Source organism: Tympanuchus pallidicinctus, unplaced genomic scaffold (assembly GCF_026119805.1).
Source record: "Tympanuchus pallidicinctus isolate F22 unplaced genomic scaffold, pur_lepc_1.0 scaffold8, whole genome shotgun sequence".
NCBI lineage: Eukaryota > Metazoa > Chordata > Aves > Galliformes > Phasianidae > Tympanuchus > Tympanuchus pallidicinctus.
The window spans coordinates 13,392,850-13,526,288 of NW_026294802.1; the positions used below are offsets into that span (position 1 = coordinate 13,392,850).

At 50.8% G+C, this 133,439-nt stretch overlaps 15 protein-coding genes and 1 long non-coding RNA gene across 20 annotated transcripts; 10 read left to right on the forward strand and 6 right to left on the reverse strand.

Annotated features, from left to right (window-relative positions):
- The first annotated feature begins 727 nt into the window (after positions 1–727).
- Positions 728–3,988, forward strand: LGALS1 (galectin 1). The gene is made up of 4 exons (XM_052668767.1): positions 728–860; positions 2,028–2,110; positions 3,296–3,467; positions 3,789–3,988. Exons 1-4 carry the CDS (start codon positions 852–854, stop codon positions 3,930–3,932), a joined length of 408 nt encoding a protein of 135 aa, XP_052524727.1. The 5' UTR covers positions 728–851; the 3' UTR covers positions 3,933–3,988.
- A 1,394-nt stretch (positions 3,989–5,382) lies between these two features.
- Positions 5,383–7,239, reverse strand: LOC128073647 (urotensin-2 receptor-like). Its single transcript, XM_052668745.1, has one exon. It carries the CDS (start codon positions 6,660–6,662, stop codon positions 5,667–5,669), a length of 996 nt encoding a protein of 331 aa, XP_052524705.1. The 5' UTR covers positions 6,663–7,239; the 3' UTR covers positions 5,383–5,666.
- A 1,534-nt stretch (positions 7,240–8,773) lies between these two features.
- Positions 8,774–14,933, reverse strand: LOC128073642 (arf-GAP with dual PH domain-containing protein 1-like). Of its 2 annotated transcripts, XM_052668739.1 has the most exons (11): positions 14,134–14,930; positions 12,995–13,125; positions 12,566–12,657; positions 12,399–12,481; positions 11,993–12,105; positions 11,038–11,184; positions 10,552–10,635; positions 10,143–10,205; positions 9,778–9,849; positions 9,033–9,264; positions 8,774–8,945 (listed from the first exon to the last, which is right to left on the reverse strand). In XM_052668739.1, the coding sequence occupies exons 1-11, from the start codon at positions 14,219–14,221 to the stop codon at positions 8,917–8,919; spliced, it is 1,134 nt and encodes a 377-aa protein (XP_052524699.1). In that variant the 5' UTR covers positions 14,222–14,930; the 3' UTR covers positions 8,774–8,916. The 2 variants fall into 2 exon arrangements, with proteins under 2 accessions (XP_052524699.1, XP_052524700.1); XM_052668740.1 differs by lacking the exon at positions 9,778–9,849 and having other exon boundaries at positions 14,134–14,933.
- A 101-nt stretch (positions 14,934–15,034) lies between these two features.
- Positions 15,035–18,954, forward strand: NOL12 (nucleolar protein 12). The gene is made up of 6 exons (XM_052668760.1): positions 15,035–15,179; positions 15,267–15,372; positions 15,571–15,619; positions 16,774–16,916; positions 17,852–17,946; positions 18,379–18,954. The coding sequence occupies exons 1-6, from the start codon at positions 15,100–15,102 to the stop codon at positions 18,548–18,550; spliced, it is 645 nt and encodes a 214-aa protein (XP_052524720.1). The 5' UTR covers positions 15,035–15,099; the 3' UTR covers positions 18,551–18,954.
- A 3,287-nt stretch (positions 18,955–22,241) lies between these two features.
- TRIOBP (TRIO and F-actin binding protein) lies at positions 22,242–37,708 on the forward strand. The gene is made up of 21 exons (XM_052667921.1): positions 22,242–22,370; positions 23,236–23,363; positions 23,633–23,729; positions 23,930–24,122; positions 24,335–24,710; positions 25,190–25,322; positions 25,534–26,805; positions 27,357–27,443; positions 30,041–30,097; positions 30,424–30,492; positions 30,856–30,945; positions 31,159–31,268; positions 31,880–32,432; positions 32,669–32,779; positions 34,177–34,324; positions 34,736–34,847; positions 34,937–35,096; positions 35,269–35,382; positions 35,641–35,727; positions 36,369–36,532; positions 36,962–37,708. Exons 1-20 carry the CDS (start codon positions 22,257–22,259, stop codon positions 36,528–36,530), a joined length of 4,173 nt encoding a protein of 1,390 aa, XP_052523881.1. The 5' UTR covers positions 22,242–22,256; the 3' UTR covers positions 36,531–36,532; positions 36,962–37,708.
- Positions 37,709–40,508: 2,800 nt separating this feature from the next.
- On the forward strand, positions 40,509–41,394 carry LOC128073258 (histone H5). Its single transcript, XM_052667927.1, has one exon. The coding sequence runs from the start codon at positions 40,513–40,515 to the stop codon at positions 41,185–41,187; it is 675 nt and encodes a 224-aa protein (XP_052523887.1). The 5' UTR covers positions 40,509–40,512; the 3' UTR covers positions 41,188–41,394.
- A 1,442-nt stretch (positions 41,395–42,836) lies between these two features.
- GCAT (glycine C-acetyltransferase) lies at positions 42,837–47,700 on the forward strand. The gene is made up of 9 exons (XM_052667922.1): positions 42,837–43,060; positions 43,143–43,273; positions 43,467–43,568; positions 43,969–44,115; positions 45,357–45,511; positions 46,441–46,523; positions 46,814–46,985; positions 47,111–47,232; positions 47,366–47,700. The coding sequence occupies exons 1-9, from the start codon at positions 42,865–42,867 to the stop codon at positions 47,515–47,517; spliced, it is 1,260 nt and encodes a 419-aa protein (XP_052523882.1). The 5' UTR covers positions 42,837–42,864; the 3' UTR covers positions 47,518–47,700.
- Positions 47,701–49,404: 1,704 nt separating this feature from the next.
- Positions 49,405–50,534, reverse strand: LOC128073259 (noggin-1-like). Its single transcript, XM_052667928.1, has 2 exons — positions 50,377–50,534; positions 49,405–50,131 (listed from the first exon to the last, which is right to left on the reverse strand). The coding sequence occupies exons 1-2, from the start codon at positions 50,461–50,463 to the stop codon at positions 49,418–49,420; spliced, it is 801 nt and encodes a 266-aa protein (XP_052523888.1). The 5' UTR covers positions 50,464–50,534; the 3' UTR covers positions 49,405–49,417.
- On the forward strand, positions 50,520–58,891 carry GALR3 (galanin receptor 3). Its single transcript, XM_052667923.1, has 2 exons — positions 50,520–53,045; positions 53,649–58,891. The coding sequence occupies exons 1-2, from the start codon at positions 52,696–52,698 to the stop codon at positions 54,514–54,516; spliced, it is 1,218 nt and encodes a 405-aa protein (XP_052523883.1). The 5' UTR covers positions 50,520–52,695; the 3' UTR covers positions 54,517–58,891.
- Positions 58,892–59,002: 111 nt separating this feature from the next.
- On the reverse strand, positions 59,003–64,605 carry ANKRD54 (ankyrin repeat domain 54). 2 transcript variants are annotated; one of them, XM_052667924.1, is made up of 8 exons: positions 64,341–64,605; positions 64,157–64,204; positions 63,130–63,228; positions 62,826–62,897; positions 62,379–62,426; positions 62,131–62,255; positions 61,140–61,247; positions 59,003–60,580 (listed from the first exon to the last, which is right to left on the reverse strand). In XM_052667924.1, exons 1-8 carry the CDS (start codon positions 64,561–64,563, stop codon positions 60,509–60,511), a joined length of 795 nt encoding a protein of 264 aa, XP_052523884.1. In that variant the 5' UTR covers positions 64,564–64,605; the 3' UTR covers positions 59,003–60,508. The 2 variants fall into 2 exon arrangements, with proteins under 2 accessions (XP_052523884.1, XP_052523886.1); XM_052667926.1 differs by having other exon boundaries at positions 63,130–63,223; positions 64,341–64,461.
- A 230-nt stretch (positions 64,606–64,835) lies between these two features.
- On the forward strand, positions 64,836–75,202 carry EIF3L (eukaryotic translation initiation factor 3 subunit L). Its single transcript, XM_052668702.1, has 13 exons — positions 64,836–64,944; positions 65,034–65,082; positions 65,159–65,369; positions 66,459–66,538; positions 66,819–66,880; positions 68,470–68,539; positions 69,222–69,295; positions 70,000–70,171; positions 70,528–70,682; positions 71,455–71,625; positions 72,618–73,115; positions 74,111–74,191; positions 74,945–75,202. Exons 1-13 carry the CDS (start codon positions 64,912–64,914, stop codon positions 74,981–74,983), a joined length of 1,695 nt encoding a protein of 564 aa, XP_052524662.1. The 5' UTR covers positions 64,836–64,911; the 3' UTR covers positions 74,984–75,202.
- Positions 75,203–78,777: 3,575 nt separating this feature from the next.
- On the forward strand, positions 78,778–96,817 carry MICALL1 (MICAL like 1). 3 transcript variants are annotated; one of them, XM_052668306.1, is made up of 16 exons: positions 78,778–78,974; positions 84,146–84,194; positions 84,903–85,044; positions 86,130–86,290; positions 87,061–87,197; positions 89,053–89,621; positions 90,128–90,191; positions 91,263–91,648; positions 91,779–92,257; positions 92,696–92,830; positions 93,167–93,293; positions 93,466–93,556; positions 93,901–93,974; positions 94,313–94,427; positions 94,711–94,757; positions 95,035–96,817. In XM_052668306.1, exons 1-16 carry the CDS (start codon positions 78,829–78,831, stop codon positions 95,154–95,156), a joined length of 2,844 nt encoding a protein of 947 aa, XP_052524266.1. In that variant the 5' UTR covers positions 78,778–78,828; the 3' UTR covers positions 95,157–96,817. The 3 variants fall into 3 exon arrangements, with proteins under 3 accessions (XP_052524266.1, XP_052524267.1, XP_052524268.1); XM_052668307.1 differs by having other exon boundaries at positions 86,187–86,290; XM_052668308.1 differs by lacking the exons at positions 78,778–78,974; positions 84,146–84,194 and having other exon boundaries at positions 84,937–85,044; positions 86,191–86,290.
- Positions 96,818–97,433: 616 nt separating this feature from the next.
- Positions 97,434–101,083, reverse strand: CUNH22orf23 (chromosome unknown C22orf23 homolog). Its single transcript, XM_052668311.1, has 6 exons — positions 100,978–101,083; positions 100,748–100,810; positions 99,674–99,859; positions 98,772–98,906; positions 98,138–98,238; positions 97,434–97,816 (listed from the first exon to the last, which is right to left on the reverse strand). Exons 1-6 carry the CDS (start codon positions 101,054–101,056, stop codon positions 97,712–97,714), a joined length of 669 nt encoding a protein of 222 aa, XP_052524271.1. The 5' UTR covers positions 101,057–101,083; the 3' UTR covers positions 97,434–97,711.
- Positions 101,084–101,111: 28 nt separating this feature from the next.
- Positions 101,112–104,723, forward strand: POLR2F (RNA polymerase II, I and III subunit F). The gene is made up of 5 exons (XM_052668309.1): positions 101,112–101,237; positions 101,376–101,445; positions 101,526–101,656; positions 103,166–103,237; positions 104,534–104,723. Exons 1-5 carry the CDS (start codon positions 101,218–101,220, stop codon positions 104,622–104,624), a joined length of 384 nt encoding a protein of 127 aa, XP_052524269.1. The 5' UTR covers positions 101,112–101,217; the 3' UTR covers positions 104,625–104,723.
- A 2,844-nt stretch (positions 104,724–107,567) lies between these two features.
- SOX10 (SRY-box transcription factor 10) lies at positions 107,568–116,953 on the reverse strand. The gene is made up of 4 exons (XM_052668868.1): positions 116,758–116,953; positions 115,260–115,688; positions 110,374–110,639; positions 107,568–110,062 (listed from the first exon to the last, which is right to left on the reverse strand). Exons 2-4 carry the CDS (start codon positions 115,667–115,669, stop codon positions 109,353–109,355), a joined length of 1,386 nt encoding a protein of 461 aa, XP_052524828.1. The 5' UTR covers positions 115,670–115,688; positions 116,758–116,953; the 3' UTR covers positions 107,568–109,352.
- Positions 116,954–119,468: 2,515 nt separating this feature from the next.
- On the forward strand, positions 119,469–123,567 carry LOC128073813 (uncharacterized). Its single transcript, XR_008202897.1, has 2 exons — positions 119,469–119,872; positions 121,073–123,567. It is a non-coding gene; the product is annotated as an uncharacterized LOC128073813 (long non-coding RNA).
- Positions 123,568–133,439: the final 9,872 nt, after the last annotated feature.

Below are 133,439 nucleotides of genomic sequence, written 5' to 3' on the forward strand. Positions count from 1 at the left end.
TTGCCATAAAGGGTACACAAAGTGGAGGCAGCTAAAAGACCTATAGATCCCAGAGTTTATTATAACAGAGCATTTTGCCCCCATCCCTCTGTTCCTCAGCTCTTCAAACATGCCTAGAGTAGTTGCAAGAGCCTGACACTGAGCTTTCTAGGATGATTCCTCCCCATTTCTCCAAGAGGACTCCTCCAGGCTTGCTGCTCCAGCGTGGTTTTGAGGGAATCTAGGGATCTGCAGAAGTCGCTGCTTTCCCTTTTTTGGATCCTGTACCTACAAGAGCTGGTGGCAAGGTCTGGGTCAGCAGCTGAACAGCTCTAGGGGATCACAAGGCTTGCTGGTATGGCTGAGGCTCCCCAAATGCAACATCAGTCCTCTGTACCTGGACCATAGAGAGTTCCTGAGGCACTGTATACCCTCAGTGACATTCTGGCTCCTGGTTTAGCGGAGATGAAGAGCCCAGCCCTCAGACACTTTCTGCCAAGCCTTGATCCATCTGACCATTTTCCATGTGGGATGAAAGGCTTGGATAAAATACTCATTGTGAAACTATTTTCCATTGAGTTCATGGCCACACACAGCTGGATCTCTTCCTGGAGTGGCCAGCAGCCTGCTTGGAAGGGTTGGGATTAGCATCCCGGAGAGGGGCCTGGATGAGGGAGGGAGGAGACATGTCTTCCCTTCCCCCAGACCAGCTCCTCCCACCTTATTCTCGATCCTATTGGCAGCTGGGGTTGGTGAAGGGCTGGCTCTAGTCAGCTCTCCATCTATTTAAAGGCAAGGGTGTGGTCCTGCAGCTACTTGCCTGGGACTTTTGCACCTTGGAAGAGAGGAGCATCAGCCTGCATAGCAGCACCATGTCTTGTGTGAGTAGGGAGGGAATGGGAGGATGGAGCCCAGGAGGGCTATGGGGAAGATGTTGGCTTGGCAGCAGGGTGTGCTACCCTCTACCTGCTCATCAGTCCCTGTGTTGGAGGCTCTGTTAGAGCTCCATGTTCTGCTGCTGGGGGAGTCAAGATCCCTGCTGCACCTACTACAGAAGGGTGACTGCTATTTCTTGTTCAGTCAGGAGTTTGGTTTTTTTTTTCCCCTGCAGGATTCCTCTGGGGAGATATGTAGGGGGTCCTTGCTGGATTGGTTCCTGAGCTGGGGTAACCTGTTTTGCAGAGGTTCTGCTCCAGGGAGGCAGCTGAAGTAGTATTTATTGCTTTCTAAGCGTCTTCTTTTCTGGGCTGCCCTATTGCTTGCTTCCTGGCTGCAGTTTTCATGAGTCACTCAGTCATTATTTCTTGTACAAAAATGCACTTCTCTAAAGTGCCCTTCTCTGAGTACCAAGGACTGTTGAAGGGATGCTTGTATCAGGGAAGTGTTTGCACTTTGATTTCTTGCAGTAGTCTGAGAAGGAATAATCAGGGAGTGCCCCAAGTGCAAATGAAACCTTAGTAGAAGAAAAAATTCTTGTGGTCACGCCAGGGAACAGACTGGGCAATGAGCACATATGGGTATGAGTAGTAGGATATTTTTTTCTGTTTGACAAAACGCAGAAAGGTGCATGCAAATTTCTTGCAAATGTTAAATTTTCAGGAAGTAAAGCCCCTGGACACAAGGGAGTGGAATGTCTGAGCTCCTGGACCCGAGCAAGGTTTGAGGTCCAAATCCAAGCCAGGGGAACGGAGCGGAGGCTCCATCCCTGCACATCCAGGTTCCTTGGGATGATATGAGACCCATACAGTACATGGGTGTGTTCAGGACAGAATGGGTGTGATGGGAGCTTGCAGGTACTTTCACTTCGTTGCCATGAAATATAGACACGTTGATGACAGCAGCAAAGAAGGAGGTTGGGAAATCGGGCACATGGTTTGTCTGATTGGAGTGACTTCTCTGGGGTGTCCCATGTGCCTTGCCCTAGGGAAAGGGAGCGTCCCTGTCTCTCCCTTGGTCCAAGGCAATGTACTATACTGAGGCAGCAAGGAGAGCTGCCAAAACAAGTGAGCTAGCAGGTGCTGAGCTAATGTCTCTGCTTCCATGTTTAGCAGGGACCAGTGTGCACCAACCTGGGTCTCAAGCCTGGCCAGCGCCTCACTGTCAAGGGGATAATCGCACCAAATGCCAAAAGGTAAGCTGAGCTGTGCCACCCAGGTGTGGCCAAAGCACCATGCTGAGTTGGCTTCTGCTAGTGAGGACAGAAGGAATCCCCTCCCTTGGGTGGGAGTGGAGCAGCTTTGAAAAGGGTTAACACCAACAGTGTTTCCCGGTGAGTCATTGCCTAATGCACATTGCAGACATGCTCTACTGCCAAGGGACTAAGCCAGAGCAGATGTGAAGCTCCAGCTGCACGCACTGGCAGCGACCACATCCTCTATAGCACAGAGTAAAGGAAATGGAAGCTCAATCTATACTGAGATGTGGCTTGTGACCATCCTAAAAAGCCGCATCCTTTCCCCTGCACGAAGGTTGCCCAGGAGCACCATTTCTGTACTTTGCTGTCTTAGGCAGAACACTACAGCTCAAGCAGCTGGGGACATCTTGGGTGTTCTTGTCATGGATGCTCTGAGCCACAGACCCATGATGAAGCCAGTGGTAAAACTACTGGTCCCACTGGAGGTGATAGTGTGGTCTCAGGGTGTTCATCCAGTAGAGATGCCTCTTGTATGCTGGTGGGGAAGGAATGGGGAAAACGTAGTGAGTGGACAGGTGCACCAGAAGTGCTCTTATCTCTGCAGGGATCAATGGCTGGGGCCCAGGGTTGGGGACTCTGCAGTAGTTCCCAATCCTCATGCAGCTCTGCTATTGGCAGGACTCCTTGTTAAGTGAGGTGGAGCCTGGAGTGCTGTACCAGCACTAGCGGTGTTCCAGGAAACATGTCCCAGCTCTTCCCAGTGCCTTTGAAGTTTGATACTGTCGGCGTGAAGCCTCCTGGGCTTTCTCTTGCCAAATAATATTCCTCCTCACTTCTCATCTCAGTAAGAGGCCTGGAGGCAAGGTGGACAGCAGGCTGGGAAGTTGTTTCCTCCCACTACCATTGCAAGACGCTTTGGGATAGCTAATGAGATGGTAATTACTGCAGCTGCCTGCAGGGTGGGGAGAAGCAGTGGCTGTCAGGCAGGGTGCAGCACCAGCTAACTGTTTAGGGCTGGAAAGAACGCAGTGACAAGCAGCTTCTAGGGAGCTGGTTTGGGTGCAGAGTAACCCCATGTTCAGGGCTGCACACTGAACCTCGGCACCATCGGCTGGGCTTGACAGAACAGACCTAGACTCAGTGTGCAGCATGCAACATGGTGTTTGTCTCCTTTCTTTGCAGCTTTGTGATGAATCTGGGCAAGGACTCAACCCACCTGGGACTTCACTTCAACCCCCGCTTCGATGCTCACGGTGATGTGAACCTCATTGTGTGCAACTCAAAGAAAATGGAAGAGTGGGGTACAGAGCAAAGGGAGACAGTCTTCCCTTTCCAGAAGGGAGCTCCAATAGAGGTACAGCTTGGGATACACTCTCCGTATGTACTGTACTCTGAGCTGTCTGTACAGGGGGTGGCTGGCTTCTCCTGCTTGCTCAGTGCCACCATCCAGATCTCTGAGCAGTGGCAAAGGGTGGGAATCAAATGTGCAAGCTCTGTGTAGCTCCAAGAGATGTTACTGTTGAACTCAGCAAGGCATAGGCATCACTTGGAAGACTAGAACACTCCTGCTGCTGAAGAGCAAGCTGTGCTGCTGAGCGTGTTCACTCTGAAGAATGGGGAAGGCTTGAGGGTATCCTGACATAAGTTTTCTCTGACTTTTGCATTTGTTTTGCAGATCACTTTCAGCATCAACCCAAGCGATGTGACTGTCCACCTGCCAGGCCACCAGTTCTCATTCCCCAATCGGCTTGGTCTTTCTGTCTTTGACTACTTTGATACGCATGGAGACTTCACGCTCCGGTCTGTCAGCTGGGAGTAACTCCTCACATCTGTCTCAAAATTTAAGAAAGTAATCAATAAATGTGTTTTCTTCTACTTGGTCTCAAGGATTAACCTTTCTTATATCACAAACCTACAGGGTTGGACAACTGGGGAACCTGGGATGGCAGTAACTTACTGTGTAGGAATGTCAGATGTGGGTGGGAGTGATCATTGGTCCTCAAAGTCATGGTGGGAAAGGGGAAGCTAGGTTGTGCCAAGAGCATAGGAAGTAAGAAAGTGAAAAGTCCAGGAAGAGTGTGAATGGGAAACAGTGTTAGGGCCAGATACTGCTGTGCAGGAAAAAAGTGGAAGGGTACCTTTGGCAAAGCCACTGACTCTTTCAATCTGATGCTATGTAAAGATGTAAGCAGCACTGAGTAGTGCTGCTGGGAAGGCTGTGCCTTGATAGAAGAACGCAATCTTTAGGACCTTACTTCTGGGCTGGACCACAAGCAAGGTGAAGGACAAACACTTTGATGTCCTACAAAGGTACCCTGCAGGCCTGGCCAGGCTGTTTCTTTCCATTAGGCAGCTGCAGAGCAGCTGGTGCACAGGAGCTTGTTCCTAAGGCAGCAGCACCTCCCATTCTTTTTCCATAATTCATGAGGATTTGCCAGCTGCTGTGTCTCAGGGACTCATGCAGAATAAGATTCATCTGCTAGGAAATGTGGGCTGGGGAAGAGAAGCTAGGCTCAAGATGGACTTTTGGGATTGGAGGCAGGAATACTTGGGGTGTACAAGCAGGTTGAGGCTCTTAAACCAGATCTCTTGAAGCCTCCTGTTGTTCAAAACCAGTCTGCTCTGTACAATTGCAGCCTGCTCTTTAAGGCTACGTCTGTGATAGTAAAAACAGCATCTAGTATTGCCACCCTTCTCTTGAGTCTCTGTTCTCTCAGCTCTGCTGCTGGATAAAGCTGTCTTGTCTGGGAATAAGAAAGTTTAGCTGTATGGAATTGAGCTGCGCTGGGTAAGATGGACTCAAGATCTAAGACCTGGCTCAGTTTATGTCACCGAAGTTGTCACAACCTGGGGTATATTCAGCAGGACAGAGGGCCAGGGATGTCCTTGCCCACAGCAGGGACACAGTGCTGGTGATAGGCAGGTTAATGAGCTCTTATGAAGGGCAACCTCACACATAGCACAATGTCTTCAAATTGCACTTGGGATTCATTTTTCAGAAAGATTCCTCAAAAATATTGGTGAGAGTGAGGGGAAGGAAATTGAATGAAATTTTCACCACAGGCCGGGGATGAATCTTATTCAGGTCTCCTGCTAGCGTGGTTGCTTCTTCATGTGACTCACAGCTCCCATGATATTTGTGAGTCACTGTTGTCTGGGCTCTGTTACAGCTCTGTCCGTTGCCTGAGAGGCGGTGAGGGTGGTTGAGCTCCTTGAAGATATAATTAAGGCATATAGATGCTGACTGCACCCTTTCACCCACTCTGGCCTTGCATAGGGTGAGGGCTGGAGGACTCCTCACACATGCCAGAACTGGGATCCCTGGGAAGAGCATCCTCAAGCAGTCTTGCAAAAGGCACAAAGGAGAACATGCCAGGTTGATGACAAGGATGGAACACACCACAAGACAGCACATAAGACAGCACTTTTATTTCATTACTCAACCCTCACAAAAACCCAGGTGATATCCCTCACTCAGGGCACTGCTTGTCACCCAGGGCTCCCCCTGCTATTCCCCACGAGCCCCAATATTTACACAGAAGCCATGAAGGTGCTATGGCCTCCTCGTGTGTTTGGGATGCCGGCGGTAGCTACTGGCTAGCAGGGTGTAGAGGAAGGGATTGATACAGCTGTTGCCATAGGCTAAGCAAGTGACACCAAAGTTGAGGTAGGCCTGGGCAGTAGGGCCCATACCTATGCCCTCATGCTGGTACAGCCCGGCCAGTTGCCAGCTCCAGAAGGGGAGGAAGCAGGCCCAGTAAGCCACCACAATGGCAGAGATCCTGGAGGAGAGACGCTGGGAGGGAGCCCGGCCGGCCGCTGACAGTCCCGGGTGCCAGGTGGAAGAGCGGTACACCCGGACCAGGAGGGTGTAGACAATGATCAGCACCACACCGGGCACCAGGATGCTGGTGGCAAAGAGCACCGTCAAGTAGAGGCGGAAGGCTGCTGGCGTCCACGTGGGGATGCAGATGCGCTTGTTGGGACCATCGCCCTCCCGCAATTGGGTCATTGCCATCATGGGGGCTGTAAGCAGGAAGGCAAGGAGCCAGAGGATGGCACTGGCTGGCTTGCGGTAAGCGCTGCCAGCCCTCCTGGACCGCAGAGGCCTGGTTACTGCCCAGTATCTCTCCAGGCTCATGGCAGTCAGGAGGAAAACGCTGGCATGCATGGTGAGGAGGTCCAAGCTGAACAAAAGCTTGCAGCCCACATCTCCAAAGAACCAGTCATGGGTGAAGTAGGTGCAGACCACGAAGGGGATGGTGGAGAGGTACAGGAGGTCAGCCAGGGCGAGGTTGATCACATAGACCCCCAGGGAGCCTGCCGAGCGGCCTGCCACTTTGCCAGAGGCCACCAGCACCGTGTAGATGTTCCCCACCATCCCAATGAGGCACATGAGCAGCAGCACTGTGCCCAGAGGCCCTGTCACTGGGCTGTCCCCTCCTAGAACACTGCTGATGTCATCCTCACCGCTGCTTTCCTCTAAGAAGCTGCCACCCTCAAGGTCCTCTCCAGGCGTTACATTGATGAGGGAAGAGTTGCAAGACATCTTTGGGGATGGAGTGAAAGAGCAATCAGGCTGCTGGAGACCCTCTCCTTCTTCCTGCTTTTCTTGCTTGCTGTAGGGGGCACAGCTACTTCTAACAAAAGCAGCCAAGGAAGGGATGAATGGCACAAACTCAGCAAACCTAAGTCTCCAGAGAAGTCTATTCCTCACCTCCAGCCATCCAGTCTATTTTGCCAATCTCGTTCACCACAAGTGCCGTCTGCTGGTTTTCCTCAGGCTGAAAAAGCAGCACCGTTTCTCCTTCAAGACTGATAGGTGCAAAGAAATGTCTGCCAGAAGAAATGTCTGTCTTCTTCACCAGCTCCTCACTTGTTGCTCCTCCAGTATTCGCTGGGCAGAAAATCAGCAGCCTCTGGACAAGTGCATTCCTCCTTCTCTCCAGTCTCTGTATTCTCTCAGCTCTGCTGCTGGGTAAGCGTCCCCCCAGCCCAGCCCTGGAGAGCTGCCTTGCCCACTGCACAGGAATGCATCTGACTCAGCTTCACACACAGGTGTGAATGTGGTCCCAATTTGTACTGAGCTGCTAGTCACCAGCCAAGGAGACAAGGGGAGCTCCTATTTTAGAAGATACATTCCTTCTTCCTTCTCTCCTCCTTTTTTTTTTTACTCTCTTTCTTTTCCCCATTCCCTCTTGCTCAGTCTTCCTCCTTTGAAGGAAGATTTAATGAAGGATAAGACTTCTGAGTCTGGCAAGAGGGGAAAAACAATTGAGGCTCTAAGAGAGAAACAAGGATCAGCCCTGAAAACTGAAAAAACTGATGCTGCCCCCTGACCCTTAGCTAAGCTAAGGTAAGAGGGCCTGCCCTGCACTCAAGGCCAAAGATCTCCTGAGGTGCAGTCAGTGCATTTAGTCCCTAGTCTTGCAATCAAAGACTCCCGCAGACCACCAAAGATCTCCCATTCTTATAGCCTGGCACTCTCCCACCCTTGTCATTAGTAACCATCAAGCTCCTAAAGATCAAGGGACTATTTATTTCAGTTCCACTCCTTCCTTCCTCTCTCCAAAGGCCACCCTCCTCCTCCTCTAAGATCTCCTTCGCCTGCCTCGCAAGAGCAGGAAGCAAAAGTGTGTTGGGCAGCACTGCCTTCTACTGGAGTACCACAGTATGACATTCGTGCTGCAAGGCCCTTTGTGCCAACCACTGCCCTGCTCTCTTTTTCCCACATCTGAGCTTCGTTTGTCTTAGAGAGCAGACATAAGACTTCCCTTATACACTACTGCATAAATGTATATTACATATACATATATAACGTACAGGTGAGAAAGCAAGTGACAGGACTTTGACACCCAGAGAATAGGGCAGTAGATACTCATATATTCCAACTTCAGACATCAACCCCTAGGCTGTATTAGACTCAACAGTGTGTCAGAAGTATATAGAAGACATGCTATTGACTGCTCCCTGCAGGAGCCAGCCTCTCTCTATGGGTTTAACTACAGAGACTCAAATCTGACAGCTGAACTTCAGTAACATGGATGTCCCTCACAGTATCTTCTCTAGGGCAGTATTTCATCTCCCACCACTTTTTTCTTGTGGGTACACACACACTGTCCATTTACATATACATACATAACTGTTGTTTCTGAGCTCAGGAGCAGTCAGAAGATGATCTCCATACAAACATGGTCAGAAGCTCTCAAGCCCATATAGATGGGAAGAAACACATCTCACATGACTGTTAGATTAAATCTTTTACATGACCTTTTTCAAATGTAGCTCTAGCTGATTAAATAACCAGATGTTTTACATCTCTGTCACCAGCAGAGAAGTCACTTCTTGTAATGAAAGTCTCTCCTAGTCCAGTAGCCTCTACAGCCAACTGCATTATCTCCAGTAAGGCAGCTGTTTTCTTGTACAAGGTTAAACCTTGTGCATTCTTGCATAAGGCTGCCTGCAGTTTCCTGCAAATGTGATGCTAGGTCCCATGTCCAACACAGCAAGTGCTAAGTTTTTGAGGCCCTATCAACAGGCAAGGCCTGTTCAACATCCAGTCAGATCACAGCAATTTACCACTGACAGTTTGCACTGAGGATTCAGTCTCACAAAGTCTTGGACTTGAAGCAGCTTAAAAAGAAGATTATTCTTGGAGAGAAAAAAAAAAAAAAAAAAAGTGCTTCAAAGAGTAGGCTGCAATAGCACTGTGTTTCTCTGACATCAATCTTCTCTCCTCTTCTGATAGCCCACCCAACAGGACCAGGTAGAGTTGAGTTACAGCAAGATTCCTGTCCGGCTTCCTATGATTTAAACTTGAAGTAGGCTTCAACTGTAGAGAAGAAAAAAGGCATTGCATTAGGGCAATACTCTGTGGCAGGGCAGCAAGAGGAGAAGGAAACACCGTCCAAGCACTTACTGGCATATTCCTGTGGTGTCATGGCCTGGTTGATGATGCTTGTGAAAGCTGTGATCCAGTCCAGCTGGTCAGCCTCTGTCTCGCAGGTGAAGAGGTATTCTCGGTCAGGCGTGACAATGGTGATGCCATAGGGCCAAGAGAAGTTGCCTTGTGTCCCTGAAGGCAATCCCTTCTGGACGCTATAGCCATTCTCTCTGCTGCCCACAAATACCTCACCCTTAGCAAATGCATCCTGCACATCCAGAGGGAAAGAGAGGGATTAACTGTACCCAAAAAGAACCAACTAATAATAGCAGAGCTCCTGCGGGCAGCAGGAGAATGGGTAAGGATCAAAGAGATAGCAGCAAGAAGACTTGAAGGTGGTCAGGGGATTCAGAACCTGGAGGCTATGCCCAAAGACAGTGGAAAGGAAAACTTAGGAGAACAGGCCTCGAGAGGTCTGAGAGAGGGAAAGCTGCATCTGCCTCTCCATCAACACCTTCCATGGCATCACCCTTGACACCACGACCCTTGCACCACAACCTTCCCTGTTCCCATTGTTTGCAGGCAGTAAGCAAACAAAGAAAGTGCAGGATGAACAAAGTGGGATGGAAAGGGGAAGACCTAGAGTCCATTCAGAGCCACTGGGAAACCCACAAGCCTCCCTTACAACAGAGCAAAGCAAAGAAGCAAGACTCTGTTTGCACTCTGACCCTGCCCTCAGCACTGTTGCCTACAGTTGTCAGAGGTCAGATCTCGCCCTCACCAAAGGGTCCTTGAAGTACATGAGCCTGCGGTGATCCAGTGTGAACCAACGCTTCTTAAAAGCCTCTCTCTGCTGTAAAGGGAAGAGGTGACATACGTAAGATGACAGCGCCCTCTGCCGTGAGCAGTGCGAAGGGATGCCCAAAATTCAGCACAACTGCTTGAACCAAGCCCCTGCCTTAACAGCAGCCTTCTTTCTCCCTCTAAGCTGAGAGTGAGGAACTGAAAGCAATTTTTCAGTCCCACTGCAGTGTCAAAAGAATAGAGGGTGGGGATGGGGAAACTGGGAGAAAAACAATGGAGTGAGGAAAATCAATGGCTCTCTGGGAGGTCCCTGCTGGATTTCTTCACCCCCAAGCAGCTCACCTTGGGACCTGTCTTCTCCATGTATCCTTCCTTCAAAAAGTTTCTTGTCAGCCGGCTTTTAATCTGACAAAAAGGTAAGAGTAACATTCACTTAGCCATGTTGCTTTGCTGTTCACTTCCAACACCATGGCCTTCCTTCTTTTTGCCCAAATTCAGCTCCCTTTTAAATTCATGTTTGTAGAACTGCCTTAGCTAGGAGTCACTTTGGTCTCCAGAGTGTCCAGAAATAGGAGAAATGAGCTGCTCTCTGTCATCCCAGGCTCCTGTATGCACACTTTTTCACTTCTCTATCTAAATACTACAATTTCCACTTGTGTGCCTGGGGATCTAATAACAACTAATGGGCTCTTTTATCAGAGCAACCGAACATCAGCAGGAGACTCAGCACTGCACTCTAGTGCTGCCTTACCTCATTATCGCTGGCTATGGGAAATGCTACCTTCAGATAATGGAACTGCACGGACCGAATGGCATTGAACCAGTCCACCACCTCCTGAAAATAAAACAGGAGAGAACAGAAAGCTTAGGGACAGCCACAGTGAGACACTCAAGCTCATCCAGCTGCACCCCACGTTATGTCAGCTGCAAAAACAGCCAGCTTTCCCTTCTCCAGGCCTCACCCTCACACACACAGACAGACAGCACAGGCGGTACATCTGCACACCTTCTGCAGCAGCTCCTCCCACAGAAACCCACTCAGCCAGTGCTCTTGCTCTGCTCCTTGCAGCAAAACTCTCACAGACACACAGAGAATCAGAATTCTCAACCTGTTTACCTACAGCAATTCCCACACATGCACACACCTTCTATCCCAACTCATTCCTCATGCTACTCGGTATCAGTTAATTCTCCAATCAGCCTCAATGTCTTTGCAGTGTGATGCTAAACAATATACCTTTCCACTTTTATGGTAGACAAATATATTCCGAGTCTTGTTGTCTTTGAGATAGGTGATCTGCAAGCCATTGGGGTTCCCAATCTTCTCTGGTTGGAATGTAGCATTGATGACATCTATTTTGACATTGATTTTGGGTTCTTTGGCCTGAGAACAGAATAGCATTGGTCATGTATGAGCAATTCTAGTGGGAAAGTGATCTAAGTGACTGACTTAGGAGGATAAAGCAGGGTTAGAAGGTCTTAAAAATGTACTAACTGCCCCTTCCCATCAAAACAGTTGTACACATTCTCTTTCCTATGTGGCATGCCCAAACAATGGCTCAGCCCTTCCAAAATAAATTTGAACTGTGCCTACTCTGGGACAACCAGTGAGATGCTGAAAGCGCATCTGACTTTACAGCTGACCTGGTCTAAAGGCTAACTGGCCCCAAAAGGAAAGACTTTACACCTAGCCCTCCCTATCCTAAGCCATTCCCTCACTTGTGGCAGTATACTAGCATTTGTCCCATTTTTTCAGGGAGACAAACTAGCAGAAAAGCCCTACTTGAAGTGTTTTTGGCAACTTAGTTCACAGTAAGGTGAGGTTGGTTCCAAGGACAGTGCAGGGTTGTACAGCCAGGGAAATGGACTAGGATGAAGTGAAAGATCAACCTTCCGATCAGCAGTGATGTTGTAGGACTGTATCTCAGCCCTGCACTCGGAGATTAACAAGTGAGACAAGAAAAGAGGAGTCTCATGGAAGTGCTATTGCTTCCCTGCCATGAGCAAAGAAACTGTTGAAGAGGTAAGGATGTGGTGAAGCACGAAGTGAAGATGCAGGGGAAATGTCAGTAGTTGGAAGGGAATCCCTCTTCTGTGATGTGTTACCATCTCTGGCTGAGTGAGTAAGGAAATCTCACAGAGATAGAAGAGTCTCCATAACCCCACAGCCCTGAGTTGATCACCATACTTACATCCTGCTTGGTGAAATACTTCAGACATCCCTCTCTCTCTGACAACAGGAACTTGCGGGGTTGGAACTGCCCACTGTCTCGACCTCGCTTCCAGAGGATGCCTTCCTTCACCCCTAGGAGTAGAAAGGTCAGTTTGAAGACTATCCTCCCAAGAGGAATCCACCAGCAAAGCAAATGGTTTTGAGCAACACCAGCTGGTAATATCGTGCTTGGAAACAACCTACAGCAGTGCCAAACTACACTTCCTACAATTTAAACACCTCCAAGCCCATGCTCTGTACCTATCAGGCAGGTACTCGGGAATACTAGTGGGATTTGCAGCTTTGATGAGCTTTCTCTTCTTGGTACTCAAAAGCTTCCAGAAAAGGCAACAGGCAGCAATTCTGAAGTTATGCCCTGCTCTTACCATCTGTGTACAGTAGCTGTTTTCCAAGCTCAGTGAACTCTTTCCGTTCGTATTTGGCCCGTATCCACTGTTCTCTCAGCACCCTACAAGGAGAGGTGACAGCTTAGAAACAAACTACGGCAATCCAGAACTGCCATCCCCCTTTTCATTTGTATGCAGCAACTTACTGGCAGTCATTGTAGGTTGGCTGGTAATAGTAAATAGGGATGTGAGCTTCATACATGGCCTTAGTCACAGCATTCCCATGCTTGGCCAGAAACTGCAGTTAGAAAGAGAGTTAGTGCCTTCTCTTTGATGTAGACTTATGTTGTGTCTAGATGGAGCTGGCAACTGAGAAATCAGTAACCATGAGCAATAAAGACCCTAAACATTGGCAAGATAAGATGCAAGAGATCTGTGCCAGCCATAAAGTAATAGGGCACGAAGAGGCACTCAAGGCAAGCACATCCTCCCAGCAATTTAAGAGGAATTATCCCCAGCTGCGCACACGTAGCAAAGTTACATTGATCTCCAACTTTGTGAGGCCAAAGGCCAAAAGAAGAGTTGGTGTACATCCTAGACTCAACCCCAACATACCAGTGGGACAAAGTTCTCACCTGCACCTGAGCATCATCCCAGTGGTCCATCTTCAGGGATTTGACTTTGCTGATGCTAGGGATGTTCCGGTGAATTCCTGAGCAGCTAAGGCATATAAAGACACCCAAGGTAGAGGATGCCCAGTCAGGATCTGAGGGCATAAAAAAGGGGCGAAGATATGACCAGAAGTGGTAAATTCCTTGGGGGGATATGCCTCAAATGAGAATGCATTACTAAGAAATGGAGATCTTGGTAACCATGGTTTCAGCTGAGCTGACTAATTAACCAAGCATACAGAAGGCAGTCTAGAAAAAGCATCATACTGCTGCATTCCTCCTGCTTCAATTGCTTAATCTGAATCTCAATTAACTTGAACCTTGGAAAACTCCAAAGCGCTCTGTAAATTCCCTTCGGGTAAAGAATCATCTGAGACTCCAGGAGCTGTTTCGTGCAACACAGCAAACCCACAATACTATTTAGCTCAGGAAGTGAAAAGCAACTGTAAAATCAGAATTCTCAGGGGAAAATTTAAGAAGGTAAAGTGGTATTAATTAGACAAATTAATTTGTCTTGGATGGTACAACCCACATGTACCTTTTGGAAGAAATGCAACAGTCATTTTTAGCAGTACTGGCAGACTTCAAACCGGTACCCTTTGTAGAGGATAAGCTCTTAAGTACAAGAAACCTCTCAGGTTGTCCATGGCAAGCTGTCAGTTCAGAGCTGAGTCACAGACAAGACAATGCCCTCCTGAATCATGCCTTTTTTCTGGAGCAGTTAGGTTTCCACTGGGAACTTTCTTCTCAGGTCCTGACTGGGCATGACTTTGATTTGTGTCTGAGATCCAACACGACTGCAATCCACAGTGCTGCAGCTTTGGCGCTACCTCGTCCCTGTCCTTTCCACCAGCACTGTGGCAGCATCTCCTTTGTCTTCCCTTACTCCCCCACCTCTGGGACCCCCTGCAGCCTGGACAAATGGAATTAACTCACACAACACTGCTGGGCTTTGCACAGGTTCCAACAACCATCCCCTAACATCACTCCTTTCCATTCTCATATGCCTCAATGCACTGAGCTGGCCGCAACGGCTACTAGAGACCAAACCCAGTCCTTTTCTTCTGACCCATCCTCAGAAGATCCAGCCCTCAGGGACTCACCCGGCTTCCCGCAGTCTGCACACAATGAGTTTTCTGCTCTTCTCCACACCTCCCTCAGGGCCTTCATGCTCTTATCACCTCCAGCCATGGTGTCAAATTGTCACCCTCTTGGGCAGTGCAGGTGCCCGTGTCTTCTGCACCTGCGGTGCACCCTGAGGGAGAAGGAGCCACCAGCAGGCCTTGCAGGAACAAGATGGGAGGGCAGGAGAAGCCCTGAGATTAATGGAATGAATATGCAGGCCTAATGGTGCACCTGAGCCGGCAGAGAACAGGCTGGGGCAAAGAGGCCGAAGTGCACCCAGGCTGGGAGAAAAGAGGAGGAGGAGGCAGCCGAACCCATGGGCGTGGAGGGAAGTGCAGTAATTAACCACAGAACTGGTTTTTCCGCATTTCTGCTGGGGAGAGGACTGGCCAGGAAAAGAAGCCCAGTAGCCAGAGAGCTGATAAAGACAAGGTGACCTGGGACCAGGCGGCAGTGCTTGCCACGCTCTGTGGGCTGACTCTGCCAACGCTTCCCTTCACAAACACTTGCGGAGCTTCCACTGAAGTCAGCTGGCCGCCAAGCAAGAGTCTCACTCATTAAAGCGAGGACGGGAGGTCACGAGGGGTTCAAGAGTTCAGCTAAAGCCAACCCAGTCAGCCAGCAGCGAGACCACTCCCCACCACAACTGCTCCCGCGTCTCGGAGACAGACTCAGAGCTGAGATCTACCCTCACACACACCTGCCCGGGCTAAGTAGCACAACCCAGACACCACCGCACAACGACACACTACTTAGAAATAATGTTTTTATTAAAGACGCGCCTAGGCACAAAATGGCGGCGAAGGGACGGCCTTCACAGCGCCACACCTCCCACAGGGCAGTGCTGTGCGGAGCCGGAAATGGACAGACCGGAAGAGGCGGGGACTCCTTGGACCGGAAGAGGGGTCTGACCGGAAGTGGGGTGGCGGCAGCGTGGGTTAGCCATGGGTCGGAAGAAGAAGAAGAAGGGGTCTGGAAGTGCGGCATCGCGGCTGGTGGTGACTTTTGATGAGGAGAGGCGGAGGTGAGGTTATGAGGGCTTCCAGGTGGCAAAGTGAGCGGGGAACGGGGTCGCTGGAAGCTGAAGGTTTGCTCTGTTCCCGGTGTTTAGGGAGTACCTGACTGGCTTCCATAAACGGAAGGTGGAGAGGAGGAAGGTGGCCCTGGAGGAGATCAAGAGGAAGCTGAAGGAAGAGCAGAGGAAGATGAAGGAGGAGGTATAGCTCCTCCTGATGACAAAGGGCCTTTTGCCATGTCAGGGTTGTGGGGCAGGCACGTAGCAACTGTTTCCTGGGGTCCTCGTACTTCCCTTTCCTCACTTAGAGGGAGAATGGGACCTCGTGGGTGGAGGGGTTGGGGTGGAATGGACACTTATAACAGCAAGGTTGCTGTAGTGACCTGTTTGTCTCTCCCAGAGGCACAAGGAGTACCTGAAGATGCTGCGTGAAAGGGAGGAAGCTCTTGGTATGTATGTCCTCTGTGCCTGTAGGGTTTGGGCTCCTTTGCAGCAGATTGGGTATCAGAGGAGTTAACTGCCTGTGAGAGGCACCAAACTGAACAGCCTCTGTAGCTGGGCAGGCATAGTTGTAACAGTGGTCCTACCCCAAAGGGATGTTGCATCGTTCTTCTCGTGTCCCCCTGAGAAGCTGGGCAAGAGCTCGTGCAATGGGCTGAATGGGGGCCCCCTGTCCCTAGTGGGAAACAAAACTGGGCAGGTTGGACAGGAAGGAGCATGCAGGAGGGTATCTCCAAGGCATTGAGATCTTGGCTGGGAGAGGTAGCTTGCCCTTCATGCCTTAACCCTGCATGCGAAGACTGGACCTCCTGACCCCCCACATGATAGTGCAGGAAACATAAAATCATTAAGGTTGGAAGAGATCTGTAAGATCATCTAGTCCAACTGTCCACCTACCACCAATATAGCCTACTAAACCATGTTCCTAAGTAATACATCTGCCCTTTCCTTATATACCTGCTGGAACAGTGACACCTCTCTGAGCAGTCTGTTCCAATGCATCCCCGCTCATTGCTAAGAAATTTTCCATAATATCCAACCTCCAACCTGAACCTCCTGTGGTGCAACTTGAAGCAACTGCCTATAATTGTCTGTTGCTTTTATCTGGAGAAGAGGCCAACCCCCGCTTTGCCACAGCCTTCTTTCAGATAGTTGTAGAAAGCAATAAGGTCTCCTCTGAGCTCCTCTTCTCCAGACTGAACAACCTCAGTTCCCTCAGCCGCTCCCTGTCACACTTGTGCTCCAGACTCCTCACAGCGTCACTTTGTTCTCTAGCCATGCTCCAGAGCATCAGTGTATTTCTAGTAGTGAAAGGCATAAAACTGAGCACAGCACTTGAGCTGTGGCCTCACCAGAGCTGAATACAGTGGCAGATGGTTACCTCCCTGTTCCTGCTGACTGTGCTATTTCTGATACAAGCCAAGATGCCATTGGTCTTGACCAGCTGAACACACTGCTGGCTCATATTCAGCTGGGCATTAACCAACACCTCCAGATCCTTTTCCTCCATGCAGTTTTCCAGCCACTCTGGCCCAGGCATCTAGTGTTGCGTGGTGCTGTTGTGAGTGTACTTTGTGAAAAGCTGATATTTTTGTCTTTCTAGATGAGTTTGATGAACTGGAGCACTTGGTGACATCACGGACAGAGTCAGTGAACATTGACCACCCAAACCATATTGTAACAGTCACAACCATCAGTGACCTGGACCTCTCAGGTGCACGCCAGCTAGGACTGACCACCTCTGAGGTACCACCTCTTGCTGACTGTCTGATTGCATCAACTATAAATGTTCTGGAGGCTGGTTAGATTGGTACTCCATGGATGTGCCAAAAGGCTTGCAGCTGGCTAGGAGCGAAGATGAAGGGGGAAACTGAATTTTCACGTTTCTCCACAACTTACATTGTGCCACTGCAGAGGAAGAAATGTCATCCTCGAGCAGCTTTCTTCTAAGCTGCCTTGGGATTGTTTGCTCTTTAACCTCATGTTAGTAGAAGGTGCCACAGATCTGGACAGGGAGAACACAATATTGTAAAACCAGGTATAACGCTAGTAATGAGAATTTGGGCTTCACTGCATGGACTGTCCTCCGTGATTTTCTGTGACCTGTCTATGGACAGTTACTGCTAGGCTGAGGAGGGATTCTGCTCTCCATGAGCCTATGCTTGGACCACAAATAAATCTTATGGTTGTGGTTGCTTCTGTTCTCAAAACGGATTTTAACTGAGTTCTCATGTTTGTTTCATAAAGGCTCTATGGTACTGACTGGTGCAATCCTTCTGATCTTTATGAGTTGTGAGTGGATTTGAACACCTTGGGAAAGTGCTGTATTGATTAGATAACCTTTTACACTTTTAAGGACATCTTCTAATCTGAAAATCAGGTTATGGAGACTTTAATAGTAATTTAAGGAAAAAGCTGAAACTTCCAATTCACAGATGTGGCCAGTAAGATTGTGTTGAAGTTGATTGATTAATGTAGGACTTCCTGCTGCTTTTCCCTTTCTGGAGGGCTGCAATAGCAAAACCTTGAGACCTGAACAAGGCTTGTGTAAAATTTGAAGTGTTGATCTGTTACTGTGTTTTGCAAATAGGAACGAAGCCAAGAAGGTAGCAAAAACACCAGAATTGTGAGACTGCTTGTTTTAATGTGTTCATAAAGATGTGTTTGTTTCTTCTTTTAAGGGAAAAAGTGAAGAAGAAGAGAAGGGGGAAGAGGTGGTGAACAAGCCTGCAAGAACAATGCCCAAGAAGTCCAGAAACCCTTTCCTATCTGAAAAGTACGTATAAATTCATTCAGCTGCTTGCTGCTGGGCAGTGTGAGCTCATCGGGAAGATGTTTTGTTTCCAGATCAGTGATGTGATTGCTGGGAGAGCATGCTGTGCTGCTTGGGTGCTGGTGGACAGGAGCCAGCAGGGGGCACTGGCAGTCTGGAAGCCTGCCTGGGTCGGTCTGTTTCTATCACATTGATCTCTGGTAACAGCGGTGTGAGGTGGATGTGGTGTAGGTCAGGCTTTGCCCTGAACTGTTTGTCTAGTCCTTCTCCTGTCCTGTCAGGATGGTGCCCAGCACGGTGGAGTTCCCCTGGGACATTCAGTTACTCGTGTCCATTCCTGTTGGGCCACACAGGGCTGTCCTGCTGCAGTTCTAGTATCACCTTTCTGCAGTGCACTTTGGTGCCCAAACATTTCTCTCTTCTTATCCTCCCCAGGATCTCTTCTCTTACTGCCACGCTGCACATGCACAGCCGGAAAAAGAAGAAGGGAAAGCGACCCCAGCGTGGGCAAGGTTCACTTAAGAAAATCCAGAAACCCAGCATGAGGCGAACCACTAAGACTCAGCGACGGAGACTGACTGGCAAAATGGGCCGCGACCAAGATTAATGAGAGCCAGGTGCTCAGAGCTGCAGCTGGGACAGTTTTCAGCAGCTGGGCTGCTGTCCTTTGCGACCCCTTTGTAACAATCAAGGACCTTGTTTACTTGGCTCTGTGAGCCCAGTTCAGCCTTATTCACCTGCTGTGTGTTGGCCATAGGCACTAGACACTGCATTTATTTTGCAGTGGTCTCCAATTAATCACCTAGGTGCCACAGAATCTCTGAAATCTTCTGTTGGAGGTCAGATTCTCTGTATGGCATAACCCTCAACTGGCTTTATCAAAGGAGAAAATCTAAAGCTGAATGCAACAGACACACTGTCAGGGGTGTGAGACTGGGAAGAGCTCCGCTTCCGCTTGTGAACCAATGCATTGCTATTTCTGCAGTGCAGTAAATTCTTTTTCCAGGATGATATGGTGTCATCTTGTCTCATGTTTCTTCATCTGTGCCACAGCCGAATGCAGGGATGCTTTTTTTTTCCCTCCTTCCTTCCTTCCAGTTTGGTGGCCCTGCCTGTGGCAGGGGGTTGAAGATTCATGACCCTTGAGGTCCCTTCCAACCCGGGCCATTCTGTGATTCTGTGATTTTTGGTATCTATACCAGATGAAATTTAGTAAGTTTATTCTGTGTAGTCATTTTGCTAAGAGAAATACATGTGGCTTAACTGAAGCATAACAGCTGGATGTTAATACCAGTACCAGCTGGAAACAGGGTTAATGATTCCTATTGCTGAAAAAAAATCTTTACAATCTACTGGTGCTCAGGAAAGGGAATAGCTAGGAGCTGTTTTTGTGGTAATACAGAACCCGCCAGAGCAGGAATGGCTCATTCCATTGTCTGCTGAATGTGCCGATGTTCATTCTGATAGCTCAGAGGAGTATGAAATCCCTTACTACCCTTGCTGCATGTGTGTGGCCTTCTCTGGGATGGGAGTGGCAGAGGCTGTGCATTACTTCAGGGTGGCTGTCTTCTGCTTGGAAACCTTGGTGTGTGTGTTTTAGCGTGGATATCTTCAAGAGCAGAGAAAAAGAAGTCGCCATGCATCTGCGTGGCTGGGGTAAGGAATGCTTCTGGTAAAACAAAGTCAATCTTCAGAGGAGAGAAAAGAGCCTGAGCAGCACACTGACTTCTGTCATGGAGTGTCTGTAGGATGCAGTGGCCATCCTGCCTCTGCCAGGTTCTGACCAGCACCTGGATGGGGCATCTTCCCTTATTATGTGTGTGCTGGTATGGCACACAGAAATGACAAAGGGGAAAAAGGCCTTTGTGGCCAAAACCCACACCAGAGAATTGGAAACGTGGCAGTGGGTGAGTAAGCAAATTGCCTGTGCTGGAAATGGGAGGGGAAAAAAGTAACTGAACTAATGCTGGAGGCCTTGTGGAGGCAGCAGCTTATTAGCCTGTTCCTGTCTCACCTTCACTTTTTAGGTGTTTCAGAGATGCAGAAACACAACTTGTGGGCAAGGCTGACAGTCTGGTGGCATGCTTGGATCCTAGCTGTCAGGGTTGTACAGTACAGCAGTTTTTCCCCTTTCCTTGGTGCCTCAAGGTGACCAGAGGCACAATGAGACTTGCACTTTGCCTCTCAAGGAGTTTGCCCTGAAGCTGGAATGGCCGCTGTTTGCAGTCCATGTGTTTGTCCTGCTGAAACGTGGAGTGTGAACTTTGGGTTGGGTTTGTGGAAGCCTGTAATGACAGTGGGACGGTGTTGAAATACCTCATTATAAGCCTGATGGGATGGTAAGAGTGGCCTCAGCAACACCGAGGTATTTGTTGTTTTGCTGCCAGGTGATTTAAAAGAATTACTGGCCTTAATAACTTCTGAGTCTTTCTCAAGCCACAGCTGAAATCCTGAAAAGCCTTCCATGCTCAGGGGGAAGAAAAAAAAAAAAAAGTGGAAAAGCAGAACCATTAAATCCTATACAGAGTTAACCACAAGTATTGTTTGCTGTGCTATTGATTTCTCCATCTGATTGATTCAAGCTTGATTTTGTAATGTGAATTACTGACTCATCCCTTGCCCGCTTTGTTATGCACAGGGCTGGAATTGGGCTACTCCAGGATATGCTGGGTGAAGGATAGCAGCTCATACACATGAGTTCGTGTGTGAAGCAGTTGCCAGGCACATCCAGCATGTGGTTGAAAGTCTTTCTGTGCGAGAGTCATTGTATCGTTTGCTGCTTACCCTCATTTTCAAGACAGTTTTCAGTGTTATTGTTGCTTTTTCCCTCTGGCTGCTCACAAATGAGTTCCAGCTGTTGATGAGGAAGCTGCTTCTGTATATGTCCTACTTGCAAAAATCCCCGTGCTAGTGTGGCCGCTGCACTGAAAAGTCATCACCATGACCACAGTGTGCCCCACGGTCACCCAATTGTGGCCAATGCCCACACTCAGCCACAGCCATGTCCCCAGAGATAGGGGACCTGGGTGGTGGTGGTGCTACTGTTCAAGAGCTCGCACGAAAAGGATGTGAAGCTCCAATATGATGTGTCCGTGTGTGATGGCTTTTGCTGGCTAGACTGTGATTCTGCACACATGCATGCACAAAAATGTGATTGGGATTACAGAGGATCAAAACGAGACGGGGAGGTCAAATAGTCACGAAGAAACTGGAGCTCGGTGCAAAGATGAAGCTGCAGTGTGTGTGAGGTGTGCCGCGTTGCTCCTGTGGAGCGTAAGGAGCTCAAGGCTGCATGCAGCGCAGTCTTATTGCTGCTGCAACAAAGGAACCGAGGATAAACCTCACGGGGTGCGGGATGAGAGCTTTTGAGAGCCAAGGGAGCTGGTTAGCACTAGGAGTCCTAGTGCTTGCAGATCCATCCTGCCGCTGTTCACCATCTCGTGGGGCAGGAGCCCCAGGCCTGCTGTCTGGCAGGGGATGGGGACGAGAGGAAAAAGCGACAGCCCCCCCCCACTGCTTTCTCGGCCCGCTCGGGTCGATCGCCCAACCGCTGCCAACGACACGTGGGTGCCCGCACACGTGCCCGCCGGCGCGCCGGCACGCAGCCACTCAGAGGGCGATATTCAAATCTGTGCCCGGTCGAGGCCAATGAGAGGACAGTGGGCGGGGCTTGGCTGCCCGCAATTCCCACGGGGAGCTCCATTCAAAGGGGAGCTCGGCGGGGAGAGCGGTGCTGGGAGCCGTGGGGAAGTGGAGGTACTGGGGGTTCTGGGGTGCACAGGGAAGGGTACCTACGGCTGCAAGAGTGCTAGAGGCCAAGGGAAGCTCGGTGGGCCCCAAAAGCCCTGCGGGATGTGGGGAGCAACGGTTTGCCCATCAGGCAGTGGGATGCTCTGGGTTCCCACCACGTGTGGCAAGCAGTGGACACGGCTGGATGTTGGGCTCTTCCTCTCTGCATTGCTTGCAAGTGAGTGCTTGGGTTCAGTGGGTGAATCAAGAAATCGTGCCTTCCCCAGTCTGCCTGCATCAGAACCTGTTGAAGGATGCAGAGCAGTGTCCCTTCCTAAAAAAAAGAAGGCTCCTGCTGCTACATACCCTTTTATTGTGTGGGTCACACTGATGGCCTTGCATCTGGATGCCCTTTGATTCTAGCATGGCCAGCCTAGTGCAGCAAGCTTCAGTCTGAGAATAACATTTGTGCTTCCATAGGAGCCTGAAGATGTGGAGCTGAAAGCTCAGCTTTCTGCTGCTGTTCCTTTCTCCTAGCTGCTCCCTGTAGCCCAGCAGCCAGAGCCCCTGCATCCCTATGGAGGATGCCAGGTTCAGTGAATGATGTGCCCTGTGCCAACTTTGAAGCCAACATATTTGCAAGGAACCTGTGCCAACACTGCTTCCGTGCCTCAAGGGTTCACCAGCATGCTGCCCAGGTGAGCTCCTCCATCCCACCTGCAGGCCATGAATGCCGCATCAAGAGCTGCTTTGTTCAGCCCTGGGACTTTGTAGAGATGGAAATCCCTAGCACAAAGGCTCGTGGTGTCCATCATTTAACTGCTTGGAGCAGAGCTGGAGCCACACTGGCAGGGAGGCTCTGGATGCAGTTAGGAGAAGCTCCGTAGATCCTGGGAAGGGAAGGAGGAATGAAGCAATACAGATACGTGCAAGTAAATAGCAACGGTGAGGGAAGGGGGAATGGCAAGTTAGAAAGCCACCCTGGATTTCAACTCTGTTTGAGGCCTGTTGGTCCCTTCCAATTCAAACCATTCTATGATTCTTACCTAAAATGTGATCCTGGCAGATCTCCCTGGGGCTGCAGTGAGCTGTTCCTGGAAGGAAAGGTGGAAGGGGATACATCTCATGTGATGCAGGGCTGGGTCTGACCCCATCCTCCAGCATGAGCCAGGCGGCTGCAGAGCGCTGCATCCCTCCAGGCGTCAGCCGGTTTCATGTTCACAGAGGGTTTCGTGTCATTCGCTGTCCTCTTGGAGCACCAGGCCGGGGATCATGAAATAGTAATGAGCCTCCCGCCCTCCTCCTTGCCCTCTCCCCCTGGCCCCCGGGCCCTCTAAGATTACTGCAGCCCTTTGCGATCTGCTTAGAGCCATCTCTGAGCGTATCCAGATGCCAGAGGGAGGGCAGGCAAGCCCCCTACCACTGCTCCTAAACCCTGCAGGTAACGGGCCTGGGGGAGATGCTGGAGGGTGGCTGCAAGCAGAGATTCCCCCAGTCCTCATCCTCATGTGCTTTCCTATCCGGCACGGCGATGGCACGGCTGCATCCCCCCCTTCCTCGCAGGAGCATGACGCAGAGGTGGCGGGGCACGGCACCAACGCAGACCCAGGTGGGCCCTGGGACTCCGTCCGCATCGTAGCACCGCAGTGCGAGGTGTACATCTGCGTGGGTCGGGCAGACGGCGCGGAGCGGTGAGTGGCAGAGGCTGACGGAGGGGGAAGATGGGGAAAATGGGGTGCGATATCGCCGATGCACTGAGGGATGTGTTTAGTAGGCATGGTGGTGATTGTTCGATGGTGGGACTGGGTGACCTTAGTGGTCTTTTCCAACCTTGATGATTCTATACTCTGCCAGGGAAAAAGGGCTGAGCGCTTTCTCTGCCTGTGTTTCTCGTGACTGCTCCCTGTTCCCAGGCTCTGCAGCCATGCTGACAGTTGCCTGTCCTCTCCTTGCTCCACAGCTGGCACCAGAGCAGGGCACAGCCCCCACTCGGCCCCAGCACTGTGGGCCAGCATGAAGAAACCAGCACCAAGCCCCACAGCCACACTGAAGACAGGGTGAGATGGGCACTTCTCTTGGTTTGGGTGGTTCCAGCCTCCTCATCCCCTCAGGGCCACTTCTGCTGGGCATATTCAGAAGCTTCCAAAATGCTGGGGGGGTCAGCTGGGACTCTTCACTTCTCACACATGCTCTTTGCCCCATTCCAGCTCAGTAACTTGTAGCCCTATTGCAAAGTCCTGCCTTATTTGTTTGTCAGGGCTGGGAGATGACCAGACTATTGGACACCACTTTGGGATCAGGCAAGCAGGACACAATGAGCTACAGAGGCCACAAGGATAACACACAGCTGCAGGTGGACAGAGCTAGGTGGGGTCAGCCCTTTCCTTCTGGATCCTGGGTGAGGACAGAGGCTCCGAGCGTTAGGAAAGAAGTCTTTGTGCCAAAAGCAGGTACATGTGGTTTGCTCTCCTGTGGGATTCTCTTGGTGTGCTCACCATAAAACATGGTGCTGCTGCCTCCCTACATGCTTTGCTGTGCTCCCACACCACCATGCAGTCTGGGTTTGCCCTCTGACCCCCTGTTCCTAACCCTGAAGCCCTGCTTTGCTGTGGGCAGAGAAGCATTACACACCACTCATTCAACAGTCTTCTTTCCATTCCAGAGCGTGCTCCTGCCAGCCAGAAGCCCAAGGAGGGCTGGGCAAAGCATCGCATAGAGAGTGGCTATTTCTCCTTGGAACCTCGAAAACCTGACCCTTCCTGGGCTTCCTCTGTACCTCGTCCTGGCCGCAGCTCCTCTCCTGGTCCAGGCAGCAGCAGGCATTTGGCATCCTCCTCCAGGGCTGGGGAGCCCCGTGGGCATCCCAGTGCTGGGGGCACAGAGGGGAAGCGTGTGCTGGAGAGGCAGGAGTACACGGTGCTGGCAGACCTGCCCAAACCCAAGCGCCTTGGCCGTGGGGATGCTGCTGACCGCCGTGGCTCCCGCACGCTCAGCCCTGGCCGAGTGGAGGTGGAGAGGATATTTGGTTGTGAGCGCAGGTGAGGAGCAATAGAGAGCTCTGCAGTGGATTGTTCCCACAGGTCACTTCATAGCTTGGAGAGAGCAGGGCTGCGAGTTACAGCTCAGATTTGAAGCTCCCAGCCACGTCCTGGGAGCTGCAGGACATGCTGTAGAGTTGGGAAATGGGGAAAGGAGAAAGAAGCTCCCAAATCCTAGTAGGATTAGGGATGGCAAGAGGTCCCCAGGTGAGTCCTCAGCTGGAGAAGCAGAAGTGGCTCCAAAATTGGCAGCCCAATGGTGGCATGAGGCATACAAAGGTGTAACAGGGACCAGGCAGTGGATGAGACAGGAAGGGGCAAAGTGCAGAGGACCCAAAGAAATGGCATGAAGAAGATGTGGATGAGGAAGCTGGGATGATTACAGCAATAGGGTGGAGACCTCAACATCTGGGGCAGGCAGAGATGTAGGCCTGGAGCGGGGCTCAGTCAGCAGCCAGACAGGCTGTGTGTGCCTGCAGGAAATCTGAGACGTTGGAGGCTTTCCAGGCACTGGAGGAGGGCCGCGTGGAGCGGCTGGATGGCAAGACCCCAGTGCCACCCAGCAAAGGCAGAGTCATTCGGAGGCAGTCCAGCCCCAGCCTGCCCAGGGAGGTGAGTCCTGGCTGTTTTCTCCTGCCACATTTTCCCCTATTCCTGCGTGCAAGAGGCTTCTCCTGGATAGAAGCTGGCTCTATGCATAGGGGTGCAGGTTCTGCAACGCCTTTCATAACCCAACCAACTTGTCTCCCAGCTCTCATGCCACCTTACTTCCCTCCTTGCTATCACTTGTGTTCCCTTTGCTCTCTGTACTGTGTGTCCCCAGGGTCAGCGGCTCTCCTGGCACCCTGAGCCGCGCAGCAGAGATTCCAAGGAGTCCCGGCGCTCCCCCAGCCCAGCTCGACAAACAGAGAGGGCCGGGGTCCCCCTGCGCCCCATGTGCCCTTCTCCACGGGCGGAGAGGGACTGGAGGAAGCCCCGGGAGCCCACAAGTCCTACTCAGCGGCTGGAGAGGGGAGGCAACAGCCCACGATCCCCCAGCCCAGCTTCTAGGTTGCAACAGAGGGCAGGAGGAGCTCAGAGCCCTCCCCAGCACACAGAGAAGGACTGGAGGAACAGAGCAGAGAGGAGCCAAGTTGCCTGGCAGGCTGGAAGTATGGGGAAAGCCAGTGAGAGAAAAAGCTGGGGGAACACCCTGCACCCCCCAAGCCTTGGGAAGAGCATGGATGGAAACAAGCAGGGAGGAGCCTGGCCACCACGCTCCATGAGTCCTACAGGACGGACAGATGGCACATGGAAAAGCCAAAAGGAGACCTCTCAGCCTGGCCTTGCACGGGGGGCAGAGAGACAACGGGGGGACCCATCCAGGAAACAGCTGGAATGCAGCTGGAAGAACATCCGGGATAAACTGCAGCCTCCCCATGCTGGGAAGGGCACAGACAATGAGTGGAAAGGCCGAGGGAAGCCCTTGCGTCCCATGAGCCCAACACGGCCACCAGAGCAGGATTGGAAAGGCCATGGGAAGCCCTTGCGTCCCATGAGCCCAACGCGGCCACCAGAGCAGGATTGGAAAGGCCATGGGAAGCCCTTGCGTCCCATGAGCCCAACACGGCCACCAGAGCAGGATTGGAAAGGCCATGGGAAGCCCTTGCGTCCCATGAGCCCAACGCGGCCACCAGAGCAGGATTGGAAAGGCCATGGGAAGCCCTTGCGTCCCATGAGCCCAACGCAGCCACCAGAGCAGGATTGGAAAGGCCATGGGAAGCCCTTGCGTCCCATGAGCCCAACGCGGCCACCAGAGCAGGATTGGAAAGGCCATGGGGATGCCTGCCAGGTTCAGAAGGCAGAGAAAGACTGGAGGGCGCATGAGAAGTCACCATGCCACATGGACTTGATGCAGCAGCTGGAAAGGGACTGGAGGAGCCCCGCTAGGTATGCGGATGCCTGGCCACGGCCGGATGACAGCTGGAGGAGGCCTGAGAGCCCAGTACAGAAACTGGAGGATGACTGGAAGGGGGTTGAGCACAGCCATGACTCAAACAACCCAGAGAAACCATTAGAAAGTGATTGGGAGAACAAGAAATTCCTCGTATATCACGTGAGTATAGAATCACTGCAGCTACTGCTCGCTACCCACGTCCCTCAGTAGGAACACCTGGAGCTCTGGAACACCTCCAGGGATGCTGACTGCACCACCTCATGTCCAACCTGAACCTCCCCTGGGGCAGCTTGAGGCCGTTTGCTTTCACCCCATCGCTGTTAGCTGGGGGAACAGGCCAACCTCCAGCTCACCACAACCTCCCTTCAGGTCACTGTAGTGAGCAGTAAGGTTTCCCCTGAGCTTCTCTTCTCCAAACTGAACAACCCCAGTTCCCTCAGCTGCTCCCCATCAGACCTGTGCTTGAGAGCCCTCACAGCTCCGGTGCTCTTCTCTGGACACACTCCAGGGCCTCCATGTCTTTCTAGTAGTGAAGGGAGTAGGTTGGGAGTGGTGAAAATGGAAATGGCAGGGACCTGTCTGCCAGGTGTGGAACCAGCACACCCCTTTTCCTGAGGTCTGAGAAGCAGCGCTTCTGCTCCAGCACTGGGAGACACAGGAGGAGATGGACACAGAGGCTCAGGCTGAGCTCCCCGTTTCTCTCCCCGCAGTCGCAGCTGGATGGGAGCTCCAGAGCACCGCAGAGCTCCTCGGGAAGCCGGCTTCCACACGGGAGCACCAGCGAGAAACGCACTAAGGTAGGGCCCGGGGCTCCCCGCCCGCCCCGTCGGCTCCATTGGCTGCGGGAAGGGGGCGGCCGGGCCGGAGGCCACCCGCTGCCATTGGGCCGGGCCGGGCCCTCCCAGGAAGTTTGGGGTGGGAAGGGGAGGAAAGAAAAGAAAAAAAGAGAAAAAGTTTGAAGGGGAAAAAAAAAAAAAAAGCCCTCGGAAAAGCTCGGGGCGGGCGGCGGAGCGAGCGGGCATGGTGGGGCTGCGGGAGCCGCCCGGCCGCTGAAGCCGCCCCGCCGCCCTGGCTGCCCGCAGCCGGCCCCGCCGCGCCCCCGCCATGACGGTGAGTCTGGAACGGGGCCCCGCGGCGCTCTGCTTCCTCCCCCTGGGCTGTTCCCGCTCCGGGGGGATCTCCCGCTGGGGTGTGGGCGGCACTGAGGCGGTGCGGGACCGGGGCTGCCTGTGCTCCCGGTCGGGGGTGGGGTGCGGTGGAGGTGACGGGCCGGCCCTCGGCCTTCCCCGTGTGGAGGGGCGGTGAGGGGTTCGGCGTTGTGCTTTGGCCTTGGGGGCCTTTCCCAGCCGAGCCTGGTCTCTTTGGGGGAAGAAGTGGGCTTTTGGGGCCGCCGGGAACCCCTTTGTGATGGAGGGAAGGCGGCCCGGGGTGAGGTCACCCTGCAGCAGGTGACCTCCAGAGGTCCCTTCCACCGCCGCTGTCCCCAAGTGTTGCTCTGTGGCCAGAGAAGCCGTAGGAACCGCGGCCTGGAGCTCTAGCTCTGTTGCCTTCTATCCTCCGTTTCTTCCCCCTGCCCTCTCTGTACCACCCAGGAGTCATTCTTCCACTCCCACCCTATCTCCTTTCCTTCTTTGGTGTTTACATTCTTAAGATACTTGCAGGCTGTTATCGCAGCCCTTGTGTCCTCGTGGCAGCCCGAACAGGCAGCCAGCTCCCTGCACCAGCCATCACCCCTGCTCAGTGCTGGATCCCCCCGGTGCCTCCTCTTGCATCCTCACATCTTCGTTGTTTGGAGCCAGCCCCAGATATCCGGATAGCTCTGCTTTCCTGCCTGCTTCCTCCTCCTGCCCTGGCCTTTTCCTCTGACGGGGAATTCAGCTCAAACTTCGCTCTGTTCTCTGCCCTTATCCCAAGTGCTTTTCTCCAGAGTACAAAGCTGAAATTAGTGGTAGACAGGGAAGAGAAAAAAGCAGCTTTAAGCACTTTGCGGACTGGTGTCTTGTCCACCAGAAATACTGTGGACAGTGGCAGAGCTGTGCCTACGAGGATGAAGACAGGGAAAAAGAGGCTGGTTGTGTCTTGCACCATATGTGTGCTTTGGGACTTTACTGGCCTCGGTGCTGTGCCCATGGCAGTAACAGGGCAGTGTGTCTGGCCCTCCTGCCCCACGCACATGTGTGCTGGGAGAGAAGGTCACGCCAAACATTTCACCTCCTTTCCTTCCCTCCTGCCGCTCCCAGCCTGGAGTCAGTGCTGAAGTCACTGGATTGGAAAGGATAACGGCACAAAGGGTGGAGCTGTCGCCACAGGGAAGAAATTAATTTTCAAAGAACTTTTGCAGGGCGGTGGGGATGTCCGGGTCTAGGGGAGTGGACGAGGGGATGCACGTGGTCCCCAGCCATTCACCGCCTCTGCTCTTCGTGCCTACTTTACAAAGCTGAGTGGTGGGCTGAGTTATTTGCCAGCTCGGGAGGAGCTGGAGCAGCAGAGCTGGGAGGAGGAGCAGCTCCAGCCTGCTTGGCTGAGGGCGAAGTTGGGGAGAGCATTTGCCCTGAGTCAGCTTTCCAGCACGGCACTTCTGGAAGGAGCTGAACTGGTTGGGATGCCGGACAAGTGGCGTGAGGTTAGGGGGAGGTGAATGGGGGGGGGGGGAGCTTTTTAGAAGGGAGTGAGCTGGAGGAAACTCTGCTTGTTCTCCATAACCATGGCCCAGGGCTGGGCAGAGGGTGGGCTCTAGAAGGAGCAAAGTCCCCAGCATCTCAGACAGGATTTGTTCTCCAGCTCTGGTTGTAATTCCAATTTGATCTCCAGCCTCAGGCAAAGTGTTGACACGCTGTGTGTTTTCACAGCTGTTAAATTGCCTCCTGCGCCTTTGTGGTGAGGGCTGGTTCATAGTGAGCTGCTATAAGGCTGTAATTGTAATATGTGAGCAGTGGGGAAGGTGCTGTGGGAGGTACCCCTGGGGCATGGATGCCCAGGTTGGAACGAAATGTGCCTGCTTCCCTGTGTCCTTCTCCAAAGCCTGGTCTGGCTTATGACAGAGCCGTGTTCCCTTCCACACAGTTTCCTCACCCCTATCTCTCTCTCCTATCTCTGAATAAATATCTCCAAGGCACCTTGTAGAAACCTCCCTGCTGCATATTTTTCCTTTTTTTTTTTTTTCTTTACTCTTTCCTTATCTCCTGTTTCCTCTTACAGGAATGATTGCTAAATGCAGTCCTCCTCCACCACTGGGTCCTAAACTGAACCCCCACGTGTTTCCTCAAAGCAGTGTGGGGCTCTTCTTGTTTCTTATTCCCCCTATGGCAACTCTGCTTCCCGCTCCCCCAGCATGCAGAAACCTTTTGTGGGTTCCGGCACGCACTAAACCTCTGCTTTGTCCTTTCCTCTCCAGCCAGATCTCCTCAATTTCAAGAAGGGATGGATGTCCATCCTGGACAAGCCAGGAGAGGTAAGCCCTACCTGGAGCCTACTTCTTGCCCTAGCCCTATTGGTCAAGTTCCTTGTGTGAGCAGTGGTTTTTCCCTTCCCCTCTCGTTGTGCTTGCTCCTGCTGCAGGTAACTCATGCTTGAGAGACCCAGCATTGTATTGGGTGCATTCTGAGCTGAGAATTATTACAGGCACTTGGAAGGGACCTAGAAAAGGGGGGCAGAGCCTAGAAACGGAGAGGTCATAGGGTAGCACATCCCTCCTTGTTCCTGCACTTCCCTCAGTAACTGTCTATCCATTTCCCTCCTGTCTTTTCCCCTCCCTCCCCCTAACCCATCTGCTGGCAGTGGAAGAAACACTGGTTCGTGCTGACCGACTCGAGCCTGAGATATTACCGGGACTCGAACGCCGAGGAGGTAAGCATGGGTGGCGTCTCCTCACCCCTCTGTTCTTTCCTGCCCTTGTCCTCATAGTGACAGGGAGAGTAACATTATCACTAGCACAGGCACCTCATATCTACACAAGGGAATGTGTCCCATTCCAGTGAAGCTCTAACATCTCCTTGAGACTTTGTTCTGACCCATCATTCTCCATCTGAAGAGCCCCTCGGGGCTGTCAAGGTTTGAAGTGAAGAGAAAGGCTGACATGCGGGCAGCTGGGCTGCCCTGGTGCTCTGCCACTCTTCTTCTTCCCATGCTTTGGTTAGGGTGCAGGCAGGTGGCAGGGTCTTTTTAAGAGATGGGCTTTGCTTACACCCTAGAGGGTGGCTGTGCTTTCAGGCTGATGACCTTGATGGCGAAATCGATCTCCGCTCCTGCACAGATGTGACAGAATTTGCGGTGCAGCGCAACTATGGCTTCCAGATACACGTAAGTGCCTGGAGTGCAGCACTGAGGAATGCCTGGTGGGATGGCTGCTCCTTCCCCATCTGCATCCCCGACACAGAAGTTTGGGCAGTGTAAACTTCATGGTGTCAGGATGGCAGGGTAGTTGGTGGTGTGTCCAGCACTCAAAGGGTTAGAGTGCAGCCAGCTGCCCCTTTGCTGAGTGGTGACAGAGCTCATGTCCTGTCTCTGCTGCAGACGAAGGATGCCATCTTCACACTGTCAGCCATGACCTCAGGCATCCGGCGCAACTGGATTGAGGCTCTGAAGAAGAACGTGCGCCCTGTTAGTGCTCCAGATGTCACCAAGTAAGAGCTGCCTGCTGGTGGGTCTCCTGCTTGTTCCTTTCTTCAGGAGGACACCTGAAAGGTCCTTGGGAGGGGTGGAGCAGGGCAGTGATGATGAGAGTGACAGGCATGCAGAAGTGATGCTTTCTGGGGGCACAGCATCTTGGCAGGCTCCTGTCTACCAGGAAGATATTGTATTGAGCAGAATCGTAGCATCTGTTCAATTTGGAAAAGACCACTAAGGTCATATAGTCCAACTACTGACCTATCACCAGTAAACAGTTTCCCTCAGTACTGCATCTACCTTTTTCTGGAAAACCAGCAGTTCCTCGTACTGCCAACAGAAGCCTGCCCCAAAACCCATTTTTTTATCTCCATTTTGCTGCTGGAGCTTGGCTGAGACTCAGGGTGAATCCTCCCCACCTCCTGGGGAAAGCCTGTTTACCCATACATGCAGACAGAGCTGCCAAGTGATGTGATGCAACCACTCTTCTCTCACACAAGGTTTTTCACAAGGCTGAGTTGAGCAAAAGCTGAGCCTTGCAGCCTTGCGTTTAACCAGCAATGCAAGGGGGCTGTTTGTCTGTGCTTTTGCAGTGCCTGTCCTTCACATGTTATTGCTGTGGTTTCAGGCTATCTGACTGCAACAAGGAAAACACAATCCGTAACTGCATCCCACCAAAGAGCTCACTGCGAGTGGATGAGCAGCAGCAGCCAAGTTCTGAGGGAAGCACCAAAGGCAGCACTTGGAAAGCGGATGGGCCACGCCATGCCTTTGACTACGTAGAACTGTCCCCCTTGCAGCAGGATCCCCAAAATCAGGGGTCCCCACCGAGGACAAGAGGGAGTTTGAGGGTGTCAGAGCGAGTGTCCAAGCATGAGGATTTAGAGCGGGATTTGGCAGTGCGTTCAGAGGAGAGGCGCAAGTGGTTTGAGAGTCCTGACGGCAGGGTCTCTAACAGTGATGGCCCAGGGGGAAACTTGTCCCGCAAGGTGGAGGAGCCAGACTTGCCTGCTGCCCCACTTTCAGAGGAGCAGCGAGTTCGGCTGAACGAGGAGATAGAGAAGAAGTGGCTGGAGCTGGAGCGCTTGCCCTTGAAGGACTCACGGCGAGTGCCCTTGACAACACTGCTGAACCAGGGCAAGGGGAACCACGGAGATGCCAATGAGGCACTGAAAAAGGAGGTGAGAGCACTTTGGAAGATGGTTTTCTGGGGGTTGTGATCCATGCAGCTTTGTGCCTCCCTGGTGGCTCTGCGGAAGAGCAAGGCCACCAGTGTTGGTGGCATCGCTTGCGTGGATCTCTGTTTCCTGGCAGTGTGTTTGCTGTCTCCTGTCTTGAACTGTTCCCAAGTCAACAAACACATCACCTCCCAGCCCTGGGAAAGAGGGTGAGCATCTCTCTTCTGTCCCTGGCACAGGTCCAGTCGCTGCGGGCGCAGTTGGAGTCCTGCCGGGCCCGAAACGAGAGCCTTCGGGAAGCTGCCAAGTCCCAGGGAGATGGCCACGTGCCCCGGGGGTACATCTCTCAGGTGAGCAGGATGGGTGAGCCCCAGGCTGGGAAATGCCAGAGCCTGGACTCATTGCCAAGCAGGTATCGCTAATCATTGGGTTGCCATGGTGGCCGCAAATAGGCTCGGTTGTGATCAATGTTAATTACATAAAGGCTAGAGTGCGTATTAAAGAGGCTGGAGTTGGCAGGAGGCAGTGGTGCGCACATGCTGTCAGGAATTCAGGATCTGTCACAGTTGAGGGAAGGGAATTTGGGTTCCTGGTGAGCTGCTCTTGCAATGGACTGGCTGCACCCAGCCCAAATAAAAGCACAAATCACATGGAGCAGCTCACTGGTACTCTGCAATCTCAGTTTGCACTCACAGCTCACGGGTCTCCGTGTGGTCAAAAGAAAACAAAAAGGAGCAGGGAGAAACAGCGTCTTTTCTTCCTGAGGCTGAACTTCACCTTTCCCAAAAGGTCTCATTTTCTCTCAATTTGCCTTAGTACCATTTGAAAGAGGGGGAGAACAAGTTGGTGAATTCAATGGCTTCTCAAGAATAATGTTTTGGCCTGATCTGATGGCAGGCAAATCTTCCCCAAGGGCCTTGGGGCATGAGTCCAAGATGGGAATGTCTTGCTTTGCTGTAACACAACTTATCTACAGCACTAGGCATTGAAAAGCCACCAGAAAAAGTATGAGCTGTGCAAGAAGATCGCTAGCAGTCAGGCTATAGGGAGGGAGGTGTCTGTAACAGCGCCCAGCCAAGGGGAAGGTGTCACTTTTCTGAAGCAGAGGCTCAGTTTCCATCGATTCTGGGGATGCTGCTTTATTTAAAAGGCAAATAGTGGATGCGGTTCCAGCAGTACATCCTGGTAGAAGGGTCTTGGCATCTCCTGATGGCTGAGTTGTAATAGAAGAGGAATGTTTTTTCCTCTCCAGAGCACGCAAGGCTCACAAGATTTGTGAGCTGAATGCTTGTGTTTCATGATCAAAGTACCAGGAGAAAAAAACATCACAGGAAGGGGTCTCACTTGTCTTCAAATGGCCCTGGACTAGGGAGGGGTTTGCAAAGTCAAGCATCATCCCAACAAGGTGCCTGTCCTTCTGTCCACATGTCTTAGAGTCAAAGAATCACGGAGTATCCTGAGTTTCAAAGGGACCCACAAGGACCATTGAATCTAACTCCTGGCTCCACGTAGGACTACCCAAAATTCAAACCTTGAGAGCATCCTGAACTCTGTCAGTGTAGTGCCATGACCACAGCCCTGTCCCAGTGCCCAATGACCCTCTCAGTGAAGAACCTTTTCCTAACCTCAACCTGAACCTTGCCCTAATATCCCACCTGACTGTCCCAAGTCAGCTCTGTGTTGTAATGTGTCTGCCACTTTCACATCCCTCACCCTTCCCTCTACTGTCCTTTCCCCTGCGTGACAGGAGGCCTGTGAGCGCAGCCTGGCTGAGATGGAGTCGTCACACCAGCAGGTGATGGAGGAGCTGCAGAGGCACCACCAGCGAGAAATGGAGCGGCTGCGGCAGGAGAAGGAGCGGCTCCTTGCAGAGGAGGCTGCAGCAACGGCGGCAGGTGGGAGCAGAAAGCAAGTCATGTCCCCACTTCCTTCCACCTCTCCCAAATGTCTCTGACTTCTGCCAGAAACCTGCCACCTTCCTGTACCAAAAGTCTTGTAACTTGAGTCCCACTGCTGAGCCTGCTGTTTGGTCTTAGAGGAAGCTTGGCTTTTCTCCCGCCTGTGATGCGAAGTCTGGTCATGCTGGGATGCCATTTATTAATCTCCTTAGCAGCACTCGGTGCTTTGGGATAATCCTGGGAGGTGGGAGTTGGTCAGAGGGCAAAAGGTAAAGGAGGAGGAAGTGTAGAGTGCACATCTTTGAGCCTGAGGCACCAAGAGCTGGCTCAGTTGCATGGCTGGGTTTCTCCAGATGTGCCCAAGCTGGCATAGCCTGATCCCGTGTCTCCCATTGCATCTCTCTGCAGCCATTGAAGCACTGAAGAAGGCCCACCGGGAGGAGATGAACAAGGAGCTGGGCAGGACACGAAGCTTTCAGCAGTGTGGCTCTGTCACAGACGCCCTCCAGAAGCAGCACCAGTAAGAAGTCTCTCCTGCTTCCCTTGCTCAGTGCTTTGGGCAGAGCCTGTTGATGGCACAGGAGCCACAACCTTGTGCCTCTCTGACAGGTTGGATGTAGACTCACTGAAGCGGGAGCTGCAGGTGCTGTCAGAGCAGTACTCCCAGAAGTGCCTGGAAATTGGGCAGCTAACAGAGAAGGCAGAGGAGCGGGAACAGATGTTGCAGCGCTGCCAGCAAGAGGGGAAGCAGCTCCTTCGGAAGAACCAGGCAAGAGAAGGGTTTCCCTGCCCTTAAGGACCACAGAGCATCCTCATTCTGGGACTGCCCCTGTCTAAATGGGGTGTCTCTTTATTCATATTCTTCTCCTCTCAATATGTTACTGGGGCCAGGACTGCAAGAGAGCCTTGTGGCTGTGCCATATCTGCCTTTTTGCCTGCAGGAGCTGCAGATCCGCCTGTCGGATGAGATTGGGAAGCTGCGAAGCTTCATCACCTCGCGGTGCTCTGGGGACCGATCTCCGCAAAACAATGAGCGCAACTCCTGCGAGCTGGAGGTATGGGGTGCTTAGGATGTCCCCAGCAGTTTGGGCTCGGAGTAGAGGGGACTGGGAGCCACGCAAGGCTGCAGGGCTGTGCAGGAAGGAGGTGCGCAAGCTTCCCCTGCGTGTCTCTCCCGGGGCACCATGCATCACTTCCCGCTTCCTTCCTCCTCCACCACCGCACTTGCGCTAGGGAGGACGGCCTCTACCCAGGCTGTGTCTCTCTGCTTCCCCCTGCCTTGAGTCACCGCCTGCTCCTCTCCCCTGAGCCAGGTGCTGCTGCGTGTGAAGGAGAATGAGCTCCAGTACCTGAAGAAGGAGGTACAGTGCCTCCGGGAGGAGCTGCAGATGATGCAAAAGGTTGGTGCTTCCCTGGGTCTGCTGGCTGGGGCTGGGTATTGCATCTCTCTCTTACAGCAAAGCAGAGGGACTAGGAGGCTGCATAGTGGCTGCAGGTTTCAGACAGGGTCATTTGGATGCTCAGGTCAAACCCTTGTGTCATGTGTGCTCCTTGTCCCTGCTTTCTTGCTGAGCGACACTGCCTCATTGCAGTATTCCATTACTTGAAGTGTGGCTACAAGGAGGGTGGAGCTCTGTCTTCATGAGGAACCCCATGGAGAAGACGAGCAGCAGTGGGTGTAAGCCCTACCAAGAGAAGTTTCATCTTGATATATAGTTTGTTTTGTTTTAACGTTGAGAACAGTGATTCATTGGAACAACCTCCGCAAGGACATGGTGGTATCCCCACCACTGGAGGTTTCCAAGAGGCAGTTGGACAAAGTTCTCAATAAGCTCACTTAGGTCTCCTTATCCCACAAAATATTGAACCAGCTAATCTTTCAAGGTCCCTTCAGACCTGGGTTGTTGTATGGTTCTGTGAAATCGTTGCCCACTTTGGGCTGAGGTTCAGGCTTTGGGCTGTGTCCTCCCTCACCCACTGGCCTCACCTTGACACTTGAATACCAGCTTGAGAGTTGCTAACTCTTCTCCCTGTCTGGCAGGACAAGAGATTTGCCTCAGGGAAATACCAGGACGTCTATGCAGAGCTGAATCATATTAAGGTGCGCTCAGAGCGGGAGATTGAGCAGCTGAAGGAGCATCTGCGCCTGGCCATGGCAGCCCTGCAGGAGAAGGAAACACTGTGCAACAGCATCAGCAATTAACGGTGAGCACTGAGGGGCTGTTATGTTCCCTCCAGGCTTGGGGGACTGAGATCCACTTTACTTTTGGCAGAGGCAAGGCAGCTTCTTGCTGCTCCATTTGGTGGTCAGTGTGGCTATGGCTTGACCCAGCCATCTTCCTCCAAGCGCTTGCATAGGCAAGCATAGGGATGGAGCAGTGTGAAGCCATCATGCATGTTCTGATGTCCAGAGCAAACCTTCTACTTGCTTGAACACTGTGGCCATCAGGCTTGGGGTCACACTGCTCTGCCAACGCTTGCTGGTGGGCACTGACCAGTCTTGAGACGTGTGGGATCAGAGCAGGCATGCCAAGCATGTCAGAACCTCCTAGAATGGAGGCAGAAAGGACAGCATTTCTGTGCTGAGTGCGATCTTTCCAAACCTGTTTTGTTTTTTTTTCCTTCTCTTTCTAGGTCTACTTCATTTGTTTATCTGTTCTTGTTTTTTATTTGCTCCGTTCCTCACTTAAGGAGAGAGGGAGGTTGGATCTCATCCTTGGCGAGACATCTCTCTCCTCAGCCAGCTCCTCACTTCCCTCCCAAAGCTTTCGATGAAGCCTTTCCAAAATCTTTTTGCCTTTGTATCTGAGCACGTTATTTGGAATGGCTCCTTACATGCACCTTCTTCAGGATTTTATACGTGAAAATTGTATTTTATAGAAGAATTTTGTTTTCCCTTGAGAAAAAGAGGAAAAGGAGAGGGAAAGCTTCTACGTCACCAGCATTTTCTAACCAGAGAAAGAGAATATACTCCCCATTTCCTCAGCCCCCCCTGCTCCCAGCCACGTATCTGCCTTTGGCACTCCCGTTCCCTCTCTTCCACCTGTCTCTGGGGCCCCATGGGGATGTATGGGGACACATAACAACACCACTGCCCCGGCACCCAGTGGAGGAGACACGCAAGCCATAGGAGGAGGCCGCCTGCCGCAGCTGCACCCACCTGCAACTTTGAAAGAGGAGACCTTGGCACGAGGCTGCACGATGGAGCTCTCAGTGACTGTCCTTCAGCTCTGCCTTGGCACAGCCTCAGCTCCAGGAGCCTCCCCACTCACCCTCCCTCGGGCTGGGGAGAGCCCGACATGTTAGTGGCAGAGGAGCTGCTGTTCTGCCACACCCTTCAACTCTTAACTTAATAAAATCTTCCCCTTTTGCTGAGAAAAATATGTTTGCTGAGGGCAAGTCTTGCTACGGTGCTGAGAGCAATTTCTGCAGCTTCCTGCCTCACTGTGAAGCCAGCAGCTCTTTTGTGACCACCAGGAGCAAGGGGGGAGATCTCAGGGAAGATGAAAGGAACGGCAAACATTTTTCCCCCCTCCTGTTTTGGGGTAAAAAACATGCTTTGCTCTTTCTAAAGGGAGCTTAAAGGAAAGCACTCAGAAAAGGCTTCTGGCTCCTTTCCCTGGGCGAAGCCAGCACAAAATCCAGTAAATCCAGTTGCAGGCTTGCATCAAGCCTGAACCACCACCTTGAAGATGGGATGAGCCCTGGGCATGCCATCAGCCAGAGATGGAACAGCAAAGCTCCCAGGCTGGGGGTGGCAGCTGTGAAGTTGGGAAGTTGTGGGGACCATGATTGCAGGGGAAAAAGTGAAGTTTAGGGCATGGTGTTGTACACATGTTTTTTAGGGGAAAAAGAAAACACACTTTTGCATCACCAGTGGCTTAATTAAGGCTGTGGGGTTGCATCTATCCCCGGGGGTTGCAACCCCTGGGAGTAGCCAGCCAGTCCCTTCCTCAGGTGCTCCCTATATTTGTTTGGGTTTGGTGTTTTTTGTTTTTTCCTAACTGGGGGCTGCTGTTCCCGATAAAGGCTTTGCACCAGCGTGCTGGAACGTGTGGCTGCTGCCAATCAGCCCCTTCCCCAGTGCCGCATGTGACAGGGTGATACTGGCCCCACGGCTGCCCCATAGCGATATCGCCTGGCCCCAGGGCCATGGGTGTGAGAAGAGGCAGCCAAAATGTCTGCCTATTTTGAGTCTCTTCGGGAAGTAAAAGCGGGTTAAATGAAATTTTGCCGTGATGAATTTGCTGGCTTTCCGTGATGGGCTGCAGCACATCCACAGCGTGTGTGCTTTGACCATTTAAGATGAAGTCCTGAGGTGGACGTGCAGGAATGCTAAAGGTTTTGTTGGGATGATGTGTGGGGAGAAAGGAGGAGGAGGAGGATGAAGTCATTGAGATTAGTGGGAGATTGCTGTGCCAGGCTCCTTCCTCTGATGTTTGTTGCAGGGAGATGTTTCCCAATCTCCAAAGTTTGTTTAATGCCAGAAACACGCAGCATCAATGTCTGCAGCATTTCCATCACACCTCCAGCCCCAGAGCCCCTCTTGCATGTTAGGGACACACCAGTGCAAAGTGACAGGGATGTTCTGCACCACCAAGGGTGACACAAGGACATTGGTCAGGATTCACGCATGGGAGACCATGTTTTAACTTGGTAAAAATTAGAGACCGGGTCTCGATGAAGGGGTCCCCCAAGTACCGGGGAGAGGCTGCAGGAGGTGCCCAGGTGATGGGCTCAGATAAGACACTCAATTTTCAGCTGTCTCTAGCAAGGTGAAGCCTGGGTACTGCACTGCCCTGATAAACATTGCCACTATTTTTTGGAGGCTCTGCAGTGAGCTGGTGGGAAAGGTTTAGAGATGCTCTTTGCCCCCCCCTTCTGTTCTCCCTCTTTGGCGGGTGAGCCCGCGCGCTGCTGGCAGTTAAAAGCTTGGATGCAAGTAAAGCCAGATGGAATCTTATCTGCCTGCACCCGAGTGCCTACGTGCAGACAGCCAGCAACGGCACTGCATTTCCCGCGCAGCAAACTCAGGGCCTGTCACCCGGTCAAGGTGTCACACAGAGGCCATGGTTCCCTACAGCATCGCCTTCTCCTTTCCTCATGTCTCCGTGGTGGCGCAAAAGCATCTGGTGATACTGGTGTTGCAGAGGGGTGCTCAGCGCATATTGGATGTGCTGAGATATTGGAAACTGCCTTGTTTCACCCCCAGTGCCACATATCCATGGGGGGGCACGAATGTATTTTAAGACAGAAGGAGGAAAATGTGATGTAAATGCTTCAGGAAGACCATGGTCACAGCCATGTTTAATCTCCCGGGGACAGCTGGGTGCTTACTCAGCTGGGAGGTAGTGGCTGATGAGAGCTCATGTCCCAAAGCCTCTGGTGGGGAGCAAATGGGACAGAGCAGGAGTGGAGACAGACTTATTGGACCCTGGGGTACAGCTGCCAAACCAATTTTTGAGCCTTTTTGCAGGAAAAAAGTGCACCACCAACCCTCCCATAGATCACCACCCTGGTAGCCAGGAGCCACCACAAACCCCAGGGTGACACCATGGCTGCTCAGGGCAGACAGAAGGGAGACCCCCAGCGTCTCTCCAATGTCCTCCCCCCCTCATTATCCCCTACGTTCCTCCCCATATCCTCCTTGTCTCCATCCAGTGTTCCTAACACCCTTCTAAGTGTCATTGCCATGTCACCCTGCTCATTCCCTGTCCCCAACACAGGCTCCTCCTTGCCCTGCACGTTACCTCCTTGTCTCCTGATCCCCCTCCCAGCACCTATTCTTGTCCTATCCAGTGTCAGTCCAAAGTACCCCTTCTTTTCCCCATCACATCTCTCCCTGTCCCCTGTTGTCCAACTCATTGTCACCCTTGTCCCCACCATGTCCCTCCTTTTCCTCTGGTGTCCACCCCGTCCCCATCATGTCCCACCTTATCCCCCGGTGTCCAGCCTCAATGCCCATCCCATTCCCACGGCGTCTCACCCTATCCCCACCATATCCCTCTCCATCCCTTCATGTCCAACCCCAGCGTCCACCTCTTTCCCCATCACACCCCTTCTTGTCCCAGCCTTGTCCCTCCCTGCCTGCCCCAGTCGTGTCGCTGCGGGGCGGGGCAGAGGGGACACGGGGACAGCAGTCCTCCCCACGGTCCGTGCCGCACCCTTAAATGTGCGCTGCTGGCATGCGCGCCCACAGACGCGGCGGCAGCGGGAGCAGCCCCACATCCGTTGTTGCCAGCAGCTCCTTTCTGAGCTCCCTAACCCTACCGTGGGGTGAAGCGCCGGCCATGACGGAAAGCCTGGTCCTACCCCCAGCCCCAGCCAAACCCAAGCGGGCGAAGGCGTCGCGGCGCTCGGCGTCGCACCCCACCTACTCGGAGATGATCGCGGCGGCCATCCGTGCGGAAAAGAGCCGCGGCGGCTCCTCGCGGCAGTCCATCCAGAAGTACGTGAAGAGCCACTACAAGGTGGGCCAGAACGCCGACCTGCAGATCAAGCTCTCCATCCGGCGTCTCCTGGCTGCCGGCGTCCTCAAGCAGACCAAAGGGGTCGGAGCCTCCGGTTCCTTCCGCTTGGCCAAGAGCGACAAGGCCAAGAGATCCCCAAGGAAGAAGAAGAAGGCCGGCAGGAGGTCCACGTCTCCCAAGAAGGCGGTGAGGCCCAGGAAGGCCAGGTCACCGGCCAAGAAGCCCAAAGCCACCGTCAGGAAGGCCAGGAAGAAGTCGCGGAGCCCCAAGAAGGCCAGGAAGCCAAAGACTGTTAAGGCCAAGTCGCGGAAGACCTCCAAGACCAAGAAGGTGAAGCGGTCGAAACCCAGAGCCAAGTCTGGTGCCCGGAAATCGCCCAAGAAGAAGTGAGCAGCCTGGGGGCTTCGCCCAGGCTCTCCCCATTGGTTTCTGTAAATAGCTGTTGCCTTTATTTTTACCTCTTTCTGTTTGCAAATTTTATAAGTTGATCTATTCCTAACAGCTAAAACAAGGCAAAGAATGAAAGGGAAAAAAAAAAAAAAAGAAAAAAAAAAAAAAAGGAACTTCTTCCATATGGAAGAGTTCCCATTTATACAAGCTGCTTCTCTGAGTGTTTATTTCATCTTGCCGTGGGTCCGGAGGGCTGTGGTGGGCGGGTGGAGGACTTGTGGGGAGGTAGGAGGGCTGTGAGAGCCGGGAGGAGGAGAGGGGACTCCTCCTTGTCCCCTGGAGTGAGGCACAGCCCGCCAGCCCAGCGTGTGAGGGCTGGAGATAACAGTGCGGCCGGGAGGTGGTGCGGGCCTTTGGGGTGGGGCTGGACGCTGCTGCCACCAAGGGCTTGGCACAGCCCCAAGGCCACACAGGCACCGCAACGTCCCAACCCACAGGGCTGGCTGTGAGCCCACGGGATGGGACGGCCCTACTGCTCCGCTCCGAGCCCTTGGACATCACTCCTAGGTATGCTGTGCCTAAATCCCCAGGGCTCAAGGTCTTCACCTTCCTGGCTCTTCCTTCCATTCCATTGGTCTGATGTTCCTAAATGACTCAGGGTAGATGCTGCCCAAACCTCTGAGGATCCCAGTGCAGTAGCCTGTAGTAAAATCCTTGGCCTGGAGGAATGTAATCCCTTTAGGTTCTTGTTCCTAAGATCCTCGGACCAAAGGCTCTCAGACTGAAGAGCCCAAGGCCCTCTCAAGAGCCAGGTGCTTGGCCTTCTGGACATCAGGGTCCTAAAACATTCTGCCCATAGGATCTCTAGCCAGCTACAGTGGAGTGTAGAGGAGCCCAATCCAGTTGGGATCCTGGTGTCTAAACACACTGGGTCACAAATCCCTTTGACCAAAAGACACTGGGATTCCTCAAACTTGGATACGTCTGGCAGGTCCTAAACCTCTCAGACCAAAGTTTTCACAGTCACCTCAGGTAGCTACACACAAACCCATTGGGCTAAATCCTACAGGCTGTAGGATTTCATTGACCCTTGTGCCGAGCACCCACTTGGATGCAAGTCCTGGGATGAGGACCCCAATTCCCTTGGAAGGGCAACAATCTTCGGCTTCTTGAGCCTCAGTCCATTATGTCCCTTTGTTTCCAAAACCCCTTTGGCTCTGGCACATAACCCCCCAGGCTGCTTGTTCCTAAATCCCTTCGGTTCCTAAAGCATATGGAGTCTTCACCCAAATATGGACTTGATGGATTCCAATTCACCCTCGGGCCAGAGCCTCCCTCCATTTCACCCAAAGACCTCAACACCTCCCAAAGGAGGTTCCCCAGCCCTTTCAGCCACAGGCATCCAAAACTTCCTCCTCTCTAGGATCCAAACCCCAAGGCTAAGAAGAGACACCTCCCAAAGGATCCAGGTGCCCCCGCAGGCTTGAGCACAGAGCCGCTCAGCTGAGTCTTAGCGCCGCACGGCCAAGTCCTAGTGCAGCGCCGCAGGGTCCTAGGGCCCACCGCAGGAGCATTGCCCCTTTAAGGGAGGAGCTGCGCGGATGGGCGCGGCCGCAGCGCGCCTTCTCATTGGCAGGCGGGGCACCGCCCCTTGGCGCGGCGTGGCGCGAGGCAGCGATGTGGCGCAGGGCTGCGGTGCGTGCGGTGCGGGGTACCGGGAGTTCCCGGGCCGCTTCGGGAGCGGCGGCAGCGCAGCTCCGGCGGTGGCTGGAGGGAGAGCTGGAAGGGATCCGCGGTGCCGGTACCTGGAAGAGCGAGAGAGTCATCGCCTCCCGCCAGGGCCCGCATCTCCGGCTTGCGGGTGGCGGAGCCGGTGCGTGCGGGACGGAGGGGGAGTCCCATGGGGCGTATGCCTGGTTCGATCCCTGTGCCTCGGTGTGTGTGTCTGCCCGCAGGGATCCTCAACTTCTGCGCCAACAACTACCTGGGGCTCTCCAGCCACCCGCAGGTGATCCGTGCCGCCGTGCAGGCCCTGGAGGAGTTCGGTGCTGGGCTCAGCTCTGTTCGCTTCATCTGTGGCACGCAGGTACTGGGCACCCCTTGGCTTTAAAGCAGCTTGCCGTGCTTTTAAGGCCGTGTTTCTGAGCACAATTAACCTCTCCCACACACGCCTTTCCTGGATAATAGGTGGCTATTTTCTGCTGTCAGCAGCAGGCAAGTAGTAACTTGCTGAGCCCAAGCAGTGATGCTTGCTTTGGCTGCTTCTGTCCTCTCTTTAGAGCATACACAAGGACCTGGAGGAGAAAATCGCACGCTTCCACCAGCGGGAGGATGCCATTCTCTATGCCAGCTGCTTTGATGCCAACGCTGGCATCTTTGAGGTTCGGAGAGCTTCAGTTATGCTGCATGAGGAGGAGGGGAGTGTGTAGCTGATGAAATGGCCCTCAGTAAACCATGGGGGGAGATGGGAAGTGGAAAATTTTGCAGCGGCAGCTGTAGTCAAAGGCATCTTTGTCCTTTGCACTGGCAAAGGCTGTCAGGTTTTGGATGAAGGGACACCTTGGAGTTCACAGAATCATAGAATCATACAGTAGGTGGGTTCGAAGGGTCTTTAAAGGCTCTCCACTTCCAATCTCCTGCCACGTGCAGGACTGCCCACCAACCTAGGACCCCATCCAACCTGACTTTGAATGCCTCCATGGATGGGGCACCACTGCTTTGGGCAACTGTGCTAGTTTTTCTTTGCCCTCAAAGCTGATTTGATCTGTTTGGTACGGGCAGGCTCTGCTGACCCCGGAGGATGCGGTGCTGTCGGATGAGCTGAACCATGCCTCCATCATCGATGGGATCCGCCTCTGTAAGGCCAACAAGTACCGCTACAAGCATATGGACATGCAAGACTTGGAGGCCAAGCTGCAGGACGCACAGGTAACAGCGCTGTGCTCCAATCCATGGTGCATCTGGGCAGCCCTGAAAGATCCACTCAACCCTTTCCCATCCCATAGAATCATAGGATCATCAAGATTGGAAAAGACCTCTAAGATCACCTACTTCGAATATCAGTCGGTCCCCATCATGCCCACTGACCGTGTCCTTCAGTGCCACATAGGCAGTGTTCTGGAGCACCTCCAGGGACAGTGACTGCACCACCTCCCTGTGCAGCCTGTGCCACTGCAGCACCGCTCCTTCTGAGAAGAAATTTTTGCTAATATCCAGCCTGAACCTCTCCTGGTGCAACTTGAGGCTGTTACCTCTCATCCTATTGCTGTTACTTGGGAGAAAAGGCCAACCCCCCACTTTTCTACAACCTCCTTTCATTGTAGAGAATGAGAGAGGCTCATACAGAATCATAGAATGTCCTGGGTTGGAAGGGACCTCAAGGACCATGAATCTCCAACCCCCTGCCACATGCATGGCCACCAACCTCCCCATTTCATACTAGACCGGGCTGCCCATGGCCCCATCCAATCTGGCCTTGAACACCTCCAGGGCTGAGGCATCCACAACCTCTCTGGGCAGCCTGTTCCAGCACCTCACCACTCTCTCTGTAAAGAATTTCCCCCTGATATCCAAAATCTCCCCTCCCTCAACTTAAAGCCATTTCCCCTTGTCCTGCTGTTATCTACCCTTTCAAAGAGTTGATTCCCCTCCTGTTTGTAGGCTCCCTTTAGGTACTGAAAGGCTGCCATGAGGTCACCCCACAGCCTTCTTTTCTCCAGGCTGAAGAAGCCCAGCTCCCTCAGCCTGTATTCATAAGGAAGGTGCTCCAGCCCCCTGATCATCTTGGTGGCTCTCCTCTGGACCCTTTCCAACAACTCTCTATCTTTCTTGTACTGGGAGCTCCAGACCTGGACACAGTACTCCAGAAAGAACAGAGTAGAGTGGGACAATCACCTCCCTGTCCCTGCTGGCCACCCTCTCTGATGGAGTCCAGGATACCATTTGCTTTCTGATCAGTCTCCAAAGTTGTAGAGTTGTAGCTGCGCCCTTTTTGGTTTTCAGGCAATGTGGGAAAGCAGCCAGCTTCTGCAACTGATATCTTGTTTGCAGCTGTATCTTAGTTCATTGTACCCACCCTGTACATACAGCAGGTGGGGCTAGGGCTGTATCTCAGCCTCCTTCACCGGTTCTAAAATGATGTCCTTGTAGCATGTGGTTCTCTCCCACAGAAACACCGCCTACGCCTGGTGGCCACCGATGGTGCCTTCTCCATGGATGGTGACATCGCCCCCCTGCGGGAGATCTGCCAGCTGGCCCAGAAGTATGATGCCTTAGTCTTCATCGACGAGTGCCATGCCACGGGCTTCCTGGGTCCCAACGGCCGGTAAGGGGCTGCTTCACCCTTCACTGCTATTAGAGAACTCCCTTGGGTCTTGGGGGTTTTCTGTCATCACCTGGCACAGTTGTGAGTGTGCAATGTCTAGAGGGATTGAGAAGGGCTATTGAGTGCTTCACACCTTGTGTTGTTGATGCTGTTGTCAAGAGAGCCAGTAGGGAGACAGAATGCCTGACCTGTCTTTTTGGGGTAGAGACTGCAAAGCAGGAGAGCATAGTGGACACATCCTGCTGGTTCTACCAGTATAGACCTTAATGTGGACACTGTGGAGCTGTGTGCATGTAGGATTGTGTATTGGTGACATGCAGAGCCAACCTCAAATAATGTTGGCTGCACTGTGTAGCTGTTTCTCCTGGTATATTCAAGATATGGCACATCAGAGGCAAGTCCTACATTCAAGAATCACTAGAGAGAGTGCACCATTGAGACTGTTCATAGAATCAGTAAGGTTGGAAATGATCACTAGGTTCATCAACTATCAGCCCACCCCCACCATGCCCACTGACCACGTCCCTCAGTGCCACATCCACATGATTCTGGAACACCTCCAGGGATGGTGACTCCACCAGCTCCCTGGGCAGCCTGTGCCACTGCAGCACCACTTTTTCAGAGGAGAAATTTTTCCTAAAATCCAGCCTGAACCTCCCCTAGCACAACCTGAGGCCATTGCCTCTCATCCTAAAAATTTGTGGGAAGTTCGTGCACTCTTCCACCTGGAAGAGGCAATGAACCCCTTCCTGGGTCTTAGTCTCTCTGCAGGTGAGAGGAAAGGCAATGCTTGGACTGAAGGAGCACAGTAAAGTGTTTCTTCTTTACCAGAAGGGGGATGCCAGATACCTGGCTTCCCCTTGAGGAAAAAAGCAGCATCAGAGGTACATGCTGGTATGGTTGATGGTGTGACATTCCCTTTTCTGCAGGGGTACTGATGAGCTCCTAGGAGTGATGGACAAGGTCACCATCGTCAACTCTACCCTGGGAAAAGCTCTTGGAGGAGCTGCAGGTGAAGGCATTTCCATGTCTGAGGCCCTCCATGCCCTAAAGAGTTCCAGTGTATGCTCTCTTTTTCTTACTCATGCCACGAGGCTCAGTCTAGGACTCTGCCACGTGGCCAAGGGAGGTCGTGCTGAGTTGCTCTTGAGGTCAAAGTGGACACTCATGGTAAAAGACATCAGCTGTGATTTTTTTTTAGGTCTGATCTGTGATAAAATTTCTTCTGTAGGGAACAAGTTGCTCACTCTGAACAGGTCACCCTGGGACTACTGTGCCCATTTCCCTTTCCTCTCTCTGCAGGCGGGTACACAACAGGCCCCAAACCCCTCATCGATTTGCTCCGCCAGCGCTCCCGCCCCTACCTCTTCTCCAACAGCCTGCCCCCCGCCGTGGTGGGCTGTGCCTCCAAGGCCTTGGACTTGCTCATGGAGAGCAATGCCATCGCCCAATCCATGGCTGCCAAGACCCAACGGTGAGGCGCCACGCTTCTGCTCACCTCCTCCTCGGGTGCCCGTGTGCGTGTCAGAGGGGAGATTGAGAATCACAGCCAGCCCTCAGTGGGCTGGGTTTTACTCATCCCTTCATTTCACTTCCCAGGTTCAGGAACAAGATGACGGCAGCCGGCTTCACCATCTCAGGAAAGGACCACCCCATCTGCCCCGTCATGCTGGGGGATGCCCGGCTGGCTGCGGTGATGGCTGAGGACATGCTGAGCAGAGGTGAGTGAGGCAGGGAGCCATGCACGATGGCATGTAACACTGAAAGCAGAGAGCCAGAAGCCTTTCTGTCACCCGTTGTCACCTCAGTTTTCCTTCCTGGCCAGCTCCAGCTCTCCATGCTTTTCCTCTCCAGGCATTTACGTCATTGGCTTCAGCTACCCTGTGGTCCCCAAGGGCAAAGCCCGCATCCGGGTCCAAATCTCAGCTGTGCATAGTGATGAGGACATCGACCGCTGTGTGGAAGCCTTCATCGAGGTGGGACAGAAACATGGAGCACTGCCTTGAGGGGCTGCCAGACTCATCCCCTAATGCCCTTCTGCCCACCAAGACAAGTGCCTGTGCCTGGGAGGCCTGAGTGGCACACTGCTCAACACAGGACCCTGAGGCCCTGCAGTCTGCAGGAGTCTCTCTGGCTGTTGCACTGTGCTGGCAGCATCACTGGTAGCATTAAAGACTTCCTGCAGTGCAGTGAGTAGTTGTATGGTTCTTGCATTCTCATCCAGGAGTTGCTACCACTTTCTGTCCTCTTGTGCTGTTAGGTGTCTGCTATGTAGCTTCAGTCAGGGCACTGAAGTGCTCCTCTCCCCTTCTGCAGGTGGAAATGTGCTGCTGCTGAGGTTATCTGTTTCCTCAGTGCCCATCCTGCAGGTCCCAAAATATGAGCCCACAGTAATTCCCCACCAGGGCAGGAAAATTTCTCAGGGTTGTGCATCAGCCTTTGGCTACCCATGCCACCAGCAGCCAGTCTGTGAGTGAGCAAAGGCTTGCTTTCTTGGTGCTCTGGGCCAGCCATTATGCTCTGCCCGCTGCCCTCACCACAGAATCATTTGAGTTGGGCCGGACCCTTAAAGGCCATCTGGTTCAACTCCCCTGCAATGAACAGGGACACTTACAGCTAGGTGACGGCACTCAGAGCCCCTCCAGCCTGACCATGGGGCTCTTACCCTGGGGTCTGGTTCTCACGTGCCACAGCCCAGCAGCTGGGCTTTAAATTTGAGGCCATAAACAGCAGGTGACAGAAACCTGTAATTCCTCTCCATTGTGCACGATTTTCACACAGCAGAGAACACACGGACAGCTGACAGCTCTGGATTTGTTCCTCCAAGCTGTGCAGGAGTGGCGGTGATTTAGTGCTCATGCAGGCACACGTGGCTCCTGGGCATCTCAGCATGGCTTCATTTGAATCAAGATGTAAGTCCTTCTATCGTCCCTATGCTGATCTGAGTGTGATGCAGGTGTGACCGTATCTGACTCAAACCAGAGCAATGACTGTATGGCTGAAGGAGGCTGGTATGGAGACCAGGGTCCATCTGCAGAACAAGCTGCATTCAAGCTAGGCTCCACGGCCACTCAAAAGTAGGAGACGAGCTCCTGTTTTTAAATGTGACAGCACTGAGAGCTCAATGGAATGTTTGCTTGGACTCTCTCACTGCATCAAGGCCAAGCTCTGCAGCAGGCTGCACAGCACCAGAAGCCGCAGCGCCAGGGAGGCACATGAGTCAGGCTGGAAATGAATAGCACAGCCATCACCGACTGCAGGAGGTGTGGTAGTGCTTTATTCCTAGGCAAACCCTCCAGCTTGTATTTCTTCAACATGTAGGGCTGGTTTGTGGCTCTTAATGACTTTTGGACCAGAAAGCGGAAGACTTTTTTTTGCTCAGTGGGACGCAAAGGTAAGTGCTGCCTCTTCAGGCTGTTTCCTAGAACAGATGGATCCACCCCTGTCTTGAGCTGCCACCCTCTGCACTACTGATATGGGGTGGCTGTGGGTCCCCCATCACTCCTGTTGTACATTAAGATATCAGACCACCCCATCCCATTCTCGGATACACATGGACACTTCCAGCCCTGGATTCACCTCCACCCACCCTCACTGTGCCACCACAGCCCAGTCCCAAGCCTGCCCCTCTTCCAGCCCCCCATGGTGACCACCCTGAGGTTCAACCCACCTCAGCTCTGCTCCCACAGTCATGTATGGTCACAGGCACGGGCTGATGGTTGGACTCGATGATCTCAGTGGTCTTTCCAATCCGAATGATTCTATGATTCTCAGACCTGCACCACCCCATCTCAAACCAAGCCCCACAGGGATCCACATGCAGCCAAATCCACCCCACATCCTTCTCCGCAATCAAACACCCATAAGAGGCCCGCTTGGCTTTCAGCCCTTTATTTCCCCACCCCCTCAGCGACAGGAGCACTTGCAGGCCACCACCACAGGATAGGGGATCTGCCGCCAGGCGCAGTGCAGGGAGCCGGGGGGCCGTGCAGCCCAGCAGTGCCAGGCCAGCAGCTTGAGGTGAGCGAGCTGGGCCGGGTGACAGGCCATGCCTGGGGGCCACGAGCAGGCGGGAGGGCCGGTCCCGCAGGCGGTGTGCCGCACCCAGCGGGGCCAGAAGACGGGCCCCAGGTCCACCCATGTGGAGGTGAGACGGCACGAGGCTCTCTCCACCAGCCAGCGCCGCAGGGGCCGCGCCATGTCGGCGGGCAGCTCGGGGGGCAGCTCCAACCCCTCCGCCTCCTTCCACAGCTTGCGGCGGTGCCGCCCGCCGCCCTCCACCAGCTCCCGGCTCATGGTTTCCAGATCCTCCTTGGCGCTGAGGTTGCGGCCTAGCGGCTCTTCCGATGACATCCAGAAGGGGTTAAAGGCCGGGCCCAGCAGCCGGCGCAATCGGCCGGGCCGCAGGTGGCGAGGCTTGGGAGCGTAGCGGTAGTCCTCGGGGGAGAGCGAGAGGCTGTAGGGTCGCACCGGGGCCGATGGGCGGCGGCGCAGCAGATGGGCAGTAGGGTCAGAGGTGCTGAACGGTGTTGGCAGTGGTGTCTGAGTGTCTTCCAGGGCGGTGGCACGCAGTGGCAGTGGCAGCAGGCAGAGGAATAGCAGGAGGCAGCAGCGGGGGCCCTGCATGGCGAGCGGTGCTGTGGGATGTGGCAGGCGGCCACGTGCCCGGGGTTATCGACACGTCCCCAGCGTGGCCTTCCCCTTTTCCTTGGTTGTGGGTGACGATACCCGTCTGCCCGCCCGCCCGCCTGCACGGGGATGCTTTGCTCCCTGCTGATATCAGGCGGTGGCGGAGCCTCCCACCAGAGCGAGGTGTGAGATGGGGCAGCAGGACCCCACTTCTGCCTCTTTTTTCCCCCACATACCTCCATCTGTGCTGCCCCTGGGAGAACAGGCTGCCATGGAGGGGAAGAATCCAGTGCCTCCTCCTCCTCCTCTCCATCCTGCCTCATGGCTGTGTTTGATGATGCGCCCAGGACCTTCCCAGCAAAGGGAAGCTGACAGCTTTTGGGTCTTGCTGAGACCATCCCCAGCACAGCAACGTGTCCAAGCCCAGGAGGGTGGCTGGGCAGGAGTGGAAGGGCTGTTGTTTCTTGTGAGTGGCATGGTTGTTTCTTATCTGGACAGCCAGAGCACGTACTGTCCCAGGTAGTGATAACAAAGCTGGGTGTCTGGAGGTGCCCTCACTGGACAGCCTGTCCTCCCTCTCCAGGGAGGGAAATGCCGGTGAGAGGTCAGATCTGCTCTAGACAGAGAACAAAGCTGCTTCAACCTCCATCCCCAGGTCTGAGATTAATCTGCCCTGTGCCACGGCACTTTTTGCCTTGCTGCTAGGAATTAATTAACAGCTAAAAATAGCAACTATTTGCTCATTCTCCACAGGACTTAGACCCATATGCCAAGGATGAGGTAGGGGTCTGGCAGGCTGAGACATCCATGTTCCCTGGAAATGTAGGGAAACGCATCCCAGAACATAGAGGTGGCGGATCTGTGGGATCCTGCCCACTTCCATCCTCCCATTCTCACTGTTCCCCCTTGGTGGAAGCAGCTGAACCCACAGGAAGGCTGGGAAGAGAGGAGTTAACTCCAAACCCAACCTCAGGGAGAGGGGAAAAAAATAATACAGAGAGAGATCAATGGATCAGCAGCTAGAGCAGAGGGAGGGAAAAGGAGGGGAGAGGGAGAGAGAACGTGCAAGGAGCTGCAGAAGGAGAGAGCTGAGTGTGAGAGCGGAAAGAGGGAGCAGGGGGACGGGGGGATGCAGCAGAGTGTCAGGCATTGCTGACAGCATTGCTAGAAGAAACTGTCAGTGTCCCACATCCTGCTGATGAAGGTCTGCCTCCTCCTCACTGCTGCTGCCCAGGCTTTTCTGGAGGTCTACCCAGAGCAAGCGGAGAAGCTACACGCTTTTCCTTGCAAAGGTGAGTGCCAGTTTTCCAAGCCTCGGGATGAGCCCAGAGCTGTCCCAGCCCACGTGCAAGGGGTATGCCCAGAGGAAGACTACAGTCTTCTGCTTGGGCAATAAGGTCCACAGGACCAGGACAGAGGAGCTGGGAACAGAGGGGAGTGCAGAGCAGAGATGAGTTTTCAGTGCTGTATAGAATGTGCTAAGAAGAAGTGGTACGAGCAGAGAGAGAGGGCAGTGTGGGATGAAAGAGCTTGCATGACCCAGAAAGAGTTAATTGCATGTCAACTGTTGCTAGATAACCGTGCCTTTCCATCTTGACTGCTGCTCAATGAAGGACAATTTGTTCTAATGAAAGAACAATAAGCAGAAGGCTCGTTAGGAGATATGGTGTTTGTGCTCCTTGTCTGTGTGTGGTGGCACACAGTACTGGAAGAAGTTTAGCCACAAATCACAGCACCCTGCTCCTTGAGTTTTTGGGTTATATCACTCCTTTGTTATGACTATTGTGCTGTATTTTGGGCAGCTCCGAGTTCTGCCCCCCCCCCCTTCTCTCATGTCACAGGGAGAGGTGAAGAGCTGCACAAAGAACAGAGATCAACTGCAGAATGTGAGCACTGATAGTGACCAGGGACAAGATAGGACCCAACAGCCAAATTCCCTTTGCCTGCACCATCCATAGGGTTAACAAAACCCCAAACCCACAGACCAAACACATCCCACCTGCTTTTCTCAGAGATCCTTTGAACTCTGAATTGAAAACACATTAAATATGATAGAGTACAGTGCAGATTCTTTTCTCCACTTCCCACACTGCCAATTTAGCCACCACCATCCAGCCCATTACCTCCTATCAGCATCAGGATTACTGTCCTTAGTCACAGGTCCTCTGTGTAAAACAGCTGCTGCAAGAAGAAAGAGGAGCAGTCACTTGTGGGGTGGAGATGGCACGCTTGTAAGCATGGCATGGTGTTTCTGCTGTGGAGTTCCTTCTTCTGGAGGTGTCTCAGCCCCATGTTCAGGGTGGCCATCCCTCTCAATCCCTCCTTCCCTATGTTCTTGCAGCCCTGGATGAGCCCAGTGGAGCATCAGCTGGGATGAAGACTTGAGATCCCAGGGTTTAGCAGCATACTGTATGTAGGAGTAATGCAGGAGAGGCCAAGCGGTGGAGCAGGAGGTCTTCCAAGAGGGCTGGGAGGTCAGAAGACACTGTGGTGGGGATGTGAATCTGGACTGTCTCTCTCTCTATGCACAGGGTCCCACTGTCAGAGAGGGAGAAATGCCAGGGGGCTGGAATGCCTCCTCTGACAGCCCGGAACTGCCAGCTGCAGGGATCATCGTGCCTGTCATCTTCTCCCTCATCTTTCTTCTGGGCACTGTGGGGAACGGACTGGTGCTGGCTGTGCTGCTGAGGAACGGCCAAGTGAAGTACAACACCACCAATCTCTTCATCCTCAACCTGGCCGTGGCTGACCTCTGTTTCATCATTTGCTGTGTCCCCTTCCAAGCCACCATTTACACCCTGGATGGGTGGCTCTTTGGGGCCTTTGCCTGCAAGGCTGTGCATTTCCTGATCTACCTCACCATGTATGCCAGCAGCTTCACCCTGGCTACAGTCTCCATTGACAGGCAAGTGTCCCCTGTACACTGAGTCCCTCAGCTCAGGGACAATGTGTTTGCCACCCTTGAGCTAAGAGGTAAGAAAAAGTCCAGCCTCCACCCTATTGGGTGCCCTGTAGGGAGCAGGTTGGGTCATCCCAGTGACAGCAGGGATGCCAGGACCAGCAGATTGATCTTTCCACTGCTACTCCTTACCTCCCATACATTCTCCCAACTCCCAGCCAAGCTCTCGGTCTAGTTACCTGTCCTTTCTCTTCCTTACTTGAGCAGAAGGGTTGTAGGCAGCTCAGAATGCCAAAGCCCCAGGAAAGCAATGCACCAGGGGACAAACAGGTAGCTCTTTGTGTCCTATTTCGACCCTCCTCCCTGACTCAAGATGCACGTTGCTTACCCTTCCTGAGCTAGCACAGCAATGTGGGCAGCAGAGATCCCAGATCCCATGCTGGGATGACCCCATTCTCACCATAATCCTCTTTCCCAAGAGGTGAGGAAGGGGAGAGATTGGTGGCTGTGTGGGAATGGGTGCACAGATGGCAGCCTCATGGGGCAGGAGGGCAATGAGACCCAATCTCATCCACATCCTGTTTGGTCTCTCCTTCCCCTCCCCACCAGGTACCTGGCCATTCGCTATCCACTGAAGTCCCGGGATCTCCGCACTACCCAAAATGCAGGAGTGGCCATTGTAGTGATTTGGTTGCTATCACTACTCTTTGCAGGGCCTTACCTCAGTTACTACCAGATTGTCCATTACCATGGGGTGCCCATCTGCGTCCCCGTCTGGGAGGACCAACGCCGAAAGATTCTGGACATCCTTACGTTTGTAGTTGGATACCTCTTACCTGTGACTGTAGTGAGCCTGGCATACGCCAGGACCATCAAGTTCCTGTGGACCTCTGTAGACCCTATAGAGAGGATCTCAGAGTCCCGAAAGGCCAAGCGTAAGGTCACCAAGATGATCGTGGCTGTGGCCATCCTGTTCTGCCTCTGCTGGCTTCCACACCATCTGGTTATCCTGTGCTTCTGGTTTGGCCACTTCCCTTTCAACCGAGCCACTTATGCCTGCCGCCTGGCATCCCACTGCCTTTCGTATGCTAATTCCTGCCTCAACCCTATCGTCTATGCGCTCGTTTCCAAGCATTTCCGAAAGCGTTTCAAGCAGGTCTTCACCTGCCTGTTCTTCCAGAACAAGAACAAGAAGAAGAGAACTGGAAATAAAGTTCATATGGTCGCTGTGGGCAAAGGTTTCACTAATAGCACTGGAGGCTTCTATGGAGGCAACACTGAATTGACTCAGGTCGCAAAGGAGAACAATAGGAAGAGGGACACTGAAGGCGCCAGGCATGCCAGAGCATGGACTCACCAGCTACAAGAAGTTCAGAAGGAGCTGCTGGAGGAGGAAATCTTGGTAACAGCTGGCCATCCCCTAGCCAAGAACCCTCCAAGAAGGCCTCAAGAGTGTCTGGCTGCTGATTGCAAATGAGCAAATGCATCTCGGAATGGCACAATCCACCACATCAGTGCAGAGCACAGGGACGTGTTAATGTGATGACATTTCTCATGGTCTGGGGGCAGTCCAAGTCCACCTCCCCTTCTGTGGCTCCTGCATCCAGATCAAAGAGGGCCGTTGCACTTTACCGCGCTGAGTCTGCACCAACAGCTTGGTTGTACAACCTCTGCAGAACTCACTGGTCATACCTCCATGATACCACCATGCCACAGCAGGTGAACAACTGAAAGGCTGTTGCACCCTCCCTGTGTACCCATGGCTTCTCTGCAGCTCAAAAGCGAAAGGACCATCAGTCTGGTCTCTTCCCCTGGCCCAGCCCTTCCAGATAGTACTTAATGGAAGAGGTTTCCTTGTGCTCTGCCCTGCTTAGCCTTTGATCTTGCAAGCAGATACTGCAGGACACTGTCCACTTCCTTGTGCTGCTTGCAGTTCTGAAATATTTCTTGGCAGTTATCCTCAGTTCTTCCCAAGCAACCCTCACAAATCCTCCTCCCACCATGTTGTTCCATCTGATTAATCTCTGCTTTATTTCTGTTCGCCTTTTGGAAATTCCTGAAGGACCGCTGCCTCTTCTTTGCTCTTTATGTAGAGTTTCATCCCTTCCTTCAGTGGTTGTTGCTCTCCGAGCGGTGATGTAACTCGGCATTATTAGCCCTGTTTGTGTGCTTTACTGCCTTAGCAAGATATTATTTTCCATGAAATGAGAATCATGATTGCACTTGTGTGCACTTGGCTCAATCTTAAATCCTGTCTGTTCTTTTCTGTGTGGTGGAGAGAGCTTCCAGGAGGGGGCAATGCCACCACCACTCAAAGGGCTGGAACACCTTCCGCAGCATTCCTCACTGCAGGATTGCTGTGGTCTGATGTGCTCCTGGGAGCACAGTTTCCCATTTGCTGTTCCTCGTTGCCCTCCTTGTCTCAAACAGCTGTAGAAGAGCCTTTGGTTGCAATAGCTGCTGAATGACCCCCTGTAGTAGAGTGGAGTGTCTTTCCAAACCCGACCATAGGAAAAATGGGAATTGCTTTGGGGATGGGGGAGGGCAAGAAATAAGGTTCACAGAGGGTGCTGGAATTTCTCCCTTTCCTAACCTGAATAAAGCCCAGCAATTTCCTTCTCCAGATAAGTTTGATGTGTGCTGAATGCAAACTCTGCCAGTGTAGCATGGGCTGCTGGAGGCTGTATGAGCTGGTGGGAGTCCTTCATGGGGACAAAAGGGATGGTGAGACGGTAGGGCAGAGGGACAAGGGGCAGAAGGGAGGACAAGCAGGCACATAGCATGCGTGTGCATGGAGATAACCCTCCCAGCAAAGCCCTATGCGAGGGGATATGAGGACCAAATGCTGCAGCAGACTCCAGGCTGTGGGAAATCTGCAGGGAGCACACTGCTCACTTCATAGCTAATTCATACAGAGGGAGTAATGCTGGGAGCCCCAGCTGGCAGAGAGAAGCCATTTACTGCCAACCCACTGCCAAGCACCTGCGCCAAATGCTGAATCACTGGAGGCAGTGCAGCTCAGTCAGCTCTGTCCCAAGCTGCACAGACACAGTGTCCTTGCTTGCCCCCGTGCACAGTGGGACCTTTGATAAGCAGGTGGAAGCTGCAGTATCAGGTGAAGAGCTTACAGCCCTGTCTTTGTCCTTTGACACTCTCAGAGCTATGGGCACAATATGGAAGGGATGAGGGGGACATGCAACAGTGGGAACATGGATTTGCAGAGTCCTGCTATGTGCAAGCCATGCAGCAGATCTATAAGCTCTCCCTATTCTTCTTTCCTTGCCCTCCCCAACTTCTGCTTGCATGAATCTTCCCTTCTTGCTTGCTCTGCTTGCTTGTCAAATTCCCAGGTGACATGGCACTTCAATGTGTGCTGACACTGTAGCACAGCTCAGCAGCAAGGACACCCCTTTCCCCATGCTACAGCCAACCTGGTTGCTGCACTGGGGATGTTTTTCTTTTCACACTCAAGCACTTGATGTTGTTTTCTGCACCTTGAACCTCCCACGTCTCTCCTTGTGCTGGAACACGTGCATTGTTTCTAGATCTGTGGTTGCATTTCACAACCCAAAGTGTTGGAGAAAGAAGGGAACAGCAGTCGAGAATGGTGATGCTCTGACCTTGTTCCCTTTTAAGAGTGAAACCTAAATAACATGGGACAAAAAGGATGGGGGAAACCTGGGGAGAAGGCATGTTTAGCACCTCTGCAAGATGCGGCTCCCATTCATTCATTCTGCCTGGATCCAAGAGCCTGCATTTTTGGGGAAGCAGATGAGCAAGAGGCTCGATAGCCAAGAGGGAATTCCAGTCTGCCCAGTAACAATACACATGCTTCAACTGGTCCAACAGCTTAAAGGCAGAGGCAAAGAAAAGGTGTTATGTCCTTGATATAAAACTGTCACTAATTAAGGTCGAAGGAACTCGAATGCTCTTCTCACACAGCCTCCCCTCCAGACTGATTAGCAATCAGCAGTCTCTGCTCCCAGCCTTTCAACTTAATTAATGATTACTTGTCATCGCTCAGACTGATGAGCTCGGCTTTAAACCTGCGGGGGCTGCCACACCTGGGACGTGCTGAGCGTGGGGCAGCAGGGACAGAAGCAGAGAGGGGAGAAGATCCAATGGAAGAAGGCAAATGATGGTTGAAGAGCCCCTGGATGAGCTATTTGCCCTGTCTCCTTTATCAGCTTCTTAATCAAAACGGCTGATTTCTCTCACCTTGTCATCCCACTGCCTGGGGCTGCTCTCCCACGCTGCCCGGTTGTAGTGTACAAAGAAATCATCTTACTGCCTGTACCTTTCCGTGACGGAGAAGATGAAATCCATCTCACTCATTGAACGAGCGGAGGAAGCAGATGAAAGGCTGCAAGGTTTGCAGGGATGCTTCATGGGGCTTCCTTAGCAGCACAGAGGATAATTACTGTGATGGATTTGGAGTCTGCTAGAAAGGCGAAAGTGAAGGAAGTAATGGAGCTCAGATGTTGGCTTGATACCCTGGAGCTTAATTACCTCAACTGCTGAAGACTGAAAGGCAGCAGATTCTTGGTGTTTGTGCATACCGCAGCACACTTTGCATTCACCGGCATAGGCAAGCAGCTGCTGCAGAGAAAGACCCTTGGCTTAACAACATCCATGACACCTTATTGGGAGGTTTGTACACAGCTATTGCTTCTGCTTGAAAGAGCCAGATCCTGAGCCTGGCTGGTTTTGTCTGTGTCTTACAGCATGAGCTCTCTGTGCAGGGTCAAGGGACTGGCGAGGTCACTGCTGGGCTGAGTGGCTGCGGGTACAGCGTGTCACTGCAGAGCCGTGCTGTGAATGAAGGGGGAAACAAAATGCATATGGAGGACAGGCAGTGGTGAGCAAGGCCTTGGGTCAAGTCCTGTCTGCCAGGGAACAGTGGCACGTGTGGCCCACCAAAACACAGTGCTTAGCAGTGTAAGGCAAGGGAAAAGGGGAGGTTGGGTAAAGTGTAACGTCAACATAGCAGAGGAAAGACAGTGGCGTTGTTTGCATTGTTACTGCAACAGACACCTCTGGAATAGACTGAAAGCAAGGGAAATAGTCATTGCTGCCTGCTGCACCCCTGCCTTTCCACTCCAAGCATACGGTCAAGAGCAGTCATGGAAAAACTCCAGCACCAGGCAAACAAAGACTTGAAGAGCTGTGGACAGCAACGTCCTGAGCACTCAAGCTAAAAGCTTAGCTCTGAATCTCAGCTAAGTGTGTTCCTGGTTGCAAGGAAAGCTTCCAAGCTGCATCTAGTTTGCAGACATCATCAGCAGCCAAGGCAACTGCAATGATAAGAGCACCCCAGCCGCCTGCTCTTTGGCACTTTAATGGTCTCCTCAGCAACAAGGCTGTTGACTGCCAAGCGTATGTGGATACGAAGCTTAGGCTGACGCAATGACAGAAAGACAGAACAGGACAGACTGAACACAGAAGTCACCAGCTCCTCACCCAAGGGACCACACTGTAAAGCCCCTGCCCAGATGTCAGGGGGCTGAGGTGCCAGGGAGGAACAGCTCTTCACAACGCGGCCACTTCTCTGGGCACAGGGCAAGGCACGAGTGCAACCACTTTATCCCCACCAGCTCCACACTTACACAGGAGCACAGACTGGGCAAGGCTGCTTTCCCTCTTCACAAAGCATGCCACCTCTCAGCTAGATGCAGTCCCCCCGAGATTCTCTTTCCCTCTGTTTGTACAGTATCACAGCAACTAACTAGATTTTAAGTTTGGATTTCTTGGCTGTGGGAGCCGAGATCAGAAGGTGAGTCAGCAGCTGTGTACTCTGATCTGCAAACAGGCTGGTGTTTGAATTCAAACAATTTTGTGTTGTCACTTCCAATTTCAGTGCCACAATTGGGAACAGCAGTTACTGAACCCAGTGCTGTGCCCACGGCCTGAAACATCAGTAAAGGGGAATGAGCTGCTCTGAAAAGAGAGAACTGGACAGGGAATTCAAAAAAGGCTGACAGGATTTTATTGAAGTCTGAAATATGAAAAGGTCAGATTGTCTCCCACCCCCTCAGAATCCTTCCCATCCAGCACGTCATAACAAAGTACCAGCACTCACAGTGACAGCCCCAGCCAGCACAGCTTCCAGCACACCTAGAACAATGCGTATTCTGATAGCTCAGCTTTGAACACGGAGGCCCAGTGAGCCTTCTCCTGGCTAAGCAGCCAGACATTAGAGAACACGTCTCTGAAGAACGTTGCAAACAGTGGCTGTTTATATGGTTTAGCTGAATCCTAAAGAGCTGACATGATTCCTAGCTGTGGGGTGCATATCACCACCAGCGTGCCATGTCGTTTAGGTGGGCATGCAGGTGGGAACTGTGGCACATTTTCTTGTCATCCTGCTATCGCTCACACCCCACCTCCAAGACTTCACAGATCCCTGCTTCAAAGCAAAACTACTGTGTCTCTGTTACCAACCAGAGAGCAGCAAGGGAGATTCCCCGCATCCTTCACAGCTGCATTACTCTGGGCACCCAGCAGAAGTCGTTACTCATTCCTCAAGCTGAACTTCAGACCATGGAGCTGTGCTTCTCCACAAGCAAGAAACACACGATGGGTGTCAGCCAGTTTTGGGTTTGGTGCTGCTGCCGCAGCCACAAATCCAACTCCACCCCAACCCAACGATGTGGGGCACCTTCTGTTGCTACTGGACCCCTGGCCTGAAACAGCCAGTAGTGGATACGGAAAAGTCACTTAGAATGACTTTGGTGGGTTTTTTCCTTCAAATAAAATGTAGATGCATGCCTAAAACTGTAGTAGGATTAAGTCATTCCCTAACCCTCATTGTTGCATCAGGGTAGCTCTGACCTGATGCCTCCCTGGGTATTCTTCACAAGTGTTTCACTCTGAGATTTAAGCACTGTCTTTCAGCAGTGCTTCAAAAACCAGGCCCAGTGGAACCTGTCAGTCTGATTAAAAGCATTGTATCCCACCCCTAACTGGCCAGATACTCTGCAGGCTCTAGGGAAGTTTAGGATTACGTCTTGGTGCATGCTTCTTAAGGCAGTGTGTTTGCTCAGCTGCTACCACACGGAATTAGGGACGTGTTGTTCCTATAGTACAAAGCCTTCTGTTGTCCAAGATGCCCACTTCCCACCCCCCCATGCAGTTTAATACTGCAGTGGTGGCAAAAGATGCCTGTTGCAAGCAGATAGATCTGTGATGCTGGCGATTTTCCATGGCATTAGCCACCACCTGCACTGAACTGGAGTGCTAAGGAGAAGGCAGAATACCTCTGCTCTGGAAGGGGTACCCTATTCAGTGCCAGCCTATTTTTTTTTCCCCAAAAGTCTCAGCTGCAGCACTCTCTTGTCAAATCTTACTGCCTCCTCATGAGGCAACCATGGCAGCACCCTCAGGGCCTGCGATGTTTATTCAGAGATGCAGGCCTTCTTCTCTAAGCCTTCTCCTTCTGGATCACAGAGATGAGAGGACTTGGAAGCCTGTTACCTCTTCTCCATCTGCATCTGCAGGCTGAGCGATGTGAAGCTGGCCAGGAGGTCTGTAACCTCGTCCACCTGTCAGAAGAATACAGCTGGCCATCAGGCACAGAAACACAGCTGCCCACCACCACAGAAGAAACCCCCATGCAGCAAGGACTATTCTTCCACCAGGATTGCCAGTAATGCCCAAACTGAGCGTATGCTACAACTCCTGCTGGCTCCACAATCATGCTCAGAAAAGTCCTAATCTAAGGCAAAAGGAGCTTTTGCCCCTTCCTCAGGAAGCTGATGCTCGAACTCCACCTCAGGCAATACAGCCAGCCCTTAAATAGAAGTGTGCTGACGCATTACCCAGAACTCAACAATGAGTACTTGTGCTACCTTCTGGCCTTAAAATGATTGTGCCCTCAGTCGATCCGATCTTCAGCTTCTCTGCTGAGCTGCTAGGCACACTAATGCTTTCTGCATTTTGAATTCCAAACAAAGGAGTCATCCATCTATCCTGGCTACTTCACCCAGCAACAACACATCCACAAGCATGTCTTCAATGTCACCTTTTTTATGTAGCTGAATTCTCCTGAACACAAAAGTCACAGCAGAAATAGGTGAGTCACAGTAGCTCAGCACTACCTACCTGCTCCTTTGTGCTGGTCATCTGTAGCTTAGAGCAGAGGTCATCCAGCTGTTCCTTTTGCTCATGCCTCCCCAGACGGTCCAGGTATTCCCGCAACATCTGGATAATCTGAAGCCACCAGGAATAAGAGGAAACATCAGACAGCAGCATCACACTGGGTTGCTTTTAGGAAGAACAGCTAAACTGCCAAGCACAGACTTGCCGTTGAGTACATGATTCATAGAAGAGAGTGCATGCAAAGCGACCGGAGAGCACTAAAGGTTCTACCAGAGGCTGGGGAATCACCAGAGGTGTCCATCAGCCACAGGCAGACCAGTTATGATCTGTTTGTGTAGTTTTAGAACAGGAAGGAGAGACAAGCTCAGCTGAAGAAGTACAAGGTTTAGGCTTGCCAAGAAAGCACCAAGCTTTTCTTCATGGCCAGCTGTCTTCCCTCACTGTGAGGAGCAGGAACTTCCCACTCCTGCAGGATCTGTTTGTGCACAAAGAATAAAAACCCTTATGGCTATTCTATGGTTCCTGAAGCAATGCCCACACCTCATGTATGTGAGGCAGCATTGTGACTGCTTTCCTTTCCCATGCCCCCACACACGAGAGCAGTGCAGAGTGCACTGAGAATGCCTGACAAAGTAGAGTCCCTGCTGAACTGTGTGTGCCACAGCTACAACCCCATGCTGTGGTTCCTCTCCTGCAACAAGGCATCCATCTTACATGGTTGCTGAAGAAAAGAGTGTGTTCCATGCAGCCTGAGAAATAAGACATTCAATGCTTGGCCTACCACAGCCAAATTGCCATGCAAAAATCAAGAGAAGTAGTTGGAAAAAAATCAACATATCTGAAAACAGAAGGAAAAAGCCCAACTTTCCTTGGATAAGCTAAAAGCCTAGAGACAGGCAATTAAAACAGCTGCTATATGATCCTTGACCAAAAGAGTACTGAAGACTGATAGAAGCTGTAGAGCCTTACCAGAGCATGGGATTGTTTCTTTTACCTGTTTCACTTCAAGGCGCACGGCCTCCAGGCTGTGGGAGATTCCTTCCTGTAAGATGTTTAGCTTCGACTTAGCGAGGTGCAGCGGGGTTCTGCCAGCTCGATCCAAGGCATCGACTCTGGCCCCTGCAAACGCATGAGTAGGGGCAGAAAGGGAGGTCTGTCTTAAAAACTTGGTGTTCCTGGGGAATATTGACAGAGGCAGGGCCAGAAAGGGACAGGCAGTAATTGTTATAGAGGAAATGTTACCTCCGCGCAGCAGCGTGGTGATGACGGGAACATGGTTCGTGCAGGCAGCTGGGGAGGGAAAACACAGGACACACAGCTCAGAGGTGCTACAAACAACAAAGGAGTTTCTGCTCAAGTGTGGAACTTGTCACTTCCCAAAAGGTTTTTTTGCCATAGGAAAGAAGAACGGCTCCACCGTTAAGCATGACCTCATGCTCAGACGTGGGTACTTTGGCTAGAACACATCTCACACTCCTCAGGACAGGCAGAGGGAAGGAAATGGATTTTCTCTAACTCTGATCCTTAAGTCCTCCTGAGGGGTGAGGCAAAAAAGTGCTAACAATCGTAAGTCTTTAAAGCTGGGGACGTATAGTGTGATGCACAGGAAAAAGGAAGATGCAGAGGAAAAATAGAATGCAGTGGTCACCTCATTTCTCTGCATGCAAAAGTCATCTGACTGGCACTTACCCAAGTGTAAGGGAGTGTTTCCCAGCCCATCTCTCTGATTTGGGTCAGCCCCGTGATCCAGAAGCAGTTGCACTGGAAGCAATAACACAGAGCCATGTTAGCCCCTTCCCTTTGCCCCACTGACAGCACCTTACTGGGGTGAGAAGCTTCATTTGGCAGAGCATTGCTGACCAACAGGTCCATGTGGCAGCCAGCAGGCTGCAGAAGGGATGCTTTATACAGCTTACACAGACAGCAAAAGGAAAATAAAGAAAATCCTCTGAAATAGACAAGTTGGATGATTGAAGATCCCTTTCCCACTCACCAATGTGATCGTTGCCATTGCAGGAAGCAAAGTGCAGGGCTGTCCGGCCTTTGTCATCTGCAGCACAGGGGTCAGTTCCATCCTCCAGGAGTTGCTGCACTGACAGTGCCAAGGAAGAAAAGGATACAGGTAAGTTGAAGGGACACCTGATCAGAAAGGGGTGATGCTACCAGCTCTTCTGCAGGTAAATATGGACTCTGTCCATGGTCAGAGCTCATAAATGAATGCTTCCATCATTTAATGAAGCAAGGTATACTGTGAGCTGGAAGGTACAAAATGACAGACAGCCCCCCATGCACCCCATCCTGAAATGTCAGGGGTTTCTACAAGTCAGATCTGTTTCCAGTTGTTCACAACATGGTCTGATGACAGGCAAAAGAGAAACAATGACAGGGGGCAAACGACTTATGGCAGTATTGCTGATGAATACTTAGTATCAAAACCAAACTGATCTTACAGTACAGAGAAGTAAAGAGAGTCCCAGAGAGGCTGGCCGGGGCTCTGATCTGTGTCACACTATGTCATTTATCACACGGGGTATGGCTTAGAATCATAGAAGTGCAGAGTATCCTAAGTTGGAAGGGATCCAGAAGGATCATCGAGTCCAACTCCTGGTTCCACACTAAAGACCACCCAAAAATCAGACCGTATGTCTGAGATCAGACAGGCTTGGATCATCACTTTTCCATTCTGCCACAAGACTACTTTTCTACTGCTGACAAGTGGGCGAAAGTTACTTACCAAAAAGCTGGAGTAAGAGCAGGCTGTTAATTTAACCTAAGGCAGCTGGACAATCAGCACTATGAACCCAATACAGTGAAAAAAATCAATATTACTATCAGCCTCACTCTGTTCAGAGAATGGAAGAAAAGGCTCAAGAAAAGCAGCTTCTAGATCTGCAGCATCTAAAGCACGATTTCTGCAGACTATCTGCACCTTCCTTCTCCTTATGCTCTGCTGAAACAAAGGGCTTTGACAAACTGCCCTTCCAGGAAGTGGCCCCATGTCAGGTTGGCAGAATTCTCACCTGTATCCAGATCATTGCCGTTGGCAGCCTCACGCAGCCTCTTCAGAGCTATGGAGGAAAGAAAGCCATCACTGGGAAGCATGGAGGAGGAAGGGGAAAGGGAAGGGGACAGCGGATAGGGAAGGAAAGAGGGAAGGGGCGAGGAAGGGGACAGGGAAGGGAGGGGAAAACCGCTCCCGCTCACCGTGGCTCTCCTTGCCCGTAGGCCCCAGGCGGCGGTGGAGACGAGCGGCTCTGCGCAGGCGGCGGGCCGGGATCTTGCCGGCAGGCTCCTCTCGCTGCCACAGGACGTGCAGGTAGCCGAGGGGGGCTCCCGCCGCCCCTCCGAGCGCCGTCCCGGCTCCCAGAGCCGGTTCCGACTCCGTCCCTGTCGCGGACTCGGCCGCGGCCCTTCCACCGCCTTCCATCCCTTCACGGGCCGGGCCGGACCAGGGCGCGCGGGGTGCGAGGAGAGGGGCGGGAAGGGTCGTCGCTATAGCAACGGTTCTCTCGACCAATCAGAGTCGCCTCAACTCAGCGGATGCAGCCAATGGGATGGAAAGGAGACGAGAAAAGAGGCGGTGTCTAGGGTGCGTTGACGGGAAGGCAGACTCTCCAATCAGAGAGAAAAACCTCTGAAGACGGGCAGCTATTTCAACCAATAGACAGACCGAACAGCTTCCCCCCCTCCGCCGTAGCCTTTTCCGGCCGGCCGCCCGGAGCGTGCCGCTTGGTCCCTCCCCCTCTTCCTGGCCGCCCAGGGACCGCGCCGCGCCATGGCCTACCCGGGGGAGGATTACGACAACGATGTGCGGGCGGGCAGGCCGGGGCCGGGTCGGGGGTGGGGGTCTGCGGCTCGGGCTCGTCTCGGTAACCTCGCTGCCTCGTTTCTCCACAGGCCGCCTACGACCCGTACGCTTACTCCAACGACTATGACATGCACACGGGTGAGTGCGCTCCCGGGCCGCCCCGCGGGGATTGGGCTGTAGGACTCGCTCCTACGCTGCGCCTCTCTCCCCTCAGGAGACCCGAAGCAGGACCTGGCCTACGAGCGGCAGTACGAGCAGCAGACCTACCAGGTGATCCCCGAGGTGATCAAGAACTTCATCCAGTATTTCCACAAGACCGTGTCCGACCTCATCGACCAGAAGGTGTACGAGCTGCAGGCCAGCCGCGTCTCCAGCGACGTCATTGACCAGAAGGTGTATGAGATCCAGGACATCTATGAGAACAGGTGGGGCCGTTCTTGCTTTCTTGTTCCTGGACCATAAAAAGAAACGCTGGCATTCTTGTTTCGCTTCTTTGAAATAGTCTGAAACTTCAACTGATCACCGAGGAGAAAAGAGAAAAACAAAACAAAACAAACCCTATATTTCTGGGCTATTGGTGTAACATAAAGCTATGTGGGTTGTGACCTGTCTGAAAGAAAGTACTGGTTTTGTATGTTGGCAGTAAAAAGTGACCTCTACAGTGGCTCTTTGCAGACTGAGGGACGTGCTTTAGTAGGAAATATTGGTGGTAGTTGGACGGTTGGACTGCGTGATCTTAGAGGTCTTTTCCAACCGTAGCAATTCTATGATCTGTGAGGATCTTCCTGCTCTTGCTTGTAGCTGTGTTTCTTTACCATAAAGAGAATGCAAGTAGAACACATGCAGCCATTCCATACTTACAGGCCTAGGGCCCCCGGTATAAGAACAATGTGGAGCTGTTGGAATGGAGAGGAAGGCCACAAGATGATCAGAGGGCTGGAGCACCTCTTCTGTGAAGAAAGGATGGGAGCTGGGCTTGTTCAGCCTGGAGAAGGCTGTGAGGAGACCTCATTGTGACCTTCCAGTACTTGTAGGGAGCTTACCCACAGGAGGGAAATCAGCTTTTTACATGGGTAGATAGTTATGGGGCAAGGGGGAACAGCTTTAAACTAAAATTAGATGTTAAGGGGAATTTTTCACTGAGAGGTTAGTGAGGCACTGGAACAGGCAGTTGCCCTGGAACTGGCAGTCCAGAGAGGTTCTGGATGCCCAGTCCCTAGAAGTGTTCGAAGCCAGGTTGGATAGGGCCCAGGGCAACTTGGTCTTGTAACTGATTTAATGGTTGGCAGTCCTGATGCTAACTAAGTGATCTTTGAGGTTCTTTCCAACCCAAGCCATTCTATGATCAGTTTTTTAACTACTTTGTCATTCTCATTCTTTGCTTCAACACTGGAGTTAGTAAAGGGAGATAGTGTTCTACTTCTATCAAGTCTAGGCCCTCTGTATTATGGTGTCTAACTTCTGCTCTTTGATACTAAGAAACATTTTCTTATACCACATGACTTATCTTTCAGCTGGACGAAGCTGACGGAAAGGTTTTTCAAGAACACCCCATGGCCAGAGGCAGAGGCCATTGCCCCACAGGTTGGAAATGGTAAGCATTTCTTTTCCACTCTGTTTCCTTATCAGAGAATGAAGGAACTAAACCACTTTTATTAGTGAGCTGATGCATGGTTTTTATGATTTGTTGGTCACTCATCTTTGTTCACTGTGGCAGCTCCTTCTGTAGATGCCTGTCAGAAAGTCAAGTGAATGAAGCATCCTCTTGTACTTGTCTTTGTAACTGTGGCAGTTGGAGCACCACCAGTGCCTCAGAGATCCAGTTGCCTAAGCCTCGTGGTTTGCTGATGTCCAATTCTCTCATCTTTTTCCAGATGCAGTTTTCCTCATCCTATACAAGGAGCTGTATTATAGGCATATCTATGCCAAAGTCAGTGTGAGTATTTGCCCTGTGTCTTTTGGTTGTGCTTGGCTTTTCTGCCATAAAAGTTAACAAGTTGTACTGCTACTACAGCATCACTGGTTCCATAACTTTTGCAAAACAATATTGAATAGACTTATGAGGTATGGGGCAAGTGACAATTAGGGAAGCTTAAAATTCTTGCCTTTTGTCAGTTTAGTAAGGATTTGCTGATTTATGAAAAGCAAGACTTGTCTTCCTGAGTTGTCCCCCCAGTCTTGGAGGAAGAGGAAACTGCAACAAAGACTGTGTTAGTAAATAGTTTTTTTCCTCACAAGTTCTGTTTTGTTTCCAGTTCTCTCCCTTGTTCCATATGGGGAGAGAGTGAGCAGACAGTTGTGTGGTGCTGAGCTGCTGCTGGGTCATATGACAACAGTGAGGTGGGGAAGAAGGAGATGTTGGGAAGTAGCTGAATTTTCTTTCTGTTAGAGCTGTATAACTGCATGACTTGTAGGTCAGTTTGTTTTGTGTGTTTTTCCTTGGCTCTTCATTTGTTCTTCAGATTAGCAGGTGTGTGAGGGAGTGTCACAAGAGGAGTTTGAGTTACTTGTAATTGGAAGACCAGATGGGGTCAGAGTGCGTTGTGGATAGGAAAAAATAGGCATCACAAAGGGTATAGGAGAAGAAAACAGAGGGAATAATGGTGCGAAGAAAAGCAAAAAACAAACCCTTCTTTTCCTTAAAAGGCTAATTTGAAGTCAGTAGGAAAATCAGAGTAGTTCTTGTCTGTAAGAAAGAAGCAGAACTGGTGTGTGACTTACATGGTGAATGAGTAATAATTGCAGTTTTGGTTTGGACCAGAGGGTGGAGAAATGGGCTAATGCAGGAGTCTTTTTGAAGTTCCCAAATCAAAGACTTGCCTTAACAGGTGAAACTGGTTGCTTGAATTGTTTTGTAGGAGGTTCCCAAGCTGCCCATGTGGTGTCTACAGGTGACACGAGATAATTCTAGGAATATGATTCCCTACTGTGTTTATTGGTCTTACAAAGCATTTAAAACTAATTCTTTATGCAGAGGGTGGTGAGGCACTGGCACAGCTGACCAGAGAACTGTGGGTGCCCCATCCCTGGAGGTTCAAGGCCAGGGATGGGGCCCTGGGCAGCCTGAGCTGCTGGGTAGCAGCCCTGCCTACAGCAGGGTTCTTTAAGGCCCCTTCCAAGCTATTCTATGATTCTATGATATGATTGTCTAGAAACAACTGGGTGTCAGGATTTACAGAGACTCCTCTTGAGGGGGAGGAGGACAAGAAGCTGTGGAAGTTAATAGGCAGTTCTTATGTCTGGACAGCAGAAGGAGGGGAAGGAGACTTAAAGTGTTGTATTCACTTCATTGCTCAGTTGTACTAGAAGCTACCTGGACTTGAAAAGGCAGCCTTCTTCTACTAGACAACAGTGAGACAATTTCATGCTTTCTGGATGGTGTTAGTGGTTAGTGACTGGTTGAATGTCAGCTCTTATGTCACCAAAACAGACCTATTGCTATGGCTGTCCTTTATAGGATATTGCCCATAAGCTTAATCTTGCTGTACTTCAGACTAAATGGACTGTACTTTTTTCTCATTGCAGGGGGGGCCCACTCTGGAGCAGAGATTTGAATCTTACTACAACTACTGCAATCTTTTCAACTACATCCTCAGTGAGTTGCTGCAATTAATCTTTGGCTTGTGAATTTTGGAGAAGACTGAATGCAGAGGATTAAGTTGGAGAAAGGGAGAGAAACCAAAACGTGTTTGTTTATAGCTCACAAGCAGATAAGTGGTCTATAAGCTTTCCATATGTTCAAATTTGCAATGAAGAGCACTTTACACCCATGCATTTAAAACCATAAAAAGCCCAAATAGTTGACAGTGCTTTCTGAGAAGCCTAAAGAAAAAAAAAAATCACCTTCTATCTTGCTGACTTCATTTTGGTTTTTGATCAAGTTAAGAACTTGCAGTGGTATTTCACAGCTCCTTACCCTTCTTGAGTCCACCTGGGACAAATTAAAATGTTTGTGACTGCCTGCCAGTCTTGCAGAGAAGAGTGGCTGTGAAAGACCCCTGAAGTTTTTGTGCAGCTTCCAAGAATCACTGCTGTTGAGCATTCACGCTTTAGAGATTAACTCAATGCACACTCATATTCCTTAAAAATAAAAGCACCTGAGATAGGCAGAGCTACATATTTACTTCCTGCTGGAAGCTTCACTCATCTTCTGTGTTTTTCAACTTGCAAAGATTCTGTTTTCTTGATTTATTTTATTTTATTTTGTTCCTTCAATTCTGCCACTGTCCTTGCTCAAGGCATTAAGCCTCTCATCTGCTACTGATGTTCTTCTGCAGATGCTGATGGTCCTGCTCCTTTGGAACTGCCCAACCAGTGGCTCTGGGATATCATTGATGAATTCATATACCAGGTGTGTGACTCTTTAAGACTGGGGTATTTTTGGTAGCCTTGTGTTAATGCTATTAAATTTTCAATCATCTTTGTGGGGCTCATATCTAGGGTTTAAGTGCAGATCAAAAAGCTTAGGTGAGTGCTGTTATTTGTGGGTCACAGAATAGGTGTCATTGTAAATGTACAGGTTTTTTAAGTTACTGAGAGTTGTCTGGGGAGTCTTGAACTGATACTGATATTTCCATTTCAGTTGTTGCTTAGCTTTGGTTTGGTTTGTTATTTAAACTCGGCTGCATTTCTACCTGATTTGTATAAGGCAGCTGACTGAAATCTGTTATAATCCCAAATACAAGATCATACTAGTTTTCTTGTGTTCTGTGGTTTGACTATAGCTTTGAATTTCTTAAAATGACTTGGTTGCTCTCCTCCTTAGACATCAGATATGTATTTAGTTGCCTGTCCTAATTGTCAGAGATCTTTCACTTTGTTCTGTTTTCTGGCCTTTTCTCTCAGATTGCCTCTGTACAGTATCAGATATTCTCTAGGTGCTTTAACAGTGGAATAATTTACCATATTAATTGCCAGCTGATCTCAAATTAGCCTCTTTTTCCATGTCACTTGTAGCTTGTACTGCATTGTGTGATCAACACGTGAGCTTAGTGCACTTAGATGTAGCACATCCAGACCATCCCCTCACCATCAAATCTGCTCTTTTCCCCACAGTTCCAGTCCTTCAGCCAATACCGCTGCAAGACAGCCAAGAAATCTGAAGAAGAAATTGATTTCCTTCGTTCCAACCCCAAGATCTGGAACGTGCACAGTGTCCTTAATGTGTTGCATTCTCTGGTGGACAAATCCAACATCAACCGGCAGCTAGAGGTCTATACAAGTGGAGGTGAGATGGCTGGGTGAGGTTGGTGTCTGTGCTGCCTTGCTTTGATTTGACCAAGCTCTGTTACTTTCGTTTGGGAGCCCAATCAAACCCTTAGTTGGGCGAGGGAAGGGAACCTGGTGTAGGGAACCTGCTTTGGCAGGGGGCTGGTCTCGATGATCTCTAGAGGTCCCTTCCAACCCCTACAATTCTGTGATCCTGTGAAGAGGTTCTCTAAACCTTACATGAAAAAATGGGAAATGGGAAATGGAAAAAATCTCTTGCTTCTTTTGCTTAGAAGCAAGAGACGTTGAAAGAAGAGCTTGCTCCTTTAGAGGGCAACATTCACATCAATTCATGTGAATTTTTTTTTTCTCTAGGTGATCCCGAAAGCGTGGCTGGTGAGTATGGTCGTCACTCCCTCTACAAGATGCTGGGCTATTTCAGTTTGGTTGGACTGCTGCGTCTGCACTCTCTGCTGGGGGATTACTACCAAGCTATCAAGGTTCTGGAGAACATTGAGCTCAACAAGAAGGTAAGAAGATATGTTGTAAACATCCCACTGTAGTTTTCCAAATGCTTTTGTTTAGTTAGGCTCCTGAAAGGTTGTCCTAATGAATCGTACAGCTGAGGAGCTGTTTGTAGCTGCTGCAGTTGTCAGGAGTTTGTTTATAGGATTAGCTGGAAGAAGCCTCTGGTTCCACAGTTGTGTATGCTGAACACAGCTGGGGCTTTGGCAGTAAGTCAAGCCATATGATAATGACTGTTGCTGTTGTAACACATATGCTCAGTTCTTTAGGAGGTTTGTTTGCTGTGTTATGCAAGACAGTGTAATGGGGAATATTATTTGAACTGTAAGTGAAAGCATAATACTAGCAGGATACATCAGTTCCACCTTGGTCTGTGCCTCATTCTGTTTTTTGTGACTGTTCTCACTGTGCACACTCCTACCTTGCACGTGTTTGCCCTAGATACAGATGTTACTTGTGACAAGTGGTATTAAATAAGAAAAAAAAAGTCCAGCTGCAACACAGTCTTGGCCCAAAGCTTGGAGTGTACTGGCAAGAATGGGATTTGAGCAAAGCAATGTTATGCACAGTGTAAGAGTCCTCTGCTTGCAGAAAGCTGGACCTGGGAAACATGGGAGGCAAAACAATCCGCTTATTGAGGCAGCGAGGAAGCTACTGCGGGGATGGGCGTGAGGGGGAGGTATCCTGAAATGTGTGACAGTGGATTGAAGGCCAAGCTGTTCAGGCTGAAGGTGATTGTCTCCCCTCTAAGACTGTCTGTTGCTCCATCCTTGTCAGAGCATGTACTCTCGGGTGCCTGAGTGCCAAGTGACCACTTACTACTACGTGGGCTTCGCATACCTCATGATGCGGCGTTACCAGGATGCCATCCGAGTCTTTGCCAACATCCTCCTCTACATCCAGAGGACTAAGAGCATGTTTCAGAGGACAACCTACAAGTATGAGATGGTAAGAAATAAAATAGGTATAGGCTTCCCGAAAGAAAAGGCTGCTGTCCCCTTTCCTGTCCCTTCTTTGGCACCTGGTAAGCTCTGTCCAGTAGTCTGACCTTATATTCCTGGACTCATGGTAATTAAGGGATCATTTCACCTTTAATATTTTCTGTTGGCTGTTTTGCTGATTTCTTTAGTTGCTCATGATTGCTCCTGCTCTGCTTGCATGTTCCCCTTGGGCATTATTGCTAATATGGGTGTCAGCTGGAAATGGTACTCTTGCCAAAGATTCTTACATCTCAGTCCCACTCCTATCTCAGTGTACTTCCATTATCAGATGTATTTCCATTATCGTGCAGTCATTCACAGATTATTTAAACTTATTGTGGGTAAAACAAAACTCATGTCTCTTTTCAGCTAAGCTGCCTCTGATGTTTATTTTGCTGTGTTTTTTTTACCCTCTGCTGCTGCTTGTCATCCTTGTGAATCATTACTAATTCACTTGCATAACCAAATCATGCAGTTCTTAATTCCCTGACACTTCAAACATTTAGTGTTTAAGTTTTAGCTACACAGCTGTTTAAGACTGAGCTCATATGAATCTTTCTTCTCAGTTTTTTCTGCACTGGCCTCCCTAATAAGTCTCTTGCTGGTCTGTGTCAACAGTGTCTCTTAAACTCTCTTCCTTCCCTATGCCTGCTCCTCTGCACTTTCTCGCACCAAAGCAATCAAACCCGTTTCTGGCTATCCATATTCTGTCTGGCTCTGGATAAATTCACTCCTTTGTACTTCGTCCTTATTGTTTCCTCCATATCACTGATGATAGCCATGATACAGCATGCATCTGCTTTGCTCAAAGTGCTGTTTTTTTGCACTGTCCCCCTTGAGCATTAGGACCTTCATTTCTCAGGGTGAAGGGTCCATCTGTGAAAAACGCAGCTCAGCTCCCTCTCACACCGTAAGTCCTGAGCACATTGTCAAGCTAACAGGCTGTCCTCTCTGTCCCAGATCAACAAGCAGAACGAGCAGATGCACGCACTCCTTGCCATCGCCCTCACCATGTACCCCATGCGTATCGATGAGAGCATCCACCTGCAGCTGCGTGAGAAATACGGGGATAAGATGCTGCGCATGCAGAAGGGTGATGCTCAGGTCTATGAGGAGCTCTTCAGTTACGCTTGCCCCAAGTTCCTCTCCCCTGTGGTGCCCAACTATGACAACGTGCACCCCAACTATCACAAGGAGCCTTTCCTGCAACAGCTCAAAGTCTTTGCTGATGAGGTTCAGCAGCAGGCTCAGCTCTCCACAATCCGTAGCTTCCTGAAGCTCTATACCACCATGCCTGTGGCCAAGCTTGCTGGCTTCTTGGACCTCACGGAACAGGAGTTTCGCATCCAGCTGCTTGTTTTCAAGCACAAGATGAAGAACCTGGTATGGACCAGTGGCATATCTGCCCTGGATGGGGAGTTTCAGTCTGCCTCTGAAGTTGACTTCTATATTGACAAGGTTGGTATCTGTTTCTTGCTTACTAGGAAATTCCTTTACCCCAGAAATTCTGGAAGAGGCAGCACCAGCTTATAATCCAGTCTGTGGGAAATATTCCCATGCTGTGTGAAGGACTTCTCTGCCTACAATGAAGCTGTAGCCTTGCTTAATAGAAGTGCCAGTAGATGAACAGTGATGGGATACTTTTTGTCAACCAAGACAAAAAATCCCTAAATGTCATCCCCCAGACAAAGGGTATAGTTTGTCAGTGACCTTGGGAGGCGGCAGCTGAGTGACACAGAGTGCTGTCACTGTTAGGTGGGATTGTCAGTTTTGTAGGTATCCCCTACATTTCTCCTTTGCTTGATAAAGGAGGAATCTTGATCTGTCATATTACAGCTGTGTTTTTCACAGAAGCAGCATTTAGCCCTTTCTGCTCAAGATGATATCTAAATGCAAGGTATGGTCCTGTCACCAACTGCCTGTGGAACTCAACACAGATGGGAAGTCTCTTCTAAGAGTTCATTTGTCAAAGGAGACAGCAGTAGCTATTAGGTTTTTGCTGCCACCAAACAAGGGGAACAGATTGCTGCTTGTTCCTTGGTGTGGAGCTGTACCCGCAAGATCTCACTTGTGCTTTGTCTTCCTTGTGTACCTGAACCAAACTAACTTGCACTGTGGCCTAGCTCTCCTACTAGATTGCACCACTCTTAGCTGCTGGTAGAGGGAAGCAGAGCATTAGTCAGGGTTGGGACTGTCAAACTGCTGCACAGAGAGCTGAAAATAGGCAAGAATGTGGGAAATGAATACGATGTGAGTTTAGGATCTGTCTCAGGTAAGCAGAAGGCATTCCACAAAACCGAATACTTGCTGTGAGTCTAGTACATGTCAGGTATGGGTGCAGTGCTGGACTAGGGCTGGAGCGAAGCCCCTTTCATTGCACCTCCTGTTTGGCAGTGCTTGCTGTCTCCTGGTAGCACAATCCTTTTCCTGACCTCGTGCTCTTCCTTCCCCAGGACATGATCCACATCGCAGACACAAAGGTTGCTCGGCGCTACGGGGACTTCTTCATCCGCCAGATCCACAAGTTTGAAGAGGTGAGGCCTGGGCAGGATAACTGCATGGTTCTGTAGGAAAAGTGGGGAAGACTTTGGGCTGTGCACGGCTGGGAGAAAGCATGTTTGTGCGTGACAGCTGAACTATGCCTCGCTGGGGCAATCCTCAGCTTTGCACAGCACTGGGCAAGGCCAGGTGGTCTGAGCAGCAGCTGCTCACTTATGAGGAATGTTGGGTTTGTTTGTGTGAGAAGTGCTCGTCCAATTGAAACTCATTGTAAAGGAGGATGGTTTTACTTTCTAGAGTTGCTGATTCCCTTGTCCCTAGATAATTGTGGCAGTTCTCAGTAATGCAGCAAAATCACATCTACATCCCCATAACCAAAGGTCTAGAAAGCAGCCTCAGATTTCTGGAGAATGGATGACTTCAGTGTTGTACTCAGCTAGGAGGTGACATGCTGCCACTGCTCTGTTCTCTCAGCAGATGCTGCTGTGGGTTGGAAACTTTGGCAGCAAATTCTGAAACAAAGGGATGGCTGAAGGTTTCTCTGTTAGTATACTGTGGCTAGAACATCACAACTTCTCCCTAAATCTTCCACTGTCCTTCTGGAGAGGAGGAGGAAGTTTGACTAATTCCCCTTCTATTTCACACACTGCCTGCACCTGCATGAGAGCATTTTTGTCGGTGGGTTGCAGAGAAGGGAGTTAGAGACGCTGGATTTGGGCTGCTGAAGGGATCAGCTGTGTATGCCAATCAGTGTGTTTTCTGACTTTTTTGCCTTCTTCTAATTGCAGCTGAATCGAACCTTGAAGAAGATGGGCCAGAGACCCTAAAAATTCTGTGGATGCAGCAATCAGCCTGAACGGAGGAGTGGGTGGGGGAGATTATTCTCCTTTCTGTGAGGGAGGGAAGCTCAGGATTCTGGCATTTCTGGAATCTACTGTGGCTCAAAAGGTTTTTGTACTTTAAATAAGCAGACTCATTTGGCTCAAACCATTCTGCAAAGGACAAGACATCTAATAAAGGAGTGGAATTTTCCTGGTGAGCATTCAGATACTGATATGCTTTTTTTAATTTTTCCCCTTCTTTGTATAAGAACATAATTGCATCACAAGATACAGGCAGCTGCTGTTGGTTTGTGCTGTCTTTAGCTAAAGCTGTTGCAGCTGGGGAGTAATCCTACATACTGTGTAAGGCACAGGGTGCAGCAAGCAAGGGAAGGCTGTGGGACTGGTTAACAGAGAAAATGAGCTGTTCCACAGCATTTCCATAGGATATGGAAAGAGTTGCAAGTTAATATTACTCCTTTTAGCTGTTGCTTAACACTAAGTAAACCCAAATGATAGTTGCTTTTCTAGAAGGTTGCATCCTTGCCTTTTCACTCTTCTTTATTCTTTAGCTGTTAAGAAATACAAATAATTCCAAGTGAATCAAGATGTTTTTCAAGGAAGGGGGAGGTTATCTTTTAAGCATTCAACTAACATTAACTTAGGACATCCAACAAGATGTCCTTGCTGGGGGCTGCTGTATTTCAGCACAAGTTATGCCCAAGTCCTGGCCCACAATGTAATGAAGTTTGTTTCTCTGGAAAATCCCTAAGGGCATTTGATTTGTTAATAGCTTTTAAATACTTTGAACCTCAGTGCTAGTTTTTTACAGCTTTCCAGCCATCTTGGATTCTTCCAGGCAAAGCTGCATGGCCTTGGAAGAGAAAAAGTAGTTGAAAACATGTCCTGTAAATGGGAATCAAGGACCTATACATTTTGAGGAAGACAGAAGGATGCAAAGAATGAATTGCACCTCCTTAGCCCTCCATACCATCTCCCCTCTCCTTTTGCAGACTGTCTTTAAATAGTTTTGTATTTGAGTGGAAGGAACAGGTGCAAGAGATAATAACTGTGTGTAACAGCAAAGCTACACACTGCCTGCTTCATCTGCTTTTTTTGTACCCCTCCTTTTCATTCATTTCCACTGGTCTTGGCAGTTCAGTTTGGCTTCGTATGTGATTCTGTTTAGAAGTCAGGAGTAATTACCCTTTGGATTATATGCTGTGTTTGAATGAGGGTCAAGTTTTTACTGTCTTTTATGCTGTTCAAAAGTAAGTTGCATTTCACATCAAAAAATCCTGTAACACAAGTAGCATCACAGCAGGCAACACAAAGTTTAAATAAGTAACTCCTGTTGGTCTCTATATGCTGCTACTAGTATTTGCAGAACCTAATGCCCTCAGTTTTGAAGGGTTTGAGGCAACAAAGTCCATAAAGAAATGGAAGAACTGAGAGGCTGCTGCATTGCAGCAAACCACAGAGCTGCATGTTATTCAGGAGAATCTGGTCCCTTTTATTTTTAGAGCTGGCACTTCTCTCTGGGTATATTTACCAACAGCAGCACAGTGACTAAAGCTGTCAAACAGCAACTCCTCCTTTGCTTTCATATTACCCAAAGCTTCAGTCTTTGTGTGTGCACTAAGATAGATGTGATGTGCAACAGGGGAACCTCTGGCAAGGCAGTGTCTCTGTGATCAAAGTCTTGTTCATAGCATTGCAAGTGAATCCAAGGTATTCCTGGGATTTAGTCCATTTTTAACTTGTGATTGATGTTTTTGGATGACAGACATTCACCACTGTACGTACCAACTTACCCTTTCCAGTGGTTACAAGCTGCTTTCAGATACATGAATATGCTGCTGCTTTTGTTTGTGTCTGCCAGAGTGGCTTCCTGAGGATGTACAGAGACCATCCGCTGCCTGGTGCAGCTGGGCTGACTGGCTCCACGCCTTGCAAGGGACTGCTGAAACTTAACTGACCGGGACTGGCACTTGTGGAACGAAGCCAGGAAGAGCTGCAGCTCTCACAGAGCAGAAAGATGGGCTCAGTGAGATGCAGTGCCTGGCACCACTTGAGACTAGAGGAACGCAGGGCGTTCAGCAGCATCCACTGAGCCTTGCTGCTGGAAATGCAGTCTGCTCAGTGGGTTTGTGACACCTCAAGCCTTGCCTGCTGCAGCGAGATGCTGATAACGTATGTGCTCTGAGGTAGTTTGGGTCTAAATGGTTTTAAGAGGAGGAAAAAACACAGGGCTATCAACCTCAGAGGAGGTTCAGGATATTGGATATTAGGAATAATTTCTTCTCAGCAGTGCTGCAGTGGCACAGGCTGCCCAGGGAGGTGGTGCAGTCACCATCCCTGGAGGTGTTCAAGAACCGTGTGGATGTGGCACTGAGGGATGTGGTCAGTGGGCAGTATCAGTGGTTGGATGGTTGGACTAGATTATTTTAGAGGTCTTTTCTGACCTCAATGATTTTGTGATTCTGCTTTGTGTCTCTGACCTGCAGTTGTGAAGGGAGTGAGCATGGTTCTATAATTAAGTAAACATCTCTGAGTCTGTGCTCCCTTAGGATACGGCAGGAAGACGCTGTCAGGCAGAGCTGGGGAAGGCTGAGCAGACAGCTGTTGTTACAATACCATGGCAATACTTCCTTTTTTCTCTACAAGGTATCATGCCGCAGCTATTCTCAGACACTTAAGCTGTACCCTAGAAAATGTATTTTTTGCCTCTTACAGCTCTGAGGCCTTGGGCTGACAGAAAGAAATGGAGCAAGGAAGGAAGATATTATGGTGGATGCCAAGCCTGAGAGCTGACAGGAGAATGGGGTTGCAGAATCATAGAATGGCTGAGGTTGGAGGGACCTTAAAGATGATCTAGATCTAGCCCTCTGCTGTGGGCAGGGCTGCCACCCAGCAGGTCAGGCTGCCCAGGATCCCATCCAGCCTGGTCTTGAACGTTTCCAGGGATGGGGCATCCACATCTTCTCTGGGCAACTTAGCCCAGTGCCTCACTGTCCCCTGAGTAAAAAATTTCTTCCTAGTGTTTAACCTAGATCTCTCCTCTTTCCGTTTTAAAGCCATTCCCCTTTGTCTTATCACTGTCAGACCACATACAAGCAGGAGGGGGACCAACTTTTAAATCTCCCTTTCAAGTACTAGAATGCAATATTGAGATCTCCCTGTAGCCTCCTCCAAGCTGCACAAGCCCAGCTCCCTCAGCCTGTCTTCATAGGAGGGGTGCTCCAGTCCTCTGATCCTCTTTGTGGCCCTCCCCTGGACTTGCTCCACCAGCTCCCCATCCTTCCTGTGCTGGAGGCCCAGGCCTGAATGCAATACTCCTGTTGGGATATTCTGCCCATTTAAAAATGTGCAGAGAAAGGGAGTTCTGAGCAATAAAATCAACGTATGTGAGATGGATCAGGCTTCCACAGAGGAAGCTAACTGGAAATGAAAAAATCTTCAGCAAAACAAGCAAATGCTTAATAAGGGGGAAGAAAGCACGCTCTTTGTCAGATCCTGGGGCAATCCATCTCCCTGTCAAGGGTTCCTGAGATCGTATCACACTCTTCCTCCCCTTCTTCCAGGGCTTCCTGCGAAGCATCCAAAGCCCTTATCTTCAAAGCCCTCCTGGCCCCGTGCCTACCCCTGGGACACCTATGGCCCACACGTCCTTCGCCGTCCCACGTTCCCACATCCTCCAGGGCGAGGCCCGCTCCCTCCCAGGCCCGGTTCCCTCCACCCTGCAGGCGGGGCCGTGCCTCCTTCCCTCCTCCCTCCCTCCCTCCGCCGCCGCCCCGCCCGTGGGCCCGCAGCGGCAGGGCAGCCGGGCGGCAGGCGGAGCGGCCGCCCCCATGTCGGGCCCGCGGGGCGCCCTGCAAGCCTGGTGCCGGCGGCAGTGCGAGGGCTACCGCGACGTGGAGATCCGCGACCTCAGCTCCTCCTTCCGCGACGGCCTGGCCTTCTGCGCCATCCTCCACCGGCACCGGCCCGACCTCCTGTGAGTACGGCGGGGCAGGCCGCGAAGCACCGGCCTCGCGTGGGCGCCGGAGCCGGGAGGCGGCGGGGCAGGAGCGCGGGCAACCGCCGAGGGGCTGCGGGCCCTTTGCGGACCCCTCGGTCCGCTCTGAGCTGACCCTGCGAGGGCGGTCCCCTCTCCCTGGGGTTGTTCAGCCGGTGACAGCTGTCCTAGAAGCTATGTAGCCTAGCCGGGCTGCAGCAACAGAAGGCTGGCCAGTGGGATAGGGAGGGGGTTATTCCCCTCTGCTCTGCCCCATCTGGAGTGTTGAGTCCGGGCCTGAGTCCCCCCATACAGGAAGGATATGGAGGTGTTGGGGTGGGTCCGGAGGAGGATGGAAGATGCTCGATGGTCTGGAGCACCTCTCCTGTGAAGGTGGGCTGAGGGAACTGGATTTGTTCAGTTTGGAGAAGGCTGCGGGGTGACCTCATTGCAGCCTTCTGATGTTTGAAGGGAGGTTATAAACAGGAGGAAAAACAACTTTTTACACAGGTAGATGGTAGTAATGAGGAAAGGTTTTAATCTACAGGAGGGGATGTTTAGATGAAATATCAGGGGGAGGTTTTTCACTGAGAGGGCAGTGAGGCACTGGCACAGCTGCCCAAAGAATCTGTGAATGCCCCTGGAGGTGTTCAGGGCCACGTTGGATGGGGCCCTGTACAGCCTGATCTAGTGCTTGATCTAGTGGTTGGCAGCCCTGCCTATATCAGGATGTTTGGAGCTACGTGATCTTTAAGGTTCCTTCCAACCTGAGCTATTCTATGAGATTGGCATCCCTATCCCAGAGACCAGCCTGCTCCTCCCTGTGCCAAAGGCAGCCATCCTGAAACACGCAGAGTCCCAGGCCAGGCAACTTAATGTGGTTGCTTTCAGCCTGTTTTCTGCCTGGGCTGCAGTGAAAGCTGGAGATGGCAAATGCAAGCAGGATTGTGGAGCCCTTCTGGGCTCCCCCAGCAAGTGGCTTGTCATTTGGTTACTTCTGTCCATTCACCTGCCTTTTTGGAATGGCTGTGAGAGAAGAGGGAGCAGGAATTTAACCAGGCAGCTTGATGGTTGCTCCAGGGCGCAGTCCTGCTGGAGAAATGGCTGAGTTGCTAGAAGGAATCTGCCCTGACCTGCCACACCATAGCCCTGCATTCCACAACACTGCTGGGAATCCACCTCGAATCCTTGGTAGGCCTTGCAGCGCAGGTTGGCTTCACTCCACCTTTCCATGTCTCTGGTATGCATGTGTGCACGTACACCTCACCTGTCAGCAAAGCTTTCCAGGGTGCTGCATCCCCTGTCACGTTCTTCTCCTGGACTGCTTTTTTCTCAGCTGAAGCTGCCCAAATTGGCCATATCCTCTTTTTTTGAGCTGGCCCTGGGGTGGCTTTTTTGTAACAACAGCAATGACAGTGACAAAGTCAGTCTGTAGTAGGCAATGATGCCCCTGTGGAGCTGCAGTGCCCATGTTCTTCGAAGCAGAAGCTGCTAGAAGAGGTAAGATAGAAACTAGACTGCTGTCTGACGTGTTTCAGGTGGCCACCACAAAACTTTCAGTGTGGTATTCAGGCACCACTAAGAGCTAAGTGGTTCAGTGGTTTTGCATCATTCTGGGTATTTAGGGAGCCGTGTCCCACAGCTCCTGTATTTCTGGTTATTTTTTAGTGAGTGGCACAGCAGCTGAGAACTGAAAAGCAGAGACTCAGCAAAAGCTCACAGTGAAGGCCACTAAAACCACCTGATTGTTTCATGTTAACCATATTTACTATCCCATTAAGCAGCAGCCGCTACTCGTAAGTTGTCAGTGGGCTTAAATTGGCTCCTGGCATATGTCCTAACTAAATGCTTCACAGTTCTGCACGAGCTGCATTGTAAAGGCAAAGCCAGGGCCTTACAAGGACATGGCATGTTGTGGAAGGATTTTCACGGAGTGGTCAGGGGTGGAGTTGTTTCATCCAATTTCAGCTTCTTCAGCCTGCCCTGATTTGGAAGTGGGAGGATGGGACCAGAGGCAGAAGATCTCCTGATGGCAGAGGAAAAGTAACAGCCCTCCTTTTCCTTCTAAAGTGCTTTCAGACAGCTGGGTGGGACCTACCAACACATTTCTGACCTTGCACAGTCCTCCTTTGAGGGGGGCTCTCCCAGCCCTTGCTCTCCCAGCCCTCCCATGTTATTCCTGTAAGCCCAAAGCTGAGGCCCATCAGCGTTCAGCTGCAACCCCCTTTCCTGATGACTTCCCACTCAGCCCCAGATCGGAAGCGTGAGCACATCCTCTCCTGTACCTGTGTGATGCTGCTGCTCTGGCAGCCGGTCCCTTAGGGCTTGCTTTTGGTGCCTGTTTGTCTGTACTGGTTGCCTCCTTTTGGGCAGAGGCTCTCTGAATGCTGGGAATGAAACCCTGAGGAAGAGAAAGGAGAGGTCATACAAATGAATGAAGCTTGATTCTAACGCCTCTCTCTCGCTGTCTGTGAAATGGGAGCAGCAGAGGCTTTGCCAAACCTGCTCCCTCGGACACAACCTAGGAAACGTAGATTCAGTTTGCCCTAACCATAGTCTTGCACTGAGACACTTAATCTCTCCTTTTTCCTTGTCAGCTAAGCTGGAAGTGTCCAGTGCAACCTGAGAGTAAACTGCAGAGATTAACGAGTTTGTTTACTTAGTGCTCCAGAAATCTAAAGCATGAAATTAATCTTTGCAAGGCATTTGCTGCGGCGTAGTGAAGCACAAAGCATCTTTCGATGCAAGCTGTACAGCCTTCCTGGAGCTTGGGGGAGCCAGAAGTATGAGAGAGCATGGCATACAGCTTGTGAGTACAGAGGCAGAGACGGAGGCTTGAGGGAAATAGGAGAGGAGAGCCTTGTGCTGGGAGCACGGCTGTGTGGGTTTGGTTACGGGCAGCATCACAAATCCCATTTGTTCCCTCTCCTGCGTTTCCCTGACAAGATCCGGAAAGCTGAAGGCCTCAGTATGCGTTGTGGCCATTTGAGAGCTTGTGATTTACTTTTGAGGAATCTAGGAATTGGCTTTGGTTTTCGCTGAGCAGTGCACCCTTCCCCCTTCTCCGGGTCTGCTGTGCTGGCTGGCAGCTGCCCTAAACCCCAGCGTGCTTAATGGCTCTGCGAGTATCTAATTAGGTAAGGGCTTGAGATGTTATTTGCATAGATATATGCTGCAACGTTTGCTGATGGTTGTCCAGCTGGGATAGCCAGAGTGCCTCCTGCTCTTCCATCTGATGCCTCAGTCTGGGTTTGGTGGGAGAGGAGTTTGAGCAGGGCTGTGATCAGGGCAAAGAAATGATGTGAGCTGGAAGAGGCAGCAGAGGGGAACTGAGTGAGCCATAATCCCCAGGGCCTCCCTCTGATGGGATTCAATATCTCTGGTAAAAGCTGAGAGCCTTCACTCCTGCATTAGTGGGAAAAGCATGTTGTATTCCCTCGCTGCTTAGCCCCTGCCCTGTTGCCTCCAGAACTTTGTGTCCTCTCCATTACTGTCTATGTTCCCAGGCAGACTTGGTTTTCTAAAATGGCTTTGATTTGCTGGGCTGTCGGTCAAAATCACCAGCCCAGGCCACCAAGGAGCCTTTGAGCTGCACCACTCCCATATCCTGAAAGCAACAGCATTCAGCATGAGGGTCAGTAGTGTTTTGAGGGCGGGTGATATATGACTTTGCTGCCATCACTTCTCATGCATTTCCAAGCTGGTATTTATTTATTTATTTATTTATTTATTTATTTATTTATTTATTTATAAACAATAAATATAGCAAAGCTAAAGGAGTTCTGTAGGCAGAAAAGACTTGGAAAAACCATTTCCCAGTGGAAACTGGCTATAAATACAGAAAAAGCACTGCTGTTCATATTAGAGTAAGGACTGCAGCTGAAAGCTTTCCTCACCAGCATGTACAGAGGGGAAAGCTTGCAGTATTTTGAATAGATTCTGACTGTATCTGCATGTGCTTTCGGGAAAGTGCTTCGGTGCTTAATGCTGAGATGGAGGTCCAGCCCATCTCTGCCTTCCTGCCTCACTCGCTCATGCTGCAGTTTCATTTATCTTGGAGGAAGCTGCACCAGCAGCCTCTCGCTTTTGAATGGAGGAAGTATAATTTTATAGTGTGGCAGGCAACTGGGAAAATCTTTCTGAGCTCATCAGAGACTTCCTCTGCAGCCCTGGGAAAAGGGCAGCTCTGAGAAGGAGCCGAGTGCTGCCGTGCAGCAACCATGGCTGTGGGGACAGTCCTAGCACCTGGGTGGGTCTGATGGGCATCAGAGGGAAAGGCAGTAAAATCCCAGCGGGGATGGAGGGAGAATGGTCCCAGAACTCTCAAGTGGCTCTCAACATGCACATGTCTGAAGATTCACTGTCTCACCCAATTTTTGCACGGGCAGTGGGATATGGGAGCTCTCACCCCTCTGAGCTGAATTGTGCAATCCCTCAAGAAGGGCTGTGCCTTCCTGGGTCTGTCTCAGACTTTGGCACCTTTCTCTGGACCATTGGGTTTGTTTCACCTGACCTTGAGCCTCTCTCGGCCATCTCCTCCCTGTGAATCTCATGCTGCACCGCTGCATTTTGTTGTCTTGCAGCAAAGCTGAGCTCATTGACAGGAAGGGGCTATATTCAGTGTAGCGTGATGCTGTTTTCATGCGATACTCACACAAATGTGCAGAAGGCATAAATAAGTCCTTCCTGTATTTCTTCCTCTCTACGGAAAGCCTGCAGACCATTTTATTTCTCTCTGCCTGCTATAACCTGGCTCCTCTGATAAGGGCAGCTGCTTTATCCCTGGGGTCGGGCTGATTTGATCTCCTGAAGGGATCCGAGGGGACAGGTGAAATGCTACAATGGGAACTGTTTGGGTTCTTCTCTGTGCTTCAGTATTTCTGTCACCCATAACCATAGGGGCAGTACTGAGAGCTGGAACGGCATTTCAGTTTCCTGGCCACCACCCATTTGGGATTTGCTTTCTTTTTTTAATTGCAATTTCCCTTCGGTTTCTTTGTTCCTTTGAAATCCAAAATCTTCTTTACCAAGGTTTTATTTATGTAGGCTGCTATGTGTTGAGCTGTTGTAACGCCTGAGGAAGGTTTTCTGTCCCAAGAATCTTTCTGCGGTGGCACTGGGGCACTGTTCCTCTGTGTCTCATCTCATTTATTTGTGCTTTCTCATTTCAGAGACTTTGATTCTCTCTCCAAGGATAATGTCTACGAAAATAACCAGTTGGTAAGTCCCTGTTATACCACACACAAAAGGAAGAAGAAACACGAGAATGACCATATGGAGGTCATGTAGCATGGGAGATCTTAGGGACAGTGATAAGGGGATGAGAAAAATCCATCTGTAAGCCACAGGCAGGAGCTTCTTCAGAAATGTATGAAACGTCAGCATCTAGCCTGTACAGAAGAGAAGGTGAGATAGTTATCCAGTAGTAACCAAGATGACATCACAAGGGAGAATTAAAATGGTGCAACTCTTCTCTTCCTTTGTTCTTTCCTTTTAAATGGTCATGTATGTAATTGCAGAAGTGATGTGCTTCTTGTCACAGGATCACTGTCCTTGGCCTTTCCCAGTGCTGGCCAACACTCTGTCAAACTCTTCCTTGGGGACTCTGGTGAAAAACCACTTCTGTTCCAGGGCTGAACATCCCTCCCTGTCCCAGGGCAGTAGCTGAATGATGGGACCACTTGGGTGGGAGCTGTGGGGGCACAGAGAGCTGAAATAACTTCAAGGAAAGAACAGCTGCAACAATTTCTTCCTTTGCTTCTAATGCCTTCTCTCCAGTGAAGCAGCATGCCTAGGAGCTTCTGTCTGTCTGGAATGCCATAGGCTTACTGCTTCATCTTGCCCAAGGCCCTCCAACTTCATTTGTAGGTTATTTATCAGAGAGCATCACTTTTCTCTCCTTAGCACCTCTTTCTCTCATTCCTGCAGGCCTTTGAATTGGCAGAGCGAGAGCTGGGCATTCCAGCTCTGCTGGATCCCAATGACATGGTCTCCATGAAAGTTCCAGACTGCCTCAGCATCATGACTTATGTGTCTCAATATTACAACCATTTCAACAACCCCAACCAAGGTGAGCTCCTTTTCCTTGTCACCAACTTCCAGTTTGACCCTGCTTGGCTGTATGGAGGAAAACAAGAGGCCCCACGTGCTGACTGAAGTCTTGTGCAATCCCTCCATTCAGTAAATATATCAGATCTTCCTGTTCTTAGCTCAGAGCTTACTTTCCTGTTTGTGGGGTGCACTGCATTTGTAAATTAGGTTTTATGGGAAGAGGGGCTGACACCTGGGAAGGAATCCTGTATGGGGGTTTTGGAATTCAGCATTTGTGGGGTCCTGCAGCCATTTTGAGAGGTGGATGTTTGAAGGCTTGTGGGCATGGAGGTAGTGAACTTATATTCCCTCCTTCCTGTGGGAAATAGGAGCTGCATGTGTTCTGTGGGGAGGGGAGAGGGGCAGAGAGTACTTGCCTTTTTTGGATTTTGCCAGTGATGAGATCCTGGCATAGGAGGTGGGGTAGGGCGAAGTTTCACAACGCATAGACAATGATTTAACAGCTCACACTCCAGGAAAAGAAACGCCTTGTTGCTCCTCCTTCCATGCTGCATTCCTGCCACTTGGGCTGGGTCACCCATGGTAGGCATCAGACCCCTTTGTGATCTGCTTTAACTCACTAAAATGGGAGATAGGCAAGCTGCCTAACACCACTACTTTTAATCACTTTGGTAAGCTTAGAGTGAAACACAGAGGGAGGAGAACCAGGGTGGAGTGTCTTTAAATCAGCTCATCTATCCTTGCAACTGCTGAGTTCTACTCTGAGACAGCTCTTCCAGGGCATCCCTCCAGGGTGGAGACCAAGGCTTCAGGTCTTCTCTGCTCTCTAGCTAAAGCAACGTCAGCCACAACATCAGATACAACTTCCACATGCTTGATTGTGAGCCTTCTCAAGGGATGCAGGCCTCCCAGCAGGGGACTTTGGGAACTGTTTTAAGTGCCAGCCTTGACAGGCAGGGGATCCTTTACAGACATTTTGTCTGGCTCATTATTAGATTGTGTTTGTCTCTACCCCCTGAAATAGGCACTGAAGTGTCAGGAGTGGCGAGTCCTGTGTCACAAGGCTGATTTTATTTTTTTCCTCCCCTCCCCTTCCCCCACAAGCACGGCATGAGTCACTGCCCTCAGCAGTGCCTGATCCTCCTTGCCTTCTGTCCCCAGCCAGAGTCCCTCCGCCTATGAAGCGCCCAGCTGCTGCTGCCTCACCACCTCTGCTGGCCCACAAGAAGCCTGTGGCTGCGGTTGAGAGTTCCTCAGCACCACAGGTACCTGATTTCCAGCTTCAGAGTTAGCCTGAGGCATTGGTTCTCCTTGCACAGTGAATGAGGAGAAGGGAGATGTGATGGATGTGTGCAGGGGGTTAGCTATGTGTTTTGGGGTAGGAGAGATGTTTGAGATGGATATGTGGGGAAGTTAGCTGTGTGTTTTGGGATGGGTAGGGATTTGGCACCTTGGGGACTCTGCTGAGAGAGTGCTTTCTCTCTAGAGATCTGTGGACTAGAATTTGGCAAATGTGGCAGGCAAGAGGTTGACGGGGAATGAGGACCTGGGCTTGAGCAGCCAGCACACTGACATCTTCCTTCCTATGGAAGGATAATGCTGTGGATGAGGAAGGAGCAGGAATGTGGGATTAGGTGAGCAGAAAATATGTTTTCTGCTTTCTTGGTTCTTTATTTCATGGTTTGGCAGGTATCTGGGATGGCATATTTTTACCGAAGCACAAGGGGATCCTCCTTGCAGGTCCCTGCTGCCTGGTATTTTGATGAGTCCCTGCACAGCCCTTCAGCTCTGCCTCTAGACTGGGAGAAGGCACCTCTTGGAGAGAACTGGGGGTGCTTCCTTCTGATGTGGGAAGAGGCAGCCTGCCTGTGCCTGGACTTGGGTGGAGTGTGTGTTGCTGGACCCCGAGGTCAGCCCCTGTGCTATGCCGTGCTCAGCAATGGGCATTGCAGGGGCAGCAGCTGCTGTGGAGGGGTCACAGACTGGGGAGCAGCTCGTGGCCCCCACACTGAGCTCCTCGTGTGTCCCATGTCAGGACGATGCCCCCGTGGAGCCGGCAGAGCTGTCTCAACGCACCACGCTCAGCAGTACCTGCGCAGCCTGCCAGCAGCACGTCCACCTGGTCCAGCGCTACCTGGCTGAGGGCAAGCTCTACCACCGCCAGTGCTTCAGGTACGTAGTGGCCAGGCTTGGTGGGGTGGCTCTCCTCAGCAAGCTGGAGGTCTTTTGCACACTGCACTTCATCTCTGTGTGTCCTTGGGCGATGGGGAGCCTTGAGGGAGGGTGGTTTGGCAATGGTATCCAAAAGAGTGCTGAAGAGGGTGCGTTTGCCTGGCTGCCCTCCCAGATGTCTGACTTAGCCCCTTGTTTACAGCCCCGCTCCCTGCCCTCCCCCCACTTTCCCCCAATCTTTCCCACTAGGCTGACTTGGAATCCCAGCCCTTTATGCTTCTCCCACTCCCCTAAATCAGGATGTTGTGCCTCTTTACTACCTTCCTACCAAGTAACACTTCCACGACAATGAGGTCCAAGTCAGGACATCAGCTCTGCAAATCTCTTTCCTCCTATGCTCCACAGCCTCGACTGGATATACAGGCTCCTCCAGTGCCTGGGGTGGTACTGAGCTCTCAAGAAAGCACACAGGGAGCTGCAAACCGTTGCCAAACAGGGGATCAGACGTCAGCAGCTCTGTGGTTACTCCCTGGGTGCAGGTCCTTACCTGCAGCACCTGTAAAGTCATTTCACTTCGCTTTCCCTGCTCTGATGATGTTGGGGATGAGCTCTCTTCTGTGGGCCACAGGATACAAGCCTGTAATTGGGCAGTTGGCATCTGAGACCAGAAAAGTTGAGCCACTTGAAAGATGCAGCATCTGTCTTGGTGCAGCTCATGCCCCTTCAGACTGAACAGCGAGGTCCCTGTAATTTTACCCTAAGCACTTTTTCTCCCTGTGCTTTCTTTGCTTTTTTTATTTTTCTCGACTGATTCATGGGTGCTGTTGGTTCAGAAGTGTCCTCTGGCAACACATTCTGTGGGTTCCCAGAGATAAAACCAAGACAAACCCCTTTCTCCCATTGTTGAAACTTGCTACCTCTTCACTTCATCCTACCCCTTCCCCCTGCTCCCATGTCCTTGTGTTTCTGCTCTGCATTTCAAAGGAAGTAGCATTGAAGTGGTCACACAGAGCAGAATTCCTCATCTAAATTATCTGATTGCAGCATAGGGCAGCCAGCTGCTGTGAGCACCAAACATTCAGACAAGAAGAAACAAGCTTAGTTTTCATGAAGTGCTTGATCAGCCCCTTGCCTTTGGCTCTTTTTCTTGTACTTAATCCTCCTCCCTTCCCAGATGGGAAAGAGCTGAGCTGGTTGCCAGTGCCATGTATCACGATTACACCTGTAGGGCTTCATTAGGGAGGATTCAAAGGCTCAGTGGGGAAAGAGTGGGCGATCCAAGAAGATGTTGGCAGGCAGTGAAGGATGGGGAAACTTAGCCCAGTTTCGACAGGCAAGGCAGAGTGAATGTAAGAATAGCCTCTCTGCGTCATTCCCTGGTCCTTCCAGCCAAATACCTTCACTCTTACAATGGTCAGCACATACAAGGGTGAGCTTCAGACCATTCTTGTCATGCTTGTTGCTTCCCCTCGCTGTTCTTCTGGCTTCCAGCTTAGAGATTTCCTGAGTCAAAAGTGATACCGTTTTATTTAATACTCATATTTATTTTCTGATGTTGTTTTTCCTCACAGACAGTTGGCAGTTCTTTATTCTTTCTGAGCTGAAGGAGGAGCCCAAATGCATGCAGTATTTGAGCTGTGAACTCAGTATGGGTTCATACACTGATGTGATGATTTTTTCTGTTCCTCTCCTTTCTAGCATAACTTCCCCAAGATTGTACAGAAATGGAAACTAACCCCGCAATCCTGCAAAGAACTCTCCAGTGCCACTCCAGACTTTTTCTCAGCTCCATTTTCTTTCCAGGTGGGCAGGATAGCATTTCCCATCTCACGGGGCTGTTTCTTCTTGTTGGCAGGTGTAAGGAGTGCTCCAGCACCTTGCTTCCAGGGTCGTACAAACCAGGCTCAGAGGCAGGGACTTTTGTCTGCACGCAGCATCGTGGTAAATTGGCCGTGAGTGGGAAGATGGATAGGAGGCTCAGCCTGGACCGGCAGTCACCAGAGCTAAGAACTGAAGGTGGGGCCAGCAGCGTGGGTGAGGACATGCACCCTGCAGGAGCAGAGGTGGGGAAGGACAACGGCAGTGTTGTGGAGACCGTGGCAGAGACCCAGATGCCTGCAGAGGTGCCAACCAACCCAGAGGAGAAGGACAGCACACCAAGCAGAGCAGAGACAGCCATGCCCTGTGCAGGAAGTGGGGCACCCATTTCCCAAATTCCCCCCAGGCCTCCTCTTCCCAGCAAGCCCTTGATGCCCAGCCAGGACAAAGCTGGCTCACTGGATGGACAGCACAGACACACTCGGCCTACCCCAGCCCCAAGGAGATCCACAGATGCCCTCTCCCCACCAGCCTCACACCCTGTGCCCCGACCCAGGTCCACCATCCAGGGCGAGGCCAGTGACAGTGGGCCTGGTATGGTGAATGGTGAGAGAACTCAGCGTTTACTGTTCATGTCCACAGCAGTCTGCAGCAGCTTGGATGAGTTTCATTCCTTCCCTGCAGCCTGGTGCCCTTATGCTCCAATTAAGACTTGTGCTCGGACACTGAGCCTTCATCTGCCCCTCTCCCCATAGCAGAGAGAGCAGCACTAAGATTCACTCCACCCTGCCCCATTGTATTTCCTTAGAGCTTTCCGGAGGGCACTGTCAGCCTGGAATGAAAGTGGCAGTGCTGGGGCAGTGTGCAGGAGTGGGGACGCAGGGATACATGAGTTCTCCAGCTGCAGCTCCAGGATGGGGGGGGAGAATAAGACAAGGGTGGTATTTGGGAGAGACTAATTGCAATGACTGTGGAAAAAAGGCTACGAGGTTTTTAGAGGGTGGGAATACACAGCCTTCCGCAGATAAGAGATAAGAGGTGCTTTGTGTTGATTTAACCTCTTTCTATATGTCCTTTTGGTGTTGTGACAGTCTGACCCTGTGTCTTTCTAGGTAGGGTACCTGAACCCAGTCCCCCTGTCCCAAAACCCCGAGGGAGACCCTGCTCCTCTGATCGGTACGTCCTTCTGTTCACAGATCACTTGGAAACCCCATAGTGAGGTGGGGCTGTGGGGAGGGCTCAGCTGTGGTCTCCTTACCCACCTCCATCACCATCTGTTCATGGGAGGATGTAGTTCATGCTCAGGTCCCCTCCCTGGCTGCTGCCAGCCTAGCACAGTCAGGCTGACAGCACTTGTCTCTGTCTCCAGGGTCTCTGTCCTTTAGAGTTTGTAAAGAGCTTGGGGGCTTCGGGAAGGCAGAAGGGTATTTCTGTGCTTCCTTCTAAAATGGCCCTGCTTGTGCATACTGAGAAGGTGACACTTGTCTGCCTTCTGGAGGGTTTGTCCAGGAGAAGATCCATTGCAAGTACATTGGGCGTGCTTGGTTGGAGTTAGTAGTGTTTGCACCTACAGTGCTCTTACTCAGGAACCTGCAGGCACTGATGTTCATTCATTCTTGTCTGCTTTTGGGACTGAGGTTTCACATGTGCACTGCATTCACGGTGGCCAAAGAGTGGGTGTGTGTGGCAAATGATGGTCGCTTTCCCAGTGCACAGTGAGCTGTGGGATGTGCCATTGAAAGGAGCAGCAATGCTTCCAGCTGCAGCAGTTAGCAGAGAGGGGTCTGTCCCTTGGACACGTGGACTACAAGGTGGCCAGGAGAACTCTGATATGTGGAAAATTAACCTGCAGAAGGCAGATCTCAGCTCCTGCTTCCTCCACTGTACAGAAAGCAGAGTTGAGTGAAGGAACTGTTGCCTTACTGCATATAACTTAGCCTTTATCTTACTGCTGCTTAGAAGATGGAGACTGTAATACTCAGAAACTGAGGTGCTCCATGCCATGGATGAGTCAAGCAGGCTGTGCCCCTCAGGACCTTAGGTTTGCCCCCAGCTCATTGCAGAGAAGGAGCCGATTTGTTTCTGGAAAAGACTAGGGCCTCTCCAGATGAGAAAGTTGATTTTTAGTATGGGAGACATCCTGCTCCCTCCGTCTGTTCCTCAGTGGGTCTGCTTTGCTGTGCCTTACCCTTCTTGCCTGTCTCTGCTCTCTGCCACCTCTTGCTATCTTTTTATCTGTTCTTCCAGTGCCGGAACTGCTGCCAGAGCCAAGGATCCACCATGGATGGCCTTAGTGCAAGCAGAGCCCAAGAAGAAGCCCGCTCCTCCTCCTCCCCCAGGGAGCAGCCATGAGACCCCAAGCAGGACTTTAGAGGAGGAGGATGGGGAGGAGGTGGGGAAAGCCAGGAGTGAGGAAAGCAGATCTGATGCCACGGAGCCCAAATCATACAATCCCTTTGAGGAAGAGGATGATGAGGAAGAGGAGAGCACTGCTGCCCAAAAGAGCACACCTGAGCAGGAGCAGAGTGAGACTGCTGCCAGGCCTCTGCACCCCTGGTACGGCATCACTCCCACTAGCAGCCCCAAGGTGAAGAAGCGGCCAGCTCCACGAGCCCCCAATGCTTCCCCACTAGGTGAGCTCTCCCCCCAGACCCTTGTTCCCCCTTCTCACTAGTTCCCTTTGCATGCATCCCTGCCACTAGTATATAGCCCCATTCTCTTCTGGTTGCCTCACTTTCTCTGAGCTCTCTTTTTGCTTTGCAGCCCACCACCCAATCTCCAGGCTGTCGCACTCCGAGCCGTCATCTTCCACCCCATCTCCAGCCCTCAGCCTTGAGAGCATCAACTCTGAGAGTTCAGCTAAGGTGTTGGGTGACACCGACGAGGCTTCTGTGCCCAAAAGCTCCTCGGAGCCCACTGTCCACACACCAACGGCCACCAAGACCTCTCACACTGACACTCCGCTCACCAGCGTCTCCTCCAGCGAAAGCCCTGCTGCTCCAGCCAGCCTCTCCACCAACTCCTCCTTCTCCTCCTCCAGCGAACTGGCCAGCTTCAGTGGGGAGGTGCAAAATAGCACCCCGCATGCCAGCAGGAGCATCTCTTCTGGCAGCTTAAAGACCAGCCCCAGCCGGCTGCCCCCCAAGCCTCCTGCCGGTGCTAGCCCTACACCCATGCTCTTGGCATCAGAAGGAGGTACTGGGAGCCCCAAGCCCTCCTCCTCACCCAAGCCACAGCTGAAGGTGAGGTGGTGACCTTCGTCCCATCAAGATCAGGGGCCTTTTCTTCCCAGTCTGTCATTCAGTCAGAGTGGGGATTTAGTCCAGCCTTTCACCTTACACAGATTTGGTATGAGGCCTCCCAGAAGCAAAGCTCAGATGTGTGTTAACAGTTAAGTAGTGGCTGTGCTCATACTCTGCCTGTTAGTATCTTATTAACATGTTTGTTAGTAAGTGAGTAATGCTTGTTACAGGGAAGCTGGGGACCTGATGCCAAATGTGAGGACAGCCATTTATCAACCCTTGGCTAGACTGCCAGTGGAGATCAATGCCGTGTTCCTCCTCTGGGAAGGTGTGGTGTAGGACTGACTGTAGGGCTGCCTCTCTGCTTGGTCTCAGCTGTTGGGATCGTTTCCCTTTCCTGGCTCCTCATGTGCATCTCACTTTGTCTCTCTGCTCCAGTCCTCCTGCAAAGAGAACCCCTTCAACCGAAAGCCATCGCCTGTTGCCTCCCCCTCTGCAAAGAAACCTCCCAAAGGCTCCAAACCAGTGCGTCCTCCTGCACCAGGTCATGGCTTCCCACTGATCAAGCGCAAGGTAAAAGAGACCTTGGAAGCAAAGAGGGGCAAAAGCCAGCTTTGTATTATGCCCCCAGGACCATAGGTGTGTTTGCTAAGCCCTGGGTTATCTTTTCAGCATGCAGCTAGCATGCTGATCTGTGTGTGGCTAGGGAGGATGATGTCTTGGCTAGATCCCACTGATGATAGCATTCTTGTCTCCCTTTGTTTCCAAGGTGGGGTGGGGATTACAGATCCTATGTTAGGTGAAGTGTCCTGTTGTTCCCTCACATCCATTAATGAAGACGAACCTTAGGGTTGCCCTTGGAAACTGGAGTTTGATGGTAATAGAAGTCTCTGCTGTGTGGTTTGGCAGGTGCAGACAGATCAGTACATCCCTGAGGAAGACATCTACGGAGAGATGGATGCCATTGAGCACCAGCTGGACCAGCTAGAGCACCGTGGGGTGATTTTGGAGGAGAAACTTCGCAGCTCTGAGAATGGTGTGTGGGCTGTGCTGTCTATGGGTGTGGGGCCAGGATGGACTGTAGGGCTGCTCTGTGTCCCTGCTGGTGTTGGGGATGGAAGAGCACAAGGGGCAGGTTAGCTCTAGCTGAATGGTGACAGCATTCTGCAGCACTGGGGATGGCTCTGAATTGTCCTTTTGTTTGGCAGACAGCCCTGAGGACAGCCTGCTGGTGGACTGGTTCAAACTCATCCATGAGAAGCACATGCTGGTGCGCCACGAGTCAGAGCTCATCTACATGTAAGTGTGTGTGTGGCTGGGGCACTGATGCTGCTCTGGGAAGTCCTGGCTCAATGCTACTAAAACTGTGCTTCCAGTGCTTGCCTGGAGAAGTGAGGGAAAGAGGGCAAGCAGACAAATGCATCCAAACATATTAGCACTGACCCACTTCAAGTCAGCAGAGCATCTCCTCCAGAAAGTCCTCGAGCAGTCAGGGTTTGTTCTAGGTGGCAGCCCCCTACCCTTTTTGTCAGTCAGACCAGCATCTTGGCCAGTTTTTTCCCAGGTCACCCTGTATCTTGGGATGTTATTTTGCCTCTCTAGAGCTTTGCAGTGGTTCCCAGCAGTGCCTCCTTCTCTTGCAGCTTCAAACAGCAGAACCTGGAGCAGCGACAGGCAGATGTGGAATATGAGTTGCGTTGCCTCCTCAACAAGCCAGGTAAAGCATCACTCAGGCTACCTATGTTTTTTCCCTTGAGTTTCATCTCCCTTCTGTCTCAGTGGGTCTGAGAAGAAGAGAGGCAGATCTTAGGAGATAAGAGCACTGGAACTCTTGTCCTGTCTCATTGCTTGCCCTACCCTCATGCATCTTATCCCCGTGGAGGAGGGAGTGGAGGAGCCTGAGACTTCACGTACTGGGCTCTCCCTCTGCAGCACCACTGCTTTAGCTGGCCCTACAGCAAGTTGGGGTAGAAGGAGGTCGTAGTAGGGGGATCTCTACCCCAGGCTCCTTCAGCCATTTAATTGCCTGTTTTTCTTTGGGGTTTGGTTGAGTAGAGAAAGACTGGACTGAGGAGGACCGAGTGAGGGAGAAGGTGTTGATGCAGGAGCTGGTGACCATCATTGAGCAGAGGAATGCCATTGTGAACTGCCTGGATGAGGACCGGCAGAGGTGAGCAGTGAGGTGTGCTGGGATGAGGAGTAGGGTCTGCCTGACTCAGCACCACATGGGTGGCTCATGGGAGCATCCCAAGGTATCCCTATTTCTGAAGTCTTTCCCAGGCTTCCTGGTTCTTGTCTCCTTGAATGGCTTGTGTGGGAATAACAGGGCAGTAATGGTCCAGTAACGGATCTACACTTCCATGGCTTTTAAGCAGGAGGTTCTCTAACCTTCAGCAATACAGCAGCTGTTTTCAGGGTTGGATTGCTGACCTGTTTCTGGGTGTTTCTTTCAGGGAAGAGGAGGAGGATAAAATGTTGGAAGCTATGATTAAAAGAAAAGGTAAGAAATGGAATTTTGGAGCTTTGGTTTCACTGCTGACCTCTGCAAGGGGCAGCATAAGCCATTTGTAAAATTGTGTGCATGAGAGTGATGTTATTCTGTGTATACTCTGGAGCCTTTGCTGCAGAAGCATTAAAGTTTGGGACACAGGTGTCACCCTGTTGTCACAGAAGGAAGTGTGCATGCAGAGGAGGGCTTTATTCATTGTCCCTGTTGTCATCTGTGTGTGTACAAACCATCACCATTCTACAGTAACAACCCTCCTTTGCGACTCCAGAATTTCACAAGGAGGCTGAGACTGAAAGCAAGAAGAAGGGCAAATTCAAGCCCATGAAGGTGCTTAAACTGCTGGGCAACAAGCATGACTCCAAGAGCAAGTCGCCCAAGGAGAAAAGCTAGAGCAGAATGCCAGCAATGGGAGGGACGTGCTGCCTGACCACCCTGGCCTCCCACAGCCGGCTGCCTGCCAGGAGGGGCCTGGCTCCCTCCACTCCCCTTGCCTTTCCCCTTCACTCCACGCCAGGCACTGGCATGGTCGCCCCAGGAAGACACCGGCCCTCTGTGCCCGCAGTGGTGAGTCCAACCCAGTGCTCCCCTTCCTGAGGCTGCCGAGGAGCCTGCATTTCCCCTCTAAAGCCTCACTAGCAAGGCGGGGAGAAAATGGATTCGCTTTTCAGAAGCGTTGCCCTGTCACGTGTCCTTGTTACTGACTGAGAAGCAAGATGAGGAGTTTGGTGTTTGTGAGAATACTTGCACTAACTGTTCCCCTCCCCTACTCCCGCTCTTACTGTGACAGCTCCGTGTGCCTCCAACCTCTTGCGCCTGGCTCCCCCTTCCCTGCCTGCCCACTCTTGTCCCTTTCCTGTCCTATTTTTAACTTCAGGAGAAAAGTCTGATATTAGAATCAGGATTCTTTAGGTTTTAAATAAGTACAGTCCAGCATCACAAAGCTCTAAAGCCATAGCCAAAAAAATAACCGGGGCCCTATTTTGAGCTGTCCCCTCCCACTGAAGGCTTTTCCCCTTGAGCATTACAGGTCTGAGAGGACCCAAGGGGACAATGTACATCTGCTCGGATGTAGCCTGTGTGCCCTACTCAGGATATCTTACCCCCACTGCTGCTAAGCACCACTGCCTGCTGCCTTCAGGGGGAGGGAGAAACATTCCTTTTCTAGGCAAGGGCAGAAAAGCACAAGACTGACTTAGTGCCGGTAATGGGCAAGCCTGTGCCCCTGCTCACCAGTGCCACCCTTGAGTGGCTGGAGAGAACTGCATGGTCACAACTGACCTTTCCCCAGTTTCATCTGTATGTACTTTGAAAACATGTGAAGAGGGTTTGGCTGGTTATTTTTTATGCCTCCTTTTCTACATGAATTCAAACTTGCCCTAAAACTTTTAAAACCCTTATTTTATTTGTTGTATGTGTGCGTGTGCGTGTATGTTGGAGGAAGGAAGAGGGGAACAGCATTCTTTCAGCTTTCCCCTCTTCCTTCCATTTTTGTTTCTTGCCTTCTCCTCCAAGCTGAGGAGCTATTTATTGAGTTGTTTTGTCAGTTTGAATTAGACATTGACTTCCATGGGTGTTTGGTTGGTCAGCTGTTTGTCATGCCTTCCCATTAGCAAATTAGTCATGCCAGCCCCGAACAAACTGCTGCGCTCCCTTCCAAAAATACAGCAGGCTTTAGCCAAAACACTTTTAGAGCAGTGCCTTGCAACATGGCTGGCATAGCGTTCTGTGAAAAGATCTATTTCCCAAACCCTGAGTGACCATGGGTGAGTGGCAGCACGCCGTGCCACTTGCCACAATACCCCAGCAGGCTGATCAGGAGCAGGGGTTGGGGGGTAGGGGAGGGATCTTAATGCACAGTTCTTCTCCAAGGAGAAACAAACCTATGCTAGAGCCTGCTGTTGTGTCACTGTTGCCATAGGCTATCAGGATTGCAGCAGCCTGACACCCCTTGACCCCATGCCTGGTCAGAACCTTGATTTGGAAATTATGCTGTACTAACTCTATGACTTCCATTCATCTGGTCAGAAATAAATACTGGATTTGAAAAACAATCACAGCTTAGGTTTCTTATTCCTGGGGACAGAAATGCTGCCTTCTTATGGAGTGGCTGACGAGTATTGCTAAGAAGCAGATGATGGGAATCTTAATTTCTAGTTTCATTTTGCTGGTTTTTATGTGGGAATAAAGGGGCATCATGCTTCAGCCTGGTGAGTCAACAGCCATTTCCAGGCGCTGTGGGAAGCTGATGGCTATTCAGCATACCATGCTTTCAGGAACCAAAAAACCACAGCAAGCCTGCTGCAAAGATCAACATGCTCCAGGCTGAAATCCCCTCTCCCCAACCCCCCATGCTGCAGCTGTGTTCCTGAGCGCCTGCCCAGTTCAGCTGCTGCTGAGAAGTCTGCTGATGCAGTCATGCTGACCTGCAATAATGTTGGAGGCTCACATTTGTGCAAGGCCAGGCGACTGCATCTTCCTCCTCACATGTGTCAACACAGCCATTCCCAGGCTCACGTGGACTGGAGTGGGTTGTAGATGTGGGTGGTGATGTGTTTGCAGTGTACTGCCACCATAAACCTCTGCCTCTGGGTAGATGGAGGAGAAGGGGTGATGTTTTCAGCTGTGCAGAGTGCTGTACTCTGAAACAATGCAGACTCAGAAGGAGACTCTTCTTTGTTGTGCTTTAATAGCTGCTACTGTGTTTTCATCTATTTAAGGTTGTAAAGTGTGAAGGGATCCAGAGCATGGGGAGGATTTATAGCAGCTTGCTTCTATTACAAGCTGTGTGCAAATCGTTCCTGCCTTCTGGCTTTAGGCAACAGGTCACACTGCCCCCTCTTCAGGGGAACCACAAGGAGATGGGCAAGGCACAGGCCTTGAGACACCAATGCCCAGGGCCTGGGAGAAGAGTTGGGAACAAACTGCACTTGTGTTTTTTCCCTTGCCTAGTCGAGGACACCAGATTTGTTCCCACTAGGAAAGTCTTTTGTCACGATCTCTTTCACTTCCTCACTTCTCTTCTTGTCAATGATCTCCATCTCCCGTATTTTCTGTGAAGCACAAAGGGGAAGGGCTGAGTGAAAATGCCAGGAGTAGTAGTTTGTTTTTTTTTTCCCCTCTCCTTTTTTCTTTTGTCAGCTCCAGGAACAAAGGTTCTCCTTCCCTGATGAAGTTACATGTAGATGTGGAAAGAAAGGCTGAAAATCACACTACCTGATTTCTCAAACTCATGCCTGCTTTTAGCTGCAAAAGCAAACTCTCCCCACCTATTTCCCCCTTGGCTGTCAGAGGGAGACTGCTTGAAAGATTCTGACATGGGTGATGCCCTCAAGGCACAGTGTGGGACCATTGTTGCCAAGAATCTTACATACCTGTGAGATTTCAGTGAAGATAATTCCCTGATACTTCTTGCCCTGTCCTAGGGCTTCCATCTCTGCCAGAAACTCCCTCCTCTCCCGAACTTCATTCACCACTGACAGACAAGAGAAAACACTGTGGAAACAGGATCCAGCCAAAAGGCAAGAAAACACCTTTCCATCTGGCTGTGAGGCCTCAAGCCCTAGTTCTGCTGGAACAGTGGCCCCACAAGACAGGAATGGTATCTATTCTGATACCTACACATCTTGCCCAGGCCACCAAAACACTCTGACAGTCCCTTACATTTTTGTGGAAGCCCTTCTCCCCTGCACAGCTCCCTTCCACATCCCGCTTTTCTTTGTAATAGACAATTTGTACAGGCAATTCTCATTATTAGGCTGCTGTCAATCTGTGCTGCCCTGGTTAAGGAAGAGCTGGCTGAAGTGCTCACATACATAGGAGATTCATGTACAGAGACAGATAGGCCAGAGCTGCGTTATCCCAGAATACTCTGCAAGCCAAAGTACACCACTGCTAAAATCCTGCTCTGCATTTAAGCTCTACTTCTGTGACTGCACTGATCTTGGAGTCAAAGTAAACAGGCCCAGGCCACCCCTGTGCCTTCCTCCAGATCACACAGAGACATACGTTCTTCAAAGCGGTCAAGCTCAGGCATCTCCTCTTCCTTTGTCTGAACCAGTTTCTGTTTTGCTCGGTGCTCCACCACATCCTTCCCAGTTGCTAAGATATTTTGGAGCCTCTGCTTCTCCTTTTCCAAATCTCCTGTGAACGCCATGGATAAAAATGAATTGTTAGCAGTGTGTCCCCTCAGCAAGGAGCTGCCTGCCCTGCTTTGCTGCTAATGGCAGAGAAAGCATGATGTAAGTGATGGTGCAGCCCCAGACTGAACCATGCTACACATAGTAAAGGGCTAACCAATCTGACCTCTGAAGTTCCACCCATGTTTACAAGGTAGAAAATTATATAGTACACTCTTGCTACACAAGGTTATAGGTGACTGTCCCCATAGTCAGCAGGCAGAACTCTGTGAGCATTTGCAGCAGGCGCTCCCTCAGAGGCCTCTTTTTTAAGCATCTTTGAAGAAGAAAGCTTAAAGAATAATTAAGAATACTCCCTGTATAATCAATGAACATTAAGATGCTATAATTACAAAATAAACAAGAGAGTTGGGCAAAGCAGATTACGATAACAAAAAGAGAATAGATAGAAAGCTTACGTGTATTCTGGGCTCACTTAAAAAACTCCAGCAAAGTGGATCTCCAGAAGAGATCCTTTCCCCCTGGTAGCCAGCTCTTAATTAGGTCTAGGAGAGATGGAGCCAGGCTCCACCCCTTCCGGCAGCACAGGTGAATTGCCTTCAACTGTGCTCCTGTGGCTGACTCATTGCTCACCTCAGGTGATCAATCAGAGGTTCAGTCTGTGGCTCAGCAGTTCCCATACACTCCCTAAGGGTGCTGAAGTGTTAGACACAAGCGAAAGAGAAGAACTGGGCAGCACAATTTATTTATCTGCAATGCTTGCTTACTTACGCCTTGCCTGTGGCTTGAATTTCTCTCGGGTGTAGGCATCTCCTGCCCGGCAGACCTCAGCAGGCCGAAGATGGGGTTTAGCTGACAGCTTGCTTGGCTGATGGCATGGTGGGAAGGAAGCAGGAGGTGAGGGCACTGGTTCTTGGCTGGAGGTGGGGTGGCACTGGAGGGGCAGAGAATCTCCCCCTAGAGAACAAACCCAACATACTGATGTCAGACAGAGGAGTCTGAGCAAGTGGCCCCAGCCTACTGCCAGCAGAAGATCATAAAATCATAGAATGGCTTAAGTTGGAAGGGACCTTAGAGACCACCCAGTTCCAAGCCCCTGTCATTGGTAGGTCTTCCATCCACCAGGTCAAGCTGCCCAGGGCCATCCAATTTGGCCTTCAGCACCTCCAGGGATGGGGTGCCCACAGCTTCTCTAGGCAGCCTGTGCCAGCACCTCACCGCCCAGTGAAGAATTTCTTCCCAATACCTAAACCAAATTTCCCCTCTTTTAGTTTAAAGCCATTCCCCCCTGTCCTATCACCATTATACAGTGTAAAAAGTCTGTCTCCATCTTTCTTGTAAGCTTCCCTCAAGTACTGGAAGGCTGCAGTGAGGTCTCCCCAGAGCCTTCTCTTCTGCCTGCCAAAACAGCTCCCCAAGCCTGTCTTCACAGGATAGGTGCTCCAGCCCTCTGAGCATCCTTGTGGCTTTCCTCTGGACCCATTCCAACAGCTCCATATCCTTCTTGTGTTAGGGGCCCCAGGCCTGGACACAGAACTCCAGATGGGGTCTTACAAGGGCAGAGCAGAAGGTGACAGTCACCTCCCTTCGCCCTTCTTGCCACCCTTCTTTTGATGCGGCCCAGGACGCGGGTGACCTTCCAGGCTGCGAATCCTGGTTCCACAGAAACCTCACACCATCACATCAAGTCCCTTGAGGACATCTCAATGAGCACCCACAAGAAACATGGAGAGAACAGGACGCATCCCCCCAACCAAGCAGAAGGTGAATGCCATCCCTCAGTGCAAGCAGCAGAAGCCATTCACCGCAGTGCTGGGGAAGGAGCTGCAGATGGGCACCACTCACGCCTCAGGCAGTCCATCAGGCATCGCCTCTGGAAACTCGTCAGCTTCGACTCCTCCATCAGGGCTAAAAAACAGCAGCTACGTGTCACCACACAGCCCAATGGGCTCCCCGGGCCCCACAGCGCCCAGGACAGAAGCCAGCCTGGGGGGAAACGCACTTACCAGACTGCTCCACATTGCAACCTTCCCCGCGTTCCCGGGGCCTTCCCTCCCTCCCGCAAAACCCGTTACCTCTCAGCACCTCCCGGGTCTCGGGGCTGTACCGGGCTCTGCCTCTTCCCGCTGATCTCCTTCCCGTCGACGAGGCCATGGTTGGTGGCGACGTTGGGAGAAGCAGCTGAGATCGGGGCGGGCAGAACGGCGTCCCGTCTCCGCGGCAACGGCGCCGCCGGGCTACTTCCGGAAAACGTTGCGTCACGTGTCGGGCGACCGGAAGTGAATCGTACTTCCGCCGGGGAGAAAGGGAGCAAGATGTCGGACAACGAGGACAAGTGAGAGCGGGGCTGGGGCGGTGTGAGGGCTGGGATCAAGGCCTGGGCCTACCGCCGGCTTCAACACTAAGCCCAGGCCTGGGTCCTGTCCCTCGGCCTTGGCGCATTGTGCGATGTGTGCTTGCCTCTCTCCCGCAGCTTTGATGGGGATGACTTCGATGATGTGGAGGAAGACGAGGGGCTGGATGATCTGGAGAACGTAGAGGAGGTGGGTGCTCTGCAGAACCCGGCCGGCTGGCCTGCTGCTGGGCTTTCAGTCGACCTCTAACGGTGCTGTGCTTTTCCCAGGAGGGACAGGAGAACGTGGAAATCCTCCCCTCCGGAGAGCGACAGGCAGCGAACCAGAAGCGCATCACCACCCCCTACATGACCAAGTACGAGCGAGCCAGAGTTCTGGGCACGCGTGCCCTCCAAATTGCGTGAGTATTCTTATCTGTATCCCGGCCATCCCTACACATCCCTATTGTAGGACTGCGTTCTTCTAACGTCTCTCCCTGTTAAAGCTCTTTCCTTTCTTCCTAAAACCTCATGTGATCCTTTGCCTGGCAGTTGAGCTTGGGAATCACCATCTCTGTCAACAGCGAAAAGCAATACTGCAAGCTGTTAGTCACATGTGAATTCTGAGTCTCACCCCAGCTGACACTGTGGGTTTTGTACCTATAAAACAAGATGCTCACATGCTCTAATGAGCTTGGAGGTCACAGGCAAACAGAGTGGGTAATGTGGCATTGTGATTCTGGTTTCTGCCTTTCATAAGGCAGCCAGCATGAGCTGGGAGGCTCGGAACTACTTTTACAGATTTCAGTTTTGAGGAAGGGATACTGTATAATATCATTAATTGTTATCACAAGGCTGTAAAAACTCTAGGAATGGCATAACCTGAAGTTTGAAGCGTATGATTTTACTGTGGCAAACTGTACATTTGCTAAGTATTTGGAATAGTGAAGCATCACTTCTAATAGTAATAACATTTAAATTCTCTTTTAAGTACTGTTAAGGCTAGCTCCCCTCAAATTTTTCCTTTTACCTGACCAGATCTGTTTTAATATTGCATGCCAGAAAGTTTTGTGATATATATATTTTTTTTTTAAGTGCCCTGTAGGTGAGATTATTGGACTGTGTTGAAATTGTGCTGAAAGGAGTTTTCTGAGTTTATCTTAGCTGCATCCACCCTGAAAATTATGCTGATCTGACTGATGAGCTTCTAAATGATCTTTGCTTAATGGTCGCTTTGCTGAGCTATTCTTTGCCCGGTTATTACTCCAGAAAGGTATTCTGTGTGTGTTCTTTCAACTGGTGGTAGGCCAAAAGAATGGAAGAGATGAAATGGGCCAGTGCCAGACGTTTCATCCAAAACACTGGTGCCTGGTCTGTTTCACTTCCATGTTCTGCTTATGGTGTTGACTCTAGGCCAGCAGCAGCCCCCCAGTGGCCTTACACACACATAACGTGAATTTCTGTTGCTTCTGCTGCTACCTGAGACAGATAGTTGTCAACTGTGCTTGCTCTACTGTTACAGCCCTTATCAAAATGCATTTTTTTTTCCCTCTAGAGATAGAGTGCATCGTAAATCTAACCCTTCATTGTCCTTTGAAGAAAGCCTTGAAGATGTGAGCAAGTCAGATGCCCATTTTATAGTGTTTCAACTCTTTATTTTTATAGACCTACTCTTATTTTCATGTTTAAGTACAGCAAAGTGAGACTAGACAGGTGTGGATCTGACCAGCACTCAAGTCCCAGCTGATTAGCAGAGGATGAGGGGTGGATTAGGAACATTCAAAAGAAAACTCAGTCCATAGCTGCTTGGGGAAAACCTTCTTCCCAGAGTGGATAAGAGTGCAGTATGCAGTTGTGTGCTTAGCTGTCCCTTCTGTCTTTCTGTGCATTCTTCCTGTGTTCTCTCAAATGGTTGTTGATGTTTGTCCCAGGATGTGTGCACCTGTGATGGTGGAATTGGAAGGAGAGACAGACCCGTTGCTGATTGCCATGAAAGAACTCAAGTAAGTCCCAGCCTTTGGCAGTGTATGTATTGTTTTCTGTAAAGCAAGCAATCCTCTGCTTATCTCAGCACTTAGCAACTTATTCCATGCATTTTATTCCAAGACAACCTTCTTTTTCATTATCAACAGGGAATATTGCAGTTGACTTCTGCTTTCCCACCTTGCACCTTCTCCACAGCTGCTCACTTCAATCCCAGGAGTTCTTGCAAACTCCTAATGATGAGCAGTGCTCTGACCTCTTGTATATCAGCCGTTTCTATGATGAGAACCCAAGATCCCCGTAAGGAATCAATTTAATTCCCTGAAAGGAATCTATTTGAAGCAGCCTTCTGAGCAGACCTGTGTTCAAATGAATTGCTGGCTTAAATAAACAAAATTAGGGTCAGCTTGGTGATGTGGAGACTGATAAGAATGTTGTTTCACTGCACCCTTTGATACTTGGCTTATTGTGCTAGCAGGAAATGCACCTCTTGCTTACGGAGAGATTCCTCTTCTGTCACTGAACATGTAGTTTCTGAATCACTACTTAGAGGCCCACAGCAGAGTAGCCCACGTTTTGCCAGTATGGTCAGCAGATTACTGTGTCACAGGCAGGTATCCTTCACCAGAGTAACTGGATTATTTTACTTACTAATTCCCGTTCTTGAATTGATTTGTCCCTCTGCTCAGAGCATTGCAGTTGCTTTTGCAGACTTTATATCTATTACAGCTCCCTTTATCGTTGCCAAAACCTCTATGGGTTGTGTTCCAGTCAGATCTCCCAAGTTCAGCCTAAGTTGGTTCAGGTCACCACCTGAGTGTGTATTCTAGAAAGCAGTCAGGGTATGACACAAAATACAGTGGCATCCTGTGCTGTGACAGAATTAAATTGCAATTCTTGGCATGAGGAAGCTGCTTTTGGAAAAACAGCAGCTCTGGATGTGATCATTAAAGCACTCTGTTACTTTTCAGGTCTGATATGGTTCTGAACCTGATCCTCTGGTTAGATTCTGGACCATCTAATTATGTTTTGCTCTTAAATCTGCTTCCACTAAGTCAAATTGTATTCAGTGCTTTCTTGCTTTCCAATTGGAACTGCTGTTAGCAGATGCTGTGTTCCTGTCAGTCTTTGATTGTTCCGAGACTTAAGATGCTCAGTGCTTTGCACCTACAAGGGAGAATTTTGTTGAGACTTTCCAAATCACCGGTACTACATAGGTCTACCATGAGCTTCCTGAAGTCAGCAGTGCCATTGCCTGCTGAAATGGCATAGTGAAGGCTGTGGCATTTCTATTCACCTCTCTCTCCTCCCTCCAGAGCACGCAAGATTCCTATCATCATCCGCCGTTACCTGCCTGATGGGAGCTATGAGGACTGGGGTGTGGATGAGCTAATTATCACAGACTGATCGGCCTCTGGCTGTTGCTTTTGATTCTTTCCTTCTCCAGCAGATGTTTCTATTTTTGTTTATATTTGTATAAATAAATTATAAATTCTTTCTCCTGTATGCTGACTTGGTTGTTACCATTTCATTCTGTGTCAGTCTGCATGGGCCCTATTTATTAATACTAGCGAGTCAAGCACTATGCTTTCATTGCAGCCTTTTTTCCAACTGAGCAGCCCATACGTTTTATCTGGGGTAAAGAGTACAGTAACTGCCTCCACCACAGCTCCTCCCTGGTTATAGGACCAACAGCCAATTAAAGGGCCGTTGTACAGAAGTGATCTTGCAGGTACTTTGGCTTCAGAAAGATTCCAGCCCTTCTTAAAACAGGAGCGCTGAGACACTTCCATTCCTTCTCCTTAGACAGTTGGGCCTTTGTGCCCTGAGCAGGTTGCTGTGGAAACCTCCAATTTCCTCTCTGGCCAGTGCTGGCTGTGGGTCTTCTCAGGAGTATCGCAGAGCAGCTCTCATCAAATCACCTATTGTTTCCCTGCTCCTGCTGCTTATCAGTGATGGGGATCCCCTTTCAGTGGCACTGCCCCAGCCGGAAGCACAGTCGCCAGTGACAGCCATACTAGCTCAGCAGTTGTAGGTTAAATTGCCACTCTTGCCACTCGTGCTGCTGTTCTCTGCTGTACAGTGGAGCTGGTGGTCCTTTGTGCATGGGTTCTCTCAAGGCATCTCACTTACATGAACACCAGAAGCTCTTGCAGTGGCACAGCAATAGTTAAATTCTGGAGTCCTTTTCTGTAATCTGTAGCGTGATGACAGATTGGTGATTTTTCCCATTAAGGTCCCTTCATTCTCACTTCTGATGTGCAAGGAAAAGAAAAATGCAGCCCCTTGCTGAAATCAAAAAGTTAGGTGGATGCATTAAAATCTGGGAGGGCTTCCAGCCAGCTACTGCTTGGTTTTCGTGTCTTAATCGTCTCTGCTCCCAGGTTCTTCCTCTGAGCTCTGGAGCAGAACACTGTCTCTGTAGCAGGTGATCTTATTAAAAAATGCACCTGTTGTTTCTGCTTTACATTGTTTTTCTCTTTGCAGAGCTTCGGGGAGGATTTTTCCGCCTAGTTTGTGCTTGTTTGAAGCATGCATTCTTTGTGCTGTATGTGTGGATCTGTATCCCAACGGGAGTGTGAATGCACCTGCCTGGGAACTTAGCTCATATAACCAGCCATGTATGTCATCCTCTTACTGCTCCCTGTAAGAATACCCTCCCATCCACCCTTCCTTTGTTGGTTTGTGCAGGGATGCAGTGTGAGCAGGAGGGGGAGGCAAGAATGCAAGAGTAGAGTGGGTCTGTGGGCAAAAAGCTCAGAGGGGGGGATATGGAGATGCCTGCAGGTGTGGGAAGGGGATTGACCCCAGGGAATGCAAGTGCTTCCTGATCCAGGCCATCCTTACTAAGAAAAGGTTAATTTGCAGTACTGTGGCCTTCAGCCTTCTCCCCCCACCCTCTGTGGAATCCTTTAATCACGTTGGTGTGGTGAAATTTCAGCCCTGAAATGGTGCCTTTGTGCAATCGTTCTGGCGTCCGCCATGGAGCGCGGGGGTCGTTTTCTTGTCCTTTTTTTTTTTAATTTTTAAATGGCTTCTTTGTTCCCTGCCCGCCTCCCCTCCCCAGCCTTGCATCTGTATCAGATACGATTAAAGGGATAGGGAAGGATGCTGGGCCAGCTCCTTCTAGGCTGCAGGAGGATTGGTTAACCCCTCTGTTACCAGCGGTGTTCTACTTGTGGGGGCACTCTTGGATGAGAGGAGACGTCCCCTTCCACTGGAGAATGGTTGATGTGGAGCCCTCTTGCTTTCTTTGTTTGAAGAGCTGGAAAAGGGTACGTGTGTATGGTTAAGTACTTTCTTCTACCAGTCTTCTGTTCACCCACACTGTTGCCTTTCTTCTACTCCTGTGATCAGCTCTCCTGCTCTAGCTCTGCCATGGCTCCCTTTATCCCCACCACATGAATCTGCTCAGCGGTGCAATAGTTTCCTAGAGGCCACAGTTTGGGGTAGAGATTTCTCCTCTCCACTGTGTGGTCATAGTCCTATTTTGCATGGAATTATTCAGATTGGAATCACTGTTTTTAGATGTCATTAAGCCATCGGCCCTATAAGGACCACATCCAAACTGTGCGCAGTGCTCTGCATTTTCTAGACCTTCTGCTTATTCTACTCACCTATTAAGTGTTCAGTGAAGATAAACTCACAGAATAGATCATGCTTTGAAGTCTTGGAACCTATTTTGTAATTTTTGTGGAGTTTTTTTATTCAGTGTAATTCTGTCTTGTTCCCATTGACCTTGAGAGATGTTCTCAGGCAGACCAATATCCCCTGCACGTATTCTTTCCTCAACTCTTCAGAACTCGTAGGATCTGATGACCAACATGTTTTCTTTCAACAGTAGGTTGCATACCTCTATTCTCGACCATACTCTGTATGTGTGTATTTATGTTCTTACCTCTGGAAAACAAGAGGAGTTGAGTTTCTACAAAGAAACAAACGGTTGCTTTCCAAAATACATCAGAAATCAATACATCAGAGTATCATCTAGAGATGAGGAACCGAGAGGAGAAACTCTGCACTCCTGTAGATAATTAATAATGAAGATACAGAAATTCTTGGGTGAAGTACATGCGAGTAGTGCTCTTCTTCATGGCATGGGCTGAGTTTTAGCTTAGGAACAGCAACCCATGGAAGAAATGACTGGAGTTGGCTTATGAACAGGTGAGTTTCGTCTCCATGAAAGAGCACAGTAAGCCAGTTGAAGCTGTGGCTGTGTCCTCTGAATGATGGGCCAAGGAGAGCCATTCATGGGATCTGTGTGGTGGTGTGGTGACGTGACAGATTTACTGGAGGGAAAAAATCAAAGACTTTCAAGAAGGCAGTGAAAAAAAAATAAATCCAGAGACATGAAAATGAAACTTTTAAGTTTATTATTCCATATGTTTAATGCAGAGTTAATGGTGCTAGGGCAGCATAGAGACTGGGGAAAGGGAGCAGGGGGAGGAAGGTGCTACTTGCATAAATAAGAGGACAGGGCTCAAATAGGTTACATGCGTTCAGGGAACAAACATTCTATGTGATCTCTTCAGACACCACAAGAAGTCATCCATAGCTAAAGGAGGTGGGAAGGACATCTGACATCATATCAACGGAGGGAAACAGTGACACGAATCACAGTCCACGTTCGGTTGAAGTATTTTATCTTTCTAGACGGAATTACCCGTTAGGAGGTCCCACAACACATCTCTGTGATCAGTTGTCAGGAGTCACTTTTTCCTGCAGCAGCTTCTCGGCCAGTTCACTCCCTGGCAGAACGCACCACCCAGTCCTGGAGGTGACAAAGGAGAATTAAGTAGGCTGTCCTCAGGAGATGGGCTGAACAAAAAGGGTCGATCTGACTGCAAGAGCTGCTTGTTTCCAGCTTGAAACCCAGAGGTGAAAATGAGTTCTGCACATAAGTAGTGGTTTTTTCTTTGTAGTCATCCAATATTGGGTGCATATCTACCTTGCTTATATCCACAAGAGTATCTTTCCATCCTGAGCAAAAGTAGGAGGGAGGTGCTGACAGATTGCAATAACGTGATGAACAAATGAGCAGTGATGTACACACCATTGGCCTGAGTTTGGAGCAGTGCTCAGAGCGAGTATTGGATTATTGCAGCTACGTCTGGGTGTTGGCAAGTGCATCGTAGCTTTCTTGGTGCCTTCACGTTTTCAGCAGACACAGTCAAATGCTGGAGGAGCAAGGACCTGGTTTGCTGAGAGATTGTTGGGATACTGAAGAGATTGGGAAGGACTGAGATGCCCAGAAATCTGAATCACAAATGAATGATAGAAATTAAATTGCAAGAAGAGAGGATTCACCCACAGCACCTGAATGATTCACAAATCCTTCCCCACCTCTCCTCAACTCCTTACACAAACACGCATACACACATACAGGCTATGATATGAGGCTAAGGCTGACAGTGCGTTCCTGAACCCTCCGCACTGTTCAGTCAAGCCTTATAAAATCCATGCAGGAAGGAGTATGGGATTAAACAGATGGGACAGAGGGAAGAGGTGGGGAGAAAAGCTATAGCGTGCAGCTGTGGAAATCAGCAGGGAGGCAAGCATAAGTTGGTCTTCCAGCAGGGATCAAGATTCATGCGTGTGTGAATCTTAGGCAGGACTGCTGCACAACACTGATACAAGGAAGCCGGCCATGCCGTCCTCCCAACTCCTCCTCCCATGACATGTTCACCAAGGCTGAGCAAGCACCCTTCACCCGCAGCAGCTGACAAAGAGTTTTGACAAGAGGCCTTTTGGAAACACTTGCTAATTTGCTGGAGGAGGTTGAGGAGGGGAAGGAAAGGACAGTCTCTCTCCTCTTACAGTCCAGGGTGCGCACAACGAAGCCCACCACAGACCCGTCACTCCATGTCTTGAGTCTTCCTCATCTAGAAGGCCAATAAGGTGTTGCAAGCCAGTTGTGTGGCCTGCGTGAAATCGGTACAGGGCGAAAGGACGAAAAACCTTCCTGTAGGCGGGCGAGCCAGCGATAGCCGGGGTCAGGAAAGGCGCTTCCAGATACTCAGTGGGTTCTGGTGGCTGGATGGTGGCACTGAGTGACCTCGGAGTTCGGAGGCTCTTCTGCCTGTGCGGATTCTTCGGAGCCTTTCCGTCGCTGCTTTGGTCACTGTTCCCCATTCCCTATGGTCTGGAGAGAGTCGTATACACAGGCTGTTCCCAATGTGTGGGACTATGAGACTGTGGCACGGAGGGTGTGGGGTCAGAGATGGCAGTGTAAAGAGGACGCTGGGAAGGTCCCATATAGGAGAAGGCAGAGTAGAGGCCGGAGGCTTGGCTGGAGTGGCTGTAGTAGGGTCCCGAGGGCTGGTGATCAGGATAGTCAAACTGGGGCCTGGAGATGGAGGGAAAGGCCGAACCGTAGTGGGGCAGACTCAGGGATGTGTAAGCTATCTGGGAGGTGGAGGGTTGATCGGTGTAATGACCTCCAGGGGCAGACCCCTCCGTTTTCACCTGGGCCTTGGAGTCCACCACTGGTGATGTGGTGGCGGACAAGGAGACTCCATGCTGCTTGGAGATCCAGGCTGAGTGTCCACTGGCCGCAGCCAGGGCGCTCCCAAGACCATAGCCAGCGGCCGCTGCGTAGCCCCCAACATGGCCTGGGTGGCCGGCGTGTCCGTTGGGTGGCAGGTATTGGTCGAATTCGTTGACATCAAAGGTCTCCATGTTGGACATCACTTCATGGCTGATCTCCCCGATGTCCACGTTGCCGAAGTCAATGTGTGGCTTTCCCCCTTCCCCTAGGGAACGCCCTTCTCGCTTGGAGTCAGCTTTGCCTGCCTGCAGCTCGGTCTTAGGGGTGGTGGGAGGAGTGGGAGGGCCGTGGCTCTGACCTGCGGTGTGAAAAACATTTTGAGGAGGAAAGAAAGACAAGAATTGAGTTACTGCTTTACACCTGGATGGCAGCACACATCAACTCTGCTCCTCCCAGTAAGCCATGATAGGTAAGGAATGATATCTATCCAACCTGACCGGAGGAATGCAAGTGCTCTGGAAACAAGGGCCTGTCACTATACCACTGACTCCAACAGTGTTTGTCGGGTCATGAGCAATGTGAGACATATCCCTAAGGTGATGGCTTGTTTTCTTGAGCTTCCCAGATTGTTGTCACCTACCAGTTTGTTCATGGAGCCATGGGACTCACCTGAAGAGTGCTCCGGGTGCCCATCGGACATGGGTGACCCTTCCCCAGGATGCCTGTGGTCCAGATGGGTGTTCTTGTAGTGAGCCTGGATAGCAGCAGCCCCGCCAGCCTCCCCCTCCACCTGGCCCTCGCCCTCGCCCTGCGTGGCCTTGCCATTTTTCCGCCTCCGTGGCTGGTATTTGTAGTCGGGGTGGTCCTTCTTGTGCTGCATCCTCAGCCGCTCGGCCTCTTCAATAAAAGGACGCTTATCACTTTCGTTCAGCAGCCTGCAGGGCCAAAATGGTAAAAAACAGGGGAAGGAGAGGGGCAGGAACATCAGAAAAAGAATCACAGTATCCCAATTAAGCTCAACAAACTAACTTATCTTTTAGTTTCAACCCCAAAGGAAAATTTATGGCTCTACTGAGCACAAATGACAGTGATTGGTGTTGGCAGCTGTAGGTTGAAGCACAAATATCCAGCTCTTCTTACTGCAAAAAAAACAAATTCTATGTCACTAGACCTTGTAGAAATAGATGAATCATGGTCTCTGGATAAAAGATGTACAAATGTGAGGTCCTTCTCTGTTCTCCTGCCTGATCATGAGCTCCTGTGGGTAAGATAGAATCTCCAAAGAAACCATGCAACATGCGGACAGGACAGCTCAGAGAAAACAGCTTCATTGCTCAAGGCTCTAACAGATCTCCACTTGGAAACACTTGAGTTTAATTTTACCATTTTCCCCTCAAATATTCTTGTGACTCAAAGTCATCCTACTTCTGATCAGAGAGCAGCGCTCTCAAAAGGGACCCGTCTCGTTGAACTACTGCTGGGCACACAAATGGCAAAATATTTCACATTTAGGAGATACTCACCCCTTTTTTCTCCCAACAAAAGAATTGCCTGGGGATGGGGATGAGCCAGCATCTTGGTACTCCTTAAGTCTTTAGCTTAAAATGTAACTTATTCTGATCAATTGAAAGCATTGTCATAGATAGAAAGACCTGGATTGATCTGAAAAATTGAAGGTGAGAGAGAAGGAGTACACAGGTAGAGCTGCAGAGGAGGGTGAAAGGCTTCAGCAGCCAGCGACTGGTTTTTGAGCACCTTCTGCCCATCAGTCAGGTGTGTGGCGGTCTGCAGCCCATTACAGTGCTGACCTGGGTTCACTCCAGGCAGCCTGAGAAGGTCACGGCCGCACACTGCATTCCTCCACCTCCTTAATCCTGCAGCTTAAAGCAACTGAGCCACTGTGAATCCAACACCAGCTTTTCTCTTCCCCTCCCACCACTCTACACCATGCTCACAGCTCCAGGAGGGCTCTAATCCCTCTGCCAGTGCTGCTCCAATCTGCCCTCCATGGTGTCAAAAGGACAGCCTGTCCAAGGCATTGAGGACTGGGAGACAACTTCACCTCATCCTTGAAAACAACCCTTCTCCATGGGAGACAAAGAAGAGACAGTCCAGTTGGATATCAGGAAAAGGTTCTTCACCATAAGGCGATCAGGCCCTGGAACAGGCTCCTCAGGGGAATGCTCACGGCACCAATCTTACTGGAGTACAAGAAGTGTCTGGACAGTACTCTCAGACATATGGTCTAATTTTTGGGTGGTCCTGTGTGGAGCCAGCAGTTGGACTCGATGGTCCTTTATGGGTCCCTTCCAACTCAGGGTATTCTATGATTCTATGAAAGGAGAGAATGGAGGCAAACTGCACCCTTACAACACTTCTCTACATGGCAGCTGGGCTCACGCTTCTTTACTCCCAACACAGGTAGTGCTAAAACTAATAAGATGGCTGGAAATGGAAGGTCTCATTTTACATAGGTACCGCTTGGAGGAAGAGGCTGGATGTTGGACAGAGGAGATGAGCAGGAGACCGAAGCTCAGCCTTGCGTATCTGCCTCCTGGAAAAAGTCACTTGAGTCTGCTCAGAAGCCAGCTGCCTGCCCTCTGTTGGTGCCTGGACTCCTCACCTCCTCTCTTCTGGCCAGCAGCCTGCTGGCAGCGCTGCCAGCGGGACAGCGGGAAGTCTACTCCCTGTGCCTTTGTCTTCTCCTTCCCCAGCCTACCTGCTCCCTCCTCCCTCTCACTGGGATCAGAGCTCAAATCGGCTTTAGCAAAGTGAAACTGGTGCGAGCAGGCAAAGGCCAGGAGATTTGGGGGATTTGGATTTCACTTGTTTCCTGCCCTCCCCCTCTGCCCCCCACACTCCTCCATCGACAATGCAAAGGAATCTCGCATGGGCAGAGAACATATGGATCACGGAGCAAAGCCCTCATGGGGCTTAACACAGCCACCTCCACTCAGCCCAACACCGAGCACTCACTCACCCCTTTGGCACCCCACTCTGGAGGAGAAAGAGGAGCCAAAGTCCTCCCTCCCATCTTTCCCATCTTTCCCTTCCACCACTTGGCATCATGCCGCGCTGCCACAGCTTGACCCCATCCCAGGGCTCAGCTGCCAATGAGTCAGGGCGGTGGGGATGGGATCTCCTGGTGCACGGCCAGGGATGGTTGGTCCTACACGTCCACAGCCCTGGAGCTCATGGGCATGACCCCATCCCTGGCTCTTTGCCTTGGTGAGGTGCAGGAAATGAGGGAGCTGCCACTCCCATACAAAGATCTCTTCATAGGCTCTCCGTGCTGCTCCCCGCAGCCCCACTGTACCCCTTCTTCCCAACTCCCGTCTGGTTTTGGCTCCAGAGTTGTTGCTGGCCGGCGCGTTGGCTTAGAGTCACATCACACCGACATTTTCAGCAGCCTGCCTCCATTTGAGAGCTGCTCCTAACCTGCCCCAGGGAAGGAAAGCAGCCAAGGCGAGCTTTCATCAAGCATGGAAACCCTCCCTTCCCCTCCTCCTCTCCTTGTCCTCACCCTCCATTTTAGCACACTCACTTCTTCATCTGCATCCTTTGCATCCTAAGTGGGCAAACTGAGGAAGGTGAAGGGGACCATAACTCCTTCCCCTTCAACCTCCTCAGGAGACGTTTTGTCCACACGGTAGGGATGCAGCAAGCATACTACTAGGATACTGGACGAGTCTTGAAGAGGATTTTCCAGGCTCTGCCATCCCTACCAATCGCTGATCAATGGCACTTGGCTTAAAGGTCTGCAGGCAGTCTCTGTGCTCACCAGCTCTCATTCCCTGCACTGCTAATGCAGCCCCTAATTGTATAAGCTCGCAGCAGCCTGTGTAGAAATAGAATTTGTCACCTACACTGATTCACAGACAGTATACCTTCAGTGCATGAGGAACCTATGGAGAGCAACCCAACTGCACTATGGCTGAGAATCCTGGCTCAGGGCTGCAGCCCTGGTAACCTTCAGGACCGATTCCTTGGGCTTTGGTTGGCTGATTCTTGTCCCTAGCCCCACAGAAGGGCACACGTGTGCCATCCTGGCTAGCTCAGATGCCAGCCCTGTGGCAATACCCATAACCCAGTCAGTACAGTCTCGTATGGGCTGGCACAGCTTGGAGAGCTGCATTTGCCCTAGCAGCAAAGATGTGGGAAGGAGTTGTGTCCCAGTAAAGGAAAAATATCTTGAAATAACACTTTGGGAACAAAACAGGGTAGATTTGGACAGCACCAGAAGGTGCTGGGAAGCAGAGAAATGGGGGCAAAGTATGAAGAAGGTGATCGGTTCATAAAGAAACAAATGGAAGAGGACTCCAAGGTGTGGATGGGTGGGAACGGCTGTCCCTGATGGGGACAACAGATGCTGGGAGGGATAGACAAAACCAGTGGGCTACCAGAGTGAAGGGGAAAGAGCCGTCCAGACCTGAGAGCTATGGGTCCAAGCTTCACTTGAGGTCAGAGGCTAGTAGCAGAGCCCAAGGATGGAGCAGCAAGTGGGGTAGAGGAAAGGAAAGGCAGTGGGGAACAAAGTAGGATGAAGTGAAAAAGCATCAGAGATGTTTGCCTTTGACTACCTAAAGAAATCCCCTTGCTTGAGTTATAGAACACATTAGTGGGCTGGGGTAAACAAGTGGATGCAGCACAGGGAGAAAACAGTGCCTAAGGGCCCAGTTCTTCCTTGTGCACCAGGAGGTTTGGAGTCAGGAGGAGACCTGCTGGCCACGGCATGTTTTGGAAAAATGTCTTGTGGCCCATCAGAAGTACAAATCTTCTTCTCATACAGTGCTGTCAGGGCAGAAAAGGGAATGAGAGTCCCTTCACAGTGGGCTGATGGCCATGATGTGCATTGGTTGGTACAAGGCAAGGGGGTGACACTGTGGGGGGCTAGCAGCAGAAAGTTTAACAGGTTGATGGCATTACTGTTATAGACAGCCTCATGAGGAGAAAGTGGGTTGGCCATCATGGCACTCATAAGCCACACTATACAGGGTCTCTCCTTGCCTATCTTTCCCCTCTGATAACCTCACTGCACTTGCACAGCCTGCCAATACCAGGACCACCTTGGGAAGGATGGGAGGGGGGATCAGATGGGAGACTGGCACTGCTCAAAAGTTTCCCCTGCTAGCATGGGACCCAAGGTCAAATGATCCTGGGGCAGCCACAGGTGAATTATGGTTGATGGGGCTCAGACCAGATTCTGTTCATGCATAAGTTTGCCCAGCAGAGGGTGAGCCAAGGAGACAAGATTTCCCCTGATCATCAAGTACGAGAGGACCAGGATAAGTGTCATGATCAGAAACAACAGGGAAAATCAGAGGGAAACAGGTGAAAAAGAAAAGTGTGAGCTCCACTTGGGATGGAGGTGAGCTCTGCTGAGGAAGCTTTCACTACATATACAGGGTACTCTTCCCCATTCTCCTAGCTGCTGGCTGTGCCTCCTGTGGGCATCTTCCAGTAAGGAAGCAGTGGCACAAGAGACACCCCCTCCTTCCTCCCCATCCCCATCTTTTCTCCTCATCACCAGGACACCCTCACACACCCTCTCTTACCTCCAGAGCTTCCCCAGGGTCTTACTGAGCTCAGCATTGTGGAGGTGCGGATACTGGTCAGCCAATTTCCTCCGGGCAGCCTGCGCCCAGACCATGAAGGCGTTCATGGGCCTCTTGACGTGGGGTTTGCTCTTGTTACTTCCATTGACCCGAACAGGCATGGGTACCAGGGTCCAGTCATAGCCGCTCAGCACCTGGCTGACCGCCTCACGGATGCAGACAGGGAACTTGTCGTCATCCGCCTCCGAGTCTTGCTGCTCCTTCTTGACCTTGCCCATCTCCCCATTTCCAGAGCCGGTGAGGTGTGGAGAGTTGTCCGACGCCATGGATGGTCCCGGCGAGAGGCAGTGATGGTCTTCAGAACCCACTGGGCTCATCTCCACCTCCGACAGGTCTTGGTCATCAGCCATGGTCGCTTCCTTCTTCTCACTGGGGAGGGAAGGGAGGAAGAGAAAAACAAAGGAAAGAAAGGAAAAAAGAAAAAGGAAAATAGAGAAAAGGAAAAGCAGCCACCAAATCCGACTGGGACGCCACACTCCGAAGAGCAGACCACGAGACAGGGGCTGCTTGATAAAAGCGCAAGCAAAGCAATAGCCGTGCACACCGCAAAACCCGTGATCGATGGGGGTGGGGATGGGTCAGGGCCCTGATCCATCGGGAGCTCTTATCTCTGCAAATGTCCCAAACTGGCATGTGCAGAGGGGACGATGGCAGCTGCCCAGCTGTGCCAAAAAAATCATAGAATCATAGAATCATAAAGGTTGGAGTGACCACTAAGATCATCTAGTCCAACCATCGTGCCTGCAACCGCTCTAACCATGCAGGACAGGGGGTTCTGGGGGCCTCACAGAGATCCTGCCTGCTTGCAGATCTCCACGGGGGATGAACCAAAGCGACAGATCTCCCATTTCCTAGCCACCTCCAGAGCCCCAGAAGCGGTAGGAGAAAGTGCCAGCGTGACACGCCAGTGCTTGCTGCTCTTGGAGCAAAGACCTAAATCACATCTGCTTCGTGTCCCCAAACACATCCTTGTATATGTATATGTACATATGAGTATGTGTATACATATACATATGCACCTTCATATCCAGATGCAAACACACACATAGTTCAACTTGAAGAGAAGCCCAGGACCTGAGCTGCCCACCCTGTGCACCCCTCCTCTCTCACTGTCTGCAGTCACCTCTGTAAGTCCCTGCCACAGCATCGCTGTCCCCTGATTTGAAAAAAAAAAAAGCTCTAAAAATAAAGCCCCTCCTTCCCCACAACATCTCTCCCCTAGACAGAAGTTAAAAGGAGGAAAGAAAGAAAGAAAGAAAAAATAGGAAGTTACAAAAAAGCATGCCTCTTGTTTAGCTACAAAAGTCAATGCGGAGCAAAGGCTGCTGTCACTCCACTTTCAAGGGATGACATGAATCTTCGCTGAGGAAACTGAAAAAGTGGCAGAAAGTACAAAAAATAAATGTGCATGCCAGTGAGTTCAGGTAGGAAAACTTACGTTGCTGGCTGGTGCGGGCAGCAAACCCTGTGAAGGCTGCAGCTCTTGTCCCAGTGCCCCCCTGTTCTCCCTCCGGCTGTGGGGCGTGCTGCCGGGGAGGTGCTCAGGCAAGTGCCATTCCTGGAGGGAGGCTTGGTTTTTACTAATGCCCCGGCTGGATGCCTCTTGCTGGCTTTGCTGCTTAGCACCGGGGGAGGGAAGGGTGGAAGGTGGAGCCAAGCATTGCTCAGAGCCAGGACACAGTCAGGACTGGTGAGGAGGGGATGCTGCAGCCCCCCACTCCAACTCGGCATTCACTGCTTTCCCCCAGTGGGGATAGAGAGCTTAACCCCAGGGGACTGGATTTGCTGGGCACAGGGAAGGATGTGAAGTAGTGCAACCCAAGGCTGGGCTCCCCTTCCTTTCCCCCACCACCACTGACACGCTTGTAGTATCCACATCCCCATCACGGAGTCCGGTGGGGACCCCACACTGTGCATTGCAACAATCTGGCCCAGGATAATGGGGTCAAAATATTGCAAAAAGAGCCTCCTCAATGTGGAGAAGGGCGTGCAAGAGATCAGGAGCATCCTGAGGATGGAGGACATTAGGTCCAGAAGAGCACTCTGCAGAGCAAGTCATGCCAGTTTGAACCTACCTAGGATTCTTGCGCCCTAAAGATGGGGTCCTTACAACATCTCCATCTCTGTGGGCTCTCACCAAGATGACCAGGCTGAGCTTCCTTGACTCTGTTGAACTGCTCCTGAAGGCAAATATGAGGTCTTTTCAAATGTGAGGACTATTTCACAGTCATTCACTTCTTGTTGCTCATGCACTGGAACACATACAGATTCTAATCACACAACAGGTTACAGAATGTTCCCACAAATTCTTCCATTTTCTAACTTGCTTTCCTTCCCAGATGCATGTGGTTGTTGGCTTCTTCACTTCCCCTTCTCACTGGAGATGACAAAGAGCATTGCCAATCCAGTAACCATGAGAGATCACCCATGAAATTCTAACAGTCTCCCCAGATCCTCCTGAGTCAGCAAGGAGATAGATCTAGCTGCTGCCCCAGCTCTTTGCTGGAGAGCCAACCTGAAGCTGCGAAGCAAGTGCAAGGTGAATGACTGTGACCCAAGGAACAAAGTTCAAAGGATTTCAAGAATATTTTCAGCTTTTGTAGCAGATCTTCACTCTCCAGAATCTTTGCAGTAGAAAGAGCGATGCTGCCCTGGGAGGTGGTGGAGTCACTTGGAGATGTTCCAGAACTGTGTGGATGTGACACAAAGGACATGGTTGGTGGACATGGTGGGGATGGGCTGAGGGTTGGACCAGGTGATCTGTGAGGTCTTTTCCAACCTTCATGATTCCATGATTCATTGTAATACCCTACAAAAACCCTGTCTGGCACTATTTGAAACATAAGGGAACCAGACCCAAGGATGGTGCTAATACACTCAGAATCCAGTATTGGTGCCATGCTTTCTTGACCAAAGCAGCAATTGGTGAGCCACAAGTCTTACAGAATGGGACAATCTCTCCCACCAAGAGAGATCCCAGCTTCCAAGCCAGATGATGTCCATGGCCCACTGGATGCAGAATCAAGGAAGCCACTAAGCTCAATGGTGTCTACAGGGAAAATGAGCCTCTGCTTAACTCCAGCAAGATAGCAAGTGGTAGAGTTCAGTTTTCCTCCATGTCACCAGATCTGGGTGAGCAAAAGAATGTCTGATCCTCCAACTCCCAACTGTGGCAAGATACAAAAGAGGAAGAGGAAGAGGAAGAGGAAGGGGAAGGGGAAGGGGAAGGGGAAGGGGAAGGGGAGAGGAAGGGAAGAGGAAGGGGAGAGGAAGGGGAGAGGAAGGGGAGAGGAAGGGGAGAGGAAGGAAGGCAAGGAGGGAAGAGATCTCTTGTTTTAGGAATCACAGGGCTGGCATGGCTTCATCAATTTAAGGCTTCCTTATGTCTGGATCTGGGAAGTTCTCATATAGCAGGTTTCATTCTCTTAGTTTAAGCTTATATTACTGTGTGGGTGAGGTGCTCTAAGTATTGGGGAGCCCATAAAAAGAGAGAGTCTTTTGCAGATGAAGGATCTAACAGTGAAGGAGTTAGTTCACTGGCTGGAGACCTTCCTATACCACAGATTTGCTGTGTCACCTTGGATAAATCTATTATTTGTGCTTCAGTCCTCGAAATGCAAATGTTGGAGGGTGCCACTTGTTTGTGCAAAAGGCATGTCAGGAGGGCAACAGGCAAAACTGAGGTGGGAAGGGGATTTGTCCTACTACTGTAGGTATTTCTGCATCCAGGCTGGGTGCATAAAGCATCATCACAGGAGCAGGACCCAGCTCAGAAGGGTCTCAATGTGAAGACCATGTTGGTGGGACATCAAGGACAAGCTCCACTGAGTTGTCTAGGGAAGAATGTTGCTGGATGATTGCACCCATGGGAAAGAAGGACTAGGAGGTGAGAGTCCTACAGGAAAGAAGCGAGAAGAAATGAAAATAATAGCTTGGAGAAGGAAAAAAGGCCAGAGGCTGTCCACTGGGAAGTTTTGGTGTCTGCTCTCAGCCACTGGTGGGTGTGGGACCCCAAAAACCTGGCATGGTTGCACCCCAGCAAGCTTCCCATCTGCGAGACAGGGCCAGCTTTTGTCCTGTGCCCAGCCTGGGGGCACAGCACTGGTATTGTCCCAGGACTGCCTGGGAAAATGGGAGGGGTTCCCCATGAAACCTTTCCATAGAGCAAAACAGCGTCAGAGCTAGGAATGGGGGGGTCAGGGCAGACACCAGAAAAAACACACACACAACGGGCAAACAATACCGGCAGTGTGCTGAGGGAAAGGGAGACCCATGAATTGGGAGTTTGATAAGGATTTTCTCCCGCGCGCACCCGCTCTCTCAACAGCCCCTTCAGTTTTCCTGGCACCCCCCTCCTTCCCCTTGCCTACTTGCTTGTTTGGGCCTCAAACAGTGCGCTGCCTTTGTTCGGGATACAGGTGAACGGCCATCATGTGATTCACGCACACGCGCGCGCGCACATAAAAAGGTTTTTCAGAGCGCCCAGCTCGCCTCAGACCCGAGGACGGGAGAGGAGACCTGGGCTGGGAGCAGCAGGGAGAGCACCCATGGAGGTGGGCGCATGGGGTATGTGGGTCTTGGGGTCAGGGTGGGGGTCCGGGGGTCTTGTTCTTCCAACCTTCTGTGGGCATGGGTTGACATCTGGTGTGGAGTAGAGAGGGGCTGCCGAAGCTGAGCGCTCATCCCTCCCCAGCTTCTATGTGGCATGAGCATCCTCACTGGCATCCTCGCTAAGAGTGAGGCTTGCTGGTCCCACTGTGGATGGAGGGGAGAGGCAGGTGGTAAGGAAGAGGAGGATGGAGGGTGGAGGATGGAGAATGGAGGGTGGAAGGCAGAGGATGGAGAGTGGAAGATGGAGAATGGGGAATGGAGGATGGAAGGTGGGTGGAGGGTGGAGAATGGAAGATGAAGGGTAGAGAGTGAAAGATGGAGGATGGAGAATGGAGAATGAAGGGTGGAAGATGGAGGATGGAAAATGGAAGGTGTAGGGTGAAGGATGGAGGGAACCCTCCTGCTGTAAATATGTGTCTTCAGCCCCTTGAGTTCATGCTATCAGGATCTAAATGTATTTACTCTCTCCCCTCAGTCGGGAGGGAGAAAGAAAGGAGAGAAGGACCAGAAAATCCAATGGTGGGAAGATAGGGGATGTGGGGGATGGTTGGCACCTGCTGGAAATCTTCGTGCCCCAGCCAGAAATAGTGTGTCCAGCCTCTTCAATGAGCACTGCACATCCCCTTTGATGTGGAAGTGTCATGAGACCCTCTCACACCTCATCACCATGACCATGAAATAGATGGGAAGCCACATGGCTCAGTCCTGAGGTGAAAGTAGAAAGAGGAAGGCATGAGAACAGGAGAAAATGGCAAGGTTTCAACTGGTTACTCTTCTAATTCAAAGGTTGCCTGAGTGTGATGCTCAAGAGAAAAGTAGAGAGGAGCAAAGACAGAGGCTAACATTTCATGCTGATGCTCAGAAAATATATGAGTCTGTGGCTGGCCTCACTCGTGAGACATCATGGGACTTGATTTATGGCAGCCTGGATGAGATCAGGACCTTATGTTTGCTGGGGCTCCAAAGGCCAGCCTCATCTCTGCCACTTCCTTGTGCCTCACTCTCAAATGCCTCCCTGACCTAATGTCACCGAGCAAATAGTGTGGAGGCAGATTTGAAGGCCTTCCCATAAACAGGAGAAGCAGAGGGACCCCATATCCCATGCTTCATGATGCTGCAGCAGTTGTGATTTTCTGTTGCAGGGGACAAAGGAGTATGAAAGCCACCCTGAATTTGATCAACCACCATCACCAGCACGAACAAAAAGTCCTTCAGTTCGCTTTGTGCCATAAGAGTCCTCACAACTGGGAACTGGGCATGGGAACCATAGCTGGGCTCTGGTCTTCATCACACCTCATCGATTTTGGCTGAAGCTCCCAATACTGGTCTTAGACCTTCCCATGTGACTCTTGGCTCTCGCCACCAGGAGACTCAGTGAGGCAGCCCAAAGAGGAAGGAAATGGCATGGGTCATGCAGAAAAATCAGAGAGCTGACTGCAACCCATTCTGGGTTTGGCAGCACTGCACCGGGAGGCACATTCATGTGGCTGCAGGACAGTTTGCTGTGTTCCCCATCGCTGGGGAACCAAAGGAACACGGAGTTGATCATTGCATGGAGGGCTTGTTTTTTTGCTTCTTAGATCCAGTGTCCTGGGTGGTGGCTGCGTTCCTCCAAAGTTATTGACAAGGAGTGGGTGATGCCAATGGCATGTGGCCCTGTCTTTCATCACCCCAAGATGAGAATTCTAGGGAAGCTTTCCTAAATCTCAACCTTGAAGCTGCAGGAACCCTCTTGGAAAGCAGAGAGGGCAAGCACCTCAGAGCATTGCAAAGATACCAGGCAGCTCCTGGTCCAACATCTGATCCAATTCTTCATGAACACGGGGAGAATTGGTAATGGTAACGCTATGCAAGTCCTTATTGTCCCTTGGACAATTTCCTGCATTACCAGGGCCTGGAAAGATCAAAGAGTAGCAAGGCCTGGCAGGTCTGTCAGCTACCTGCTTTGATGGGTGGCAGACTATTAACCCCCTCACCTCCTAACCAAGAGGCCAGGTGTAATTCCAAAAAGCAAATCCTAAAAAACAAGTATTGAAGGAATAAGGAGATGGGGGAGAAAAAATTGTTTTCTTAGGTAGAGTCTTCCATGTTCAACGTGATACAATGGAGGGGACTGAGTGCTCTGTGACTGCATGACCAAGGAGGGATGCCGGGGGGGAGAAGAAAGGAAATGAGTACTCCTAAATACGTGTGGGCAGAATGACCAGAAAAGGAGATTCTCTCAAGGGATCCTTTGGTTGTAACAGTGCTGGGTGACCCCTATGGACTCATACAGTGGAGGCCAAGGTAGCTCTGGGAGGACTTTCAGCTCCAACAACTTAGTGGCAGCAGGGAAGCTCCTGGGGAGACGGGGGAAGGGTTAAATCAGGAAGGCTTCAGCCCGCTGCCTTGGCCCCTGTAATTCCTCCAGAGAGTAGGACTGGGAGAACAAGGAGCCCATTCTGTTCGCAGGAATTAATAGCAAGGAGTCATCTGGGGTGTCATTCAAGCCCTGATCAGCTCCCAGAGGAATGTGAGGGAGAGCGAGAGAAGGAGCACGGCCCCAGGCCGAGGCACCAAAGCCAGGGCAGGAGCATTTGGGCTGGTAACCAGAGCTACCAGCCGGCATTTGAGTGGCGGGACCCCAACCTTTGCATCCCCTCTGCCCCCTGAGCCCATACAAAGGGCTCCCACCAGCTCCTAGCTTGGGGACTGGTTTCCAGTTCTTTTGTCCCTTGTTCCCCATCCATTTCATGAGAGGGAAGATGTCTCAGCCCACCAGCACCATTGTATCCCCTGCACCATGCCATGAGACCATCAGAAGGGGTTTTGTCTTTGCACACAAGCTTGGCCAGGAAGAGAGTCTCCAAAGAGCCCGTAAGCACATCTAGGGATGTGGGTAGTTCAGGGGACTGTAGAGTTCAGTGCTTTGCCACCACATCATTTCTCCCAAAGTGACCGTTGTCACTGCAACAAAAGACCAGGCCTGCAAATTGGCACGTCCATGTTACATTATTTTGCTCCACAGTGACAAAGTGAGGCTTGAAAGCACTGCGTGGTGACTGTGCGGCATTGCCTGTGATGCAAACCTGCTTCCACAAGGCAAGGAGAGATTTTGGCCACCTCTATCCTGGCCTGAAAAGGGAATCTCAAGGTGGCCAACCTGCCGCATCTCTGCCTGGCTGCACTGCAAGTTCACATCTGCTGGCACAAGGTTTCCCAAGGCTCCAATGACACACCCAGGTTGGCAGGGCCACCATAGGGCTGATGGGATCTGCAGGGCAATCCTTCAGGCCAGTCCTAGGCAGGACTAAACAGGACTACAGCTCCCCAGCATGGCATTGAGCACATGTTGGGTAAAAGATGACCCATGTAGAATGGAACAGAGCTGCACAGGAGTGCGCAAGTTGCTTTTATTGGCACACAGCTGGTAGCCAAAATGCATCCCACTAAAGCTTTCCTTCCTTCCCATGTGCCTCAGGTTGCTGTGAAAACAGATTTAAGTAATAGCTCAGCATCTCAGCATCCTACAGGAGATGTGCAGTGCCTCTGGGATGGACTTCTCTGCCCCCTCTCCATTCCCCATGCCACCACCGCCACAATAAGGACCCCTTGTCATAGAGGGGTTAATAAATGATGCAAGAAAGGAGCCCTTTAATGCACAGTGACCTCTGGCCTTTCATAAATCACAGTGTTGGGCTGCGAGTGCGCGGGGGGCACAAGGCAGTGAGGGGAGAGGATGGGAGGGGGTCCATGCAGCTGCGCCACGGAGTTGACATTGTTCCCACCATCACTAAAGTGCAACAAATCCCTCTATTGTGTTCCTGGTTTATCTGGTTCCTCTTGTTTATTAGCAGAGGTTGTTTGGCGCTGGCTCCAGCCCTGGGCGGGTGGAAAGAGTGTTGGCACGCACCAGAGGAGGGGAGGGAGGGAGTGGGGGGGGACCGGGACGGGAGGACGAGAGCAGCTCATCAATGGCTGTATTGTCCCATCTTTTTTGTTGCTCCTGTAATGATATGTTCGAAAAAAAGGGGATTAAATTAAAAAAAAAAAAAAAAAAAAAAGAAAGAAAAAAAAGAGAGAGAGAGAGAAATAGAGAGAGGGGGAGGCGCGGGGAGACGAGAGAGGGAAAAAAAAAAGCGAACTGCACAGAAAGACGGGATAGGAATGGCCGGTCTGGTCTCGCAGCGGATGCTGCTGCAGCTGGGGAGGATGGGTCGGGACGGAGCCGCGACGGGGCCGCTCTCTGCCTTTATGCTGCTTATTCACGTCGGGAGCCACCAGCCCCAGTGCCCACCCTTGCCAACTCTATTCATTGGGGTTTTGGGGGTGAGGGAAGCAGGAGAAGGACTGTTCTCCGCATTCCTCGAGATTGAACCTGCTTTTGTCACCCTGGCTAAACTAGATCGCAAAACCACTGCAGCCACCAAAGCTTTGCTCATCTTCACTTTTCTTGTTGCTACCTGTGGAAATGAGCTGATGCAAACACTGCTGAGAAGTGCACAGTGAAAACTCCACTGTAAACAGCTATACTGAAGTGAGTGAAATATATTCAGACGAGTGAAATTTTTCCTGAGGTGCTCGAGGATGAGTTTAGTTCACTCAGGTTTTATTCCAACCACAGTGACATTGGTTGGGTGAGACATCTCAACCAAATTTCTGCTCCAATGATTCACAGAATCATTTTGGTTGGAAAAGACCTCTAAAATCACCCAGTCCAACCTTCAGCCCATCCCCACCATGCCCACTGTCCATGTCCTCAGCGCCACATCCACACGGTTCTGGAACACCTCCAGGAACGGTTCTGCACCACCTCCCTGGGCAGCCTGTGCTGCTACAGCACCGTTCTTTTGGAAAAGCAATTTTCCCTAATACCCAGCCTGAACCTCCCCCAATGCAACATGAGGCCATTAACTCTCATCCTATCATTGTTACCTGGGAGAAGAGGCTACAGCCTCCTTTCAGGTCATTGTAAAGAGTGATGAGGTCTCCCCAGAGCCTCCTCTTCTCCAGCCTGAACAACTCCAGTTCCCTCAGCTGCTCCCCATCAGACTCGTGCTCCAGACCCCTCACAGCACTGCTGCCCTTGTCTGGACACACTCCAGGGCCTCCGTGTCTTTCTGGTAGTGAGGGGCCCCAGCTGAACAAAGCACTCGAGGTGCAGCCTCACCAGAGTACAGAGGGATGATCACCTCCCCACTCCTGCTAGCTGAACTACTTCTCATACAAGCCAGAATGCCACTGGCCTTCTTGGCCACCTGGACACACTGCTGGATCAGCCGGCTGTCAAACAACCCCTCCAGATCCTTTCCCTCCACTCAGCATTCCAGCCAACTCTGTCCCAAACCTGTAGAGATGCATGGGGTTGTGATCAAAGTACAGGATCTGGAACTTGGTCTTGTTGAAGCTCACACAATTGGCTTCAGCCCATCAATCCAGTCTGCCCAGATCCCTCTGTAGGGCCATCCTACCCTCAGATAGATGAACATTTCCTCCCAGTGTGGTGTCATCTGCAAACTTACTGAGGGGGCACTTAATGCCCTCATCCGTATCATCAACTTAGATATTAATGATCCACCATCCTAGAGGTGTCACCTATGGGAATGCTGACCCAGATATGAGCTGGAGCTCTGCTGTGTGGGGCTCTCAGCATCTCAGAGAGGAGCAAGGGGATCCAAGTCACAACACTATTTTCCCATGCCCAGGTTTGAGCACCAGCCAAGCATCCTGTGCTGATGAAACCTTGACTTCCTTCAACTCTATCTGCCACAGCACGATTACCACTAATGAAATCTCTACCAGGAAAGCTGGGTGAATAATGGAAGCTTTGGTTCAGAAGATGAGATAAAAAAAAAATATAGACAAATCACTGTGGTTGAACCAAGAAAGTCTTTTTTTATTATTATTATTAAGTAGCAGAAGTCAGAGATTGAAACATTCTACTGAAATTGAAACAGCATGCTTTATTTTGTGGTTATTATCTTGTATTTGACCTCTTATCTTTCAATCTGGGTCAAGATCATGCCAGTTTGAAATGAAAAGTCAGAAATTCTCTTTCAAAACGTCCATTCATAACATTTTGGCATTTGGAAAACAGAATAATTCAGAAAGACCATCTTGAAGTGAAATGTTTTGATATTTTAAATATCCCCCTCCCACTCTTGCTGTCCAGCTAAAACTGCTGGTTGAATTAGAACTGGGTCTGCATCTTTCATTCCCCTGAAATCCTCATTCTTGGCAAACTGTTCGCCACTAAGATCTTGTCACCCCCACCCTCGGATGACGCCACATCCCTTGGGAAGCCTTAGGGTCTCCACAAAGTGCTGGGCTGTGTCTGGATGCGTGGTGTCCCCTGGTCCCATTTTGCTGCAAACGATGTGGGGACCAGTGGCAGGCCTGCCATCGAGCTGTGCCATTCACTCCCTGCACATCACGAGGCCCGGTGCTGACACAACTGTAGCTTTGTGGCCTTAAGAACTGAGGCTTAAACTCATGTAACTGGAGAAGAGGAGGCTCTGGGGAGATCTTATCACTTTCTACAGTGACCTGGAAGGTGGTTGTAGCAAACTGGGGGTCAGACTCTTCTCCCAGGTAACAATGATAGGATGAGAGGACACAAGTGCCATCGGGAGAAGTTCTTGTTGAATATTAGGAACAATTTCTTCTCCATAAGAGCGGTGCTGCAGTGGCACAGGCTGCCCAGGGAGGTGGTGCAGTCACCATCCCTGGAGGTGTTCCAGAGCCGTGTGGATGTGGCACTGAGGGACGTGGTCAGTGGGCATGGTGGGGTGGGCTGTCAGTTGAACTGTATGACCTCAGAGGTCTTTTCCAAACTTAATGATTCTGTGATCCTATTTTGATACCGCTCTTCTCCTATGTATACAGCGAGTGAGCCATCCCAATGGCCATGCAGAGATGAGCCAAGTATGGTGTCAGGATTGTAGAGTTGTCATCAGCTTCCCTAGCACTCATTTCAAGAACGGTTCAGCTCCTCCTCTGCTCATCTCACTCTTCTGCCTCTGCTAAGTCCAATCTGCTTCTCCATTACAGGAATCCTCCTCATACCCAGTGCTGTCTTCCTCCAGTCAAATGCTGTACATATTCAGTATGTATCACCATGGGATAACACCGAGTCATCTGAATGAGCTTCATGTACCCTCTCTCTTGAGTAAATAATTCCAACCAACAGCTGGTATCATTTATGTTCACATAGTACATCCAAGCCTGCCTGCCTCAGCCTTCCTCCAGTCCAGTGGGAGAAGATTTGTAGGACTTCTGGATTACCAACTTGAAGAGTGGGTCACACAACAGATGCTCCCAAGAGCATTCAGTGGGTAGCAGTGAGAAATGACCAGACTACCTCCAGACTGTGCTTGCAAAGCACTGTAGTTTGCAGCAGGGAGAACTTCTCCTTCCATATGGATAATAGAAGAGCAAGTAAGTTTTCATCACAGACACGAAGAGGAAACCTTCAGCCCAGAAAGAGTGAGAGACCCTCCCTGGACATTTAGTTCTCAACTATGCTGGCGGTGGGCCTGACTGGTTTCGGTGGCACCCCTTCAGGCAGGGACAGGACTGTCACAGTCTGAGCTCACTCCAGTTTCTTTGTCTCTCTGGTGCTATTCCCACAGAGCATGCCTCACTTTTTCAAAGATTTGATCCCATTCACAAGTCTCCTGTTGCTCTCCAAAGAAAAAACAGACAGCAGACTCCTTTGAGAGCTTAGAAATTCTCTAGGGAATCTGGGCACCCAAATGAACACATCCTAACCTTTAGAAGATGCGGTTATTGATAGATGCTGCCTGGAGAAATCCAGTATGCTCATGATTCTGAGTCGATAGAACTGTCAGAGCTTCTAGTTGTTGGGAAAATCACTCCAAACCAAGAGAAGTTCAGGGAATTCACTTGTCTACCGGCAATGGTATGTGAATTTCTAATTGAGTGCCAGCATTGGAATAGAAATTCACAGCAAGCTCAGACCAATTCTGGGTATATTTGGAACATTTTACAGCCAAGTGTCAGTCTAGAAGCACTCCAGAGAGGAATGTAAGTCCCACACCTCCATGGTGAGTTGCACCCTGCGTGTTTTTCTCAGAAGAGAAGGATACTCATCCAGTCGCCCCCAGGACACACAACGTGGTGACAAGAGGAGCATGGCACTGGCACAGAGCATCCCAGCCCAGATGGCACAGCTGAACCTGCTGAGGGTCAGGGAGCCCCGACACTGCTGGCTTTTTCTGTCTCATGTCTCCCTTCCTCTCCAGCCTCATGGGGACTCTCCCTGACCACCAACGTGGCCCCTCCATTGGGATGCCCTCACTCGCTTGTGCCTCAATTGAAGCATGAGAATTTCTCCCTTGTTTGTACAGTCATCTTGCTTTCCCCCCTCCCCAGCCATCAGAATCCTCCTTCCTTGCCTCCCTCCTCCTCCTTCCCGCCGCCTCCCCCTTCTCTCCCTGGAACTTCCCTGCAGCTGCAGAGCTGGCCAGACAATCGGGTGTTTTAGAGAAATACATTTTTGGGCTAATTTGCCATGCATAAGTGTTTCTCTTACCCTTTAAAGGCAGGGAACAAAGAGCACATTCTCCACAAGCTCTGCCCTGTTGTGAGCAGCCCTGCAGCTGTACAGCGCTGTGCTACCCTCCGCTCTCCTGCTCCACTCTCTGCTCGCTCTGTAAGGCGGTGGGGCTCTGCTTCTCCCCGGGACCACGCTGTCTCCTATCCATCACTGCACATTTCTTCCTGTGTTCTTTTAAAAAGCAGAGCCCAAACAATTGGAGGGGGGGGGTGGGGGGGGGGGGGAGAAGAGAGATTTGATAGCACTGTCACTCCACGCAGACTGATTTGTCAGAATATCCAGGTACCACAACTTATGCTGAGACATTTGCCGAGACTATTTGGAAATAGTCTGAATTTTCTTTTATTTGGGGCTCAATCCTTCAAGTTAAATATTAATTTTATCCCTTGATTGGGAACACTGTGGCAGTGCATTGCACATGCCTATAATAGACTATACCGAATTTTGCACTGTTGAGGATCTCTAGACAGTGGAAAAAACCCACGCGCTGGGTTTTCACATCCTCACTCCAAACACTCGTGGTCATCCCTGGTTGAGGAATTTTCCTTTTTACAGATAGAATGTTGAGCGATGAATGGATTTGACCTGGTGGATCAGCTTGGGAAAGAGACGCAGATGTTCTGGTGTGTACTGGTCATAAGTGTGCAAGGCTGAGGGAGAAGGAGATGGCCTGGAGCAACTGGACACTGAGAAACTAAAGGGTTTTGTCAGCCTTTGGGGGATCCTGATTCAGCACTTGGTAAATAATCTGCTTCCTATCCATGGAAGGCCGGTCCAGCAAATGGCTTCCCAGTGAAGCAACTCCCCATTTCATCAGAACTGTACCCAGACAAACTATTCCCATCAGCTCACCCCAACCCATCATAAAAATTCACAATGCATCCAAAACTGTTCCTATTTTCAGCACCAAATTCAACACTGCCTCCAGCAGCTAACCTAGCCAAGTCTAACCTACCCACACCATGCCTGTCACAAGATGCCACCTCAAACCTACATCTGTCTTGTGCTCAGTCCACATAAGCATAACTCAACTAGATCAAACCCAGTGTAAATCTGCCTAAGTCAGCCATACACAGGCCATTCTGGTCAAATTCAAGTCACACTCCGTTGGGGATCTAACTTGTCCAATTGCACAGGAGGTCTAACCTAATAAGTATTTGAACAAGAATGTATCTGCTGCAAGGCAACAGTCAGTTCTGAGACAGTTTAAAAGTGTTTTCATTCAGAAATGTCTAGATTTTATGTGAAGTACGGAGGTTTTAAGTGCTCCAGCTTGTTGCACTTCTACTCAAACAGGAAGGGAAGGGAAAAAGGGCAGGGAAGGGCAGGGAAGGGCAGGGAAGGGCAGGGAAGGGCAGGGAAGGGCAGGGAAGGGAAGGGAAGGGAAGGGAAGGGAAGGGAAGGGAAGGGAAGGGAAGGGAAGGGAAGGGAAGGGAAGGGAAGGGAAGGGAAGGGAAGGGAAGGGAAGGGAAGGGAAGGGAAGGGAAGGGAAGGGAAGGGAAGGGAAGGGAAGGGAAGGGAAGGGAAGACTGCAGTCAGCAGAAATGCACATGAAGGGAAAGCACATGAAGCTGAAAAAGATGAAGGACTTATGGGCTAGAGATCAAGATCCTCAGCTTCTTATCTAGCATAGGCCTGCTTGGTATAAATGATAGCTGGACTAATGTACAGTAGAAGACAGTGTAACTGCCAACACTGCACAAGGACAGTGGGGCAGGTTGAGCCTCACCTAACACAGCCTGCTACATCCCTCATTTCCTTCCTGACTCTTTGAACTCTTTGCACTTAGCAAGGCCATACTCTGTAGGAACTTAGCTACAACATGAGCTCATTAGCGGAGACGAGGCTCAAAGAAATGCATTTAGTGCTTGCGTGGTGGCCCATATTTTACACAGGTCAAGACCTACATTTAGCTTGGCCAAGGTCTTATGTTGTTACTGTCAATGAGTTGTAATGGAAGCTGGACAGATTTGAACTTAAATTTTCTTAGTTTTCTGCTTGCACTTCAAACTTGGTCTTACAGAACTCACTCATAGAATCATAGAATCATAGAATGGCTTGAGTTGGAAGGGACCTCAGGGATCATTCAACCCCCTGCCATGGGCAGGGTTGCCACCCACTAAATCAGGCACTAGATCAGGTTGACCTTCCTACCTTAAAAGAGACCCCAGTAGGTACCCGTCAGGTATTGAAATGGTAGTGAGTGCCAAGAGAGTAACTTCCTGAAGGACCCAGAACTGCAATAGTGAAAATCCTGTTGAGCCATGAGTTTAATCATATTTAGTATCCCCTCTGGGGAAATTTCCTTCAGTCTATCTTGAGACTGAACTCGAGGATTTCTGTGGCAGGGCTCCAGGGGCATTGCACAGCACAGGTGGACTGAGCAGCATAGGTAGGTTGGATGCCAAGCCCAGGTGCCAACACAAACACCCCAAGGCCCAGGATGAGGTTAGTGGGAGCAAAACTCAACTCCAGCCTTTGTGGTTACCATCTCTGTAAGACAGAGAGAGACACAGAAAGGAGGCAAAAGGGAGGGAGAAGGTCAGGGAGTGGGGGAGCGCCGGGAGACTGCAGAGTCCTGTGGCTGTATGAATTTCCTAGTTGTTTTCAGAGCTCTGCTCAAGCACAGGCTCACGAGTCCCATGTGATCTGTAATTTACGAAAGCACAGGCGTAATGTTGTGTGCATCTCACATCCGTTCTGCAGCCCACCTGACTGCGGGCTCAGGGGGCACCCATGGAATCTACCCCATCAGCGCCCGGGGGGATGGCTGACCCATGGCTGGACACTGCTCCCGTTCTGTATTCATTTCCAGTCCGTCCTTTGCTTCTCTTTGCTTGGCTCTGAGGGATGAGGCTCCAGAAGCAGGATGCTGTTCCCTCTGTGTTTTCATGGAGATAAAAAGCCTTTATTTCTGACCTGGCTGTCGCACTTCTTTTAATCGGCAGAGCACTTGGAGCAAGCTCGGATATAACTACCTTATACATACTGATATCCCATGTTTGATGTCCAAATAGGTTCAGTGTCTTTCCGTGGCTGTATCTTTTTTTTTTCTTTTTTTTTTGTATTATCATTGCTGAAATTTCATTTCACTCAGAAGTGTCTGCACAGTAAAAGAGGAAGCTTTCTTAGAAGGAGTGGGAAGAGGACTAAGAGAGAGTGTTCATGATGAAAAAAGACTAGTTGCTTCTTCAAGGATGGAGGATTTTGTTTACCTTAAATTCATTCCTATAGGGAACCCCTGACTCCAATAAAATTGTTCTGCTCAGCCAAGAGAAGGCCCAAGAGATGAAAAAGAAAGATGCAGTGTGCAAGAATTGAATTTTTGAAGGGCAGTGACAGGAGGTAGATTTACAGAGGTTTCTTGGACAAGATTATGTTGCAGTAAAATGTGTACTTTGAGGGGGAATTTTTTCCTTTCTCTCTGTCCACCAAGAACAAAATGTCCATGGAAAAGATCTGTTGTCTCATATGCTGCAAAACCCCCTCTAAAGATCTTTGCCAAAACCAAAGCTTCTGTGAAGAAAGGACATCTGACATTTTAGATCTTTGGTATGGTCAAACCACCCAGCGTCATCCCCACCTCCTCTTCCTAGACAACCAATCCTTGCTTTAAATTGCTTGAGGGCCAGTGCCACTACCTCACCACAAAGATCACGCCTCTCATGGCCATGCCTCTTTCCTTCATGCTCAGTGAGTTGTCCCTGTGAAGGGTTAATTCAACCAGGGCCTTTTACTCCAACTTGTTTTCCAAGCAGCAGAGAGAATAGGTCTCTTGTTACAAAGATGGCTTCTGGGCATTTGGTGATGCTTTCCCTTTTCTCTCTCTCTCTGCACTACAAAGAAATCTTTTGTTCTTGTCCCTCTGTCTCATTTACTCTCCCCCACCCTGCTCTCGCCTCTTTCCTCCATTGGCTGCCAAGTGACTAAGGAATGGCAAAAAATGACCATAGCGCGGTCATGGCAAATATTTCTTCAGTTATTATCTGATAGAGACCTTGAGCATCTATGTGAAGGGCCCTCTGCTTTCCTTCAGGCTTCTCCTGGAGATGGGGAAAAATGAGTCAGACACAGCAGGGCAGGATATAAGTTGAATCAGCCCAGCATGCTAATGGAAATGTCTTACGAATGGAGTCATGGTGCCTGTTTCAGAAAAAAAGCAAATGATGGGTACTCAGAACTGGCAAGGGTCCAGCGGTGGTTAAAATGGGTCTAGGTTTTTATAGGAACGCTGCATTTAGTTTAAAAAGATAGAAAAAGTCACCGCCTTGCCTCCACATCTATTGATTTTGCATCTTGTGAGCTGGAGCCAACACTTGTTGGAGAGGTTGTGATGCCTGAGCCATTGCTGTAAATCCCATTGTACATGAGGATGCACCGCAAGAAAATTTTTCTCTTCTCAGCAGTGTAACCCCTCAGTACTGCCTACTGACACATGACACCTTCCTCAGTTTAACATAGCCTTCATTTTCCAAGCAAAACCCCCCTGCTTCCCACAGCAATGATTTCTAGTACGTGCTCAACAGTATCTTTCTACCGTCTACCACAGTAAAGCTCTGGCAAAACCCCATGGATATCATGTCTTCCAACACCCCATTAAATTATGCCTCAAGTATTCCCACAGACATCCTCCTAGCTACAGCCTCCTCCTTGCACATACTGCTTCACTGAGTCATTTTACGTGCACATATATAGATGTGTAAAAGTTCACGTGATGCTGAAGTCACTGCAACTTCCATAATGGCCGTTCTCCCACAACAGAAACAATTTCCCAGCCAAATTCTCTGCCTTTTGGATTGGGAGCACTTTGGTATATCCTTCATTGACGCTACCTTCTGCAAACAATCAAATTCTTCACTCTTAGCTGAAGCAAATCTTTCTACTCTGCCTTTCTTCTTTATTCTCTACAGACCCTCTTTGCTCCTCTGACTGCCCTTCGTCCCATCTCTATC

Bases quoted from the DNA above. Each gene is read 5' to 3' on its own strand.
- SOX10 (XM_052668868.1), bottom strand. From the start codon at position 115,669: ATGGCTGATGACCAAGACCTGTCGGAGGTGGAGATGAGCCCAGTGGGT. The intron at 110,640-115,259 runs GTAAGAGAGGGT...TTGGCCCTGCAG, and splicing joins ACCCTGGGGAAGCTCTGGAG to GCTGCTGAACGAAAGTGATA. The intron at 110,063-110,373 runs GTGAGTCCCATG...TTCACACCGCAG, and splicing joins GCACCCGGAGCACTCTTCAG to GTCAGAGCCACGGCCCTCCC.
- LOC128073642 (XM_052668739.1), bottom strand. From the start codon at position 14,221: ATGGCTGGAGGTGATAAGAGCATGAAGGCCCTGAGGGAGGTGTGGAGA. The intron at 12,658-12,994 runs GTGAGAACTTTG...TTCTAACTGCAG, and splicing joins GGGATGATGCTCAGGTGCAG to TTTCTGGCCAAGCATGGGAA. The intron at 12,482-12,565 runs GTAAGTTGCTGC...CTCTCCTTGTAG, and splicing joins CCAACCTACAATGACTGCCA to GGTGCTGAGAGAACAGTGGA.
- ANKRD54 (XM_052667924.1), bottom strand. From the start codon at position 64,563: ATGGAAGGCGGTGGAAGGGCCGCGGCCGAGTCCGCGACAGGGACGGAG. The intron at 62,898-63,129 runs GTGAGTGGGAAA...TATTGCTTCCAG, and splicing joins CAATGGCAACGATCACATTG to TGCAACTGCTTCTGGATCAC. The intron at 62,256-62,378 runs GTAACATTTCCT...ATGCGTTTGCAG, and splicing joins CACCACGCTGCTGCGCGGAG to GGGCCAGAGTCGATGCCTTG.
- CUNH22orf23 (XM_052668311.1), bottom strand. From the start codon at position 101,056: ATGGCCTCGTCGACGGGAAGGAGATCAGCGGGAAGAGGCAGAGCCCGG. The intron at 99,860-100,747 runs GTGAGTGGTGCC...TTTGTTCTCTAG, and splicing joins CCTGATGGACTGCCTGAGGC to GGGGAGATTCTCTGCCCCTC. The intron at 98,907-99,673 runs GTAAGTAAGCAA...TGGCGTTCACAG, and splicing joins ATTCAAGCCACAGGCAAGGC to GAGATTTGGAAAAGGAGAAG.
- MICALL1 (XM_052668306.1), top strand. From the start codon at position 78,829: ATGTCGGGCCCGCGGGGCGCCCTGCAAGCCTGGTGCCGGCGGCAGTGC. The intron at 84,195-84,902 runs GTAAGTCCCTGT...TCATTCCTGCAG, and splicing joins TCTACGAAAATAACCAGTTG to GCCTTTGAATTGGCAGAGCG. The intron at 91,649-91,778 runs GTGAGCTCTCCC...TTTGCTTTGCAG, and splicing joins CCCCAATGCTTCCCCACTAG to CCCACCACCCAATCTCCAGG.
- GCAT (XM_052667922.1), top strand. From the start codon at position 42,865: ATGTGGCGCAGGGCTGCGGTGCGTGCGGTGCGGGGTACCGGGAGTTCC. The intron at 45,512-46,440 runs GTAAGGGGCTGC...CCTTTTCTGCAG, and splicing joins TTCCTGGGTCCCAACGGCCG to GGGTACTGATGAGCTCCTAG. The intron at 47,233-47,365 runs GTGAGTGAGGCA...TTTCCTCTCCAG, and splicing joins TGAGGACATGCTGAGCAGAG to GCATTTACGTCATTGGCTTC.
- LGALS1 (XM_052668767.1), top strand. The intron at 2,111-3,295 runs GTAAGCTGAGCT...CTTTCTTTGCAG, and splicing joins ATCGCACCAAATGCCAAAAG to CTTTGTGATGAATCTGGGCA. The intron at 3,468-3,788 runs GTACAGCTTGGG...TTTGTTTTGCAG, and splicing joins AGAAGGGAGCTCCAATAGAG to ATCACTTTCAGCATCAACCC.
- POLR2F (XM_052668309.1), top strand. From the start codon at position 101,218: ATGTCGGACAACGAGGACAA. The intron at 101,446-101,525 runs GTGGGTGCTCTG...TGCTTTTCCCAG, and splicing joins ATCTGGAGAACGTAGAGGAG to GAGGGACAGGAGAACGTGGA. The intron at 103,238-104,533 runs GTAAGTCCCAGC...TCCTCCCTCCAG, and splicing joins ATTGCCATGAAAGAACTCAA to AGCACGCAAGATTCCTATCA.
- EIF3L (XM_052668702.1), top strand. From the start codon at position 64,912: ATGGCCTACCCGGGGGAGGATTACGACAACGAT. The intron at 69,296-69,999 runs GTGTGTGACTCT...TTTTCCCCACAG, and splicing joins TTGATGAATTCATATACCAG to TTCCAGTCCTTCAGCCAATA. The intron at 73,116-74,110 runs GTTGGTATCTGT...TTCCTTCCCCAG, and splicing joins TTGACTTCTATATTGACAAG to GACATGATCCACATCGCAGA.
- NOL12 (XM_052668760.1), top strand. From the start codon at position 15,100: ATGGGTCGGAAGAAGAAGAAGAAGGGGTCTGGAAGTGCGGCATCGCGG. The intron at 15,180-15,266 runs GTGAGGTTATGA...CCCGGTGTTTAG, and splicing joins TTTGATGAGGAGAGGCGGAG to GGAGTACCTGACTGGCTTCC. The intron at 15,620-16,773 runs GTATGTATGTCC...TTGTCTTTCTAG, and splicing joins TGAAAGGGAGGAAGCTCTTG to ATGAGTTTGATGAACTGGAG.
- LOC128073259 (XM_052667928.1), bottom strand. From the start codon at position 50,463: ATGAGGCAGGATGGAGAGGAGGAGGAGGAGGCACTGGATTCTTCCCCT. The intron at 50,132-50,376 runs GTATGTGGGGGA...CTCGCCATGCAG, and splicing joins CAGGGGCAGCACAGATGGAG to GGCCCCCGCTGCTGCCTCCT.
- LOC128073647 (XM_052668745.1), bottom strand. From the start codon at position 6,662: ATGTCTTGCAACTCTTCCCTCATCAATGTAACGCCTGGAGAGGACCTT.
- GALR3 (XM_052667923.1), top strand. From the start codon at position 52,696: ATGCCAGGGGGCTGGAATGCCTCCTCTGACAGCCCGGAACTGCCAGCT. The intron at 53,046-53,648 runs GCAAGTGTCCCC...CCTCCCCACCAG, and splicing joins GCTACAGTCTCCATTGACAG to GTACCTGGCCATTCGCTATC.
- TRIOBP (XM_052667921.1), top strand. From the start codon at position 22,257: ATGCCAGGTTCAGTGAATGATGTGCCCTGTGCCAACTTTGAAGCCAAC. The intron at 22,371-23,235 runs GTGAGCTCCTCC...CCTTCCTCGCAG, and splicing joins TTCACCAGCATGCTGCCCAG to GAGCATGACGCAGAGGTGGC. The intron at 30,098-30,423 runs GTAAGCCCTACC...ATCTGCTGGCAG, and splicing joins TCCTGGACAAGCCAGGAGAG to TGGAAGAAACACTGGTTCGT.
- LOC128073258 (XM_052667927.1), top strand. From the start codon at position 40,513: ATGCGCGCCCACAGACGCGGCGGCAGCGGGAGCAGCCCCACATCCGTT.